Raw genomic sequence first — 119124 nt, 5'->3', positions numbered from 1 at the left:
TTTGCTGACAGACAAACAGATCTTAGGGCTCCGGGACTGCTGGTGTGGGGCTTGTGCCTGTCCCCATCACCCTCCACCGCAGCAGCCGAGCAGAGGGGCTCTGTGGGGGCAGCCTCTGCTCCTCTCTGCACAGCTTTGTGCAAGACAGCTGCTTTTCAGAAACTCTCAGGCTTGAAACTCCAGAGAAGTTACGGTTCAGCAGGCTTGACTGTGACTTTTTGTCACAGCTGTCAGGGTAGGTCAAGGAGAGATGAAAGAAACGGGGGCTGAATGGAAAGGAACTTGCTGGGCTTCAAGCCCCCACCCTTGCTGTGCTGCCTTGGGGGAGAAACGGCATTGCTGCTTTCTTTCATGGGCAACTCCCAAAATACTTCCAAATTCCACTTATTATACATCATTCTAGTAACTTCCAGCCAGTATTTCCCAAAATGTCTGCTTAGTCTGATTGCCTCAAATATTTTGGGTGCTCCAACTGAAGTGGATTTAGTTGTTGTGTTTTATTATTATTTTGTTTGATTTGGTTTTGGTGGGGCAGTTTTAGCTAATTGCTTTCAAGAATCCAGTGCATGATAATCCAGCACATTTCTAAAAGGGAAAGAAGAGAAAAGAACCAGTTCTCTAGGACACTAAAGACCAACACTGGTAGCTCAATAAGGCTGATTTTAAAGCCAGAGCTGATATGCTATCCCAGCATAGCCTTACTTCATTATGAATGAGGCAAGTTGCAGGTTTCTTAAAATAATGATAAAGGAGGAGGCAATTCTACATTAAATAAATAAATAAATATATATATATATATATACTGGGTCTTGTCTATAATTTTAAAAACTAAAGAAAGAGGGTTGAATTTCCTTATTGGTGCACACAGGACTTTTCACTACAGTGGACAAAGAGCTGGAAGTTGAAGCCAGTGGAACTGGAAAATGAGGCACTACTTGTTAGCAGCAGGTGATTAAAACAAGCTGTCATGGAGCAGACCATCTCTTTTTTTCTCAAAAGCATTCAGGCCTGACCTGAAGCCCTATTAGAAAATATGCTTAAAGCACCCAAGCAAACATGGCTCCAGCTAAAGCTGAGTGCTAAAATTCAATGCCCTGTAGCTGCCTTAAATTTAATAGCCTGCGATGTCCAGCAGGTCAAACTAGATAAACAACTGCTACTTCCTGGCCTGGAATCCTGGATGATTTGGAAGTAAATGGGTTGTAAGCATCTAAACCTAAGCTCAGGGCTTGTCATTCTTTCTGCCTAGTTTGCCTTCTCCTGGCTGGAGAACATTAGAAACACCACCAGTCCATCTTTGTTGGTTTATGAATTGTTTGGCTGCTCCAGCCCTGAAAATCTGGGCTAAGAGCTGTGCAGTAAGTGATGCCCAGGGCCAAATATTGAACAGCCAGCAAACAAAAATCGACCATCTGCATGTTAACTGAGCACCAGCAGCCTGAAAAGGTGCCTGGGGCTCGATGGCAGCTACTCAGCAATCATCCAGTGGCCAATGACTGCAAAAATAATAACCGGTGCAGAGCAACATGCTCTTGAGGGGACTGCTCATCCCAGAGGTCAGCACCATTGCAGGCAGCAGACAATACTGGAAACAGCAGAGCACACTGCCAAAATGGTGTTTACATTAATTAATTGGGACATCACCTGAATTACACTGATATCAGGAGAATTCATGTCACATATTCATCCACAGAATGAATTCCCTCCTGTCCACCAAAGAGTGTCCTCCTGTGCAAGTACACAGGAGGTGTGAGGGCTAATTGTGTAAACAACTTGAAAGTATGTGAAATTACTTGCATCTGGGGTATTTTTTGTTATTGGAGAAAAGTTGACTGGTGTTGAGGGAAGGAGATAGGTATGCTGAGTCTACCATAAATTAGGAGTAGTTTAGAAACGAATAGCTTGTGTAAATGTAATGGCTTGTGGGAGCTCTTGCTTCCAACAGATTGCAAGAAAAATGCAATTCTTTCAAAAATTTGTTTGCAATTCTTTCAAAAATTGGGCCACATTTGTTTTGGCACTTAGGGTTACAGAAAGGCTGGAAGATAGCTTGGAAGCATGCATCCCAGGACCCACTGAGCAGGGAAGAAAGTAAACAAACTACTTTTATTGTTATTTCAAAAGGCTTCTGTGATTTTGATGTCACTCTATTGATTAAATTAGAAGTTTCAACCCAAAGATTTTTTCTTGTTGGCACAGAGCAATGTTGTTGTAATGCTGTGTGGCAGTGATCACTTCTCTGCAGGGTTAGGAAGGGAGGCCTTGCCTTCCAGCAGTGGGTTTAGGTGCTGCTGATGATCTGCCTTTGCCTAATGCACAAGGCAAGGCTTCTTGTCTATAACATGAAGAGAATAGCTCTAAACTGTCCTGGGAAAGGATAAAGATGCTGACTTTTAGTGGCTCTGGGAAGGAGGGCTACTCATTTGGGAGATGAGGTGGGGAGAACTAGGTGCTGCTCTTCTTGCAGGTGCTTTGGTCTCAGTCAGCATTAGACACAGCTGGAGAGGAAGTTTCTTCATTTCACTTGTTCCAAGGGTTTCCCACATCTGTGCATGGCCAGAGCTGCTCAGTGCTCCCCGAGGTGGCTCCCTCCTGCCTGTGTCACCTTGCAGGGTGTTCCAGAGTTAGGTGGTGGCACACCCAAGGTGTCCCCTCCCATTCGCTGAGACACTGGGGTGAGGCTGGCCAGGAGCTCGTGTAAGCACCTGGTGTGAGCTGTGCTCTTCACAGAGCCCTCACCAGGTGTTTCACAGTCACTGATCCTCAGGACTGACACCAGCAGTGGGACATGTGTGGGATGTTGGCCAAGGGGAACGCAAGTCACCTCTTCCACATTTCAGGAGAGTGATGAAACCACTTGGCTACAGGTTGGGAGTGAGGTGGGAACATGACTGGATGTGACTGGACATGTGATTGGGACACATCTTCATAGCTCACTCTTTTTTGTCGACATGTATGAGAGGTAAGGGGAAGTAAAAGGAAGTTTTCTGTGACTAGAAGAGTAGTAGATAGTCACCCTTCCATGCAGGTGTTTGTGCAATTAGAAAAAAAAATTCCTCCTTGTATTAGAAGAGGTTGTTAAATTTTGCCATTAATCACTGCATGAAGAGCCCTGTGTTAAAACAGAGGCACTGGAGCTGGCATATACACATCCTCAAATATTTTAATAGAGAATGATGAGCTAATGCCATCCAAGTCACTAATAACACTTTATGTAATTTACAGAAGGAATTTCCAGGTAATGAAAAATGACAGCACTTTCCTTTCTAAAAAGAAACCCCTCTTCAATTCAGTTTAAATTACCATGAGATAGATATATACAAGCTTACAGATTATGGAAGTAGTAATAAAGATGGGATGAGGCTTAAATACCAAAAGCTTTTCAGGCAAGATAATAACCTAAATGTCTTATAGCCTTAATGTCCAGTGTATTCTCACAGAGAATAAGTACCAAAAGCTATAATGCTGCAGTTTGATTTCAATAGCTGAATAGGTTTTGGGGTACAATTTCTGCAGCACTGCAAGTATGATTCAGGTGTGAATTAATAATTTATTTCTCCCTCCCTCCCCCCAGCAATGACTTATATAACTCAAATTATTTTTTCTGAAGGTAATATCCCAAAACTAAGTGAGCATAGGTGCAAAAGAAAACAGTGTGTTTTTACTATGCAAATAAAGCAAATCTCAAAGGCTCACTGTAAATGCCAATGTTATATGTTTTATTTTTAATCAAGTAATTCTTTTCAACCTCGCAATATCCATGACTGACAGGAAAAAAAGACATTAGGCATGAAATGAGGATATAAAATACATGATATGTAGAAAGGCAATCAGTGCTTTAGTCCCTCAAGACAGTAAACAGGTGAAATGACTTTCAAAACTTCAACTCAAGGTTTTTTTCTTACAACATAAAATTCAAGTGATTTTTCTTTTATTTCACCTTGTAAACAACATACAAGTCAAAATGGACAATGAGGTAATCTATACTACAGAGATAATTTAAAAACACTAGATAAGACACAGTATTAAAGACATATAGAAATCAGTGTTCACTTTGGTCTCTAGTACGGTTATTGTTATTATTATCACAAGCAACACATACTAGTTAAAGCCAGTCTGGTGATGTTTATCAGACAGTTGTTGCTTAACTTAGTAATCCAAGAGGTAGTCAAAACCATTGTCCTTTGTAAAGATATTCATACATTTGGTTCAATGACAATGGTAGCTAATACCTTGCTACTTTTCAACATTCTCAGAAAAATACTGCCACAGCTGCTGATACACAGCCCTGGTTTATACAAAAAAAAGAAATGTGTCTTCATAGACCAACCTCTTGTTATCAGTCAACAGTTGTAACAGGGGTAACACAACCACTGGATCTTAAAGAGGCTGTTGATAAAACTAACCAAAATAAGATCGATGCATTTAACAAGGCTCTGCTTGTTTCTAAAACAATACTCAAATCTCATTAAGACTTCTAGGAAATTAAAATCAGTGCATCTGCACATGTACACATCTTCCCAATTACTTTTATATCTAGCACAGGGGAATACATATATATTTTTTATGATAAACATTTCTTACAGATAAATTAATTAAATTAAATTTAAGACTCCATGCGATTTCCCATGTTCTTTTATAATGCTTCTTACAAAGAATGGTACAAGATCTATAAGCACTTTTTTTTTTAATGGGGTTCTATTAACAAAACTAAGTTAGCAGGAACCAAGCAGGAACTCCAGGATAACACTGGTGCAGAATAAAATGGCTGAAAAAGGTGGCCTACAACGGGAAGAGGTAGGATCCAAATGTGGTGTTTGGCACTCCCTGAAAGCTGGCTAAAGGCAAAATATTGCAAATGGTATTACAATGCCAGATCTGCTATTAACTGCAGCAAAAAGTTATTTGGCTCTTCCTCCAAGAGTCTTCCTCATGGCCTATCTTTTGTAGCGTGTAATTAAATACTGTGACCTCTCCTTGGGGAAGAGTAAAAAATATCTCACAATGTCCCTTACAATTAAATCACATAGAGCATTTTGGGATGGGGGAAGGGGAGGGAGGGAGATTCTTGCTTCAGGTTTAACCTTATCTCCACTATTGTCAGGAGAAAAATACATCTGTCTGAGCAGATATTTGAACTATTTCTACTCAAATGAGTTTTATTGTGGAGCGCTCTGGCAAGGACAGGCTGGTGAATAGGGGGAGATCCAGCCTGAGCAAATGCTGCCGAATATTAATTTTGTCCTTAGGCATGAAGGAAGAATCCCAAACTCAGTCTGTGCCTCCTCCTTTAAAAGGTTCTTTGCTTATTTGGAGCAGCCAATTGAAGGGTGTAACTAGATTTTTTTTCCTACTGTAGCCCAGTGCTAAGTAGTTACCTGCTGCAGCTTATGCTGCTATATGTTTAACTTAGGCATGTACATTTTTGTCTCTTCTGGAGCTGTATTCATTCCCATGAACAGTGCCCATAATCCTTTGGACAGAAAAATAAAAACTTTCAAAGAAATGTTTGGAAAGGTCTCATAATTTCAAATGGACGCTTCATCTTAAACAAGTATTTATCATAACGTCTGCAGTGGTGAACTAACAGTCACATATTCAGTACAGATAAAAAGTATGTACCATAGATCAACAGCCACCTTTAAGGCCACAGCAGCACAAAGGTGTGTTCATGCAGTAGATATGAGGTAGCCTTTTGCTGTAAACAGAATAATAATTTTATTGTCACCTATGTAAACAAAGTGGGCTTGATGCTTTTGTGTTTTTGTTCTTCCCCCTCCACCCCAATCCCCCATCCCTCCCCTCCTAGAAAAGCCAAGCACCATAACCCCAACTGGAAGTCAGTGGGAGCTGTGGTTGCCCAGCATCTCTGAAAACTCAGACCCTGTGAATATAAAGACACAAATGCTCACATAAGCAACCAGTACATAATACCACTTCATCATTTCACAGGAACTTATAATACAAAACGCTGAGATCTGATTATCAGAAACTGACAGTCTACGTCAACTCAGAGGTAGTTACTAACATCAGTACATAATACTTATACAGAGATAAAAAGGTCTAAGACTATTTGGTTTGTTCTGAGTAAGCAGGTCTGTAGACTATTCTGTAAAGAAAAAACATTACATGGTATATTCCCTGAGCAAAGTTCTTTGTCCTGAGTATGTTATGTAACAGTGATAACATTCTAATATATAAAAATAAAACCTTAAGCTTTCAACAATAAGATAGGGTTTGGTATGTGCTCTTAGCAGTTCAGTCTGACTTTGGTGCGCACAGTGATTTCAAACAGCACCTACAAAAATCCACATGTTGAAAACATTTCCTTATCTCAGCTCTGAACTTCTTACATATAAACAGGGAATGACCAGTTTTCAAATCCACAGTTGCCTATTTCTATAAGGAACTTTGGTTTAAATTTTCAAAGTGACCTAAGTTTTGCATCTTTGCTGTTTAACCTGGTTTTTACACCGACTAGAAGGTTAAGCAATGCCACTTTGATTTGTCTACATAATTTAAATAAGTTTACTATCCTTACGTAAGGCAAGGACGTTCTCTATAGATATATCACATTCAATATCGTCAAAGGTAAGCTTTGCATTAGCATTACTGAGAACTTCAGTACAAACCTTGAGATTCTTGCAAACACTGGCAAGGAATTCACACAAAATAATTCTCTCTCGAAATTGTGCCCTTCACTGAGGAGTTTGATGACTACCTGTTCACTGAAGCAGCAGCAGCACCAGTAAAAGTCTCATGTGGCAGGACAAGTGGGAAGGGGAAAGGCCAGGCAGTGAGCCAGCTGCATACCTGGTGTAACCCTCAGCTGCAGAGGAGTCACCAGGGTAGGACTTTGGCTCGCTGTAGCCTTTCATGCAGGCTGTTTCTTTAGTTTGATTATCCGAGCTTAAACCTACCCGACACTTTCAAGCTTTAACAGCCTGTGTTTATTGCCAATGTTAAGGATTATACAGGTTTCTCTAATTAACTTACATCCACAATGGGATTTGTCAGAGTACGTTATCTTACGTATGACTTGGTAATTCAAAAGTTACAAATGGAAAGCGACTTGAAGTTTTGATAGGCTCCAACTCTATTAACCCCGGGCAAGGCCTGCAGCCCAGGGAGTCTCACTCTGAGGCCACCAATCTTCCTCCTCCTTCACACAGAAGTGTGTGGTCCTAGGGCACTCTGCACCAAGGCTGGTCAGCTGCAGCCCCCAGTTCACCAGAAGCAGGTGATGGTCAGGGCTTCTGGGAGATCTGCAGGTCTGCACCCATGCTGTATCACCATCTAGGGAGGCCAGCTGAGCAACCCCAAGTGCCCATCTACATTTAGTCTTAGGAAACTATTCAGCCCAGGATCTCGTTAGCTTTGCATTTTGTTTTCTTGAAAACCCAAACAGACAACAACAATAAAAATCCCTAGGGAGTTCTCTCCACGGTATTTCAGTAGGAAATAAGGGGGAAGACCCTTCAAATTGAGGGACACTACTTGGGACCAAGAGAAATTGCTGCTGCTGCGGCTACTACTGCCACCAAGGTACCCTAAATGTTCACAGTATACAAATGGCTAACCAGGATGGCATCCTGACACCACTCAAAAGGGTCTGTTCGGTAACAACTTACACATTCTCCCCTACACAACAGACATCTAAATTACAGTTACAATCATATTAATTTAACAAAACATTTTGAAAAACCATCACAGAAACTACACATTCATTGTCTTTTCTGGAGCTTTAAACTCCTCACCAACAAAGGGTGGTGGCAATGAGAGTTGTCTTGAGTCATGAAACTGCTCTGCACTGGCATGGGGAGGGGAGGGTTTTGATATTTTGTGGCGATGAAAAGGAACTAATTCAAATTGATGGGACGGGGGATGTCTTAGTATCTTTAGTACCATATGGCAGCTTTAAAATATGAAAGTATCCTTTGGTTCACAAGAAACGTAACAGTCTTGATCTCAGTTCTTTGTGTGGTTTATCAGTTCTTGTTTGGTTTGTTTCTGAGTGAAATTTCAGAGAATTAGGTTTTCTTGTTTGCTTTCTGAACACATTTAGAAACAGGTTCTAGGAATGAGTTCAGGAACATTGGGTGGGTACAGTGACTTTTGCTTCACAGTAATGTCTGGTGGGATCTGGAGAATGGTCTGATGGAAAAATATATATTTATAGATATGTACACATACACACACGCATGCACACTCACACATACACACAGAAAGTAAAACATAATGCACCCTGCTCAAATGTATTTTGTTTGGAGTGATTTGTCTATCAAAGAAAAAAAAAACCAACAAAAAACAACAAAACATTCACAGTTCCTCAACAGTAGTTAAAATTCCAGGTCAGCTACTGATAATGAATTATTTCCCCTGTACTTGCATGAGGTAGACATCCCAAGAGGGTAAAGAAAACGGAACATTATGAAAAATGCATTAAGTTTTTTTCCTTTTCTGAACAGAAGGCCCCTTTCTGTTTGGTTCTTCAGGCGACGCAGACAACTTACTCGACGACACTTCCTGCGGTGACCTGCCCGAGCGCTCCGACATCTCCGGCCTGCCTTCCTGAGAGTACGATGGAGACGAGAAGCCGTGCGATCCTCCCCCTTCTCTCAGCAAGGCAGAAGTGGAAGGCTGCGGTTCGGCTTCGTGTCTTCCCTGAGAACTAGCGGGCTGCTGCGAGACAGTTTTATGGGGGCAGTTAGCCACCATGTGCATGATGCTCTGACAGTAATGGCACTTCTTTGGCTGCGGAGGTAGACTACATTCTTTAGCGTGGTGGTCGAGGCCACCGCAGTTGTAGCATCTAAAACCAAACAGAGACAGAGATGGAGTTACGCGAGGCAGCGTCCAGCGGGAAGGTTCCTTGCGGGCCCGGGCGCGGCCCCACTAGAGGGCACCAGATCTCCAGCCGTGGCCGCCCCGCTGTCCCTGCGAGCCCCGGCACCCGCTCCCGCTGTCCCGCGTCGAGCGGGGAGGCTCCGGCTGGGCCGCTCCCGGAACCGGGGCCCGAGGGACGCGGGGCCGGCAGCCGGGGAAACGCGAGCCCGGGGAGGGGCGCGGTGCCCGCCCCGAGCCAGGACCGGAATTGCCCCAGGGCCCGGCATTGTCCCAGATCCCGGCACTGTTCGAGATCCCGGCTCTGCCCCAGGGCCCGGCATTGTCCCAGATCCCGGCTCTGTCCCAGACCCCGGCTCTGCCCCAGGACCCGGCATTGTCCCAGACCCCGGCTCTGCCCCAGGACCCGGCATTGTCCCAGACCCCGGCTCTGCCCCAGGACCCGGCATTGTCCCAGACCCCGGCTCTGCCCCAGGACCCGGCACTGTCCCAGATCCTGGCTCCTCGGCTCCTCTGGCTCAGCCCAGGCACGGCGGGCCAAGGCTCTGGGCCAGTGGGGACAGAGGGTCTGTGACGGCACTTAGGGGTTCGATTCAGAATAAACTCAGCATAGCCCATGCAATAGTCATGAATCTGTGTTTGTGTTTCCGCCCAGAACTCCCAGCCCACGTGGCTGTGGCCGCGGTGCCGCTTTCCTGGATGCGCTGCCCGGAGCCCAGGGGTGCAGAGAGGCCCCTCCAGCCACACGGACACGGCTTCTCCCACACTTCTCAGAAATGGCTGAAGCCCACAAAACCTCTTCTATTTAACCTTGTTAGCCAAGGGAGTCCTGAAGAACTCTCCAGCAATTCCTTACAGAATCCTTTGTAACACACATCGGGAACACCAGTTATTGGATTACATTATTCTAACATATGATACAAAGAAATAATTACACGCCTTTGGCATGGTGACCTTATGTGCACCACCGAGTTTTCAACTTTGGCTGCTTTTGTATGCTTTCTGTTTCTTTGTTTTATAAAACTTGCACTGAATGCATAGACATTTCATTTCCAATAATCAAACATTACTGGAAAGAACTAAACCTGTTTTTTTTTGGTGTGTTTTTTTTTTTTTTTACTTTCCCTTAACCACCAACAAATTAAAAACAATTATTTCACAAATACTTAGGTCTGTGGAGTCAAGGATTAAAAAAAAGACTGTAACTATAACTATGAACAAAATACTGCAATGTGCTCTGGATCAAGCCCACATAAAGATATGTTACACTTTCAGATTCCTGAGAAGTAACAAAGCACCATTTGACTATTTCACCTAGGATTTAGTAGTCCCTACTAGTTTATACAATATCAAGAAGTTTAATCCAAGCAAAGCTTATGTATAACTGAAGTCTCACCTATGGAATTTGCTTTACCTTGCAAAGAAATGCTATTGATAAAACCTGTGTAACTTTTAAAAAAAGACTGCAAATACCAACATTTGTAATTCCACTCCAAGAAACAATGCCTGGCACCTCCCACTTCACATCTCTTCATCACTAGCAGCAAGATACCAACCATATCTTCATTTCCACAGACAAACAAAAAAACAGCACAAGTTTCTCATGGCACGCTGCATGCCATCATGTCCTACAAGACTGACCAGTAATTTACAGAAGTTAAATAATGAACAGAACTTCATTGTCCTTTCAGAAATTATTGTGTTTTATTGTTGTATCTTCCCTAAAAATGAGTAAGAAGAAACCAAGCCCAGTACAATGAACTCTGCACTTCTACAACAACTGCAATAACATATTTTAGGTGAACTGGTTCCATTTTGATGTCACCACTGCCCTGAAGTTTGATGTGATTTTTCAGTGGAATTTGAAGACTGTGCTTACACTACTGTGTCTGCATATACTACAGACTAACCCATGAAGGCAAACACTGTCTAACAAAGCTTCCCCTGAATCACAAAGAAAATAACATGCACCAGCCCCATTATCACTTAGTATTGATTTCCCTAGCACAGGAAGGGAAATGACATACTAAGTACATTGCAAAATCCAAACATCCTGATCTAAGACCAAAACATAAAGGTTTTTTCTCCTATGGTTAAAAAAAATAATTTTCAAGTTATTAAACATTATCCCTACTTTTTGCCAAATCATTGCAGGTATTTTCAAATTAGTGACCCTCACTTGCCAGTATGTTCAGCATTCAGTCTTCCTAACTGGCATTCAGCTGCTTCCACCACAAGCTTTCTAAATACCTTCTGAAAAAAGTAGTAAGGAAATAAAGTCTTGCAATTAGAGAAATGAAACAATAGCAGCAAAAATCTTTAAAGTGTTTTACTTTCTCCCCTTTCAATAAATACATCTAAGGATACACAGATGTGGTACTGATTGTAATTTAGGTTATATTAGAGAATGATGTTTATTATTTGTCATTGGTTTCTAGCAGTGTACTTGTTCCCGGGATAAATGCATTCTAACAGTATAGCATAGGAGTGTGCAGACATTCTGGAAATTGTATTTTTTGTCTTAATTCAGGATATGGAATTTTATGGCTGTGAATGCATCAGCACATTTATTTTCTCCTTTAGTATCACATCTATTTAGAACAGTTAGAAAAAAGAAAAAAAGTTTGAAAATAGGGTAAAGGGCCTCAGTAGCAGGATAGGCAGTAGCCATGGACAAATCAATTTAATCAGTCACTATGGTATGCTGTGTTATCCAATTCAGTGGACCATTTCACCAATTGGCAAAGAACCTGCTGTCAGGGCCCCTGCTTCCACTCAAGCAGCCTCTGTCACCCTTTGCATAGCTACTCAATCAATACATCCTATTTGCAAAATATTGTAATTCCTTGCTTTTATTTAAATTTTCATTGAAATGTCACTGTAAAAGAAAAACTGTCACAAGCAGTTGTGATGAAACTCTGATTTGGTCTTTGGGGATGTTTTTTGTTACCAACCAATTCAAGCATCTGGGTAAAATGTCACATTAAAGTATATATGTGCCAGCCAGGGTGTTGCCTGGACTTACAGAGGAGGGTGATATTTATTCAGTTCTTTTAACTATTTATTCATTCCTCATCAATCACTCTTACCAGGAGAAGAGATCACACCTCGCTCTGAAACGCCTTCCCTTTCCAAGGGATTTATCCCAAAATGCAAGTGGTCAGCCACCTCAGAGCTCACAAATGACAGCATGGCGTCATCCCCAGGCATTAAGGTATGGCATTAACCCTTTCATTCTGAGCACTTCAGCCCTTTGCTCCTCTCTGCTGCGTGTTCTTATGTTACACCGTCACGAAAGCCGAGAGCACGATGTGCACATGGGAGCTCACACATTCACATCTCCACCTACATACACACACAGAACAATACACAAGCTGATCCTGCCATGAAAACTGGAAATTCTCATTCCACTCTGCTCACAGAAACTCCAGATTAGTGCAACCACAGCAAGTATCTCTTCTCTTCTGAAGCACCACGGAAAGAATGTATGTTAGCTTAAACATAAGTTTATATGTAAATTCTACCGTGAGATGAATAAAACACAAAAGGCCCTTAAATGTGCAATTATAATAGAATCAGCACTTACAAAGAACAAAAGTAAGAAGGATTTGTTAAAATAGGATTGTCTTTCTCACAGTAGGCTTCCATGATTTGCTAGCTAGCTTCAGGCTCAAAAATATAAAGAGATGGCAATTATCCTAACGGGAAATCCTTTCTTCTCTACAGCACTGACAGGAAGGTGAATCAGGGTGATTTTTTAATATAAAAAAGATGAACATCTTAATAGAGGAACACCTTGAGGAACTAGTCTACCATTATATTTCAATACTCTCAAAAAAACCATAACAATAATACCTACTAATGAAGAAAGAAGAGAGCATTTAGCAAGGTTAAGAAAGCCTCCTAAATTCTCCTTCGCTACGGATTTGTGATTGCACAAAACTATACATATTAAAGGAATCATGAAGAAGCAGAAGTGTACAGATTCCAACACAAAATATGCTGTATTAATTGCAAAAAGCTGATGACTGAAATTGATTAGAAATACTCAATTTCACAACCAAATAATACCATCTAGTCTTTAGCCTTTTTTCCTTCTTCCAGCAATCAGATACTCCTCCTCAGGAAGCACACCCCAGCCCTAAACTTTTTAAAACAACAATACCCTTGCCTTGCAAATACGTTTTCCACAGTAACAACTCAGATGGGTTAAGCAGCAGTAGTTAAACACAACTGCTTGCTTCTTTGAGCTGTTTTATATTACAATTTAGATGATAATCCAATACATATGACAAGTAGAGAAAAAATATGTGTAACCCCAGACTGTTATCTGTTGAGAGAAAAACTGTAAAATTACCCTAGTGACTGACTTGGGGGAGGGGAGGCAGGGAGTAAGGGGTTAACATCTTACAGGGATAGGAAAGGGAGGGAAGGGGGTACACTCAGAGGAAGACTAAAATAATTCACCAGGATATACCCCACACCAATTCCTCTTTTGTTATTCCTTTCTGAATGCTATCAGACCACAAAAAAATGATTCTTGGCTAACAATACTCCATCTTGCAACATTAATGCCTTGAAAACGGCATGGAATCCTAGCAGTGTGTGCACATGAGATGCTGTTACAATACACTGAACGCAACTGTGCAGTTAAAGCACAAAGGAAATGTTTAAAATCGTACCTAAATGTGCTGTCCTTTTCAGCCATTACTTTCACAACATACCTGAAGAAAGGCAGATGGAACAGGCAGCAGATCAATTATTCTATTTTGTAAATGGCTGTAAAGGGAAGTTAAACCACCCATGATTTAACAGAAAAATGGATCTTAGACATAAGATTTCTTTCCTCTGTTTAAGGCTTCAGTGACTTGTCTTGAAAATAAGGCCATGAAATACTGCAAAGGGATGCTTCTCACTACCTGGATGTGACATTTAAAAAAGCTCAGGGTGCTTGCTCAGGTACCACCTGGGACAAGTGACAAAGACCTCCCAAACCTCAGCAGGTGCTGGAGGATCCTCAGAAAGGATCTTCTGGACTATTGAGGATCTGCTAATTTCAAATTGTCTTTGCTGCAGCTTGAAAAGCCAGGTTGGACGGGACTCCAAACAACCCAGTCTAGTGGAAGATGTCCCTGCCCATGGCAGGGGAGGTTGGAACTAGATGGTCTTTAAGGCTCCCTTCAACCCAAAGCATTTTGGTGAGCTGACAAGACACACAGAAGATGAGTGGAATGTACACTCTGCTCGTGCCTGCTGACAGGGAAATGGATGGGATGTTCCTGCTCACAAGTGCATTGCTGGGGTGTACACCACTCTGGTTATCAACCTTTAATTCTTAAGCTGTAGCTGAATGCAGGAGAGAATACAGCCAACTTTGAAAACACACTAAACAGGTATTAGAATTAAAAGTAGTGAATACTGAAATACTACTGAAATAATAATTAAGGTCATGTGAAATTATCTTGTTAAATAAACTAGAGAAAGGAATATTTACAATCCTCATCAGAGCATTTATGGCTTGTCCATCAAGCAGGCTTACAATGAGGAAGAAAACCTCACTAGCACCTCATCTATCAATCCATGGGGGAAAAAATCAGTTTAATTTTAAAACTGTAAGTATTTTTAATCAAGAATGTTGTAAAACAGTGTATTATCAATGCATAAAATGGCACACTGGTGCCACATTTAGGTTTGTGTTGGTCCTGTGAGTATTTGCTACCCGAACTTCTCGTTCATGCAAAACACTGTGCAGAGGCAACATGCTGGGAAAGTTAATTGCAGGCTGGCATTCTTCAGTGAAATTCAGTTAGAAAATTTCCTCTGCTTTACTACCTTTTTGAGATATTTAACAGGAATATATAAAAAAAGATAACCTCTTAAAGAAAAAAAAAAAGATGAAATACAATAAAAATTCTCACCCATCTATTATTTTTCCTGTGAATCCTACAACTCATGATAATATACCAGAGATCCAAGACTTTCAATTTTGTGAGAAAAACAAGGTCCCTCCATTTTTTAAATCTTGCCTTCTTTCATTTTACAGATAGCCCCATCACACTGACACCAACCCGCACTGTCTGCGAGGCTTCCAATAACACAGGGTGGAATATTGATGGTGTTTACTCTTGTTACAAATAAATAAATAAAAATGCTCTGTTGTAAACTCATCGGATCGACTAGTTTTCTGTGGTTAGTTCTAAATCAATCTATTTTCCCCAGTGTATCACAGAACTAATATCAATAGGTTACGGTCTTTTGTTGCTCGGGTTTCCCCTCCCCCTTCCCCCCAACAAAGAGGCTGACAAACAACGTGGGGCATTGGACTGATAAATCAGGCCGGTCAGGATACAATTTAGCTTAAGTTCATGAGGAAATAAAATGGTTTAAAATTTCCTAATACAATTTCACTGGAAGGTGATGGGGTTTGTTTTGTTTTTTTTACAACCAAGAGCAACAATGAAACAGAAAGGTGGTTCAAAAAGCACAAAATGCAGCTTTTTCTCCACAAAAATGGAAAGGACTACAGAGACAGCAGATCTTAAAAAATGACCTCAACGATGTTGTTTCCATTCTTCTTTCCACTAAATCTTATCTCTGCTATCCACTCAGCTCCCTTTACAGGCATGGAGGAAAATTATTTTTCACACAATCACACAAAAATCCTTAAGAAATGCATCCTCATGGAGGAATGATTGGGATGCATTTTCATTTATTACAACCAAAGGGTTTTCTTTATATTAAGAGCTAAGAAGTCCTGAAATAACAATTTAAAAAGTGAAGTTTTGTTTCTAAATAACATGAAGGATGGTTTTGCTCATATAGTATCAATATAGCATAGAAAGAATGTGTATATTTTAATGGTTTCAACCCATCCAGATAAAGCAGATACAAAATCAGCAATGGTTTAAGGAAGTTATGTTTTAAACAGCCATATATCACACATTTGAAACATGAAATGATTTCAAGCAAGTCTACTACTGTTAATCTTTTTGCACTATGAAACCACACACACAAATACTCTCAACCACAAATTTCCCTTGTAAGCTTTAATTTCTGTGGGAGTAATAAAATAACCCAGTTTTTCAACAAGAACAGCTCTGCACACACAATAATTTTTTTAAAAGTACGTATTTTCCACAGTTCCTGCTGGTGGTGGCAAGGCTGCCTGGGCTCTGCCCTGGGCACTGCTGCTGTGTGCACCCAGGTCTGCAGTGCCCTGCCAGAGCCAGCTGGGCTACCAGGGCTGAGCAGACCTCGCTGCCCGTGCCTGGAAGCCCTGCTGAGTGCCCTGTTTACAGAAGCCTGCCTCGGTAACACTAGAAGCCTCTCACTGAGGTGGCTTGAGCCTCCTGGCCATGTGGATAAGGATGCACGCTGCATAAAACCGGCTCAGCTCTTTCTGGGTCAGTGAGGTGCTGGTCATGAGCTAAGAGGCATGCCTGACCTTATCTGCCTCTCAGCAGAGCTGGTTCCAGGGTTTCCACATCCACTGATCAGTTAATCCACAGATGAGATAAAAGGCAGTAGGTAACTGGGAATCAGTTGTTTAAAATTGCATTTTCAGTTTTGTTCCTTATTTCATCGCTAACATTAGCAGCAAATACAACAAATACAGCAAATGCAAGTGACGCCAACTCACAACAGCAGGAAACAGTAAATGGCATCCTGGCAGTAGGCTGGAGCACTGAGGCAGGCCACAGTAGAGAAAGAGAAGGAAAGGAGTTATTCTGGGAGTTCATAACCTATTCTTCCTCCCCAAATACCAGCTGTGAGTGGTGTGACTTTAGGTACCTCATATAAATCAGTTTCACACACAAAGTTTCAGAAATATCTGGTGACAGGAGCCTGGACTCAGATGCTGGCCTTGAAATGGATTCTCCCATTACATACACTGAGTTAGATGGCTTGCATGAATACAGGCTTCATGAGTGTTAAGGATTGCAGGATTTAACCAGCAGCTCACATTTTCATTTCATTATTCAGAAGCAAAGGGGTGGTTACTGTCTCTGTGACACACTCTCTACGAGGAGACCACGCCAGCTATCTCTGTAGGGGTTCTTTCCAGAGCTAATGGCACTGATAAAGTCATGTCACATGAATCACATGGAGGGCTTCCCATCCCAAATGTGGAACAAAAGGGCATCAAACATGGTGCTTGGTTTTGCTTGAAATAGCATCTGTAAGTTCATACATTCAATACCCACAAGAACAATTAAATAACTCAGATGCTCTATAGCCACACTTTAATGGTAAGGAAAATCTGCATCACTCTGATTGCACTGACTGAGAAAGGAAGCAGCCACCTTATTCACTTTTCTGAACTTGCACCTTAAGATGTCTAAAATGGACCAGCTTCATATATTTACATTATTATTAAATGGCTGGACTGAGCATTTTCTGTAACACATTTTTAAGAGGCTTTCAGTATCTTGAAGAGAAAAAAATTATTTTGCAACTTTCACATTAAAATGTGGAAGCAACAGTAGAGCGTGAAAAGAGGATTTCGCCTGCAACAGGATTAAGCCTTATATGTTAAAGCTTTTAATTCCCACCTGAGGCAGGTATTCTTGTTGTCCCACACTGCCTGATCCCTGAGCATTAAAAGAGAAATAATGCCATTTTCTACTATTCTGCCCTACATCACCACCGGATTTATCCTCATCATTAATTCTCACTATTAATTGTGTACATAAGATACATAGTATCTTAATATACATAAGATAAATACAATGGTGTACCTAAGAATAGAAAGCAATTTATGTATATAAAAATTATTGTTAATTCAGAATTTGGTGTTTCCTTTTTCCTTGTTTGGCCTCAGGATGGCAAATCTCATGCACATGTTTACTACTCATATCTCTGAATTTTGTTAATTCTGTATACACTTAAAAATAATGGAACATAATGATCTAGTTTACCACATATAGTTTCCCTATATGTGGTAAACTAGATCACTTTATCCTCTTCGTTGGATTATGTAGATTAAGTGGTATCACTGCAGTAAAATTATAACAATGAAGTTAATAAAAGTTTTCTTAAATATTGCTAGTTCCCAGAAACAGAGCATCTTAATGGTCTTAGTTCTGATGTCAGTCACAATGGCGTAGATCCAGAGCAATTTTGATGACTTCACTGAGCTTATTTTCTGCTCTCTTTAATAATGTAACACAGAAAATTCCCCACTGTACAAATTCTGAAAGGTCACACAGCAGCAGCCAAGGCTGGTTGCAGAGGTCAGGTTGGTACAAGCTGTGGGGCCACAGAGCAACGTAGGCTGAAGCTCCTTCATTCCACCTGTAAATTTGTGTTGCTGGTTGATGTAACATTTGAAAGCAGAACACAGCATACATCACAAAGAAAACCAAAGAACTGGAGCAAGAGTGGAGGAGTGATGTGTCTTCTGCCCATTTTTGCTCAGTCTTTCAGCCTAAGAAAGAATGAATTATCTCAAAATTAAGGAGGTTTATAGGCCAGGGATCAGCTTTTCTGGCAGGACTGATGAATTCTGAATTAGGAGATTTGATAAAATAGGAACCCCACACTTAAATAAAATGTTTGAAAGCAAAGAACAATTCAGACAAGAGCACCCCAGTTGTGATCATGGCAAGGGAAGAACAGATTACAAGCTGGACATTGAGTAAAGCTGCCACAGGAAAATACAGTGGATATGGTCACTGAACACAGCACAACCAACTTCCTGTAGCTTTGATCAGAAATTCACACACCAAAGCCCTGAATGTACAATTTTAAAAGCAGTCACAAACCAGAGGAATAATTAATGTCAGCATCATGTTTTAACAATTCATTAATACTCTGAAACAGCCCTCCAGTTATCCAGTAGCACTCACTGTGCAAGGCAGAAACACTCTACATTAAGAGTGGAAGTGCACAGAGGCAGAAAGGGCACCATATTTTAATGCAAGCCCAAAAGTTGTTAGCGATAAATCCAGACCACTGGTTGGGGTGGAAGAAGGCATGTGTGTCTCTGCAGTCACTGTGAAGTGTGCAAAGGCCACAGGAATGGTTACAAGGGGATTGGCTACAAGTTCTTCCAATTTGGCAGGAAAATCCTGACTTCCAGTAAAATAGAGGATTACTCAGTTACGCTGGTAGCCTGTCTGCTCTCCTCAGATTCCAGGCTCTGGGGCACATTAGAAGACACAGAGAGGTGACTGTGACATACTGCAGGAACTAGGAATGGAACATATAACATGTCAAATCCATAGGACTTCATTAGCCCTGACTGAAACTCAGCTTCTTCCTGCTTTAATGATTATTTACCACACTGCCACAAGGTTATGGAGACAATTCTTACCATTCATTGAGCTGTAATTATTCTAGTGACAGATCTACTGCAGGAAAGATTGAGAGTATCCTTCTGCCACAAGACCTTAAAGTATCACAGCTGGGGCAGGGGATTTGAACTCACAGCAAACTGAACTTATTCTTTTTTTCATTCTGGATAAACACTGAGTGCTTGAGGAAGGAGGGAGCGCACTGGCAGGCAGTGTGAGGGAGCACAGTTCTCAGCATCAGGCTGGAGCAGGGTCCCTCCCATCCACTCAGTGTCCTCCAGTGGCAGTGTCCTTTGTCACAGCTGCTCCTGAGGGGTGGCACATGGGTGCCACAATCCTTAGTGAGTGCAATAACAAATTGTACTGGCTGTGGGTGTTGGGTATCTGTATTACTGCACCACTGGAAAAACCAAACCACCAGCCTCAGGAGCTGCTCTGTAGCTGAATTCTTCACCCTCTGCACCTCATGGAATCCCAGAGCCTCCATCACTGCCTGTCCTTGTCAGGTACAGTCTCCCCCACATCTTGTGCTGCTTCCATCGCTGGGTGTAATGCTCTTTCAAGTGGTCACTGACCCTCCTTCCCCAGAGAGTGAAGATGAGAAACCTGGGTGTCCTCACCTACAACCTACTAATCCTCCTTGAAAAGGCTGAACAACCCTCTGAAAATTACAGCAATCTCCTGATGGAGGGAAGATTGGCATCCAAACTTGTCTTTCACAAGTTTCACAAGGGGGAGGTGTGTGGTGAACTGGGGGACCTTTTGAGTAGGTTAGAAGTGTGCTCACTGGCTTGGGCCATACAAGTGAAGAGGAGAACTCAGAAGTCAACCTGGTAATTCCTGAGGGGCTCAGCTGTAAAAGCTAGAGCACAGAGTTGCTGCTGTCCAGTAAAAAACTCAGCTGACGTAAGACAAAGACAGCAAGTTAAATTTGACATTTGAGTCTCTTGGCAGCACCTAAACAACAAATCTAGGAACCAGATGCCTTTTGTGAGGTTGGAAATAGTCACACCTGAACAGTGTTAGCCATAGAAGACAAGGACCTTTAGAAATCTGTCACTTCCTACAATATTCCTGGATACTTTCAGGAACAAATCAATTGTTTATTGAACCAACCTCTCTCTTGAAAACCTAAAAGGACTTTGCTGCTAATCAAGATCCCTTTGGCTCTCCTCCTTACAAACCTTCTATCCAAAATATCCAAATTTCCTGGAAATACACGATCCCATATAACCACAAAATGAAGGGAAACTGTGTCTGCCACTCTGGATTTCAAGCACAGCCCACAAACTTCCCTTATGAAAAGTCTCATCCTTCCCAGGCTCAGAAGCTGGTGATAGAAACTTATTTCTCTGTTATAGGCAGCTTGTGTGACACAGTTAGGTATAATCAAATGCTTACAGGAATTTAAATGCCTAAGTCCCACTGACTTCAGAGCTAAGCAAGGCCCTCATAGCTTAGAAAATCTGAGTCTGTGCCCCTCAGGATTATATCTGGTACACCAAGGAAAGTTATGGTACAACAAAGTACAACCATATGGTGATCAGGCCACAAATTGCCATTCACTAGTACAGGAATTAAGCACATGCTGAAAAATGCATAAAATACCTGATTTTGAAACTGTTCTCTTTGTTACAGCTATTTCACCACTGTCCAACTATTATCATGAGAAGTCATAGACAAGTTGTGAAAAGTAATTTCAATTACATCAGAAACATTACACAGAAAATGAGGGCTATCATGAGCTTAATTGGACTTCACATAAATGCTGAAATCCCCTCCACAAGTCTTTTACGTTCCCTCTTGGCAGGCAGCACAGATTTGAGAATTAGATGAAGAAAGCACACACTTTCTAAATGATGAAACAAATCTAAACTAGAATGTCCTCAATAAGCTACTGTGCTTGGATTTCATTCCAGTTTCCTGCAAAGCTTTGCACAATGAGTGCCACCACTGCTTGCTGTCTTGGCAGCATCAGGAGCAGTTCCCAGGGTGCCCTTCTGTTTTCATACTCTGCACTGCAAAACAAGCCAGCAGCAGTGTGCTGTGCCAGGCAGAATGCAGGGAGAGTCAGGGACCCTGTTCCAATGCTGCAAACCATCCAGAACCATCAGCAAGTGACCAGGACTCCAGCTCAAATATTTAGCATTGCATTCACAGCTTTTCCTTGGGTAATATAAAAATAAGTGGAAGATAATTACTGAGTAAACAGCCCCCTTTCCAAGAAGAATGCTTCCAAAGGCATATAAACTGCTTTCAAAAACTGCTAAGGATGATCCCTGTGATGATCCATGCAGTCACTAAAATGCTAGCCAATTCTCAAAGGAAAAAAATTCAGTTAATTCACTTTCTTTTTTTTTTTTTTCCTATTTGTAGCATTTATTTAGCTTGCTTCATATCACACCTCCAGTTTTGAGACAAAATCATAAATCATTGCACTGGCACAACTGTGGGTGTGATAAACACTGTCAGGAGGTGGGAGGGAGTAGATTTAGCAATGCAATTCCCATTGTCCTCAAACACTCTTGCAGAGGAACTACAATGTGGAACAGGCACACTGCCTGGGATTTACCCCTGGTTTCACACAAATCTATACCGGATTTCAATCTGGATTCATGAATTTGTCAATATCATAATATTCCATCTGATCCCCACCAGTAGGTGTGTGTAAGTGAAGAGTGGATGTAAGAATCACACACTCCAAGTCCAGGCAGAAGATGCAGATGTTCAGCTTAGTTTTGTGTGGCTGTGGCTGAATTTCCTTTCAGTTAGAGACAATGAGCTGGAAAAGAACTTAACTGACAAAAAGTAGCTGAGCTGTGTGCTTTGAGTTAAATACACTCTAAATATAGTGCACAGAGATGCTTAACATCCCTCCTCTAAGGAAATAGGTTTTTTCACCATTCTTTTACATATTCCCCATAAATCAACCAGCCCCATTTCAGGCTAACTAATGCTTTTTTTATGAACTGTCCCTCCACTTATGCAGAGCATGGCTGGGGCATTTCCCACTCATGCTCATGCAAGTTACAGCTGGACATATGCTTTTACTTGCAGCCTGACTATTTTCCTTCTACCCCTTCACACGTTCTGCCTTGCTGTGTTATTCTTTCTTCATTTTCCTACCATTGCAATGCTTCATGTGGAAGCACTGCACCTGTCAGGGCTAGCAAGAATAGTTCTCTATTTTCCTTTTGAGGCTATTGTTAAGGTAGGGCTTCAGAAAAAAGCTGCTGCTCATGGACAGACCAGCAGCTAAAAAGGGATAGGAGAAGGGAATGTCAATGGTTTGTCACCAATTACACGAGATGACTTCTCAGCTCAATTTATTTTGCCTGTAGTTACCTCAAATTCAGTGGGGAGGAAACCTTTGAGAGGAGCTTGGCAACTTTGACATGCCTCTCAAATTTACAGTATTGTAAATTTGTAAAACTACTGCATGTTTCAATAATCATGGCTGTGATTACAGAACTGATGCATATAGTCAGAAACTCAAGTGTCACATTCTGTGTTTCCTGTCTTTGCAAGAGAGATGAAAAGGCAGCATGGAGGGGCCATAAGGGTGGGTCAGAAAGCTGAACAACCGAGTAAGAAGAGGGATAAACAAGAAGAGGGTCACCCACACCAAGCCACTTAGTAAAGGTAAGGGAGGCCATCAGCAATGGCACTGTCCCACCTGCTGGCAAAGCCTGGAAGGCACAAAGCAACTGTTCAGCCCTGGGGAGGCTGATGCCAACCCCAGGATGCTCAGGAGGAAGTGTGTCCGTCACAGCAGCACTGCACAGCTCAGCAAGGAGGAAGCTCAGAATGGCAAGACCTGAAAACCTTCCCATGTCAGCCTGCTGACACTGCCAGGATAACTGTGAGTCAACCATGTCTGCTGCTCTTAGGGTATGCAAGTTTAATTGTTTAACTTCAGGAGCAGAATTAACTTCTGTTCCACCACTGAACTCACAATTCATGGTCAGAGGCAGCCAAGATGGCCAGGTCATCCAGAGCAACACTTGCTCCATTCTGAGGAATGCCTTGAACACCTCTGCAGCAACAGCAGTCTATCCTCACTCTGTAAATTACCATGGATTTAACTGCTCAAATGCCTGTCTTACAAACAAAACAGCTTTGAGATTCAATTATCAACTTTGATACTCATTCAATAACAATTCATTTTTATTCAAGAATGGGACACCATAGAGGACGCTTGGGTTCCTTTAAATATGTCAAAGCTGGGACAAAGAACCTGATTTCTGCAATATGCTGGGATAATTCTCATGCCTTATTATACTCAATGGCATAGAAGTTAACAGGCCAACATACCTGTTGACATACCACTGGCTCTCTAGAGCAAAAATTTTTTAGAGGTTGTTATCTGCCATGGTTAACTCTGCTACTAAGTGCTTTGGTGGCTCTGAAAGCAGAGTGCTTTACAACAGAATACACCTATATGTATCAGTATCCCTTTTAGCTTCAATGAATACTTTGAAGTTTTGAGGTTTTCATGCCAGAAATGCTGGTGTCAACATTTCTAGGGCCTCTAATGATTTCTGCTGTTACTTAATCCAGCCTCTAATATTACCGTGCCTGTAAATTACTTGGAGTAAACAATATTCGACTGCAATTCTAGTTTGTTGACAGGATTAAAAAAAATTATTTAGGAAGAAACATCTGCACTTGGAAATAGTACTTTAAAATGATCTAAATGCTACCACTCTGTATCTTTGAAAGAGCATCAATACCAAATGTGCTTACCACACATCTTAGGCGACTCTTGCCGCGTGCGTTTAGAGTGGTGCTCCCTTCGGTCTGGCTCCAAAGTTAAAGCATCTGAAGTGTAAATTGTGTGTGACACAGCCAAGGAAACCCACTTTACTTTAACCTTGTTAATGGCGAGCCAGATGGAACCGCTGAGGCCACCCATTGTTCGGGTTTGCATTTTTTTGTAATGCCATGGTGTAGGTCCATAGGGCCTCATGAATTCCCCTCCTCTGAATATATACTGTGCTGTTAAAGGCACTGAAAGGATCAAGCTCTGCTCTGAGAGCAGCTGGCTTTGTATTTTTTAATGGTTGTTAGCAGCAGCAGCAGGTCCATTCTACGCCCCTATTCTTCCTCTGCCCTTCTTAAAATCCTGATCTGTTGGTTCTTGAGGGAAACCAAACCCTAACTCTGACCTATATAGCACATCATACATTACCTCAGGGTCATTACCCCAAATATTCATCAAAAGCCTCAGATTCTCCCTCCCTTGCAGCCTCAGATCCTGCCCCAGCAGTTCTTAATCACACAAGTAATCATCACTGACTTCATCAACAGACAGGTTGTAATTTCTTTCCTACCAAACCCAGGTAACTTGTGAGTGCATCATTTTTGTTAATGACCACTGCCTTCTGAAAATTTGGTCAAATTTCCCTGTCTTGACCTCCTTTGTGCCTTTAAGATGAAAAAGGAAGTAAGAGGAGTTTGAGCAAAGCCAGCCCACAGCCAATGACCCTGCCTGAGAAATAAGGGGGTGCTTGCAAATTGTTACATGCCAAGACCCATTTGAACAGCATTTGTGATGTAGAGGATGATACCTCGCAGTGCCAGTGCAATGATGCAAAATTGTCAAACATTTGCTGATGAAAAGCTGCAACACATGACTTAACAGAGGTAATAGAAAACCCACGAGACTACAGCTGGCTGCCTAGCAGGTTTCCAGTTGCTGTGCAAGATAACATAATTTTGGGAGAAAGGAGTACTGTTCTCCCGGTCTACTCCAGCTGTGGTGCATGCTGCTCTGCACAGGATGAGGAAAGCACAAAGCCATCTCTCCAGCCCTTCCTACCCAATGGGCCTGCCATCAGGAAAGCAAACTGCATCTCAGGAAAAGGAGGCAGCAGCCAGGAATTACTGAATTGCATCACTGAGCACCAGACAATGTGCCTCCCTCTCTGCAGAGGACTTGACACTGCAGTTAGCACAACCTGTGAATGGCACTAGAGGGATGCTGCAAACAATTATCTGTTCCTACAGAAACTGCACAAAGGCTTTGGCAACACTGAGGCTGATCAGGCTATTAAAAGAGCTGAGAAACCATAATCAATACTTCAGAGCAAATTCTCTGATCTGTTCAAAGTGGTTTGCTTTTGCACTACACTGGCACAGTAAAGAAGGAAGGAAATCCTACTACCTGATTCCCAGGCTCATCTGGTATAGGAGACACACTACTCATTGAAATACATTATACCCCTGCCATTCCCAGCTAGTGTGTGTGCCTTTAGGAAGGAGAGTCAGGAGGCACCTGAAGCTCAGCAGAGCTTAGCCTGCTCTAGGCATGAACTCGAGTAAAGAATCAAGGACCTGATAATTTATCTTCTTTCCCCAAACTGCTCTAGATGCTGTCAAAAGAGCTGCTTCCACTGTTCTACAGACTCCCAAAACCCAGCAAAATTCCAGCCAGACTCTTTACTCTTTCCCAGAGTTCCTGTAACCTGACACAATAACTTTGGGGCAACCATGGCAGGCAGGAAAAGGGGAAGATCAATGTACCCCAATGTTCCCCAGTGACCAAGGGCAACCACAGGAGACACACCAGCAGAAAAGGCAGGATGTGATAACTTCTGCTTCCTCCTACAAATGTCAAGTTTAAATTCTGTCCCTTACCCCTTTATCTTTTACATAAATAGTAGGGTGCAACTTAGGAAAATTATTTTTACTTGAATATTTCTCTAATATTGTTGTTCTTAAAGGCTATCTGTGTGGTGGTGCTGGCAGAAGTGAGAGATGCTGCACAAGGCACAGAACTTTTATATTCACTGTGTTGTTAAAACCATTTCCATTTCTAAATAATAAATCACAGGGGAGGGTTCAAAACCAAGCAAAGCTCTTTTTCCTCCAAGTAAACTATTTTTCAACTATTTCATAGTTCCTGTATTGGACTTTCTTTTAACAAATAATTTTCCTTTGCACATTGTAACAGTTCATTTTTGAAGGCCAGACTACCTTTAGTATATTTCCATTGTCTAAGAAAATGATCCAGTTAACAGAATACAAATACTAGATAAAGTAAATAATAAAAAATAAGGCACAATTTGGAACTGATAAACTAACACTGCACTTCATTCACTTTTTATAATTTTCCTGTCTTCTCTATTTGCAGGATGCAAAGCTGTCATAAATATTTTGAAATTGGACAGGATTGATTGCCATTGCTTGCAGTTTTTATATCCCTTTTTCATGAACATTCTTTAGTCCTAAGTCCATATCTCAAAGCAAAAACTGTTAATAACCCTGGACTGATGTGACACTCAGTACTTTAGCACCCTAGGATGGAGATTATGTGCCCCCTTGATTTCAGCATGTTAAGCTTCCTTGAAGCTTTGTTTCTTTCAGAGGCAGCTGTCTGCATTTCCATACCTTACCCTGCCTCTTGCCTCCAGAGCTTAAATCACATGGGTATCAGTTAGAAAAAAATAGAAGCAAAAATTATTTTTTTCCTATGAAGTCTTGCAGAATTAATTAGTTCAGCTGGTAACTTTCCTCTGCTGATGATGATGACAAGAAGAAAACCACAAGCTGTCTTATAGAAAGGGAAGTCATCAATAAATCAGGACTTTAGTTGCCAGTACCACATTCTTTGTACAAAAGGAACTCTGAATAACATTAGTATCACTCTAGAGCTTTACCATAAATTAATTTTTATAAAATGAACTGGTTGTTTGTGTGAAGTTTTTTAAGACACCTGTTCAATTTTCTTAGTAACTGAGGGTGTTTGAAAGATTCAAAATAATGCTAGTTTACTATCTCAACACTGCAAAACAGCATTTTATAATTTACTTTTATATTTGAGCAGCACTTATAAATCCTTTGAAAACTCACTGATTCCTAGCAATGACTGGGAAAATACACATATCTGGAAACACCAGGGAATATATATTCCCTTTTTTGGAAGCCTGGAAAACACAATATTGTAGACTGAGTTTCACAAACTTACTGACACTTAGGTCTGCCTTCCAGCATTACAGTACTACTAACTTCAAGTGCTGATTCTATCTAATCCTTCCCATTTGGTGGGAAAAATTCCTTTGAAGATCTGTCATTAAGAAATCTGAAATATTAACTTCTTCTGTATGACACACAAACACACTGTAATTAGAGCATGTGGTAAAATCAGATGGAAAGAATATGGTTTTCTGTTACTGTATGTGAAATTTATGTTATTTTTTCCCTTGTCATGAAGAATGCAGGCTATAATTTTAGTACATTTATGCTCCCAATGAACCTCTGAAACTGTAACACCCTTCAGATAATATGATTGATGTGAAATAGCTGAGCACTACAATGGGAAATACTAATTTCTGTATGTATCTCCAATTGTCTTCACATTGTTCACAGCACTTCAAACTAATGCAACAGAAGCAGAAAAAAAAGAAAGAGATTGTTTGGCAGGAGCTGGCAGGGAAGGAAGAGCTGTGATGGCACCACAGCTGACTCCTCCAAGCCTACTGCTTGCATTTTGCAAATTTTGAGGAGCAACTGCTGAAAGGCAGGAAGGGAACTGAGAAATGACCACTGCATACATACTAAATGCCAGACTGGAAGCTGGCAGTGAGTTAAGCCTGAGCACTGCAGCTTTTAAAGGCTGCTCCTCGGTGCCACGGGGATGTCAGGCACAGAGCTGAGGAGCGCCGCTCACCTTCCCAGTCAGCTGCCAACTTCTGGTGCTGAACAGTTTCAGAGACAAGTTAATGGTGTGGGGGCACCAAAGCATCTAAAATAGGTAGGATTGCTTTTTGCATCCTATTTTCACTCCCTGGCCAGGGAAAGCACAGGCTGCAGCCCTGCTAAGAGGCAGGACCACGGCTCTTGTGTGCAGCGGGATCCGCTGGCAGTCTGACAGAGGGAGCTCAAATAGAAAAGACCTTGCCTGGGACACTCCCCAAACCCTCTGCGAGGTCTTGCTGATGCCTAATTATACCTCTGGCCTTTTGGAGGCCAAACCCAACTCCCTGCTGGGTTTTGTGTTCTTGACACTTTCCTCCCATGAACCCCGCTGGCTCTTAAATCAGCACCTGCCACCAGCGAGGGCAGACTTCCTCTGGCTCCTGCTGCAGAGGCCAAAAAGCTGCTGCCAGCAGGGAACGTCTGTGCCATGTCGAGCAGAGAGCACAACACGGCTCACGCCGAGCCGCCCGTGGGGTTCCTCGCTCCAGACAAACCCACTGAGCTGTCACCAGAGGCGTCCCCCACTCTGCCACCTCCCTGTCCGGCTGCTGCTCGGTGCCTTTCACTCCTGCAGGATTAGTTTGTGCTCAGTTACGCTCCCCAGAGTGGCTCTCTGAGGAATTAGATCAGCACCGGTGACCCTGCAGGCAGAGCACCACAAGGCTGGTGTGGGTGCAGGGGTCAGGAGTGCCCAGCCTCGGTAATCTGAAACTGCACCCTGGCACAGCCCTGGCTGGAGTCAGGGGCAGCATCCCTTTCTTTTAAAGCCACAGCTCCCCTTCAGGAATGTGAAAAACGCAATTTATGCATCATGTATGAGCTGTATGACTATGCAACAGGCTGTTGCTTTTAAGGGTTAATCCTTTGTTAACGGGGGTCCTTTTTTGGGCTTGTGCTGCACAGAAAAAGGTACCCGGACGTCCATAGCTCTTTGTATTTGTTGTCTCATACTGTCCTAATTCAAATTGTCCAAATTATTATTACTCTAATTGTATTACTATTTTTATAACCATTTTATTACTATTAAACTTTTAAAAATTTTGAAAACAAGTGATTGGGGTTTTTCACAAGGAAAAAATAATAAATAGTGATTCAATCTGTTAACGCAGTCCAGAACCTTGGAGACTCCCATTACTTCGGCTTGTACAGAGCAGTGCAGACAAAGCAACAACAGCTAAAAAATCTTGTATGTTTTATACTTGAAGAAGCATTGTTTTCTGAAATTTACATTACTTTCAACTTAATGGTGCCTCTCTAGCAGTTCTGGCTGAAGAATTCTGCTGCAATTGTTGGGGAGAGTTTTGGCAAACTTAGATCAGACATAATTAAACACCAGCTGTGTGTCCCCAGGGAATGTCAATATGGGATGACAAGAGTCCCCAAACCCAACTATGTATTAATGGATACAGGCATGAGATATAGAACCAGTGGGTGAAAGTTTACACTCTAGATATTCCATATATGATTTACAAGTATATATAAAGCAAAAAAAAAAATATCTCTGGACGTTCAATGCCTACACTGACAATAATCTAGACATACTCAATTTACTGCATATTTAAGAATACTTACTGATGCAAGAAATTTTAATTCCAAAATCTGAAGGAATTTGTCTTGAATACCTCTGAGAAAGGGTGTGGCCTAGGGTTGGGCTAGGCCCACCTGTGTACCTTCCCCATTTTTGTCTTTCTTTCAGAGTGGCTCTCTTCCCTTGTGGAAAGAGACTGTGACATGCAGAATTATCTTACTGGCACATTCTGCCAAACAGGTCTCCAGGGCTGTGTCTATTACAGCATCCTCAGGAGAACTCTCCTGGCCACATTGCTTGACCATCTCAGCAGTCTCAGCAGTGTCGTGAGTGCTGTCTGTCTGCAAACCAAGAGGGGAAATGTTACAAGTGCTTGTCTTGTCAGAGAGAGTCCAGTCCCGGGAGGGAGCACCCTGGGGCTCCAGTCACAGCACACCCACAGGGAGCCTGGCTCTCAGCACCAAACCATGGCCTCACCACACTTCAGTGCAGCCACAGCTGTGCCACACACTTTCATTTGTGCTGGCTTCCACAGACACTGCACATCCCCATGCACAGAGTGCCTGGGGCTCCTGGGTGGCTGCCAGGGTGTGAGCCCCAGCAAAGAGCTGTACCCCAGCCAAGCAGAGCTCTGGCCAGCCAAGCACCCTGGACCACTCAGCTACAGCCTCTGCTGTTTTCTCTCTCGGTCAGCTTGCAGCTCACCCATGTTTGATATAGCCTCTGCTGTTTTCTCTCTCGGTCAGCTTGCAGCTCACCCATGTTTGGTACTCCCCTTCCTCTGCATCCTGTGGAATATGCACGTTAAAGCAGCTTCTCTAGCTTTCTGCAGGGGAAATGGGGGTAAAAGCTTTGGTTTGGGGCAGCAGCATGCTGCAGACCTGCCTAAAAGCACTGAAGTTATCAGTGCACAGAAAGCATCAGGTCAGAAGCAGCCCTGCCTCCGTCACCAAAGGTGAACACTGCCCACCCAGCAATGCTCTTTATTCAGTCAGCCCCAGTCCCACAAACTACCCAGCTCACATCAGTATTACCTGTTACCATCTCCTTCCCATCTCCAGTTCTGCACACCCCCACCTTCACTTCCATGCTGATTCTGCTCCTAAAAGGCACATTTGGCTCTTATGTGATGATTTTGCCTTTAGACACTGACTGGAATGAACCATTTCAGGGGACACAGCTGGCTACTTCAAGGAAATAAGGATTTTTAAACTTGAACTATCATGTAACAAAGAAGTGGGGTTTTTTTCGAAACAGGTATAATAATAATAATAATAATAATAATAATAATAATAATAATAATAATAATAATAATAATAATAATAAACCTGTCTCTGTGGAATCTTTTTTTTTTTTTTTTACTAAATGAGAATCTGCTTGAAGAAAACATTTCCAAGCTAAATGAAAATGGATTTATATGCCACACACAAACTGTAGTACTCTACAATGTAACAAGATATGCAAGCTTAAGCAAATTCACCACCTGCTACCATAGCAAGGGAACATGGTGGAATCCTGCTCACAACACAGCATCTCATTATTGCAGCTGGATGTTCCACTACAGTGATTAGTGTGCACACAGTGGCACAATTAATTTCAGTACTAACACCACCTTCATATAGTTTTTCACTTACAGTCTCAATTCTTGAATCTGTCATTCAAGAATTTTTGCAGGTTTTTGGAAACTCTCAACTGGCCTTCCTACACAGATAAGACTGTAGATGATAAAAGGGCATGTGACATTTTTACTTCTGTTGTTACCTGGCCTAACAAGAGCAAGCTAACATAGCTACGTTATTATAGCTTCATTTTGGCTGATACCTTAAAACTTACTAAGTCATCTTTCTTCAGAGCAACTGAGGCAACCTTTCATAAATCTGTTGTATATACCATATATGTGTGTACAACACATGTATACAACAGATTTAATAATTTTTTTTCCTCTTGAAAAGGTCTATTTTCTATAAAATGCATCTTAACTTTACACTGGTGTAAACACTTATTCTGACAAATCCAGAAGCTTTCAGATTTGACTAATTTGTATTTTATCCAAGAATTAAGCAAGAAATGTGGGTCATGAAGAAAAATTATATATAACATCTTAGATTTATTACCATATACTTCCAAAGATTTTATGGACAGCTATCACCTGAAGTATCTCTTACATTCATGCTCTCTTGGCAGCTGGAAACAACTTCAACCACTACTTAAAACAAAACCAACATGACCAACATGCTCTTTTTGCTGGCTTCTCATTCAAATCAGCAGCTAGAAACAGATGAGGAACACAAACCTCAATAGTCCCTTAAAAAAAGGCCACCATTAATCCAGTTTTCTGAAATCCTCTGAACTCAACTTTTTGTAGAAAGGGTTTTCTGATGAGTTTTTATTTTGAAAAGGAGGAGGGCAGTGCAGGCTAAACCCTAGAAAGCAAAGCAGAAGCAATAATCTCTTTATGGCAGTTCATGGTAAGGAAGTGACTCAGCTGAGGAAAATTACAGAGTCCATTTGGAGACGCTGATTCCAACAGCACCAGGGTCTGCAGCCAGGACTCTGGCACAGCTGCACTGCCAGAGATTTCAACCTTCACAAACACATAAGCCTGAAAAATACTATTTGCAGGAATTCTAAACAATTTTGTCTATCTCTACAGCATTTTTGTTGTGAAAAGAAGATGTAAGAGAACTGAGGATATATCCTCAAGCTTTTTCTCAAAAGGCCAAGCAAAAACAAAGCAGGGTTTCATCATAAGGAAGTCAAATTAATTTCTAAATAATTCAAAAATTGCATTATAACTTTCTTGAGTTTTGAATTACCCTTCCACAAACTCAGCAAGCAGTCTATTCTGCCCTGTAAGCTATTGCACACAAAACTTGGAGGCAGCTCTTAGCACATTTAGAATTAATGCCACAATTACTAAGGGAGGAAAAACCTCCAACACCTTAAGAGTGTGCACTAGGGTAGTTTTCGATCTGCAGATCTCAGATATCTACAGATTACGTTTAAAGGGTAGGCAAAAGATATTAAAAAAAGCAGGCTTGTGGACAGGATGCTTTCATCATCAAACATCATGAAACAAGAGGCTACACACATACAGCAAAAATCCTGGGGAGCAGTACTTCCAGATCAAAAGATGTGTATCACTGCTCACTAATAATTCAAATAGCCAAGAATCACAATTTTTGTAATAAAAAACTACAGTGATTTTTAAGTGTTATATGGACTAAGAAGGATTGCATTGAAGAGTTTATTGGTAAATAAAGAGAACAGAAGGAAGGTATAGAAATGGCTCAGGCAAACAAGAAAGTTATCTTAAGTCATTTCAGGTACACTATCTTTGTAATTAATTTTTTCTTCACTAATTAAAATCTTCTGTCCCTTCACAAGGATTCACGAGTTCTCACCAGTGGGTAACCAAAACCATTCTGTGAAACAGAATTAGCCCTCCAACCATGGATTATTTAACCACAGAGAGTGCTGACAAGCAAGAAACCCAGAATGGCTGATCAGAAGCGGCCCCATTTTATCCCAAGAATTCAAACAGGGAACAGGTCTCCAAGATGCAATAACATCAGGGCTGGTTCTGCCCCTTCAAATGCTCTCTGATTCCCAGTGCCTGTGGGACAATGCAGGACACATCCAGGACCAGCAGTGCCTCCAGGATGGCAGAGCACAGCCCTGCAGCTGGCAGAGCCTCTCCAGCAACCCAGTGAAACGGCAGGACGGAAACAAAGCACTCCCTGCACCCCTGGGAGCAGCTCCTCCTGCTTTCCCTTCTTTTCCCTCCATGAAAGAACAAGAAATTGTGGTGATAATTTTGTTCTATTTCCCCTCAGGTGCAAATCAAGGCTAAAAGCTGAAAAAAGAAAGTTTTGACAGTTAGAGGAAGAGTTTGTAAAGTTATAAGCTTGCAAAGGGGTTTAAATCTCTTATCCTTCACTATCCAAAGAACAAGAAAACGTGGAGGTTACACTGAGGTTTACAGATGGCTGTCTTCTTGAGTTTAACTGTATTACAGTACTTCAATTTAATTAGCAGCCATACCTACAGAAGCAGTACCATAATCCATATGCCGTGAGTCAGAGCCTGAGCTGAGAGGGACATGGAACTTTTGTTTTCTTTCCTGCTAGATGGGTTTGCATGCTGAAACATTACTCTGGCTTTTGCCTATGATACTGAAACCACTTTCATTTGCACTTTAAACAACCAAGAAGAAAATGTGATTGCTTACACAAATCCTCAAACTTGCATAATTGTTCAGATGTGGGAAGGTGTCTTCTTCTAGATAATAACATTTTTGAAATCAATGCACAGATGAAAGATGAAGTTGTCACTCTTCTAAAAACACACACTAATGAATTTTGAACTATGTCAGACAAGAACAAAGAGACAATGGTGTCTTTTCTTGTAAGTCAATTTATAATCTATAAAAGAACATGTCTTGGTCACAAATTTGTATGGGAAAGGAATTCACACTTCAAAAACTGAAACAAGGAGAGATGCTTACAAATGAGTTTGAAAATTTTGGAGTTAAAATTTTAACTTGGGAATAATTTTTCCTTTGTACTGAGAGCACCTGCATTCTCCAACAACAGCAAGGGGTCTTCAGCAGACTACAAGCAAGTTTCAGGTTCTACAACACTTACTATTGCTGTTTGTAAGCAATACAGCTAATTAAATGCACAGACTGTATGAGCAGATCCTGAATTATTATCTCAAAATGTTTCACAAAAACATTTAGAATACAAAATACATAGTGCATTTATACTGAAGAGGCATTGTGTTTCTCCAATAAAAAAAAATTCTTCAGTGTTAATGTTCTCAAATAATATAAATTGCTTGCGTCAACAAACACAGTACAATTAGCTTGTTACCCTTAAACTGAGTTTAAAATAAGCAAATTGTTTGATGACTTTGATGTTTTCCACCCAAAATGTGCTGGCTAATTTTTCCATTCCAGTTCCCATTCCAGTCTTTTAACTGCCTTAATCTCCTGCCCTCAGATGTTGACCTCCTAAGAACAGAGGTCATAGGTTAGCACAGACAGACCTCAAAAGATCTGGACTATCAATTCATGCCTGAAAGATTTCTCTTCCACAAAAGAACTACTAAAAAAGCAAATTCCAAAACCCAACTCCACAGGCTGCATAAAATGTAAACTTGTTGATAAACTGCATTCATAAATATTCTAAAATGATTGGATCTAAACAGTGTGAATTAATTTCTGTAGGATACAAAAATAAACCAAAGGCACAGACATGGAATAATGACGGAACTTCAAAGATAAAAAAGGAAAGCTCTAGACAGGGCAGAATTAAGATTCGGCATCTTTAAGCACAGATACGTGTGTTTTAAATGTTTCTAATCTCTACATTTGAAAGTACCATTTTTCCACACCAGGCGTTTTTAAACACGATTTGTTTTCTTGTAAGGGTGAAAGTGTGAGATTAGCTGACTCAGTAAATGAAACAGCACCAGTTAATACAAATTTTAGTGATTATTAGTGAGACTACTGCCTCATTTTCTTGCAATAATCAACCACACAACAGATTCCTCGCTGCTTGTTTGGTCAATGAGCGAACAGCTCTCATTAAAAAAAAAAAAAAGCCAGATGTTTCTTTTCTATGTATAAGAGAAATGTATAAAATTGTAAAGGAGAAAGATAACTTCAGGACGCTCCAGGAAGGTAAAAATACAGAGATAATAAGAAAGAACCATTTGATAAAATTATTTCTGGGATCCAAGGAAAATTTGTTTGTTACACAATGAACATAAAGACAAAAATTCCAGAATTTCTCACTAGTGAAGTGAGTAATGATATTCCCACATTTAATAACATAAAATCACATTCAATTATTTACCGTGTAAATTAAATGAGGATTATTTTTTTACTTAGAAAACGAAACTGCTTACACATTTTAAATAATTATTAAAAGGAGGCGTAGGCACATATTTCTAACAATTATTATTTGACTGGCTAACCATTATTCTTCAAAAAACTATATCAAAACATAAGAACTTGAAAGAATTAGTCTGATAAACAGGAAAGAAGAGATTTTTCATTTACTTACTAGAAAGCAGTGATTTATAAAAACTGGGGAGAAAGAAGGTAAATACAATGAAACCTTTAAAAAGGTAAATTAATAGGCTTACATCTGAGCTACATACAACTTCTAATCCTATTGCAACCATTGATGGCTCCTTCTCATTGATGGAAGCAGTAACACTGCACAATTCTGTAGTACAGCTCATCTCAGGCAGACACACTGACACACACTCACTATCATTTTGTTTTACATTATTAGTTTAGCATAACAAAAAGGCAAAGATACTAATTTGAAACACTAGCAAATCAGAAATTGAATTTAAAACATGGAACTATTTCAGCTTTTTATACTGGTGAGAATATATTCATTTATCATTAAAAGAAATCAAAGCACTCTGGTTAAACTTTGATGCAAAGGCTGTTGCAACTTTAACTGAGCATTCTGTAGTTAGCTGTTGTTTGCAGAGCTGTCTAAAGTAAATTAAATGTTTTAGCATTTAAACTATCCAACAGCTAAAAGGGTAAAACTCCAAGTGACTTCTAGAATAGAGGCAGCCATTCAAAACAAGACCAGTACAATTTAAATAGATTTTTTTTACTTTCAGCTATTCGTTGTAAAAACTCTAGTGCCGGGAGAATCAACATCATAAGATTATAAATTAATGGAGATCAAAGAAAAGAAATTGTTTAGCTCACTCCCATATTTCATAGTGAACTTTCACAACTCTTTCCTCCTTAACCATTCCACTGTTACTGAGCAAAGCCAGCTCCCACTTCATCAATAATGCCATGCTTGGCTCGCTATTCCTCCAGCCTGGCCACAGCACCTCTGCTCTCCTGGGCAGTGTTCCACTTCCTCCCTGAAACTCTTCATCCTCATCCTACAGCAAACAAAAACTAGTCCAAATCCCCAAACTAGTGAGAGGAGTATGCAGGTTAATTTCTACAGATCCTATTATCTACCGAAAGATAGAAATAATTTACACTACAGTAACAGCTTGTGAACCCACATGTGAATTCTCCTATATTGCCTTTTCTCATTTGCTGCATGAAATACAAATTATTGCATCCTTCTTCCTTAGCCTACTGAATTCAATGCTTGAACTCACCACCAAATCCAGCTAAATCATGAACACAAAAAATACTGATTTTGGGGCTCTCACTATGATCTCTTCGTGCACTACAAACATCAACTACTTTGCAACGTCTCTACAAAATGTGTGGTTTATTTGGTATGAGAGAAATGCACAGGATTCTGGAGCACAAGGGAAAAAAAAAAGCCAAAATTATTTTCCAGAGGAGCATTATTCTAAGTGCTCCAGTGCCCTTGGAGCACTCACTGTTTTTTAGCACTTGATGCATTTAAGGCAAAGTTCAAACTGAGCAACTGTGAGGGCTGCATTTGGTGGTTCTGCAAGACAAACTACAGATTGTCAGATGTGTTTTGTTTGTCACCTGGTAAGCAAGGAACACACAATACGTAGAATATTCTAGAAAGTCCCATTTCAGGTCAACCCTCCCAGGTCCACTGGAATCACCACAGCTGCTGCAAGGCTGCAGAGCAGGAGCTCACATACCAACCTGTGCTCCAGCTCTTGATTTGCAGCAATTTTGCGAAATGCAGGAAAATTCAGTTGAATCCCTGACTGTGTGTGCAGGGAGATTCAGGTTTTCCTGTAGTCCCTGAAGAGCAGCAGAACCACCAGCATTGAGGCAACCATTTGGAGCCTGGAAAAGATCTGGGCTTCCCACACTGACACTCTTTTCAGTGGTCTCTTCTCTGTTTCCTAAGTCCTTTCTCATCCACCTCCTTCCTCATCTTCCCTGTGTTTGTTTTCCTATTCCTGCTTCTTCCTAATCTTCACCCTACCTTTTATCCTTGAAATACCTTCCTATTACCCTGCCTGAGGGATTGTGGATACCACAGGAGCGTTTCTATTCGAGCTCCACTGTGTTTTCACTGAGCAGCTTGTCATAACCAGGAGAAGAAACTGCAAAGTCCCACTCAGTGCTGCTACTTCTGCATGGAGGATGCAACATTGCTGTGCAGGGGTGGCTTCAACTGGTGTGTTTTCCCTGAAATAAGAGTCCCTTTCCTGGTGTAAATATGCCCTTACAGACTCATGACTTCTTTCAGGACACCGCCTGTGTGTCACTACCTGCCTGACAAATGCTCCAGCTCAGGTGCTTGAGGTTTTGGGGGATGCACAGTGGGAAGAGCAGCATCGTGCCTGCACCACCACTATGGAGATGACTACCTCTGTGACACATTCCTCTTATATAATGAGCTGCTGAGCTTCTTGGCAAAATAAGATATTGAAGTAAATTCACATTTTAAATTATTCATATTTAAGTAGGTTTGATCTTTAAGTGTCAAGGACAGAAACATGAAGCCACAGCTAATAAAAGAAACAGCTGTAGTGATTTGGAATTACATTACCACACAGTCTTCATTAATTTGAAGTTAAAGGGCTCCAGAACTTTTATTCCTTCTAAAGAGCATCAGATTCATCCACAGTGGTAAATCAGGGGCAATGTTTCAGGGATTTAGCAAATATGCTGTAATTCATTTTTCTCCAGCTTTCAAGTTTTTGGTATCTTTTTCAACAGGCCAAAATATATGACAATTATTTCCATCATCTGGAATCACCATTATAACTGGTCCTCAGTGTTGCGTATTTATTACATTTTATGTTTTATTATTGTGTTTTGAGTATGTTTGCTAGGTGATGCTTGAGTGCAACATATGTTAAAAAAAAAAAAGGCAAGAAATGCAATAGTTTTCCTAAAATAGGAGATTTGGGGTTTAGCTGTTTAATTACAGTGTGCTGTCATAAAATACAGCACAGGCAGTCTGCACCTTTAGAAAAGGCAGCTTATGCTGTGAGCAGGTCTGTTCCCAGTTCATTGACAGCTACAGCATCACACTTGAGTGTGATTCAATCAGTAGAGATGGAATTGATATAACATCAAGTCTGAAGTAACTTTGCTGTCCTAACCTAGCTCTGCTAGTCCATTTAACTTCAATTCAAATGTCCTCCATGGCAAGCCACCATGTGTCATTCAGCTCTTTCATTGAAAGCAGCACAGTCTGTAGTCAGGATCAGTATCAACTTAAAACAGAATTATCACAATCTGGACAATATCTTCAAATAATTCTCTGTTCTCTGCTATTTTCAAAGCATGAGAGTAAGTATTTCCTGATTTGACCCCTGAAAATGTATGCACTTTTTTGTTTATTTTTGTCTACTTGAAAATAGTATAGTAGTAAGAAATTAAACACTCAGAAACAAATTTGAATTAAAGAAGAATATGCCAGTTATGTCAGGAAGATTTTTTTAGAAACAGAATGATTTTTTGAAAGTTATTTACTGAGATACTTTTAACATATACTCTACTGGATTTATGTGTAATGTCTGTTAAATTGAGCAAAGCTCTCAATTCTTTTTGCTTCTGAACTCCTTCTGGTATGTGTAATCATTAGTACAGTAAGAATGCAGTGGGATCATTAGGTGTATCAGTGCAGGCAAAGGTCTGAATATACACTGAGAGTTTACTGTAAGGGAGAAAGAGCTCACCCTGTGATTAAAGAGAGTGGAATAATAGTCAAAAAACATGAAGCCCAGAGACGACACCCGATTAAAGAAAAATATTCTGCGTTCCAAAAACAGTGTATGTACTTAAGAAACCCATCTGCTGTGCAGGGACAGCTTTACTCTACATGAGGCTGCACAGAAATGACACCTTCCTACTCACTTCATCTGTTCCTGGTATGTTTTCAGAATTGAATCTACTTACTTTAGCATCAAATTTGGATTTCTTATTATAAACACTGTGAAAAATTTGGGGCCTCTCTCTTCTTAACTGTACATGCATATAAACACATACCAAAAAACTTTTTCCAGGCTCTACTCTGTTCTAAGCTTGTAGTGATGAAAATCACACTTGGATGTTGCTTAGCAGAATCATGGCTACCAGGTTCCAGGCTCTTCCCTTGGCACAGATATTTGCATCTACTTGAAGAACATGAAAAGCCCCACCAGAAGACACATGGTGGAGAGGCAGCACATATTTTTGCATCTTTTGATGATCTGTAGGCCTCAGTGCAAAGCCCAATTCCTGCTTGCACCCAAGTGTGCAGGCTGAAACACTGCATGGTCATGCAAGTTCACCAGCAATGGAGGATCTGAAAAGAGTTCTTACGTTAAATGGCCTTGTGATGGATTTAGTAGTTAAATTATCTGAAACCAGAAAATGGCCTTTTAAATGAATGGGGATTGCTTGTGTAAGCACCCAGCACATTACAGTGTGCCAGGGTACCCCCAAATATCTAAAACTGACCTTGGATCAAATTAAGCTTTATAGCCTGCATCTAACTGTGGGCACTTGGCTTTGCAAATCTAACCATGATTTAAAATTTTGAATGGGATTTCTTCCATGTCTTCTGAAAAACAAAACCTTATATTCAAATATTATACATGCTGTTATTCACAACTGTAATAATTTTCTACACTTTGCTCCAACATGCAAGCACTGATCTTTCAGCTCTGCATCCTGGCTCCTGACTGCTTGAGCTACAGAACTATGGAAGAGAAATCCAGTATCTTTTGAGAAAGGCAGCTCCCAGTGCTGTATGTTGGATCTGGGGGTAGAAGCTAGCCTGTCTTCCAAGAGGCGAGGTTCTCCTGCTTCTGCTCTCACTCTGGAATACTTTCCCATAGTTCTACACCAGCATTTCAGGAAGACTGGTTTAGTTACACCCTGTGCCAGAGAAGAGATCATGACACACAGTATGTGGCCCATGGTATTGGGAGCTATACACACCAGGCAGTGGCAGTTGTTTTATCTTTTCTCCCTTAAGCCACTTTCTTTCTTTTTATTTTTTTTTTCCATGCCAAAAATACTTGCTCCTGAAGATCTGATTCTGTTCTTAGACTGGACAGGCCAAGTCCTGGAAGCACACTGTGCGTTTGTTATGCAGGAGGGCTGTGACTGCCGAGCTCCCTTTAAACAGAGATGGATGATGTAGATTTTAACAAGGGCTGTCTAATGAATATATGCACTAACACTTTTCAGAGGCTTCTGACTTAAGACTTGGATGGGTCTGCACAAAGACAAGCAAAGATTGACCTCCTGCCCTAGAGATCCATCTCCAAGCCAGCTTTCAAGCCTCCAAGCCACAGCACCAACTGGTAGCTATTTTTAAAATTTACCTACTTTTTAACCCTACCAACAAGACCCTTTGGTGTTCTGGTTTTATCTCACACCTGGAATACTCAAAATGTTGCTAAAACTTCCAAAGTCTTGCCAACCTGAGGAAAAAAACCAAGGGTAAAAAACTTTGTCCCTAATGTTTGTAGCCCTGTTAAGGTGTTAAGGTAAAACCTTCATAAAGTACCTGGAGTATTGCAAAGCTCTCAAGGTAGTTTTTTGTTTTCTTTTATATATATATATATATTTTTTTTTAATTCAGCATTCTGAAGTTCCTGTTACAAACATTTCATGCCAGTTTAGTGGCTTATTATGGCACAGTCAACAAATATCAGTCCTAAAATTACGTAAGGAAGCATTACTCAGAGTGGTTTATCTCCATTCTAGCCCATTGTCTAGACATGCAAATTGTTAACTCTATAAAACTCTGCACAAATAATACCAAGCTTTGCTTGAGGATCCAAAAGGAACTTGCATCCAGCAAATTCAGGGACTTAACACTTCATCTAATTTGTCTTTTGCACATTAGTTGTTGATACTGAAGGAATGTTTAAACCACTATTGCCAGAGATAGAATGCAATACCTCCCTGCTTTTTACAGTCTCTCCTTAAATATGTGCCTGTGTTGGAAAGATGGTAGTAGGCCAGAGGGACCTCATTTCATAGGGCAATTTTCACATAAGAAAACAAAATTATGGCTGTCTTTCCATTCTAAGTTTAAAAGGTTGTCTCAGACAACACTGGAAAGAGCAACTAAACACCTAACAAAATAAATCATTATGATGCAGAGAAAGAGCAAGCAGTCAAAAAAATGCCCTATGCTTGAAAAATGGGAAAAGCAAGAATGAAAATTGGAATGAAGAGATTCTTGCCATCTAATACCAGGTGCAAGGCAATCATAGAGGAGGTGTTCATGTTCTAATTGCTGAAACACCACCCTTGAGTAATGTCCTTCTGCAAGGTTGTATTTCTAAGAAACTGGCGCAAACCATGCAATATTTGCATTACTTGTGTGTCAGTTTCCTCTTTAGAAAATGGCAGAACTGTGAATGCAATCTACATTGAAAAGGAGTAGGAAAAATTCACCATCTCACAGTAACATGTGACACCATTTTGTGCCAAAGGCAACAACTCCCTGAACTTGTTGTCCATTTCCCTGGCTGGATGACTCAGTTTGCCCATTCCCCACTTCACCTCAGTGCTGTTCAGGACCTGCTCAGAGCAGGTCCCTGGGGCTGGCCAAGTGATGTCTCCCTGTTGTCAGGGCTGTGTGCGGTGACAGCCAGCCTGGCCTTGCTCACTCTCAGCAGAAGGGACTGACAGGCTGTCCCCACCCATCTGCTGAGCAGGGGCTTTATGTGCTTCCCCCACGTCGGCACCAGCTCAGGGCTCTCCTGCCCAGCCCATACCACTCTCATTGTTCACATCTCCTTCACAAAAACCTGCTTGGTTCAAGCCAATGGAGGCTTTTCTGTGAAAGTTACATTATACACTTGTGTGTGATTCAATCAGTAGAGATGGAATTGATATAATATCAAGTTTGAAGTAACTTTGCTGTCCTAACCTAGCTCTCCTAGTCCATTTAACTTCAATTCAAATGTCCTCCATGGCATGCCACCATGTGTCATCCCCTCCTGCACCACACCAGCTTAGCGGCTGTTGGTGCAGATCACGAGCTTTTAAAGACCTTTAAGATTTTCTTAATATAGTCTGACTTCAGATCATCCACAAAATGTCTTCAGATATTAAAACCATTTTCTGTCTGACTCAGACACAAACTAGTTTTAAGTGACAGTTCACCCAGGGAGAATTATATTATTTAATTATAACCCCTCCTTCCCTAAGTGGCTCTATTTCCACCCTGTGGGTGGTTTAGAACTGTGTTCTTCTTTATTTGAAGATTATGGGTTTGGTCACATTCAAGAGTTACTGGTGAACACCATTTATAACATCTTAACGCAAAACCACTTCTTTTCTAATTGCTCCTCCTTCATATTTATCTATATTGGAATAGAAGTTTTCAAAGCGCTGTATCCATGCTGCAGCACTCATTACTGTTCAGCCAGCTGAGCTGCAAACACGTGGCTGTTTCACCAGTCATACCCCAGGGTGTATTCAGCATCACCATTTATCCAGTGGCAATGGTTCTTTGAGCTCCACCATTTGAAGCAGCTCCCAAATCCCTTCCTCACAGCTCACTTGCAGGGCTGCACTACAAACCAAGCCAGTGAAATATTTCATGTCAATGTCCAATCTCACAATGTAGTATTTACTTATTACATGTTTAAATCTAAACCACTTACTGACACAGGTCACCTGTACTAGGAAGTTTCCAGGCCACAAGTGTGATGTTAGCAGAAGGTATCAGAGGACTGAAATGACATAAATTAGAATTGGGAGATGGAGTTATACTCCTAATTATTTCTTCCTTGTTCCCTTCTTCTTGATTTATTTTATTGCTTCCATTTTGGTGTAAAGATTTCAAAACCAAAAAAATAAAGAAAAAAAAGAAAGCTGTCAACCTTCCCATCTCCCCCAGAACACTCCACATGAAGCAAGTGCCAAGCTAAGCAAATGCAGCATAACAGACACTCTGCTAAAAAAGTATCCAAGTCTGAGCTCCTAGCAGGAATATTTACAGATACTGGGTAATACCTCTAGGTCCCAAAGATAACTCTAGCTTCTAGTCCTGTGAGCACCATGCACCTTTATTAATATTGTCCCAAAGGACTGTGGGTCAAATTATTTACACGTACACTGCACTAAAGAATATTCTCCCATCTATATAAATAATTACAACTCATAAAAGAGTCCTTTACCTGGTTTATTTTAGGTGACATAGAAACACTGGGAGTGCTTGTTAAAAAAAAAAAAAAAAAAAGAAAATAAAAAAGAAAGTAGTGTAATTTTTTCCTTCTTCCCTTTTTCCTCTCAACTTTACTCTGCTGGGTTAGGTTCTCAATTCATTTGTTCTACTCTAAACCACAGATGTCTCAACAAATTACTAAGTACTTGATTAAGTGTGATTTCAGAGTGCTTCATCTTTTCTGCATCAGATCCCGGTGGTCATTCCTAGAGAGCAGCACAGCACACTTTAGTGCCAGCTCACTGCCAAAGCTGAGCAAAGCATACTGTGGATGGAATGTGTGAAGAGCTCCTACAAAGCGAGCTGCACCTGGTTACAGTGCAAATCCTCACAAATATCATCACAGCAAGATCCCCACAGCAACAATACTGCAAATTACAGGGACCCTGAGTCTACCATGGAAGCCTCACAAAATCCACCAACGTTGGTAACCTCACTGTCAGGACTTTTTTTCCTCCCTGTCTGTACATATTGCTGCTTTTCTGGTTTTTCTCCCTCCACCTTTGCTATCTCTAACTCCTCTCAGTAATTAGAGTAACAGAATCCATCAAATGGGATCCAGACAAAAAGATGCACTGAGGCTGGGCCCTCACACTCTTACACTGGTAACATAAAAAGAGATGAACACAAGAAGTTGGAATTAGCTTTCATAAATGGAGGCAGTTCTCAGTACAAGAGAACAATCTTGTAAAATCTTCAAGAAACTTTTCACTAGACATGTTGGAGGTGCACCTTTTTAATTGTCTAGGCATTCAAAACTAATTTTCCTTCAAGCAAAGACACTGCTTTTCACTGAGTGATAATGTCAATGCTACTTCAAACATTTCAAATTTCAGCCTTTTTGGGTGTCTTATGACTTAAGTGTAAGAATTCTGAGACAGAAGTGGGTAGATGTTTTTGCCCACATTTTCACATTCAAATTAATTCAAATTAATTTTAAATTCTCCCTTTTTTAAAAGGCAAGTGAACATTAGAGAGTACACTGTCTCATAGATCAGCCCCCCACACTGTTTTCCAGGGTATATCTGTTCAACTTTTTCTATGCTTCAGCTATGAAAAAACATGATTGAAAGCAGAATTCATCTAATTTTATTTTAGAGGTTTGTAAGGGAAGCATTTACAGGATTGGAGCTAGGATCCCTTTGTAATCCCTGAAGAGGAACAGCAGTAAGGTAAGATACAACCCCAACATTTTATGTGCTTGAGATGAATTCCATTTTCAAAGTTCTGCTTCCCCCTGCATCTACAACACTGTATACTACAGATTGTTCAAATCCCTGCCTCTTTCAATATGTATTCTTCTCTCACTGCCTACAACCAGCCCATTTCAAATTCAAGGTTTCTGAAGCAAGGATTGTCTTCCTTCATATACATGTGCAACAAATAGGTAAACAGGATCACACCAGCATGACTGTGGCCTTTATTTGCTGCCAAAGTATGAAACATCAAAAACAGTGGTAATGCTAATACCCTGAACAGATTAGCAATTAGAATTCATGGAAAAAACCAATTATTTAAATAAGAATAATACTGAAAGCCTATGGCAAAAAAACAAAAAAACCCAAAAAAAAAACTCCCCAAAAAACCCCCACCAAACGACAGAAAACCAGCCATTGCATGCAATATCACTCTATAAGGCCAGATATGGAGAGCAATCAAAAAGAAAGCTTTGTCCAGCTTATACAGTCCTTGTTGTGGTTATGGACTCTGATCTGTTCCAGCAGCAATAAATTTTCTTTATGGCTTTTAGCTTTTACAAAGGAGGTGAAAGAGGGACAAATATCATGTTGTATCATGTTGTCTCCACTCCTTAACTAAAAAAAAAATTAAAGTGGGGTGGGTGGGACAAAAAAAAAGGGCTTTTAACAGAAGTGAGGACAAGTGGAGTTCATCTGTAGCTAGTAAAGGTTCCTGATCCCAAATTTCTCAAACCTGGGCTACATTGCCTTTCAAGGTGACCCTATCTTTCCTAAGCTACGCTTTGCTTCAGAATGTGCAAAGGAAGAGAGCATCACCTCCCAGTCATGCCATACATTAAACATTGCAGGCAGAACCTGGCTGTTCTTACTAGGATCCTCACAAAGTATGTATTCCGCTTGGCTTCAGTCATTACAGGTCAGGGCTGGGGAACAGCATGAGGAAAAAGGGTGAATTCACCTAAACAAATAAATAAATACATAAGCTTTTGAGCAGGAAGGCTGTCCTTGGTGAACCAGGTACAGGTGGCTTTGAAGTGGACAGGATTCAGAATTTCTTGAAGCCATCAGAAGCAGAAAATAAAGGGTAACAGTGCAGTGCAAGTCAAACTGCTGCACATGTGTAGAGACAAGTTCAGCAATCAAAATTACCTGAAATTTGTAAAGCATTATTGCAACAGCCCCTCAGACCACCAGGAATTAAAACCTCTGAAACACCTTATTCTCTGTTCACTAAGTAAAAATGTAATTAACCAAATTATATACATCTCAACCCTTACTGCAGCACCCACATTTTTTCCATATGAAACTACTGATGCAGTTTAATGATAGTTTGATAGTCTCTTTAGCATGCACAATTCTCACCTAAACATGACATTATTTCACCTGTGTTCAGACTGACCTCTCTCCAGTCTAAGAGCAATATCTTCAAAATAATAATATATTCCTCTGCAGGCTCCCTCTAATTTAATAAAACCTTCTCAAGTAAAACTCTTCAGTGGGTGACTGATGTAGTTGTATGGATACAGCTTTAATAAAATTACTAAGCTACATGTAAAAGCCAAATGTACACAGAAGGCTTTCCTTTCACAAACAAATAAATGCTGAAAACACAATTTCAAGAAAAACTTGCAAAAGGAAAAAAGGGGGAATAACAAAATAAGGTAATTACCTATCTCCCTTTGGTTTTCTTTTTTGTACTGTCTTCCCTTTGGGTCGTCTTTCACTTCCTAAACAGGGGCTCCCACCAGGGCCTGTTACCCGTATTGATTCAAGGCCTTTGGAAGATTTCTTAAAAGTAAATTCCACAGGTTCTCCTTCTTTTAGGCTTCTAAATCCTTCCATGTAAAGCTTGCTCTGTAAATAGGAAAAAGACCATTGGTTACCATTGCCTTAAAAACAGTATTTACATTTATAATCAACAGGACAAATCACCCCGTGTACCATCCTACAACACACATAAGTTGAGTAACAGCTTCCTCTGCATGAGCTGTAGCAGATAGTACAAATTATAGTCCTGGATACACTGAAAACCCCATTCAACACTAAACAAGTAAAAATAACCTATTTTCAGTATCAGCAAAACTGAAATAACATTTTCCTTTTCTGTGATGAATGCTATAGATGAAGCAGAAAAGATGCTGTATTCATAAAACCCTTAAAAATTCTTAACTGGTCTCAGGAAGTGAAATGGTCTGGAAAGAGAGCAAGTGCTCACTTCAGAGCAAATTAATTTCTGATTAAAGTTTTAATAATTTGCATTCTTTATATCTGAGACATGGGTCTGCTGCTCTGAAAATGAATCAAAGACACAGCAAGCATGAGAGGCACAAGGAAGGCACTCTGAACAAAGTCTGCTGACATGGGCAATTCAAATATCCCTAGTGAGCTGCTGAATTTCTGTTGACTACACCAAAAAAATCCTATCTACCTAGCATGATTTATGTATGGGTTTATATCTTCATTCACAGAAAAGGAAATTTTTATCATCAGGGCAAGTGAAATAAATACTGATAAGTATTTTAATAATACACTGCAGTAGAAAACTCTTGGACAAGCTGAAGTCAACAGGAGCTTACCACTGATTCTGATACAATGAAAATTTTCATCATGATTCCGAACAATGAAAATTTTCATCATGATTCCAAACAAATTATGTACAATAGTAAGTAAGCATTCCAGGACAAATCTGATTAATCAAACTCTTAAATAAAATGATAATTGAGTTAAATGACAAGGAGGCTTTTAGGGGTGTGGAGATAAAGTGGTTGCAGTACACTTTTATTTTAGAAATTACACAGTACATGAATGAAAGCAGTTGGACTCACAAAATACCCCAATTTACACACATTTGGGGGCCTTTCAGGAGAGTTATAACACCTATTTTCTTCCTTTGCTCATGAATTCCTCAAAGGAAAGAGAAAAAAATGTATCCTGGCTGATTCTTAATCCATTCTCTAACATTCACTTGGCTGAACCATGGAGTCCAGAAGGAAATCTCCACTGCAGGTGCCACCCCAAGTCAGCCACGCCAAAAAAAGCCAAGTGACACAAAACCTGCATCTGTTACTTGCCAAGTGCAACTAGGAACATGTAGAAATCAGCTGGCAATCCCGACCTGGGCTCCCTGTGCCCCCTGATGGAGCTCTGCAGCACCTGACACTGTTCTAGCAGAGCACAGGAACTGGCACAGGTCAGAGTTTCCACACAGAGAGGGAGCTGGTTTCTCCACAAGGATGCACAGAGAACAGGACCAAGAGCAAGGGCAGTTCCCCCTGAGCTGCTACACAGCAAACTAGTTTCAGACATAAGGAGAAATTGCTCACTATAAAAAGAATTAAACAGAGAAGCCCAAAGTAATAGTTGCCTTTGCTGGAAATATTCAAGGCTTGTCTTACCAGGGCACTGAATAACCCAATCCAAGGCCCTGCTTTCAGCAAGATGCTCAACCAGATGTTCAAATCAAGAAGAGCCTTCCAACCCAGGCTTTCTTTTGGTTCTGATTTATTAACCCAGTGCTGGTGAGCCTGGAGAACAGGATTACAGTTCCTGGTTCTGCAGCAGAGCTACCTTGGGGCACCTGTGTCACTTAACTTCTCCCTGTTTTTCTGAAGAGGGTTGCCACTGAAAAGTCTATTTTTCACAGCATTAATAGATTAAATTATAAATTATAAAATAATTTGGAATATTTATTTTAATGAAATCACGTAAAAGCACATGTTCTCAGTGCATTAGCACAAGGCACTACTGCTGCTGGTCTGACTGAGTGGCTCAGGTGCTTATAATTTGTCCAGTAGCCAAAAGTAACCAAGAACACAGCTTCACTCATTAGGAAAAAAGATGGTTTTGTTTATCCAGTTGTACAGCTCTAGTAGGCTTGGCTCTCAAACACAAATGTAACGGTGTGAAATATGACACAAATCGCTGATTTTATAGGCTGGAGGTTGAACACTATTTAAATGTGGGGGAAATAACATGGAAAGGCTGTGGAACACATGAAAGAAGAAATATATAATATCTGTTCCCTGAATCATTACCTTGGTTTTTTTTAAATGTTAAAATTTAAGGCATGAAAAAATAAATAGGCAAATGTTCTTACTAATGCAACTGGAGGACAAAAATTGTACACAAACCAATGAAACAAACCACCCAGGAGGGCAGCATTATTTCAAGCAAGTCTCCACTTTGAAATGCCTGTGTAGCAATAAGGGGATGCTTGCCACAATGAAGAACATCCAAGTTCAGGACGTGCCAAAAGAAGACACCACCACTCCTCAACTGAAACAACAGACAACCCTGAACTGTCTGTGGTGTGAGTCCATCTCTAGGTCTGTCCACAACTCTTCAGCCTTCAGTGGCCACCAGGGACATCTTGGTGAAAGGAAAGAACTGAACAATGTGTATTCTGTCCTAAAATAAGCACACAGCTGAATGTTCCAAAACCAGACAATCAGTACAACACAGATGGGTGCTGATCACAAGGGAACCTCAGAGGCATAAGCCCTTATTTTCCTGCAATACTCAACACAGCATGGATGCTTCTCTACTTGCTTAATTACAACTTAATGAAGATACAGTTAAGTCTCAGTAAGAGTTATGCATTTTCTTCCTGAGTTCCACCATTATTAAAAAATGCAAAAAGGTTAACATCTGATACATGTAACATTGTCTTCTTTTTTACCTCAAAAAAAATACTTGCTTCAAATGCAACTTAAAGCAGGGCATTATTAGTATTCTAGAATGTTTTTATTTTTCTCATTTCACTGTTAACAACAGACCTCGATTTCTAAACAAAACAGTGTTTACAAGAGATTTTTAAACATTTAAAAGCTTAAGTAAAGCAACAATCATGCTTTCATGAATCACATTATGCAGGTGTACGTTTTTTGCATGTGTTTTTTTTGAGCACTTTTAACAAAAAAAATGTTGAAAAAGCCCCACTTCAAATGACTTGCACAGTTCTCTTCTTGAATAGATCTCAACAGCTTTTCAATGTCAGAGATGGATTTGGTGCTGTCTGACTTTCTGTGCAAATGTATAGCTCATGGTGAGATTCTCTGAGGGTGCAGTAACAAACAATTCAAAGCTATTGTGAAAAAATGGCATTTGGAAACCAGCAAAACCAATCTAAAACCTGAATCCCTCTTAACTTGTTTAAAGAGTTGGACAAAATTGTCTGTAAAGTTGATGATTTAATGTTGAGAGACCTAGCTCAGTATTTTCCTCACATTACTTAAACAAATAAAACTGACACAATTAAAAGCAGCCAGAGTTTCAAGTCAGTGAACCATTTCTAGAGCCCTGAATGGGATGTATGGGCACACTGCCAACAAACAAAGAGAAAAACTTAAAAGCAACATGCTTTTCCTCCTTTCTCTCTTTCAGCTGTTAGAGACTTCACTGTTATTTTTACCAGCAGTCAATACAGTGGTTTCAGACTGGAGCTTTTTTTTTTTTTTCTCTTTTTAAATTTGACAGGACCATTTATGGTGATTTGTTGTTTTTTTTGTTTTTTTTTGGGTTTTTTTTTTTTTTTGGTTTTTTTTTTTTTTTTTTTTTTTTGTTTTTAATAGATATCCTAATGTAAAATCTCACACCTCTCTGTTACAAGCAATGGCTTGGTCCAAAATGCTGGCAATCTTGTCGTAGTATTGGTAACAACAAATATAAATAGAAAACCCCATGATCACAAGTTCATGGAAGCATTTCCTACTACAAAACAAAAACTAAAACTTAACAAGTATAAACTGTATTAGTAAAATGGTCCCCAAAGAAATGCACCAATTCCTGGGCAGTGTCAGGGAGTGCTTACAGCTTTCAGCAGGCTCTACAAAAGAAAGGAAGTTTGGAATTAAGGATCATTACAGGGGCCCTGATTGCCTCAGATATGTGTGCATTACTTTTAATAAGTGTGGAGAGTAAGTGCCTCATCACAACTTTGCCATTTCTAGTCAGGGCTGTGAACAACTGCTTTTGCAGACATTAAATCCTTTAGAGGGACGAGGGAGAAAAGTTATTTGGTGGCATTCTGCTTACCTCGTTTATTTTCTGTATCTCTCATTTCTGACCCTTTTAATCTAGTGATTGATTGATTGCTTAGTACAATGACCAGACGCTACCAGTATGCTGAGTTTCCCAAAGTAAGAAAACTGTTTTTCCTCCAAAATTATCTACAATTAAATCCAGACATGAAGGAAAACATATTCTAAAGCCCAGTACAATAAAAAGTGTAAGAAAATCTCTCCAAAACAACCTTGTACAGTTCCATCAGGAGTCGTCAGCCTTTGAGTAAAGCAAGGGCACACAGTGAGAGGACCCAGAAATAAAACAATTTACACTGGATGCATACTACTGCCCTTCCTGCAAAACCCATGCAGAATAGTATCAGGTCCATGACACAACTCCTGCTATGAGGACTTTTGCTGTTGACCAAAAGTTCATTCTAGGAGGTTTGGGAAGACCGTTTTTGTATTTTGTATTTTTGCAGGCAGAATGCTAAAGCCAACAAAAAATTCACTACCCTGAATAACAGCCCCTCCAAGGGCAATGTGCAGCTCTGCTGCACTAACACAGGATTTGAAGACTGGGAACTTGCAAAACACCTCAACAGTGCTCCTGCTGACCCTCAAGGGCTTGTTCCTGCTCCTAGGGGCTTATCTTGCACCAAATCTGGCACTTCTTTTGGTCCTCCCCATAAGCCAATTTAACTCGCTAATCTGACAGGAAACAAACTCAGTTTAAAAAGAAGGGGGGAGGATAAGAGGAAGAGGAAACAGAGATAGATTTTTGTTTTTCCAGTGAGCTAAATCTATTCACAGAGAAGTTCAATGAGCTCTGGGGCACACACAGTGGAAACAGCAACTTTTTAAGATGAGAATGTACTCCTTAATATTTTATGTAAAAAAGCAAACTCTACAGCATCACACGGGGTTTTTTTAAAGCTTAACATAACACAAAGTAACTTTCAAAAAGCTACAAAACACTATTTCTCAAAGATTTGCACTTTGGCTCTAAGACAAGGAAGAGCCATGCACACTACATGTATAAAACATTTATGAGAAAGGGTGAGCTACTGCAAGTAACTTTACAGTAGGGAAAGAGCTGGTATGTAGGCAGTAACCACATGCAGCTGGTACACTGCAATTTCACACCTTTATTTACTTGGAATTTGTTTCTGTCTTGAATTTCCACCATGACCGTAGTCATGTTCATAACCTTGTTTCCATTCATCATCCTGTCGCTGTCCCCACACTGTTATTTTTCTTACTGAGAAGTGTGCAAAGTTATTTATTTAACTTTTGAACAAAAGGCTCTGTCTAATTCAAATCCACCCTCCCTATACAATAGAAGGATTTCTTCTTTCCCAATTTCTATATCTAAGAAACTTCTACTACTGCTTTAACTTTTAAGAAGAGTAAGTGAATTCTAACTCCACTCAATACTTACAGTTCTTGTTTCGTCACTTCCAATAAGTGATTTCTTTTGATAATCTGTTCCTTTTCTGCATTACCTTTTCTGAACCCAGTATCTCTCCCAAGAAAAGGGTCTGTGCTAGAATGATTAGGTAATTTGCCACAATTCTCCTTTTCCTTTACTTGTGATTCCAGTTGAACCTTTTCTTTATTTAAGCCTCCAGTACTTCAGCCCACCTATGTTTACTAAACTGTTCTCTTAAATTTAATGCATATATCTTCAAAAAATTACAACTTTCTGTCATCTCATTTATCTCATTTAATTTACACCAAGTAAACACAGTTAATATTGTACCTTCATTTTTAAAACAAGCATGTGTTCTGTAGGGTCAGCAATTCCTTTCAAGCCCAAAATAACACAACTTTTACTCTGAATTACTCTTTTGGTAAGAAAGCTATTGATGGTTGTGTACAGAAAAAAACATTATCACATCATAGTATTAGACATGTTGTCTGTATATACATCTAAGCTAGAGACCCACAACAAGTCTCTCATAATTCCTTCACAAAGTGATTTTGGCCAAATAGATTCTACTGTGTCCATGCTACTCTTTGTTTCCAAGGTGCCAACTTCACTGATGACACCATATCAATTTTCTGCATAATTTTAAGTATTTGTGTTCAGGCCATGAATTCAATTTGGCCTGTTCTCTCTGTCTCTGTATCTGGTTACTTATCCTGCAGTGTCTGCCCTGACTTTGTATACTAATAAAAAGAGCCTGGATATCAAACGTATTTTTGCTTTTCCTCCTCAACCTAACCCTCTTTTCCTGCTATAGTATCTTTTGTTAGTGTAGCACATACACAACTAGTGTTCTGCTAGTAATTGTCACCCCTTTCTCCTTTTCATGGACCATGTATGTTACTGCATATGCAATTCTCATTTACCCAATTTTCATTGTTCTGTGCTTTAATACCAGGCATGAAAATCAAACCAGTCTCTTCTCTCATTTATAGTCTAAGTAGTTTCCCATCAGTCACAGTAGGCACAAGAGAGAATTGACTCACTTCACTCAGTTTCAAAAGGGAAGTTCCTCTTTTCCCACCAAAGCCTCACGTTGGCTCAGGAAGAAAACCGTTTAGTTCTCCTTGGCAGTGCCAGGTTTCTGCTTTGTTTCTGCTCTCTGAATCAGTTCTATGCAGTCAAAAACCCACCAGCACCCCTCAAAAGAAGCCTTGTGACTGTGCAGCCATGGCAGGTAAGGCTGTCCTGTGCAGCACCTTGCCAACACGTGCATTGCTTCAGTGATCTCCTGAAACCACACTATTCATCTCAGATAGTTTAATCTCACACTGTTAATCCCAGACCCTCAGAAGCTCCCCCACTGAGAAGCATCTTCTCCTCTTGATGGTCTCCCAATGGTCAAACACCTCCAAGCTCCCTCCCCACAAGCGTTCCCTTGCTCCCAGCTGGCTGTGCTGCTTTTGGGAGCCCCACAGACACCCCAGGGTGGGGGCCCTTTCCTTCCTTCACTCACCACTGAGCCATTCCACCCTCAGGCAAGTGCAGCCACCCCATGCAACTGAAACCACCTTTTTTTCTGTCCCAAATACTCATCTGCTGTAATGCAGTTTTGCAGAAACCCAAAGGTTCTTTTCTACAAAGATTAGGAACAAACAAACATGACCTCTTATGCAATCAATAAACAGGGCAGATTATCCTCTTTCTATTTTCATTAGGATGAGGCTCTTTCTTCCCCACCCCCCAATTTTTATTCTTCCAGGATATGAGGCCCTGATGTCCAGCTGACCAGACTCTCCAAGGCATCCTGATATTCAATCCATTTTAGTGATGCTTCCAAGTGGAAAACTTCCCAAGAGGGAAGAACACCATCATCAGACTCTTTGGTGTACCTCTTCCCCTGACAATGTGCAATAAACTGAAAAATTAATGAGCTGCATAGTTTTGTAGTGTCCACCTAGGCACAGTATTTTTCAAACCTCCTCTCTGTTAAAAAACACAAACTTCCAAGGCAGAGGTCAAAACAAGCCACCCCTGCAGCTCATCTATTACATGAAGAAAGGAGTTATCATACAGAAACCTAGACCTTATCTCTTTCTCTTCTGGGAGAAAGAAAAAAAAAAAAGGAAAGATGAAAAAGCAGAGTGGGCCACCAGAAAATCCAAAAATACCACCAAGTCCACTCCTCTAATTTCTTCCAGAATGGATACAAATACAGCGAAACCTGCAAGATGGATTTGGACAAGATTTCTCCTGTCAGGTATCTCTCCTGTAAGTTTAATAGTGAGGACAGAACACAGCATGGCTATGCTTGACGCATTTTAAAAACCACACTGAATATACTGAAACACAGTTCTCTTCTAGCAGATCTAAAAGCTAGCATCATTCCACAGAGGTGGAAATCAAAGGCACAGGAAGGCGCAATGTACAAGTCACAGTCTGCTGCATTTTTCAAGTACTGAAAATGTACTCTGGTAGAAAGCAGAGAGTGAATGGTAGAGTTATGTCACTTAAACCACAGTTTCCTGCAGATGTACTACACCTTTCTGGTGTCATGAACCATGTTTCCAGAAACAGCTGCAGCACCTCTATTTTCCATGCCTGCCCTATGATGTCTGTGACCTTAATTTCTGTGCTCCTCATACACCCCCATGCACATGAATGACAACCCCTGTGTCAAGAGATGTTTAAGCTATATAAAGGTTTCTTATCCACCTCCCTCACCACCTCCCACCATCCCAAGACACTGCATATAATTAAAAATAAATTAGGCTCACATTGTGATCTGCTAATTCAGATGTAGCAGGATGTCTCTCTGCACATGCACCTTTCCCTTGCTCTGCATAAAAGTGGCCTGAGAGTGATGTTTTCTTACTATAGACCTTTTAACATCCATCTCTGAGGAAGCTGTTCTTAACTTTTAAATTGTATACCAGCTGCAGAATGGTACCAGGGAAATTCTGAGAAAGCAGTTCATCCACCTTTTTGTAACCCCTCACATGAGAAAATTAAGTGGTTCACACTTCACTAGTAAACAGAAGAATGGCTAACACTGTGGGCAGCTACAGAAGCCACGGGCTGGCACTAAAAACCTCTTGCATTTCAAACAAATGAATCAGCAAATCAGCATCCTTATGGAGTCCTGAACCTCCTGTTCTCATGGCAAAACCTCCATCTCCCCCTATTCTGCAGGCAAAACATATCCCAGTTATCCTGAACTGCCTCCTTCTTCCTGAAGCATTGTATAACAGGTAGTCACCAACAATTCTGCAGCCCAAAAGGGAAACAGAAGATTACGGTGAGTGTGGCAGGGTTATGTTTGTAGACATTGGCAAATAACCTGTAATAATAAGGACAAAAAAGAATCTTACTTGTGAGCAGTAAATTGAGGTAGGGCTCTGGGGTGCTAAGGAGGGAGGTAAGAGAGTGGATGGTTGTTGTATCCTGAAGGAATGCAGCAACTGGAGTTTCTCAACAGGCCAGGGACAGGGTGGTGGAAGGGCTGGGTAATGCCAGAAAAACAGGGCTGGTACCTTACAGGGAATGGGCTAGGGCAGGGGCCTGGCTGAGGCCTGAAGCCAAAACCAAGCTGTGAAAAAGAAGTGGTGGACAGCTACAGCATCTCCAGGTTCTCACAGCCACAGACAAGCCAACTGAGCCCTCTTCCCAATCAAGTACTGAGCAGAATGAAGGTTTACAGGCCAGTCCTGACTTGGGTCATGCTGGCACTCCACCCCTGCCCCTACCTCCTTCTTTCTCTTCCTCCCCAGCTACCTCTGGGCTGGAGTCTGGAAACTGTCCTCACATCGCTTCCACCCTCTCCAGGCGCTGAGAGCAGGAGCCCAGCACAGCATCCTGACTGCCACTTCACCTCAGAAACCCGAGATCATGCTGCAGAGAATGTTTTCTGGAAAATGCCATCAGCTGCTTTAGTGCAAAGCTCCTCCATGCCTCAATGACCTCTTCTAATTCTTCAGAGAAAAACGCTGTCTGCTTGAGAGCTCCTCTGAGCCAGGAGTGAGGGAGTAAAGGAACATGCTTGGTATTTCACCCAACTGAGAGCAACCATGCCCTAAGCAATTCCAAGATAAAAATCCATGTTCTTGTAAACAGACACCTCTCTTGAACTATTCACCAGCTTTTGGGCAAACACAGTTTTCCCTTTTATGGTACAGGTGTCCTTGCTTCCCACCAAGGACTCACATTGCACTATGCAAGGTCCTACACAAACGACAAAAGAAGCCATCCACAGGCAATGCATCAATGCTGCTAAACAATTTGGAGGTCAGAACCTGTATTTGCCATCTATTTTTTAATTCCATTTACTTAAAATGTCAATATACAAGCAAAACACAAAAATAAAATATTGATAGAATATTTGTTTACTAAAATCAAAGTCACCATGCACACAAGAATAAAACAAGATTATCTGACAAAATTGGTGGGGTTCAAATATTGCCTATAAAACAAGCAATAAATAGGCTGAAATTTTCATTGGGGATGATTACTTCTTTTCACAACATTATCTGTACTGTAAATGAAAGCCCTTTTCCCTTTACAATAAAAGAAAAATTAACAGCGACATTTATACTTTATTAACAACTCCTAGATTACAATTCAAGGTCCCTAGTACTCCTATGACCCTTTTATTATGGCTTCCTTAGCTATTCTTGTACAGCAGTTATACACATTTACTCAATTTTTAATTTTTTTTTTGTTTGAATGAGATAATCGAGCATGACATCAGTTCTACCAATTTATAGGCAGCTATATTTTACTTTGATACAATTTTATCAGAATTACAAGTATCTATTATGTATTCAGATATTTGAACAAAAGAACCCATTTGGTTTGGATGAAGAATGAGCACAAGGTTATTTTACACTTCAAACATTAATCACTTTTTCTTTTGGAGGGAAGGGAGTGGCAGATGATCTAAATACATGATAAACAAGGTACCAGATAGCAGTGAAACTAGTAATAAAAGCCTCATTGGATGTAACAGGAAATGAGTGGCTGACTTCAAATTAAACTATTGAGGAGATAGCATTGAGGATTCAAAAAGTAACTTGAACTTAGCAGTACTTTTAACTTAGTATTTGGGTGAATACCTAATTTCTAACTTTACTGTGAACCAGTTCCCTAAAAAGCTGCATTTTCAAAACTGACAGAAATTGTTGGTTTGGAGCCATTTCTGTTGTCAAATCTATATTCTGTTACAAAAGACACAACTTGTGTTTCAATTAAACACCTCTGAATATACAGTGATAAAAATGAGAAAACAGCATTTGAGGCAAAACCCTTCTCAAGTAAATGGAAGGCAGATTTAAGTGATTTTTATGGAAGACAGCTAAGGATTTTAACTATAAATTATAAACTGTTTGATGTTAGCATACGTATTGGACAGGTACTAAGAAACGCCTGAAAAACTCTACTTTTAAAATACTGTTTTATTACTATGGTTATGATTATGTTTATTTAGGCAGGAAGTAACTGTAAAAGTGCAATATCATGCATGCAACTGCATCAATCAAATGACAATAATGTTGGCTTCAGCTCAGATTGCAGAGAATACAACACTTAAATATTATTTGAGACTCCATTATTGAATCTGTCATTTTTATGTCCCAATTTTAGCATGCTCTGGCAAAGAATGTAAATGTTTTCTGAGGCCTCCTGAAAGAGGGTCAGACCAGCTGCAGCAGGAGGACACAAAGGGGTTCCTTAAGGACAAGTCCTTCCTCTGGCAGTGTGCTGACACAGCTCCCACCCACACTGGTGGAGGAGAGCAGAGCCAGGAGTGTCACCCTGCTGATTCTGAACGTGTTTGCCTTGTGGGCTGATTGCACCTCACACATGCCAGACACATCTCACATGAAACCCAGGCAATGGCGAGTTCTGGTGCAGCTGCAAGGGAAACAATCTAGAGGAGAAATCCTTCCAAACACACATTTGTGGTTTATGTGCCTCTCCTAGACACATCTTTCCAGTGTTTGCCCTTCTTTCAATCCTAGAGGCCTGATGTTTCACGGGGCACTGGTGGCGTGTGGGGCACACTCAGGTTTCCCTGCCTGTCAGGGGCACAGATCCTCCCTGACAAAGGCAGCACAAACAATGATTGAGTACATTCTCTTCCAGATACCCCTTCCAGCCCAAGGGATCACAAGACCAGGCTTTGCAGTATTTTCTTAATTTCCAAGAAATTTATTTCTATTGCACCCATCTGTAGTAAGATTCAATCAGTCATAATTAAACTCTTATACTCTTCCTCCCAGTTCTGGCTGAAGACTTTTCTTCCTCGTAACATTACACTTCATATTGGAGAAAAAACCCCATAACTATATAAAATTGCATTTTTTTTTCACTAACACATATTTATGTTTCCATTCAGTCTTTTTGCTGCATTGGTGTAATGGTCTGTTCTCACAGACAGCCATAACACCAGTGTGAAAGCTTCCACCCCTCCCCTTCCCTACCCACACCAACAGCTCAGGACCCCCAAAAACCTGAAATCCATAATAAACAAAATGCAGCCTGAAATCTCTACCATCTGTATTACTCCTTTACAGGTCCAATAAAAGTGGCCTGTTCCCCATGCTGTTTGCTTTTAATACCAGAAGTAAACAAATCCCAGGCTTCATTTTTATTGGACTGTTGGAAAGGAAAAGCTCCAAAGACTAAAATCAGAGCTATAATCATATAGTAACTATAATACAAGAAACCCAGCTGAGTTGTGGGAAACAAAAATTCTGAGCATTATTTTTTTTCTAGACTCCTTTCAGTGGCATACAAGATTTATTTTCTGGCTGCTATGATAGATGCAGCCATTTGTAGCTGAAAGCACAACACATTATGGAATGGAAGGGGGCAGGTAATAGGTGATCATAAAAATCAAGTGAGTACAAATTAAAGTGAGAGAAGTAAAAAAGGATAGACTTGTTAGGTGTGTGACTTCAGCTTCAGCATCATCTATGTGCTCCTCCTTGACTGCACAAACTCAGCACTCCCTTATCACATTCACATACATGTGTGTGAGCATGTGAAAACACACATGTCATTTAAAGGCAACACCATAACCTAGTTCATCAAATTGATCAATCAAGCAGCAGCCAAATTAAACACCAGGCCACACAAAGTATCCATTGCAAAGTATAATAAAGGCTAGCTAGGAAGTTCTTGCTGGCAGAAAACTTGTCAGTAACTTGAGCTCTGCAGATGTCTCTTGTCCACACTACACTATGGCAGAACAGCTATGTTGCAGTATTTCACTACAAAGGCTTTTTTAAATCCAGGCAGCTTAACTCCAGTCAGTACCTACACCAGATGCATGTGCCCAGCAGTTCTTGCAGAAATCCATTCCTCTCCATTGGGAGAGGAAGAGAGCAGGATCAGGAAGAAAGCCACAGGAGAAGAAGACTTCTGACCAAGTGCTCAAGCACTCATTAAATAAACTCTAATGATTATCAGTAGATTCACCTGAGCATGGGCCAACCCCCATTTGTGCAGTCTTTGACTCAGATACAGCTATAAACAGCTGTGAAGGTGCAGGGAAGTAAATCAGGAACAGCCATCTCTGTGTGGGGATGACTCAGGCTTTGGTAAAAGATGGGAGGTGAAACTGTAATGTGAAATAGCTGTGCTTTGTTTCCACCAGGTGCGGACAGCTGGTAGAACACAGTTTTTAATCCGTCAGATTTTGCACACTCAGCCAAAAGCCATCTCCACCTTCAGGTGGGGACTCAAAGCTGCTGCAGGTAAGAAGGAGATGATCAGGATCTAACAGGTGTGGGTTCATCCAGGCTCCATGCAGGCAACAGGAGGAGGAAATAAAGACCCTGACAGCAATTCCCCCTCCTGATGTGCAAGAGGAGGCCTGAGAGCCATGGGGAGAGCACAGGGATGAGTCAGTGAGCAGACCTGCCTGCCTTGGCCAGATGGGAACAGGAACAACAGAGGGTCTCATTTGCTCTCATAGAACACATAAAGGACAAAAGGCATAAACAGATGAGCAAATAAGAATTTTTCACTAACCAAAGCCAACAAAGGTGTCAATGTGATGCTACAATCTCCTCTGGAAAAATGTTTCAGCAATTTTGGATAACACAAGAAGTAGTTTTAATTAGGCACAGTCTAAGAAAATAATCTGTGGTAGAGCTCTTGCAAAAAATAATAATCGATTAGTAAATGCTAACATACTGCAATTCTGTTCACTGTGGTGACAAATTTAACCTGATAAATCTGCTTTTTAGGTGTTTTGAAGGCTAAAAAAATACATTACTAATGTCTGTATCCACAAAGAAGTAGTGCATTAATTCCCAAAGCTGACAACCACCTTACACACAGGAAGAAGATGACAAAGCTCTGTACCACATCTTCCATGTCAGAGAACAGAATGATTCTCCAGGAGTGGCCATGAAGAGCTGGCAGGCTGTGCAGCAATGCACCCACAGGCTCTGTGACACAGCACAGCTGCTCAGGAGACTGACACCATGGGCATGAAGCGCACTTGGAATTTGTTTCCACACCCTGGCAAAAAAGGAACCACAAACAAACCACCTCCTCCTCCAAGAACAGTAAATATCATGGGCTACAGGACTGTGTAGGCTTGGTAAACACTCCACTCATGAGCAAAATGGGCTCATGGACAGAGAGAGAGGAGGAAAAAAAACCAAAGCCAACCAAACAAAACAACACAAAACTTAGGATAGTGACTGATTTTGAGACCAATCTGACATAATTTATCTCACTTTCCTAAACATTTCAATTCCACAGATCTTAAGGACAAACTAGCAAACCAGCTTTTTTTCTCCATGGCACTTTTGCACATCCCAGACCACTTAGGTGTGACCACTATTTCACACAAATAGTTATTTTAAGAAAGCAAGGAAATCATAAGATTATAATTATGATTAATCACCTGCCAGGTTTCTGCAGTTCATATAGCACGTGGGATTTCTTATGGCTGGCTTTGTTCTGTAAACATGGGAATATTTTTCAGAATATCCAGGTGCATAAACGTCTGTTATATAGACAGGCAAGATATTTTTGAGATAAGAAATTGAAAAAAAAATGTTTACAAGAAAACAGAAAGTCAAGAGTACAAAAATTTAAAGCCTTGATTGTTGTGTTTTTTTACTGTTAACACATATTAACTTGTTAATCACACTCAAGTATTTCCAGAGAAATAAGCCCCTGAAGCTAACAACAAACATGGGAAACTTAAAAGTGAGAGAGGGGCAGCACTTGGCAGTTAGGACATTCAAATACATAGAGAAGAGACACCATAAAAATGGATGCAGAACTGGAAGATATATGATTTTCACAGACTCAAGACCTCAGGTTTTCCTCCTGTACTAAAATTAAGAATACCTGAAGATGCAAGAATTAGTCCCATATCAGTAAAATATTTATATTTTCAATTCAGCTGTTTAGAAGAGAGTTAAAGAAGTAAAAATCATCAGTGTGATATCAAAGCACAGCTTTAAGACCTGGTATTTTTTCTCAAATGACATAACCTAATGTGAATGAGAAACTTTCTTAGAGAGTAAAAATGGGGACTGACTGCTTTCCCATCAATGCAGCTTCTAAAAACTAGAAGTCTTGCTGTCCTGTCTTCCAAAGGGCACAGAAGAAAAAAGGGCGTCTAAAAACTTTTCCTGCTTGTCAAAGAAAACATACTATGAATGTACTCAAAAATAGTTAATTCACAGGTGTCTCTCCTGGGAAATAACACTCTAATCCAATCCATTTCTCATTTCCTGATATGACAGACAATGAAGGCTTATCACATATAAAATCAAAGCCAGTAGCAAAGCCATTTGTTGTCTGGTGAAAAGGACACAGAACTGGCTATGTATGATCAGGCAAATGAGAACATGGCCAGGACAGTGACAGAGAGCTCTCATAAGAACAGCCCAGCAAAGCCACATGCAACAACTGGGACAAACCCGATGATCCTGGATAAAAGTTGAACAAAATAAAAACTAACTGAAGAATGAGAAAGGTCATTCTCAAAGGAAAGGGCAGGGTCCCTGCTCAGAAACTAGAGAGATGGACCAGCCCAAAGAGATTGCATCACAGCCATCTGCAGAAAATGGGTGTTACTCAGCCCAGGAAATTACACAGCGCTGCTCTTCAGTCACATGCTCCATGGCTTGTGATTTTAAGATGCTTTTCCCTCTGTTGCTTTTAGTTCTATAAAAATTATACTTCTGTTTGAAGGTAATTTCTGGTCACTGATTAACACATCCCTGCTCTCAAGGGAAAGAATGGCAGTTATGAGCCCAGTTGCACTTGCTGAGCAGGAACACCACAGACCCTTTTACAAGAGAAGGATGACTCAGAGCCAGGGAGCAGCTGGGTCATGGATCCAGCCTGGGAGAGGCTGCACAGGTTACCAATGCAGCCTGCCCCAGTGCTTGCTAGCACATGATGCATCCCTGTTTAGGGAGCAAAAATTTTGCTGAAGGGACAAGCTTTAACGTGTTGTTAAAAGTTTCTGTAAATACAGAGCCCAGAGCCTGCCTGCTGAAGGTCTGGATTGCTTGCACTTCAAATGTCACTAGATTATTTCAATACACAGAGTCCCTTTCCTTGCACTGGTGCCTTTGGTTTTCTGTGCCCCAGTAGGACATAAAGGCAGAAACAGTGGTTTTGTTTATATAAAGACTCACACAGGGTTTGGTCTCAATTACAGTTAATAGTGTTTGAACAACTATCTGAGCCCTTAAATTCGTAGAAAAGGTATTGTCCTTGGCTGGTCAAAATGGCTCCATGCTTCAAAGCAGGATAAAACTCAGAGCGGCCAACAGGAGCTTCACTCACCAAATCTCATGGTGTAAACTATCACTGCTAGACAGATGGCCATCAGTGGTGTTGAAATCTGAAGAACTCTCACCCACCAGAATGTGTTATCAATGACCTGATATAGATAAAAACATTTGCTGCACCTCTTTTGTGTTTTTCTACATTAAATAGTTGCACTGCGTCATTTCTGATACAGCCCACTCCCAAGCCTTGAACATCTTCTGACTCAATCATCTAAACATCAAGACTATTTTTAGCTTCCTTAACATGTTTCAACTTCAGGGCTTAACTGGAATTCCTAATAAAGAAATGGTAATATGCTTGATAATGTGCTTAGATTTATAAGATATACTAACTGTATTTTATGCTGTAACAACCTGTAATCACAGCTGTACAGAATATTGTGGGCTTGTCCCTGATACATTTCTGTTCCATTACAGTTAATATAAGAAGCTATCCAGGCAAGGTTTTTGGCCAAATATGACATTTGGTTCTTAAAAACAAAGCAACCAACCCATTGCAAATGAACTGATCATAAAATAAAAGCAGTTGGCTATTTAAACAGCAGGCTGAATCCATAGTATCTAACAAAATTCTATCAGTAGTGCAGACAAAGAGAGGGATATGGACATCTGTGTGTAGATACATACAGAATATCCTATTTTCAGAATATCCTGTTTTCAGAAATTATTTCTGAAATGCCAACACAACTAAAATGATATAAACTCATTATTGTAATTTTTAATTTAAACAATTAGGAAAAAGGACAAGGCTTCTGCTCTTTCCTGCTGAAAATGCAGATTCTTTCCTTCACCCACTGTACCAGGTTTGGCAATCATCTGAATAATCACCAATTTAGGGATCAATGTTCACACAAATGTAATTTAAAAAAAAAAAGAAAAAGGTGGGGTTGTGTGTGTTTTGCTTTTAAAACAAGTTCAACTTGCTGAACTGCTTGATGCTGGAGCCTGGGCCAGCACAGAAAGAATAAAGAAAGTAAGACTGCTCCTCCTGATGCAGTGAATCTAAATGTGCTAAACTATTCAAATCAGACCCTAAGAGTATCAGTTAAATTTAACTTTAAAAGATAAATTAAGTTTAGTAATTAAAAGCAATTTAAAAATATTTTTCTTTGTGGGATGTTTCACTTAAATATTCACACACTGCGGTCAGAACTCAGAGGGACACAGATGAACTCCTCATGAAAAATTTTGAATATGTCACAAAGCCTTTCTATCAATAATGACAAAGACCAGTTCAGGAACTCTAAAAAAATATTCAAAGTTTACTTTGCACTTCACTGGGAAGTAAGTTTGGTTGTATTAACATAATATACTGAATCTATACAATTAAGATCTGGTAAGCTTAGTAACTGATGAGCCAATCAAGATGCTGATTTTTTTTCAACCCCTTTCATATCATCTTCACACTTCTACTGCCTCTAAAATCATGAATTAGTATGTGCCAACATACTGAACTAGAAATGGCAAGTACTGTTGGATTAAGTCTGAGTAAATAGTTGAGCTTCTTAGCAGCTAGGGAACTAATATAAAGCAGGAATGAGGAACATTTCTGAGAAAAGATTGAGTTTGTGGAGCAGTGGGCCACAGGGCTTTAAAAATTATTGCCATGAGATCCCCCAAAAAGCAATTAAGTGACAAGAAAAGACATTCTACTTCAGTATCAGAGGCCAGCCTACACAGCAGCTGACAAATAAAATGGTGCTGAGCACACTCTGCTGATTCCTCCTGCCCTACAAAAGGTGTATTATCAATAGCTCACACAGCATTTGCAAAATACATGCAAGGAAACACAAACTACCATCCTAAGTTCCACTCAGACTGTGGATGGGGCTAAAGTTAAGCACATTCTTCATTCACTGTCTTATGAAGAAAAATTTCAACCTCCAGCAAGAAATGGTAAACCTGACAATCAAATATGTACTCACATTTTAGACTGTAACTGTGGGCTCATCTTCACTACTGTTAAATCAATTGTACTTAACTCAATTACAGTGAGGTAATTACATTAACATGAGTCAGTGCATCCACACATGGCATTTGCACGTGTGCTGAGTGAATTGCTGTTACCTCCCACATGGCACAAGTCCTTTGCTCAATCACATTAAACAGGACACAGCTCAGGACACTTTCCCCTGCAGCTCAAGCCACCACACTGCTGTCAAATGCCTCTATCCCACCTGTGCAGGGGGAGACCCACTGCACAGCTTCTCTTAACCAGGTACAGAATAACCCTGGTGTGGATTTACCCACTGTAGCACCTTTCATCTTCTAAACCTTACTATGTCCTACTGCTTTTGGAAAGGGAAAAAAAACACCCATCTTTGCAACCTGTTATTATTAAACTTAAAGGAGATGAGAACATCAACAGTGATAAATAAATTTTTAACAATTCAACGAACCTGTGTGAGTTACAGAGGTGTTACCATTAATATAAACAGGGTGATTCACTGGCTCCTGCCAACATCTGCTGGCAGCCACATGTGCACCCATCTCTACAGTCTCAGGCTACATATGTGCCTCTAATTAACAGCTTGGGCACCTTTCCCTGGGTCTGAAGCAAGGTGGCACAACATAATTGAACATTCATCTGGCAACATTCTTTCCTTCTCCACTTCAGCCCCATTCCCAGCAGTCAGGGTGGCTATGCCCTGACAGCCCTTCCCGTGTGCCAAATGCAGTAAAAGCTGCTGTGGGGAGGACAAAAAACAGACACAGGGAATAATGTGCAGCCTCTCACATGATGGAGGATCACACTCCACTGCCTCAGCCTGCCCCTGACCCAGGGTTATTTATCACTCACCTCAGAGTGAGCAATACTGGTTTGTTAACTGGGAGAGTTTCTGTCACTGATCAGGGAGGTGCTTGCAGAAATTACATATAGCTCGCCCGTACTTTAATTTAAGCAAGAACCTGTACCCTGGTATCTGTGAGCACAGCTGAGCAGTGCTCCTTGCTCATCTCTGCATCCTGAGAGAAATCTCTGCATTACTTTTTAATATAAATGACAATCAGTTACCAAGAAACTGAATCCGTAGTCAGACATGTAAAAATCAGACCCACAGGTACAGCACAATAAAGTGGTGCAGCATGTCCTTTCTCTTAAAGGACTTGCCCAGAGCCACTGAGCACAGTATTAAGGAGGCTCTGTTATCAGATATTCACAAAACTTGTGAATGCTTCTCCTCACTGCACACAGAGAGCAATGACTGATAAACATGGAAATGAAAAACCAACTGCAGAACATGTCCCCTGGTGCCCAGGTGTATGACAAGGGTAACAAATGGTGGTGCTCAAATCCTATCAAGGGGAAGATGAAAATCAAACTCAAGGTTTGTATGACTTTGGAGACAGAAGGACAAGAGGAATGAAAGTTTCTTATGCTTGTCTCAAGAAGCACTTTCTAAAACACTTTTGAAGGGTTTAATCATGTACTCACTAGGCAGGAATATGCCCACTTTATCACAAAAGTACAAGTACTTTCTGCTTACATTCTGTATTTGGACACACTGTTTTACAAAACATGGAACCTGGAATACTAATGCCAAGAAATAGGTTAAATATATTAATACAGGGTTCTAAAATATCATTATTACAAAACACTAAGTTAAGGTCAACTTCTGAATAAAAAAGCATATTTATACACATCAGAGATGTCATCTCTTAGGAATAAATAGGCATTAATTTGCAAGGCCAAATTAATATTTAAATTGTGTCACATGGTTTTCAAAGGTTTATTTTGGGGAAACTTGTTTGCAATGAAAAAAAATACAAAGAAAATAATCCTTCTGTTTGGTGCTTGTTGGTCGTTTTAGACTCAGAGTGCTTATTCTTATTTCTCTGTTCTTATTTTTTCTGAATTGTAACAACAAATCACAAGAGAAAAAACAGATCTTAACAAAATCTATATAGGGATTTTTCACAAATAGCTGTGCTATTTGGCAAAATTACATGTCAAACAATCTGTACAAAACTCAAGCCCTGTTTCAAGACTATTGCATTATTTTATACAAAAAAAAATCTGCAGACCTCTGCTTTCCTTTTGCTGCCTTTGCAGACCCTTCCCGGTGCTTTCTGAGCCTGCCAGGGTCCTGTGTGGCTGCAGGCTCACACAGCGAGGTCAAGAGAGACCACAACCAGAAAACTTGGGAGAAAGGAAAACAAAATGGAGGAGGGGCAGGAGATGAAGGAGAGCCAGCAGAAATGCCTACAGGGTACAGCAGCATTTCTCTCAGCCCTCATGAAATAGCATGTCCTTAGCACTACCTGAGAATTTAAAAAAAACAAAAAAAAAAAAGATACTAAAGAAAAGCTCGTCCCTGGCCAACCTCCACAAATTTCCAGCAACAATCTGGAAATTACTTATTTATTGTGGGTTATATCCTATTTGTAAAGAAATCAAGAGTTCATTGTAAAATGCTGGCTCACAAATGCTAAGCTGATGGGACAGAAAATAAGTTTATACAGCTTCCTCTTGCAATTAGTGATTTATATATGTTTACTCAGAAAGGGTAAACATTGTTTCATTTTGTTAAATAAAAAACTCTGTGCTATGCAAATACCTTTGAATGGAAAATAAATTTACATTTCATAGTAGTTTTTCAAATATTACTTTCACAACCGATATAACTTTTAAAAATGTTTTCTCACACACAGCTTATTCTTTCTTACAATAAATTTTCCATTTGTTTGCAACCCTCCCCCAAGCCCTGGGGGAAAAAACTGCTTACTTTCATGTCAGTGTTGTAACTTATTATAACTATTTCAAATTTGAAAATCAATAATGATACGAAGAACAATTCACAAATAAAGATAAATGGTAGTTTGTTCACGTAACTCACTCTTTGCTAGAATAATTTGCCAAATTATTTAATTTGTTACAATATGCCTAATATTGATATTCTGCTGATTCTTATCTGTGTACCAGAAACATCCACACCTACTTTGGTCACCCTTAAATTAAGGCAACTTGTGATCAACCTAGACTGAGCATGTAATATCAGTGCAGAAGGCACACAGATAAGTGTCTGCAAAAGAAAATTACTTTAATCAACCATTAATCCACTCAATAAATCAAGGTTACTGAAAAGTCTAGTGATCTTCTCAGCTACATGTTACACTTGAGCAGAATTTTTTTAGTTTATCAATTTTTCTTTCTAAAATAAATACCTAGGTGCATTTATAAGAAAAGTAGCTACAAATTCAAACCATCTGAAATTTTACAGATGAAAGACAACCTCATTGTGAGGATCCTGATCAAATGCGATTACACAGAGATTTGCTACTGGACAGGCTCCATTCATCAGAGGCAATCTCTCTCTGTAGAAGAGAAATATTTCCTAAAATGTCAGGATATACATTTTGCTCAATTAAAAACAGCTCCTACACTGCCCATCCCAGCTGTCTGAGGATACTCACTTTGATAGAAATTACATATATATATATATATATACACACATATATATATGTAATTTCTATTATATAAAACACGCACATACAACAGAGAATATATGTATATAAATAAAGGCTCCCTCAATTTATTTACATCTGTTTTACCTCCTCACCAGTCTCCTTGGGGACAGGGTGAACACTAACATAAATTAAGTAGAACTGCTCTCTAGCCAGTCACAGCAGAGCCTGTGTCAATAAACAATTTCAAGACAACCATTCTTGCTTTTTATTAAATACAACATCCTTCTGACCTCATGTTAAATCAGCAAGAAGCAGGACTCAATGTTTTAATGTATCTACTAAGTTTGCCCACATTACATGCATGCAGCACCCAGCATAATTTCATTTTCCTGTACAGACAAAACTCAGTCCCACTTGCTCTCACACCAACTGAGGTCCCCTCCTGTCACTTGTCACACAAGGGAGTCCTGCACTGAGCTCACTTCCAGACTTCACTCATCAGCAGCCACATCCAATGAAATCCAAGGGACTCTGTAATTGTGGCACAGTGTTGTGCAGCACTGGACTTACACCATGAATGACAAAACATGTGTGTGAACATGACAAGTATTTCTTTAAGAACATCTTTTTGTCATTCATAGAGGGTTATTTCAGTGAAAATATTTTTCAAATGTCCTTAAAAGGAAATTTAAATTACTGCTACAGCTTGCTTTGAAACAGTTTGCACAACAGGAGAGAAACTGTTCATAGCTGAGCCTTTGTTGAAGCAGCCACTGAGATCATTTAATAAACATTACACTGAGTCTACTAAGAAAGTTCAAATCATGGAGATACTTCCAGGGAACTTAACATGATCCTCCTGTACTATTAAGGAAAAGCAGTGCCCAGTAAAGAAACAGCTCTGTTATACCTGCTAGCTACACACCAGAGGGGCAGTCACAAATTAAATGTTGCCAACAGGAAAGTCACTCTATTTTTTTTAAAGTTACAGAAACAAGACACACCCACTATTTGCAGGACTGGACTCTTAGCATCTCTTTCTGAGGAAATGAATGCCAGAAATGAAACCAAGGCTGGCACTGGTACAATGTGCAGTCACAGTGAGCACACACCAACAGAGGTGGCAGCTCTGTGAGATACAGCTGTGCAAAGTCTCACTCTGCCATTTCTCTCCTAGGTAGCATGTTGAATCAATGAGAGCAACAAGAAGTTCAGGGAACAAGACCTGCCATTTAATTTTGGCTCAGTTCCTCAAAAATTGCACTCCACCACTGTGCTGATACCAAATGGAATGGTGTATCCCAAATTTCCTCAGACTGCATGCCTCTACTGATTTCCTCAAGTTAGCTCAATTTTTCATGCAGCAAAGCCAAAGTCCTATGAGTTTCATGATACAAATGAAACCTAAACATGGAAAATAAATTACCAGTTTGCAGGTTAAGGAGAAAAGTATTGTAACTCCTGCAGCTACAGAGCAGTGGAGTTGACACAGGAGTCTGGGTGGGAACATGAGGCCAGGGTGAAAGAAGGAGCAAGAAGGATTGCCTCTTCTAGCAGAAGCCTACAGTCTTGTGGCTTAAGGCAGTAATGAAACTGCAGGGTCGTAACAAGCAAGGATTTCATCCAGGAGAAGAAAAAACAAAAAGCTAAAACCCAAATCAAACAAGTGAGCACAAAAACAACAAAAAAAGAAACTTAACCAAACCAAACAATCGCAAAAGCCTAGCATGGATCATATCTTCGGCAAACAGTTTTTTCTTCAAGATTAATAGAGATGCTTGCTTAATTTAAAAATAACCATGCAGAATAATTCAAGCGCTCACAGCAACAGCAATGAAAAGTTTAATGTCTACCAAGCAAATGTAATTATGCACTGGTGTATGGAATGACAATCACTGGGCTCTCCAAGATATGAGATTTGCGAAAAGCATTTCTCCCATTTGGCATTGTAAAAGCAATATGTAACATTAACATTAAAAACAGACGAAGAATTTTACACAGAAAGGTTAAAATAAGTAGCTAACTTCATACAAAACATCATTAAATATTCCCATTATCTAATGTGTCTATTTAAAAACAATTGTTGTACATTTTGTAAAACAACCCTATGTTTAGCTGAAAATATGTAACTATAAGGCACACATGGATTAATTAAAACTACAGAAAACCAACTTACTTTGTACTGGAAACATTAAATACTTCTGCTTGCAAAACACTTTCAAAAAGCACGTGCCACCTATTTGAAGGCAGCAATAAAAGTAAAGCAGCCTTTAATCCCTGCACTATTCTGAAACAACCAAAGTAACCTTAGGTTTGTCTGTAAAAACTCCTTTCATAACATATACTTCTAAAAAATGGTTTGCAAGTAAAAAACATTATCAGAAAAAACCATGAGATTCCAACAAGTGGGATTCTGATGGGAGGAAGGAACAATTGACACAAATGCATCACAGTCAATGGTGTTACACCAAACTCACCCCATAGGAGAGGCTGTCCCAGAGGGGTGAATCATTAAACACTGCTGACAGCCTGGAAGTACATTTTATATTTAGGAATGCAAAAAGTACTGCATTTAATGATGCTGTTATAAACTACAGTGAGAAAACTGGTAAAAGGTTTGCACAACTCAACCACAGACCAAAAAACCAGCATAATGTGACCTGCATTGGGAAAGATTGCTTGATGTTACTTCCATTAGAGCAAAACTGTTGGTGTGAAGAAAGATATGTATTTAATCTATAGTACATAAAGTACATATGCACTACTTGAGTTCTTTATAAAGAAAAATTTCTATAGACCATCAATTCTTTTTTCAAAAGAAGTCTTTTTAAGTAGTAAAGCTATAGTCATAACACAAGGTAAAAACATCCCATCAAGTCCATGTGGAACTTCACCCAAGGACAGACAAAAGCAGAAGACCATTTAGTTATAAAAGCTGCATATTTAAGGTCCTAATCTTGAAACCTTTATTTACATGAACAGGTCTTACTTTAAAGAACAAATGTTTGCAAGATTGGAATCCAGCAATCATTAATCTTGTTGAAAGACTTTTTAGCATGAAGGACTTTGCTGTCCTTCCAAATAAACAAAAGCAGATAATTCTGCTGAATATTTTTCAAAAGTTCTGTCTTGTCACATTACAGAACTCAGAAGTTCAAAAGAGATATAAGATACAAGGTAAAACATCACTGAAAAGTTCTAACAATTCAAGGAGAATAATTTGTTCTAAAATTTTCTTCCTATTCAAATATTTCTAAAAATATGACTGCTTCAAGGTGGTGTAGTATTCTGTAGTATGATTTGTTTGATCATTAGGAGGGCAAGCCTTAGAGGCCACAGAAAATTGTGATGTGCCCAATTTTTTATCATCTTTGCTGAGTTGGTCAGAGCAGGGTGATGATAAAACCAAAGACTGTGGGTTTGATCCCCATAGGGACCATTCACTGAAAGCTGGACACCTCTGGGTCCCTTCTGACTCAGAATAATCTGTGATTCTGTGACTTCCCAAGTTTAACTCTTCCTCCAAGCATCAACGAAGCAAACAAATGACTCCTGAAAGGGAGGCTGCATTTCTTTTCAAAGTTGTTCTTGATGTCACCCTGCTGCCATCTTGGTGTGTGGCAGCTCCTGAGGGCCAGGCAGAGAAGTGCAGGGCTCAGTGACCCCAGCTCGGCTTATTACACACCCTGGTATGGACAGTGCTGCCACAAACGGAGGCAAAGCTCCAGGGAAAAGTGTTTGCTGCACAGAGCTTTTACTGGCATTGTCTGTGTATCACTGTGCCCTGTGGCTGATGGAGGACTGGCCATGGCTGATGTAACACCCTTCCCTGATCAGAGATCAGGGGCACTGACCTCTTCTCTCTGGCAGTCAGGGACAGGACCTGATGGAATGGCCTGAAGTTGTGCCAGGGGAGGTTTAGGTTGGATATCAGGGAAAGTTTCTTCCCCAGAGTATGGTGGAGCACTGGAACAGGCTCCCCAGGGAAGTGGTCACGGCACCAAGCCTGACAGCGCTCAAGAAGTGTTTGAACAAGGCTCTAGGGCACATGGTGGGACTTTTGGAGATGTCCTGTGCAAGGCTAAAAGTTGACTCAATCCTTGTGGATCCCTTTCAGCTAAGACTATTTTGAACCTGTGATTCTAGTCTTTCAGCACAGGGAGCTGTGATTGTCCCTGCTTGCCCCATGCCAGCATCCCAGTGGAGGGCAGGCTGTGTGTCACTGCAGGGAGATGGGCACACACTGCACTGTGTGTCACTGCGGGGAGATGGGCACACACTGCACGTCACTGCAGGGAGATGGGCACACACTGCACTGTGTGTCACTGCGGGGAGATGGGCACACACTGCACGTCACTGCAGGGAGATGGGCACACACTGCACTGTGTGTCACTGCGGGGAGATGGGCACACACTGCACTGTGTGTGTGTCACTGCGGGGAGATGGGCACACACTGCACTGTGTGTGTGTCACTGTGGGGAGATGGGCACACACTCACACACTACACTGTGTGTGTGTCACTGCAGGGAGATGGGCACACACTGCACTGTGTGTGTGTCACTGTGGGGAGATGGGCACACACTGCACTGTGTGTGTGTCACTGTGGGGAGATGGGCACACACTGCACTGTGTGTGTGTCACTGCGGGGAGATGGGCACACACTGCACTGTGTGTGTGTCACTGCGGGGAGATGGGCACACACTGCACTGTGTGTGTGTCACTGTGGGGAGATGGGGAAACACTGCACTGTGTGTGTGTCACTGCGGGGAGATGGGCACACACTGCACTGTGTGTGTGTCACTGTGGGGAGATGGGCACACACTGCACTGTGTGTGTGTCACTGCAGGGAGATGAGGAAACACTGCACTGTGTGTGTGTCACTGTGGGGAGATGGGCACACACTGCACTGTGTGTCACTGCAGGGAGATGGGCACACACTGCACTGTGTGTGTGTCACTGCAGGGAGATGGACACACACTGCACTGTGTGTCACTGCAGGGAGATGGGCACACACTGCACTGTGTGTGTGTCACTGTGGGGAGATGGGCACACACTGCACTGTGTGTGTGTCACTGCGGGGAGATGGGCACACACTGCACTGTGTGTCACTGTGGGGAGATGGGCACACACTGCACTGTGTGTGTGTCACTGTGGGGAGATGGGCACACACTGCACTGTGTGTGTGTCACTGCAGGGAGATGGACACACACTGCACTAAACCCATGAGCTCCAGCAGTGCTGCCCTTTAGACAGTTTTGATCTATCATTATTTTGATCCCCAAGGATATTAATCAGCATTTCCAGTTCTGCACCGTGTGCCAAATCAGCTTTTTTTTTCCCCCTTTATTTTTTAAAATAAAACAAATAAACCGAACATTTAAACCGTATTTAGAGAGTAATAAAATCTTCGAATCTCTCATATCAATCACTTCCTTGGACCACAGTCAGCTGCCCGGGGAGGAGCGTGTTATAAATGGCCCGAGGAAGCGATAGGCAATGAATAGCCCTGACCCCCGCTTCCCCGCTTCGCTCGGGGCTTGCAACCTGAGCCGGGAGGGGGCAAATTCCTGCGGCTCCCGCTGCAGCCGGGCCGGCCCGGGGAGCCGAGGGCGCCGCAAGGGAGGCCCCGGCCCCTCCTCGGCGCCGCCGCGGCACCCGCGCCCCGCACACGCCCTGCCCGAACCGAGCTCCATCCTGCCCAGCCGAACCGAGCTCCATCCTGCCCACCGAACCGAGCTCCATCCTGCCTACCCGAACCCAGCACCCCCTGCCCGCCCAAACCCAGCTCCATCCTGCCTAACCAAACCCAGCTCCATCCTGCCTAACCAAACCCAGCTCCATCCTGCCCGCCCGAACCCAGCTCCATCCTGCCCGCCCGAACCCAGCTCCATCCTGCCCGCCCGAACCCAGCTCCATCCTGCCCGCCCGAACCGAGCTCCATCCTGCCCGCCCGAACCGAGCTCCATCCTGCCTACCCGAACCGAGCTCCATCCTGCCCGCCCGAACCGAGCTCCATCCTGCCCACCGAACCGAGCTCCATCCTGCCTACCCGAACCGAGCTCCATCCTGCCCGCCCGAACCGAGCTCCATCCTGCCCGCCCGAACCGAGCTCCATCCTGCCCGCCCGAACCCAGCACCCCCTGCCCGCCCGAACCGAGCTCCATCCTGCCCGCCCGAACCGAGCTCCATCCTGCCCACCGAACCGAGCTCCATCCTGCCTACCCGAACCGAGCTCCATCCTGCCCGCCCGAACCCAGCTCCATCCTGCCCGCCCGAACCGAGCTCCATCCTGCCTACCCGAACCGAGCTCCATCCTGCCTAACCAAACCCAGCTCCATCCTGCCTAACCAAACCCAGCTCCATCCTGCTCACCCAAACCCAGCACCCCCTGCCCGCCCAAACCCAGCTCCATCCTGCCTAACCAAACCCAGCTCCATCCTGCCCGCCCGAACCCAGCTCCATCCTGCCCACCCGAACCCAGCTCCATTCTGCCCAACCAAACCCAGCATCCTCTGCCCACCCGAGCCCAGCTCCATCCCGCGGTGCCTCCATCCATCCCCGGAGCACCGGAGCAGCTCCTGCAGCAGGAACAACCTGCCCTGCCCTGCCCTGCCCGCGGCATTCCCGGCTGGCCGCGCCATTAACGCGGCATCCTCGGCGCAGGAAAAGCCGAGCGGAGCCTTTCCGCCCCCCGCGCCCACCGCAGCGCAGCAAAGTCAGCAGCCGACAGGCAAACCTTGCCAGCGAGCAGAAAAATTAAGGCCCAGACTGTTTTCCTTTGGCGCCTTGCAGATCTGCAGCGATCCAGAGGGGAACTGGCAGCGTAAAACCCGCGGCAAAGTCTGCATCACCCTCTGCCATCCCTCCACCCGGCACAATCCAAACTGACCCACATTGTTAAACCTGCTTCCTGAAACACGCAGGAATGCTGTACAAGATAAAAACAACGCTTGTATCAGGGATCTTGTATTTCCTATATTAGCATCTATTCATAGTGAATATTTCATTGTGGGGTTTTTGCATAATTTCTAAATTAATTCTTCTGATTTGATTCCTTAATGCATGAATGTAGCATTTTAATACAAAATTTTAATAGCAACATTGCTACCAGAAAGCTTTTGATAAAATTTGTGAAATTAATGGAAACTTCATATTTCAAAATCTTTAACAGCTGCTTTTGACACAACAGTATTTTGTTTAGTAAATGTGTAAAAATTATGTTACAATAATATAATCAGTATTTTTCAACAAACCAATTATTAAAGGAAGAAAGGATTAATGTCTTTCTTCTGTATTTAGCATGTCCCTTATTGTTTGATGATTTACTTCCATGCAGATTTAATAAAAGGAAGCGATTTGCTCTTTTGTCCATCGTATTTAAAATTTTGGCAGTGAGTTGTTAGTGTGCCCAGAACAATGGGCTCATAAGACATACAAATTCAGATCAACTTAGTTAAATCACTGGAATTAAACAGTAACAAAAAACCCCTGTACTAAATTTTCTACATGTTCACTTAAGTGGAGAAAATTGTGGATGAGTACACATTTTTATCTCTTTCAGTCCTCTTTCCTCTTTCAGATCTGAAATGTCAGGAATTTCAAACTTGTCCACAAAGTGGCACAGCTACACTTAAAATAATGAAGATCCTGCTGAATGTGCTGCAAGAAACTCAGATGAACATTTGTGTATGATAAGTTCATACAAATAATACTGTTATAAAATTAGTTTTGAGGGCATTTTAAAGATTACAAAGCTGCCACAAAGATAGTAAAAAACAAGTCCACTGAATGATAGCTTATACACACAAACTCCCCTTTCATTTATTTAATCAACATTTTCTGGTTTAAGTATCTAAGCTCCCAAATGAAACTATCAGATAAAAAATCCTTGAGACAAACTCTGCATATGCACTGAAACTCCTTGACAACTATTTCACTGACTTCACATGGCTCAACATTTCATCTCTTAGTAACATTTGGTCCTTGAAATATAGATAAAACATACTGTACTTTCAAAATGCACATCAGATGGAGGGAGAAAACAGAAACTAAGATAAGGTTTACCAGTTTTTTTAAGAATTTAACAAATAGATTATATTTATAATCCTGAAACCAGAAATGCTGCAACAAAATCAACCATGTTATGCCATTAGCTCACCCAAGAGAATACAATACACTATAGGTGCATTTCATGACACCTACTGTGGTCAGTGCTGGCTTAGATCCCTTATCATGGACACTCAGATTAAAGGAAATCAAATTATAACTACAAAAACATTTTAGTGTTTTATGTATACTTTAAAAAAATATACTGATTTCCATTAAAAAGATATTAATATGTGGATCACAGAAAATCTTAAACATTGATTATACTATCTAATACTGGCCACTAAATATAATTCATCTTTTGCCGAATGCTCCAACTGTAGCTGCTTCGGCAGTCCAATCTTAGTCCATTTACAGCTGTCACCAGTAAAGAATGATCATCCAAAGAAGAAGAACTGTGTGAAGATTAACAATAAACCCACACAAGCATGGAACGGGCTATCATTTCTCAATAAACTACTTATCATTATTCTCAGTAAAAAAGAAACTATACTGCAAGAATAAATTAATCTGCCATTTGAAGAAAATATGTAATTGCTCAATTAAAATAAATTAATGAAAATTAACGTGAAAATTCTTCAGGGAATCTGGATCTACCAATTACGTTATCAAACATAAAAAGATGTTGCTCAAAGCAGACTGCAAATTAATTTAAAAAGCATCCACGTTCTTGAAAAATGTAGTTACTAAATGTAAATACATATAAAAGGGAATACCCATTTTTATTTTTTATAGAAGTCTTTAAGAATTTCTCCTGAAGACAATGTAGGCACAGATCAAATTTAAAGGGACTTTCCCAATCAGTGTCTTGAATCTATATAATTTTAAACATTTTCAAATAAAATTGAATGTATTTTGGAATATTGTAAACTTCTTTTTTTGATTCTTGAGGAAGAGAAGGCATTGCTAAGAGGAGAATCTGAAAACCTACTTTCTTAGTGTAGATAATAGACTATAGTCCAGGATAATTAAGCACTCCTTAGTGAAAGATGTGGTAATTACTGCTCCATTTAGTGTTTGCAAAAGCAGGAACTAACAAAATCCTATTCCTCCAAGTCTAAGCAAAAATTTTATCTTCAGATAAAATTATCTTGTCTTTTATCTACTATATTTCTGCCTAAAAATCTTGAATTTCGTTTTCATCTTAACAATGGACCTTTAAAATGTTTAGCTCTCTTATCCTCTACAGTTCAATCCCACAGTCCTCTCTTTGTGCCTAGTGCTGTAAAGTCAACGATGACATGTAAAGTTCTCTAAAGTATCAGAAATGAAGAGTTTATTGGTTTATTAATGCATCTACTTCACATCCAGAATAAATTATTTCAGTAGAAATTATCCAGTAGAAATTACTTCATCTTTTTTTTTCCCAAGTTGCAGTAGTTTCTAAACCAGAATCACACACAACAAACAGGATGCCCTTAGATCAGCCTGCATGCCAGACCCACCCAGACCCCTACACAAGAAACCACACATTCCTTACAGGGTTCACTTCCACCCCACATTTCCCACCCACTGAAAAAGTTTCTGCAAAACATGCTACATGAAAACATTGAACAAACGTGATTTTTACTCATGTAAAACAGCTATTTTTACAAATGCAACGTGCTTTCTTTAATTGACACACACACACAGGCACACAAACCTCCAAAACCAAACAGCAAAGCAGGCAAACAAAGCAGATTTGGCACAGCCAAAGGAGAATGTATTCACTGCAGTGGAGACCCGCTGACGACTGTGGTGAGATGGAAACTTTTTGACTAACTGCATTTACAAATATTTGAGGATTATACAATGCCTCCAAATCCATGAACTGTCCACCTGCTCCTGTCTGAGCAGAAGGTTCAGCTGCTTCCTCCTCCCCACAGGCCGTGCTCTCCCTGTCTCTGAGTAGTATCTCTGCTCTCCCTGTCTCTCAGTAGTATCTCTGCTCTCCCTGTCTCTCAGTAGTATCTCTGCTCTCCCTGTCTCTGAGCAGTATCTCTGCTCTCCCTGTCTCTCAGTACTATCTCTGCTCTCCCTGTCTCTCAGCAGTATCTCTGCTCTCCCTTGTCTCTCAGCAGTATCTCTGCTCTCCCTTGTCTCTCAGTAGTATCTCTGCTCTCCCTGTCTCTGAGTAGTATCTCTGCTCTCCTTGTCTCTCAGTAGTATCTCTGCTCTCCCTGTCTCTGAGTAGTATCTCTGCTCTCCTTTGTCTCTCAGTAGTATCTCTGCTCTCCCTGTCTCTGAGTAGTATCTCTGCTCTCCCTCTGAGTAGTATCTCTGCTCTCCCTGTCTCTGAGTAGTATCTCTGCTCTCCCTTGTCTCTCAGTAGTATCTCTGCTCTCCCCTGTCTCTCAGTAGTATCTCTGCTCTCCCTGTCTCTCAGCAGTATCTCTGCTCTCCCTTGTCTCTCGGTAGTATCTCTGCTCTCCTTTGTCTCTCAGTAGTATCTCTGCTCTCCCTTGTCTCTCAGTAGTATCTCTGCTCTCCCTTGTCTCTCAGTAGTATCTCTGCTCTCCCTGTCTCTCAGCAGTATCTCTGCTCTCCCTTGTCTCTCGGTAGTATCTCTGCTCTCCTTTGTCTCTCAGTAGTATCTCTGCTCTCCCTTGTCTCTCAGTAGTATCTCTGCTCTCCCTTGTCTCTCAGCAGTATCTCTGCTCTCCCCTGTCTCTCAGTAGCATCTCTGCTCTCCCTTGTCTCTCGGTAGTATCTCTGCTCTCCCTTGTCTCTCGGTAGTATCTCTGCTCTCCCTGTCTCTCAGTAGCATCTCTGCTCTCCCTTGTCTCTCAGTAGTATCTCTGCTCTCCCTTGTCTCTCAGTAGTATCTCTGCTCTCCCTGTCTCTGAGTAGTATCTCTGCTCTCCCTGTCTCTCAGCAGTATCTCTGCTCTCCCTTGTCTCTCAGTACTATCTCTGCTCTCCCCTGTCTCTCAGCAGTATCTCTGCTCTCCCTGTCTCTCAGTACTATCTCTGCTCTCCCTTGTCTCTCAGCAGTATCTCTGCTCTCCCTTGTCTCTCAGTAGTATCTCTGCTCTCCCCTGTCTCTGAGTAGTACCTCTGCTCTCCCTTGTCTCTCAGTAGCATCTCTGCTCTCCCTTGTCTCTCAGTAGTATCTCTGCTCTCCCTGTCTCTCAGCAGTATCTCTGCTCTCCCCTGTCTCTCAGCAGTATCTCTGCTCTCCCTTGTCTCTCGGTAGTATCTCTGCTCTCCCTTGTCTCTGAGTAGTATCTCTGCTCTCCCTTGTCTCTCGGTAGTATCTCTGCTCTCCCTTGTCTCTCAGTAGTATCTCTGCTCTCCTTTGTCTCTCAGCAGTATCTCTGCATCCCTAATACTAGGGCCTGGGAAGAAGACAGATCCTAAAGGATCCACCCAGCACGACTCCCATCCTCCCCCTCGCCAACACAGATATGCAATACTGCAAGTTACAAGGTTTTCAAAAAAATTTCCCAATACCTACTGCATCCCATCATCAGCCCTGCCAGAAATCAGAGGCCCTGCATGGGGCTCAGAAACTGTTCAACACCCCAAAGGCACTTTCACTGCAAGGATGAACTGCACTCACCTCCAACAGAACCTGCTGTGCCCACACTGTGGATCCCTTCCCACACTACGAATATTTCACATACTTCTCCCACTTTCTCCTACTGTGAGGAACTTATTTGGGACTGAGCAATTTTTCAACAGGAAGATGTAAAAAAAAACCACATTATCATATTATTATTATATTATACCTTAGCATCAGAGCAGACTGGTAGATGTGTGGCCAGGTGAATTTAGGTGAGACATTAAATATTACACGCTCACAGTAGGAAAGAAGGAGCATATTGTGAAAAGTATATACAAATTACATACATAACATAGTATGTGTGCATGAACTCAACAAGTTGTATCACTTTTAGTCAACTTTTAATTATGCAACAGTAACCCAAATCCTGTTTACAACCCTACATTTCAGGCGCTGTACAAGAACAGCTCACATCGTTTTTGAGCACAAAATGCACACTTACAGCCTTATGAAAACAAAAGCCTGTGAACCACAGAGTTTCAGTAAAAACATTCATGTAAGAGTCTTAACATCCACTTGTAACTTTTACAGGTCAGTAGGACCTGTATTCACGAGAGAATACTGAGCAGAATTGGGCCCACCAGGTCTGTAATCAACAAGAAGGGAAGGGATGTCATAATTTCATTGCATTAAGGAAGAGGTGCTTAATTGTGTTTAATATCTGGGGAAGAGGGCAGCAAACAAGTTTGTGAATAATTCTTGGATTTTATTCCACTTAATGTCAAAAATGACTGATTCTCAGGATGTACAATCTGCATGTCTTAGACCAGGTAGCTAAACTGGGTGAGATAATATATATTTTAAATACAGGATGCAGTTTGGGGTCTAACCCAACATCTAGAGAAGTCAGCTTGGGTCTATTAGGTATGTTTGATACTACTACTTTTATATATTTCTAACATTTCCAGCACAACGAGTCTAAGAATATTCATAAATTATTACACATGGTCAGCAGAGGCTTTTAAAACCCCCTTATTTCCCCTAAGATTGTATTATTATAAATGGCTCATAAAACTAACCAAGGTTTTGATTATCACCTTGCAAAACACAGTTGTAAAATGAAATAAACTATTTTTTAAATTATAGCCCATGTGCACAATTTAGGGATTTTAAAGACACCTGTACTTTGAAAAAAATATGAAATTATGCTTATTCTGGTCTTGTTAAGGAACACAATGGCTATCACTTTTACTCTCAGTCTCAGACCAGGGTTTATTTTGGGCCATGTATTTATATGACCATAAACAGAGAGTTGTAACACAAATGTTAAAGTAGCCTCATGTGGCACTGTAATAAAAACAATCAAGAAAAAGAAATTCTCTCAGCACTGCCTATAAATTAGCATGGCTAATTAAAAGAAGGCCTCTCTGGGAACAGATTATCTTTGATGGGAAAGCCACTATCAGCTAAATTGATGAGAATTACACATTTATGAATGTAATAATAACATTAGCATTTTCTGAGAGTGCACAAGATCTGTAATAGTCATGAAATACTACTTTGATTTTGTAGATAAATTCTTACACTTCAAATATTGATTACATATGCCTTTACTCAGATTTTATGCATTAAACAACTTTAACCTGTGAAAATACTAACTTATGATGCTAAAAAATGAATCCAAACTTTTCAGCCTTCTTCCTTCCAAAAAATGCAATTCTAGCACCAGATCAGAATTTTGGAATAGAAACTGTGTGATTTTCTTGGCTCCTGCTCTGATAATAGATAATAGAGTAAGAATATTCTAAAAACTCAGACAAATAATCTCAAATGCTTTGATGTACCTAATTTTCAAAGTTGAAATTCCATACATATGGAGTAATTAAGTAGCTGTACTTTTCAGATTATCAACTAATTTCACTAAGACCTCACCTATCTGCTAAAAAGTTCTATCCAAATTATTATGTATATGCCCTGTAAACATGCTTATTTCAGTTCTGTAGAAGAAAAAGCCCCCATATTATTTACATGTATCAAAGGTTCCCTGATTTTTATCTGCCTCATAAATAGTGCTTTTTAAAATCTGCAATCAATATATTTCAGTGCCACCACTGAACTGCAATCTCTAAACAAGAAAAAGAGAAACTGGAAAACTGAAGTGTGACAAAAAGATTGCTGAAATCAAGTGACTGATTTCACTTCCTAAGAGATCTCAGATGCTTGTACTCTCATGCCAATACCCTCAAATGCCCTTTTCCTTGAAAATTCATTATCACTTTCGTTGTGTCTCCATCCTCAGCTGAAGGTGGCAACACAAGAACTCGGCTATTTTGCACCAGGAGGCTGCAGCTCCATTCACCACATTCCTGTGAGAGCAGCTTCCAACTCTTTGCTCCAATTCCTCCACCTCACCCTGGCTGCTCCTTGCTTGCACCCTTGGCCACCCTCCCACGGTGCCAACACTGCCCACCCCTATTTGTGGGGATCATGGGGATTCTCTGCTATGAAAAATGATACAAAAATCAGATACAAACCTGAACACTTCCCCAGCTGAGTCTGCAATGCAGCCCCACAAGCATTTATCCTAGTCCAACATGAAGAGTGATGCAAAAGCTCTTGAATCTTCCTGAGGCAGCTGCACTGCTGCCAAATGGAAAAGTCATCCCTGTAGGATTCCCACTGAGAAGGGTGGCTGTAGGAGTTTAAACCTCCACCTATTCACCCACACTGCTACTGCAAAGCCTTGTTCAGCTGCTTGCAGAGCAGCTGCTGAACCTGCTGCATGATACAGCTTTGCATGGTCAGAAAAAATCAAATTCAGTGCCAGTTTTCCATAACACAGCAGGCTGTGAGGTCTGCAGCAAGGTCCACAGCTGCTCCACCAGCAGCCTAGCCATCTCTGGAGTGAGATGTGGAATTCCCTTTAGCTATTTCTCTAGTTAACCCCCTGCTCCATTTTAAGTCAGAACCAGCCAGACTAACCTGAGGAAAAGCATGGACACCAGTTTCTTCAGCTGAATAGGCTTAAGCAATTAGATGCACTTCCCCACCTTCCATGCAGAGGTGTTCAGTGATACTCTGCCGATGAAAAAGCAATTTAAGGATTCACTGCTTTTACCAGTGATATCCATCAGGCAAAAGCCAGTCCAAATCAGTCCTGAAGAACTGTCCTTTAAAAAGAGCCAAGCATCACACAATACCTCTCTAACATTCCTGGTTACTTTCAGCTGGTTTTTAAAAAGGCAAAAAAAAGCACTCCTACATACAGGGAATTAAAAATTTAAACAGTACATCCTTATTTATTTGTGTTGGTTTTAAAAAGCATCATAAATGGTCTTTAGTTTTTAGTTCCTATCATTCTTAAACAATACTTTCACAGTCACTTTTATACACCTTTGTAGAAACTGGTGGGCCTAATTTTGCTTCTGTTGATAATTAGTGAGGGAATATGGCAGGCCTTTACTGCAATGGGTTACTTAAGGAAGATGAATCAAACAATACAAACAATATTTACATGGGAGTATACTTTGTGAAACAAAGCTCTGGATGGTTCTAAATGTACTTACTACCTTGGTAATGTAGTTGCAAACCAGAACAAGCAACAATAACAACATTTTTCCCAATTTGACAATTCATTTCCTTTTAGCTTTGGTTCATACATCTGCTTTGATATCTTATGTTTGTGCCCCAGACAAAATATCCTCTTCCTTCCAGTATCCCAACCCCTGTGCACAACTTCCTCAGTCTTGGAGAAAAGGAGGATAGCCTGCTCTGGAAAGGGTGCATTCACTGCTCTGCCAAAGAGGGAAACATCTCTTAAAACAAAGTTGTCCCACTGAAACCCTCTGCCTTTGGGCCACTTGGGATTTCTACTTGTCAACATGCAAGGTTTAAAACTCTTCAGCCAAGTCTGATCTGATTGAACACCACTTGGGTTTAATGGTGCTGCCATTCACTTAAACACTATATAGGTTTACTAATAACAATTTACTACAGCATTGGGGATAGATGTAAATCGATGAAATGTGGAAGATTAAGAAGATGGCAGGTGCATAACTCAACCAAATTACAAGTTTCTTCAGACAACCATCTTAAACCATCAAGCTGTCAGTGAAGTATATGTGTCCATACACTATGCTAACTCATACAATAATTAGTAGCCAAAACAAATTTTTCAAAATTAAAAAAAAAAAAATCCCAAACTGCTGTAGCACTCCACAGCACAATCAGTGGTCCCCCTCATTTCTGTGCATGCTGCAGCCCAGCTGGTGAGTGCCAAAGCCTGGCTGGCTCTCCAGCAGCTCCATCCCATTTGGACGCTGCACTCAGCTGCTGAGCAGACTCTGACACCCGTGGCTGATCCCTGCTGGATCCTCCCCACACTGCAGACACACTTCCTTCCTCAGCCTCCCTCCCCAGATCCTGCTGGCCACTTTTGTTTTGATTAGGACTGGGCTGGCCTGGTCCCCAGCAGAAGTCAAAGACGACAATTCTGTAGCAGCACATTCTGCCTGGGGATTTCTATACCCCAAACAGGCACACCTATGTCATATTAGACATAGGAGCAATGAAATACTGATCCCACTTGCTTGCCCAGCACTTCCAGTTATCCTGAGCAATTAAGTAGTTTTTAAAAGCCCCCAATGAAACAAATGAGAAAGGTATGCTAGATGAAAGAATGAATGCATCCTTGAAAAAGCACAAGATCACAAGTGCTCACAATGTAAGAAAGTCAGCATTGAGTGTACAATGTCATGCCCTACTCTGTCATAGAAAAAGTAGTTCAGCTGCACCTAAAAACTAGGAATTCAAGGAACACGCATCTGATTCATCCTTGACAAGAACAGTTGGTCACATTAAGGGAAAAGACTGTTCAGATGCTGCTTATATGTCTCATTTTCCATTTATTCTTCTGTTTATAGTCAAAATAGTCACAATAATTTTTCCTCCTTCTTTAGTTATAGGTACTTGAAACAGTAAGAGCAACCTTTATAATACACAAATGATAGTACAGTATAAAAGGACTCAATGCAAGAAAAAGGTGTTTTCCATTTTAATCAAATTTTGCAGTAATAGTAAGAAAGTTCAGATGAAAGTGAAAATTTTCAAGCCAACTATGTTCCTTTTAATGAGAAGACAAAATACACCAGCTCCTACATGCTGCTCCTCCCTTCCTTCCTCTCCCCATCTCATAAAAAAGGATCCCAAAGAATGATTGTGTTTAAGGTCCCAGTTCAGAAATATTGTATCAATCCCTTAGTGTGGTAAGAATTTTGGACTACAGAGCCAGGTTCCAACAAACTCCATCTGAACTGAACAATCCATTCCATCCTGAAAAAACACATTATTGAGAAACAGACATAAATTCTTAACCCTCAATACTCACAACCATACATTTAATTGCATCTGTTTACATTCAGCACCCTACAGCTCATGATCATCTTTAACATCTGTGCTTCACACTAAGCAAAGGAATAAAAGATTTGTTTCGAACTTAGTCTGTACAAAGTGTGTGTGAAAAAGAATAAACAGCATTTTTGCCTTACTGCCAGCATCCAAAAGAACTAGTATATATTTAAGTCGTCTAATTTTGAATGTGCAAAAAAAAATGTAACAAACATCATCCTTTTCTGATTCTATGAGCTCTTCTGAGTTCCTTGCACTGAAGACCTTTATTCATGTGCTCCACAAAAGGTTTCCCTCGCTTCACCCTCTCCAGTCTGCTTTACCCTTTGACAAATAGATCTTCTTCTAAAATTTAGTAAGAGCCACTCACACATAACTAGGTCCAGAATTCACATCACAAAAGAGAAACAAGCTGTATTATTCATTCCAGTAAGGTGCACAGTCCTTGGATTTAAAAAGGTTACAAAGGACTATCATTGCTACTCTTCCATTTTTTTTTGAGAAGAAACAGAGTTGACTTGGCACATTGCTGCAGTGAACATGGCTTCTGTTCCAAAAAATAAAATTGTTTTTAGGGCTCATAATTTGTATATGACCCTGAATGACTCAAACACAAGACTTAAAGATTTAAGCTGCATCAGAATGGAGCTAAAAAGGAAAAGACTGGACGTGTGTAAGTGTACCAAATTACACTGTAGACACACAGATGCACATATATAATGGCTGACGTGTTTCTACCTTAAATAATGCATCCAGCTCGAGGTACTTCATTACCAGAAGGGTAACAACAGTCTGAAGGTAGTTCAGAGGAGATCAATCAAAATGATTAACACCAAAGGAAGGACTTAAAAGGCAGGGTTAAAAACTCAATACTGCAGCTGTTTTGTGAATAGGACTTTCGCTGGGTGAAGGGGAAGAGAAGTCCAAACAAAAGCATGGTCCTCTAAAAATATATCAATATATACAATTAGCAAAACACTGACTTTAGAAAAATGTGACTATAACCCACACATAGCTAAGGGGGAACTCCAAGAAGAAAGGAAAATTATTTATTGCAAGCTCAAAAGTCTAAGTATAATGAGCTTAAACTATTACAGGAATTTTGACTTGACATACTGTAAGTTTTTGCTCATAGCAAGATCTCAGAAACTGGGCATAACCTCACCAAAAAAGGGTAAGATAAGAAAGTAAAAACACTGTTGTTGGGTTCAAGCTAGCTTTGAGAGGACTTAGACTAAGTAAACTAGAAGCTTTTCTCCCTTGTTCACACTGCTTAATTCTATAAAATTATACTATTGGCTACAAACACTGCAGAAAGAGCGAATGAATGCATGCAACACTACCTGCACACACTTCAATGATGAAGTATCTTCAAAGCAGTTTTGAACAGTAGGGTTTTGTTTCAACAGATTAATAAACTAACATCTTTGCCTTGAAAAGGACCCTTCACGTGGCAAATTTTTTTCAAATTAAAGAAACTAATAGGAATAGGGTCCAACCACTGCTCAGGCAACAGACTGTTGTACAAGCAGGAGCATTAAATAACATTACAGAATTAAAGACATTTTTATGCTCTGGCTGCTACTGCTAGAACTGGTCAGCTAGTTAGCTAACAAAGCATTGTATATAACAATAACAATTATCTAAAATGTACTCTGAAATACAACAGGTAGTAGTTCTCCCTGTTACACTACACAGAAAACTGATGGAAAGAAGATTCATGTCACCATGAAGTTTATATATACACACCTTAGATTTCATCAGAATGAAAATGATGAGTAACATACTTTGCTGCAAGAGCAATTCATTGCAAAATACTAATAATAACTTCACTCAGTAAGACATATCTGTAAGTAAGCTCAAAATGACAGAGGCACACAGTTAACATGCAAGGAAACATGGTATTTTTCACTGCATTTTACACTGTGATTGTCTTAGAAACCCAAGGGTATGGATAAATTGTAGATTATTAAACTGTAATAAACAAACTTGTCTAACATTTCCTTCTCTTCCCTTCCTTTAGGGAACACAACTCAATAGAGACCTTCAAATTTACAACTACTTTATTATTTTCTATGACTACTTTCCATTATGAAACTGAAAACCTTGTCTAGTATTACTTAAATGTATCAGGTTATCATGCAGTTCAATACTTCTCTATTTCCATAGCTCTAAGAATATCTTTGTTTCCAAATGTGTTTTTTATTAACAGCACTGCTATGTTTTAAATATTTGTCTTCTACAATTCAAGAAGCAAAAAAATTACATACATTAACACAAAATTACATTAAGAAAGAGGGAGTTTTATCTTTAAAGTAAATTTATAGAACTGTAAAGAGCAACTTCGTGACTTAAGATACAAACAAGGGAAGAAAAGGGGAAAAGGAGGAAGACTGCTCCTTCTTTGATAAGTGTTTCATTCATTCAGTTCTAAAGAGAAAAAGCAGCAGCAAAGAGGGGGCAGTTTTTATGGCAGTACAAAGCAGGAAGTGTAGGAATTTAGTGAGTTCACTACTGGATTCTGTGCTTTGTACATAATTCCAAATGCAAGCAGCTGTATTGGAGGCGCAAGGGCACGTGTGTGTAAGGCACTAGGACAGAAATCCACCCCACCCTGCCACAGCAGCACATTCTGCAGAAGTTTCAGCCACCTTTTCACTAACCTAATCAAAGATGTATGATTTAAAAAAGCCTGATAAACTTACTGCAGAATAAAGCCGGGCCACCAAACGCACACTTAGAAGGGAGTCACTCTGTAACCACGGAACAGCCCCTTCACCGTCATTGCAGACGTCACAGCAAACGGACAGCCACGTAAAAAGTGGAAAAAGATGCCTTTTGCCTCCCTAACATGGCCCTAGCCAAGCCCAAAATGGTCTCTCTACCTGAGAGCTCTCCTCTTCCCTGATCACAGAGGAGATGGGTGAAATTCAAAATAGCACTGTTGCAACTGGAGACTTACAGAAGGACCAGGGAAGATCTTCTTTACAAACCACAGTACAGGTCTCAAAAAAAGTTCCCTTATTATTTCATACCGATTTTGCATCTGTAACTCGTTTATCATGAAGGCATTCATACCAGTTTCCACGTTCAAAACACAAAACCAACCATGCTCCTTAAAATTAAAACCATGGACCCTACACCCTTTGTCTCCCCAACAGCCTTACAGAGACACTGCTTTTGGTCTGAATATTTTATAATTACTCTTTTTTTTTATTCGCTAGAAAGGAATAATTAAAAGCCAACCAACCAAACCACGTACATGCTTTAGAGTATCACCACAGGGACACTCTCAGGTCTGAATTACTGCAAAATAACACCATAATTACGTCTTAATTTCACTAACTAATCTCAGATGAGCTTTTAAAAAGTAATTCGAGGTTTACAAGTAAACCGTTTAAAACTGTACTCAAATGTTATCTGAATGAAACCCGACATTTATTTATCCTTTTCCCAGCTTAATTTTAAACAGTTTCCAAGGAAAGGCATATCTGCTCCTGATCAGTCTGGTGACAAATGATAAACCTTGTTAAAAAGTGTGACATTTGAAAATAAATAAAAACCACAGGAGACTTTTTCCAGCCAAGGAGGAAGATACGAAGAAACATTATACCCTCGCACAAATCACCAGCCACAGAGACCAAGCACAATCTAACGACCTTATTTACTCAAATTGTACACTGCCAACAAAACCACTACCTAAGGCAACTCTTTAACTACAAATGTACCTAAACACCTAGAAAAAAATAGGTTACTTCTCTTCACATAAAACCGGAGCCCCACTGAGCTCAACCAAATGTGGCAGGCTGAGATGGAAGACAAAAACGGGTCTTACTTGGTGTACAAAGACATCAACTGGAGACTCCAAGGGGCTTCCCTCTCGGTTGCTCATGGAGATGAACCCGAATCCCATTCTCACATTGAACCATTTGCAATGGCCGGTCCCGTGCAAAACCTGGGATTCCTCTTCTTCCTCCTGCTCCGGCAACTTCCCGGGCTCGTCTCCACCTTTACTCGCCCCTGCTGAGGTAGAGGGAAAGGCGGGGGGTGTGGGGGGAAGGGGGGAGAAAAAGAGGGAAGAGAGGGACAAGATGCAAAGCAAAGAGTTAAATTCTGGTAACATCCTTTTGCCGCTGTAATAAGGGGTTACTACAAACGGAACGGGGTAAAAAAATAAAAATAAAAAAAAAAAGGGGGCGAACAAAACAAAATCAAAAAGCAAACGTTGAAACGTGCGTATTTTTCCTAAATCCTAAAATAAACAACCTTCTCCCCAAAATACGTAAAAAAATTAAATCACCGGAGGTTACAGAGAGGAAACACTGCGCACGGAGGCTCTCCCTCTCTCCGAGCCCAGGGCAGCCCACGTTTCTGTACATACGTGTATTTTTCCATTTAACTCCATCTTTCAGCCACATTACAGCACGGAACGCGATACTTTACTTGAATATTGCTGGTTTAAGACCGATCCCATTTCTCAACAGAAATTCTCAGCCCAATTAGTCTCTCCTCGCAAGGCGCAGGACCGGGAGGGCGAGGGGGGAGGCCGGCCGAGGAGGGGTGGAGGAGAGAGAATGAGCAAAATTGGGTAGATTGCACAACTGCTTATTGCACATGCAGCGCCGAAACCACTATTTTCCACCGTGTATCCATCCCTCCTTGGAATAAACTTTCGATTAAAGTTGGGACAGGTGTACGGCCGTTTTCTCATCCCACCACTGCAACTGTGCTTAATCAAACAGGAACAATTCAAACAATAGCCCCCTGAAAGCTTTTCAAGTTGTGAATCGGTGTGGGCGGTACGGAACAGTTTCTGAGCTGGGTAACAATGGGTTTGGAGAAAGCCCCCTTACGCGAGCTGCTAAAAAAGGGTAATGCATAGTTGGGTTAAAAAAGGGTGGGGGGAGGGGGGGAGGGGGGGAGAGAGCGAGCGAGCGAGCGAGCGAAAATCATAGTAAAACAATAGAAAAAGAAAATTAACCTTCGGCCATGTTGCCCCACGGGCCCTCTGCTCCAAACTCGTGAGATGAAAACTTTCCCTGTGGATCGAAGTGGTCTTCTGCATTAATCTAACATCCTGATTTTGAACGATCGCAAATTTAGCTCGCATGGTCTAATGTGCTTTCCCTCTTTTGATTTTTCCCCGTCTCTCTCGCTCCGTTTCTGGCCCCCTGCGCACACGTGACTCGGTCAATTACATGCTTTCTTGCTACTAATTTCGCATCGGATCCTTAAGGGGTTGGCAGCAGGCAGGAGCAGCCAATCGCCATTTCAAGTAGCCTGACACACCAAAATAATTTATGAATGAACAAGAAATTTCCAACGCGGCGCCTTTTTTTTTTTTTTTTCTCCCCTTCCTTTTCGGACAGCTAATCTGCACGCTTCTTTACGGGAAATCGAGATGACGTATTATTCTGGGGTTTCTGCCCTCCCGTGCGTGCAGAAATCCGTAGGAAGGTCCGTGTGTTTCTAGGTACGGCCCAGTGAACAACAGCTGCACGCAGGGGCGGCCGTGCGGGGGAGATGTGGGGCGTCCGTGCCCACCGCAGGCGGGATCCGCGCACGGAGGCGGGATGCTCCCGCACGGGGACACGCGTGTGTGCGGACATGGAACGGGGTCACGCGTGTGTGCAGACATGGAACGGGGACACGCGTGTGTGCGGACAGGGATCGGGGTCACACGTGTGCGCGGACATAGAGCGGGGTCACACGCGTGTGCAGACACAGACAGGGCACACACGCGTGTGCAGACACGGACCGGGGACACACGGAACAGGGACAAACGTGTGCGCGGACATAGAGCGGGGTCACACGCGTGTGCAGACACGGACCGGGGACACACGGAACAGGGACAAACGTCTGTGCTGACATAGAGCGGGGTCACATGTGTGTGCAGACACGGACGGGGGACACACGTGTGTGCTGACATAGAACGGAGTCACACGTGTGTGCAGACAGGGACCGGGATCACACGTGTGTGCACACAGATGGGGAACACACGTGTGTGCACACACGGAACAGGGACACACGTGTGTGCACACACGGACCGGGGACACACGCGTGTGCAGATATGGAACGGGCACACGTGTGTGTGCAGACATGGACCGGCGACACACGTGTGTGCAGACATAGAGCGGGGACACACGTGTGCACACATACAGAACAGGGTCACACGCGTGTGCAGACACGGACCGGGGACACACGTGTGTGCACACACAGAACAGGGTCACACGCGTGTGCACACACGCACGGCGAGCGCCCGCAGGCATCTGTGGCACCCCGTGCGCACAGCGCGGGCAGATGCGCAGCTGAATCGTGACTAATTTCGCATTCAAATGAGAAGCGCGCCGGAAACGCGGTATCACCTTAATATGCCCCAGAATGTGCGGAGATCTAGCGTTTCACAACATTTCTGGAGGGGGGATGGGGCGAGGAATTGTACTTCACAGGTTTCTCCGCCATCTCTTTCCGGGGGAGGGGATGTGATTAATGACTTCCTAAATAAGAGCCCAGTTTTCAAGCCGAGAATTGGAGTGAACCTCAATCAGCAGTTGGGAGAGGACTGACAGAGAGAGGGATTTACTGGAGAAGAGGGCGGAAAAAAAAAAAAAAAAAAAAGCCTCGGGGGAAGAGACAAAGAGGGGAGAAATAGCGGTGACCGGGCACTGCTGGTTTAAGTCTTCACTGCCAGCGGGAGGGGGGATCCGATTCGGAGAAGAAACGTGTGATGTGTAACGGGCTTGGTAACAGCCCCTTTGCCAGGGAACTCCCCTTCCGCGCTCACAGGTACACGGCTATGGCCCTGCCCTTCCTGCTGCTCTACGCACGGCCAAACGCTTGTAAAATAATACTTTAGAAACGTGAAAAACAAACAGGGGAGAATTAGTTTTATTTTTCCACCTGCCCATCTCATTTAAAGTTACAGATTAAAGTATTCTGTCCTCATCACCACCTACTCGCATTAACCTGTCTTTCCATGAGGTGTTTATACATATAGATACATGCATATATACGTATATATAGATATGTGCTTTAAACGTTGCCCATACCTTGTAAAAACCAGGACTCCGACTTTCTTTTTAACCTCCCCCCTCCTCCCCCAGCATCCTCTCTTATCCCAAGGACACACAAACAAAAGCCAAGGCAACAAACCGATCCGTGCAGAACCTCAATGCAAGGGGCTTATGCATTTGCAAAGCACTTGCTGTTGTTTGGGAAGTGGCGTCGATCAGTCTGCCCAATTAAGGGGAACGCCTTTGCCCCCATGGGCCTGTTTACTCCTTTTGTTGCCTTTCAGGAAAGCGTCAATTCCCCTGCCAGCGCCTCATTCCTGTGTGAAACACCAAGGTGGAGGCTCCGTGTGATCGTCGGCAAGAAAGAGGCGAGGGTGGGCAAGAGTGTACAAATACAAGCACCCTGACAAGTGGAGCAGAAGCTTTAAATCCTGAAATTCCTTTGCAGTCTTCAACCGTAAATTTCCTATAGGTTATTTCAACAGTCAGGTCGACTTCCTACACTGACCTGCCTTACGCATTCGTGCTACATACCACTGCTTTTGGCTCATAACCTCCCTTTCCCCCTTACAACAGCGATTATTTTGCAAAATAAATCGCCAGTAATTTTATATGTTTGGTTCTTATGACCCGGACGATATGTAATATATAATGCTTGTACACGATTTTAATAAACGCGAAACCTCAGTTATGAACAAGAAATTAGGGTTACCGGAAGAAAACAATCCTTACACCTCTTACTTGAACTGCCCAAGACTACATATCTACTATGTAGGAGAATGGCACATTAATAAAATACAAGATCCCCCTGCCCCTCGAAAAGAAAGAAAATACCGGTTTAATAAAGTTTTTTAAGTCTTTATTTTAAAAGATCGATTTAATTTACCGGCATTCGGAATTTAAAAAAAAAATCCTTAGAGGCTAGGATATTGGTTAAAAAGACACAAACGAGTTGATTGAGTTCATTAAATGGACAAAATGTCTTGTTAGCAAATTTCAGTGAAAAGAAAATTCACTACATGTTCTTCGATGAATAAATGAACGACTACTAAACCACGTAAATAAATGAATGTAAATATATTGGTTGCAAAGTTTTTCTTAGGTTGCAAAATAAGTGCAGATTTTGTAAAATGGAGGGGGGGTGGGATTTGCAATGTGTCTTTACGGAGATTTTCAGGCCTCCAGTATTAGTGGAATTAAGGTTGGGGTCACTGGACTGGTCACTGGTGTCAGATGTTATCGACTCATTCATTTCCTGCAAGGGACATCAGCCTTTCAAGTTTTGTGGAAGGTAGAGAGCTGTTGCCAGCTGGGAACTCTCCGGGTAAAAGAAAAAAAAATTAAAAAGAAATAAAAGGAACCCCAACCAACACCCTTCCAAAATTCATTCTGAAAGGAGGAGGGAAGAGGTAAGAAAACCCTACAGAACAAGCCAGTTCGTGGAAAAAATTAGTTTCATAGTAATAGTTTACTTTTTCTTTTTTTAATCAACTTCTATCCTTACATTTCGCTAAACAGATGCTAATTTTGGAAAAAAAACAATTATAGGAAGCTGGAATCATTGTCTTCCCACATGCACAGCAAGAGCTCGCCTGAAACTATGTAACCAAAACCAGTGGTGTTGGATTTCCTATTTGTCACCTTCCTAAAGCTTTTAAAATCCTAACTTTGCTTTCTTCTAGTCTCCTAAACAAAACCAAAACAAGGCAAAAACCGCACAACTCCCCTTCCCGAAAATACTACAATACTACTCGCCTTCTCAAAAAAGACCCCATCTCAAAAAAAAAAAAAAAAAAAAAAAAAAAAAAGGAAAAAGAACACAGGGGGAAAAAACAAACCACAAAAATCCAAAACAAACGGCGGAGCCGCGCGCATTTGTGCGTTTGAAACAAAACGCGTGTTTTACACTTGAAAGCAGAGCTCGGGGTGCTGCCCATTTCAAAGCACGGGCAGCGCCGCTCGCCGACGGGCGGGCAGGAGGGGCAGGAGGGACAGGAGGGGCAGGAGGGGCAGGAGGGGCAGGAGGGGCGGGCGGGAGGGGCAGGAGGGGCGGGCAGGAGGGACAGGAGAGGCGGGCAGAAGGGGCAGAAGGGGCAGGAGGGACAGGAGGGGCGGGCAGAAGGGGCAGAAGGGACAGGAGGGGCAGGAGGGGCGGGCAGAAGGGGCAGGAGGGTCGGGCGCGGCGCCTTTGCCCCCTCTCTCTGCTCGGCGCCGCCCCGCCGATGCTGCACCGAATGAGATGCCCGTCGCGTTTTTTCTGCACGGTCTCCACCGACAGCGGCTCTTCCTACATGTGTGGTCAGAAGGGGGCCTTTCCCGCCGCTCCTGCGGCCGGGAGGCTGTGCCGGTGCGGAGCTGTTCCCGCCAAAACCCTCTCACCTACATTTTGGGCGCCAAAGCCGCCTTCCCTTTCCGCCGCCGGGCCCCGCTCCCGGTTTGGCCGTGCCGCTCCCGGGGAGCCGAGGCCGCTTCCACCGCTGCGCCTCCGCCGGGCCGGGCGGGAGTCGGGAGCCCGCCGTCAGGGCCCGGGAGGCGGCGGATCTGTCCTCCCAACCCTGCCCAAAGCCGGGCTTTGCCCCCGGGCTTTTGTTTAACACTGCCCCAAAAATGCGGCTCCTTCCCGGCGGGGACGTGGCGGCGTGCCTTCCCCCGCCTTTGCGAGAGCAGGGTCGGACGCGCTCGGGACACCGCCAGTTCCCCTGGTCGGGCTGATTCCCTCTCTTTAAAACGCCAGCATTAAGAGTGGAAAATATGCAATTTGTAATTATTTTTATTAAAAAACCGAAACGGCGCCGGCCCAACTGCGCGGTGCCACGGCTCGGATCGAGCAGGGACGGGATTTGCCCGACGTGCGGCTGCGGGTATGAAGTTAGAGGCTTTATGGAGGCGCCTTCGCACCGCGCCCGTCCCGAACCGCGGCTCTTTTCGGGAAATGCAGTTTCCAAACTGCATTTCAGGGCTCAGAAAGCGCCTCTCCCCCCTCACTCCCGGCCGCCGCAGCAGCTCGGGTTTTTAGCTTCCCCGACGCTCCTCAGCAGTCACACCCACGTATGCCCGGAGCCCGCCCTGCTCCCTCACGGGGACGGGGCAGCCCCCGCCGGGGTTCGCAAGCGCCGCTGCTCGAGGTGGGGTCGGAGCGCGGTTTCAAGCACGGGCTTTGCGAGCACGGTCTGTCGGAACGAGAAGCGGCGCCGTGGGTGCGGCGCTGCCCGCCCTGCCGTCCGTGCACCTCTGCCGGGCGTGCCGGCGCTTTGCGGGGAACTCCTGAAAGTGCTGTCAATTACTGTGATGCCGCTGTCAATTACTGCGATCCCGCGCGGGAGGACGCGGGAGGCGCTCCCTCGGGTGCAGGATGTGGTCTCGTACATTAACCGTCTCCCAGCTGCGGATTTGCGACTGATAGCGGCCGCTTCCCCGGGGGATTTAAGGAGGCTCTGGAAGTCGTCGCGGGAGACCGTCTTACAGGGCTAACGCCCCGCAGGGAGCACCGGCCACCGCGGAGGGACCGGCCACACGGCCCGGTGTCACCGCTTCGCCGCCCGTTCGGCAGCCTCTGGACGATGAGCGGACGGGTCCGCGCCTCGGGCGCTTTCGCTGCAGCCCGTCCCCTCAGGCGGGACAGCGCGGCTTGAGCGCGCCTCATCCTCCCCGACGGGCAAGTGCCCCGCGCTGACACGGACAGCTCCTCCCGCCCCAGCACACAGCCAAGCCCCGGCGCCCGCCATCGCCCCCCCAGGCCGCCCACCGCTGCAGGGATCGCGGTGTCCCCGGGACGCGCGTCCTTCCCTCGGGGGCGCAGCGCCGCTCCGCGGGGAGCTCCGCGCCCGGCCCGCGCATGCGCCGCCCCTGAGGGCACGGAGGGCGCCCGGGCAGGGGGACGGACGGACGGGCAGGAGGATGGACGGGCAGGGGGATGGACGGACGGGCAGGGGGATGGACGGGCAGGGGGATGGACGGACGGGCAGGAGGATGGACGGGCAAAGGGATGGACGGACGGGCAGGAGGATGGACGGGCAAAGGGATGGACGGACGGACGGACAGGCAGGGGGCGGACGGACGGGCGGGCAGAGGGACGGACGGGCGGGCAGGAGGATGGACGGGCAGGGGGACGGACAGGCGGGCAAGGGGATGGACGGACGAACAGGGGGATGGACAGACGAACAGGGGGATGGACGGACGGGCGGGCAGGAGGCGGACAGACGGCACTGCTGAGGCGCCGCAGTCGCAGGAGGTGCGTGACGCCAGTGTGGCAGCGGCGCGGCAATAACGGGTTTGAATTTGAGCCCGTGACTGAGGTGTGTGCGCCCAGCGGCGCGCCTGCCGCGGGGATGGTCCCGGAGCGCTCACACGAACCCGTGGGCTCCCACCATTTGCGACAGGTATGCGACATGCGGTTATTATAAATAAACTTTCCTTATGTAATTGTTTATTTTTCTTACAGAAGCCGAGCACTCAAGACTGCATCCAACAAGAACTCTGAAGCTGTGGACAAAATCAGCGGTTTTCCCCATCCCACCAGTGATTAGTTCATGAGGGTCAGCGGGACAGAAGTGCTGAAGCACCTCAGTTTTACAGATACACAGTCAGCCACGTAAGACGCTGGAGAGAAGACTGACCTGAGCCTGAGGAGACCTTCTTGAATGACCTCATCGTCTTCTGAGGAACCTAAAATCAGAGAGCCGGAGTCAGTACCGCGTTCACTGTCCCAGAGTACCGTATTTAATTACCTCAGCTCCCGTTCAACGGCTCATTAGGAGGCCATAAAATGCCAGGGCACTGACTCTATGAAGTGACCTGTAAACCTACTGTGTGAGACTTACCTAGCTCATCAGAACCACAGGGAGATAACCGAGAGAAAAAATTTAAGTGCTGCTTCCCCCCTGTCCCCCAGTACCAGTAAAAGCATTGCCCCTTTCATTAGTCTCTTATGAAAGCTACACAATTGATGACAAGAGGGGAAAGACACAGATTTGCAGAATATTGGAAGGTGTTATTTTCCTTTATCAATATTTAATTGCAGTAGGTAACCTAAGAACTAGTGAGCTGTCTTTACTATGCTTAAACTGGACATAATAAACAATTAAGTCACTCCTTGTATATGATTTAAGAAAAGCCAATAAAAACAATTCTCCAGGGTTCTTTCATGGTCAAAATAGTAACTCAATGCCAACTTATGAGTATCAACATAAAAATGCTTTTAGTTATGACTTATAAAACTGTAGAGCACAGTATGTAATATTAAATTCTAGGTCTCAATCTAAACAAAATCAAGCAGTCATACAAATACAGATGTGTAACTTGACTGAAACTTCATAAAAGGTGTATTTTTGCTCTAGTTAAAAAAGGCCTGGCTTATTTTGTATAGTGTCAACGAAAATATCACACAGAAGAAACCCACTGCAGATGGCACAAAGCATTAAGGAAAGCACCTTGGTTTTGGAGTATTCTTCTTACTTAGGTTGTCCAGTTTGCTTAACAAATGAAGGATGAATAGACAGGAGCATGCACAAACTCACCTGCCACAAGCCTGTCTTCCTGTCACCCTACTATCTTTCTGAATAATCCATGTTAACCAAAACCCATGCAAAAAGAAACACGGAATTGCAGTATCAACCTGTTTAGATATAAGCCCAGTTCTCTTCTGTTTTAGAGAAATCTGAGTGCTGTCTTTTTTCCAATTTAAGAGAACATCTGTACAGCTATCCTGCTCTCTTACTAAAAAACAAAAAAATGGAGTTGGATATCCTACTAGGAGTGAGAAAAGTCACAAGAATGAACAAAGACAAATTAGAACCAATTTTCTCTAACTTCTTTTCCCTTACAGTTAAATATCCTGAATACTTTCATACACCAGAAATGGGAAAAGGGGGTGGTACAATTTTTATTTTCAGTGCAACAACACCGGCAAGTTGATTCTGTTCCTTTTCTTTTGTAGTAACTAAGTTTTCCAATGGAATTGTGTGGACTTTTGTCTAGTACTAAACCTAACTCTGCTTTTACACCTTCAAGCACTGAAGCCCAATCTCTTTTATCTGCTTCTTTGTTCTGCCAACCTGTGGCCATGTGGCTTTTGTGTCTTTCAGATTTACCTGCATTATTTATGCAACATAATGAAATATGCAAGCATAGAGTAAAGGATCCGTTCTTGGCTTTGGAACATAGCCTGCTTCAGTTTATGAAGGCATTAAAAATAAGTATTTGGGGGAGTGGTGTTGGGATTCAAAGGAGGAAAGTGCAGTTCTTAAAAACTGTAGCAGAAAACAGGACAAGTTCAAGCTATTCTTGTTTCCAGTATTGTCATTTTGTGACACATTTTTAAGCATCACATATTATAGAGAGTCACAGATTATTAAGCAGAAACATGGATATCTAATTTTTTTATAATTATTACAAAAAGCTTCCTGATACAAATCTTAAAGCTTGGCATATAGATGTGTTAGTGTAGAAGAGCGTGGGCATTTCAATTCTATGAACTCATTTAAATAGATAGTTTAAATGAGAAATTATTCTGGCATGTATTTTACTGTGTCCTACTGAAAGACATACAAAATCAGTTTCTGATTTAAATGGAAGCAGGTTTGGGCTCTGAAATGGCTCATGGTGAACTCTCCTGTGCCTGCTTATGCTGTACAAACCAAATAATTATTTTGGCATTTTACTTCTGAAACTATCTTGGCATTTAGGTGAACTTTGTAACTGCAAGTAAGTAAATAAGCTGCTGAGGAATTGTGTACTAGACAGCAAGATGTTTTCAGGGAAAAAGTCACTAGCTTTGAAAGCAATCCTCATTTTTACCAGGCATTCACAGCATGTGGAAGGATACTGTAACAGTAAGCATGAAAATTAATGTGAGAGAACACCATATGGAATTATTGCTGGATAGAAAATACAATGAAAAGTGTAAAGGCACACTGACAGACACTCAACAAAGGTAATCCACTTTCCCTTACAAGTAGCACATTCTGTAATTGAACTAACTTTACAGCTTATGTAATCTATTTTTGAAAACTTATCCATCAGTAAAAAAATAATAAGTTTGTATCTATTTAAAATGAATTCTCTGAGATATGGATTGTTTTGAATTCATTACCTTAAGCAGGTTTGCTGCCAAAGAATTTAGAAATATTGTTTGTTTGGGAGAAAGCAAAGCAGAAATAAATAGTTACTCCATTTAAGATATACACTTTCCTCCAAAAGTAAGTTGAAAAGAAAAATTAATATGTTAAACTCATTTCTTTCACCGAGGTAGCCAGAGGACTGTTTTCTTCCAGAGTAAAGCCAGCAGTATTTTTTAAAAGAATGCTGGGTACTGTAAGTATGATTAGAGAGTAAAAGAACTAGAAAACAAAACCCACCAATCCTTTATTTTATAACAAACAAGGAAAATAGAGATGCAAAGGAATAGGAGAAAACATTCCAGTGTTGAAAGGATCTTCCTTCAGTTAACCCACCAGGAGTGAAGACTTAAATGATGAATGCTGCAAAGCATATACAAAATTTTAAAACTCTGTGGACAGAACCTAAGCATAGTAAGAGCATAAAACATGAGCTTTTAAAATGTATCTATATACACATACACACCAGTCAGATATATTAACAAACTTTACTGTCATTTGAACCAGTCAGTAAAAATTAATCTTATTTACTGTTCCTGACTGCTGATAGAAGCATTATGCACACAGTATTTTGATTTCAAATCTCACAAATGAGTGTTGTCTGGCACTCTGAATTTACATGTTTTACACAGATTCCTCAATGTGCAATTCTAAATATTGGATTTCCTCCTGAGATGTTTTTATTGTTTAAACTCTTTTCCCCCCCTTTTCATTTTGTTCAGTTCAATATAGTTACTTTGAAATGCATATATAAGGAAAATTAAAGTTTCCAGAAAAGGTACACTCAAGTGTTAATGTCCTTATGTAATGAGAGGGTGGATAAAGTTGAAAGCTCTCACAATTTTATTATTTGTTTAGCCATAATTTTCTTTGCTTTTCTTCCATATTTCTGTTTATACACCATTACAGTACTTTTCTAGCATGTGAAGGTGAAAGCTAGCATGCATGAGATATTTAAAAATATTTTCACAATGCTAATTTAAGGAAATTAATTGAACAACTAACAAATGAAAACTTTGCCTTCTTTGCTAATTTCACTCACTTTTGTCACTGATCTGAAGCAGGGTAACTACAGCTTCAGGTAAATAACACAGCTAGGCAATAGCCCAGAAATGGTTTTTTTTCTGATATGAAAGAGGCTAAGCATATCTTAGTTTTTAGGAAATGAACAAACAAACATCTAGTTATACACCTTTTAATTATGTGTAAGAATGTCATTTGACTACAGTGAGAACTGGAACAAAGAAAGGCAGAATGTGCTTCCACCATTGTTAGGAATCTGATTCTTTTGGGCAATAAAAAGGGTAAAGAACTCGACACAATATCAGAACAGGAGCCAATGAAAGCCTGACAACTCTAGGATCAGAGTTTCTCCTCAAAATTAAATGCTACTACTATACTGACAATTGTTTAAGCAATAAAAACTATTAACCATTTATTTAGTTTAAAATGCTAATAATACATAACAAAGGAATATGCTGAACAAGGTTATTTTTGTTTAAAGGATTGAAATTAATTAGATACAATTTTCATATTTAGTGTATTTGATTTAGTAAAATCTGTAATTTCTTATGGTCTGCATTTGAATATTCATATCTTAAACAATGATCATAATTCTATAATTAAATAGCAATGTAAACCAGATATGTTTCAAACAATATTCTGTGATTCAAAGATGAAATTTTTAAACACACAATGTAAAAATGGATCACTACTGTTCTACTTCCTACATATTTAAAGTATTTTGTTCCCAGTTTACTGTTAGTAAGGGCATTTGAAATTGCTGCACATTGATTTGCTATACAGCAAATGAAACAATGAGAAAACTACCTTGTGATCTTATTATATGTTTTCAGATGGATTTTTTCTTTGTACTTCTTAAATTACTTCATATCAGTACCTTGTAAGGAAAAGAACTTTAAAAGCACTAATTCTCAAATCATAAGTAGGTAACATTTTTCAGAGCTTGATCACTGGTTTATTTTGTTATTTATTTCTGTGAGAAACTACATATAAAGAGTGAGATTCTATTTCCCCACTTGATACCTATTTGCAAACAAAACAATGCCAAATGAAGTACTGAAAAAGAACCCTGCTAAAGGTCAAATTAAGAACGAATCTTATGATAAGCTGAATTCAGTATTTGTGTAACTTACAACTTTCACCTAGGTTATAAAAATACTGCAGTCAAGTAGGATTTTAATATCATCTTGTCAAAAGTGATGGCACTACAATTTTTATTTTTAAAATAAAATAATTTTCATTTACTTTTATAACAATTTTATTATGGTTTGTTCAGATCTCTTTTCTGAAATGTTTTCCATTAACACTTGTTTTGATGGAATTTACACACCTTCACATATCTCTTCCTTTGCACAGAACTTTTGTCTTATTTGCATGTGCTATTTATCTACAAACCACAGAATCTTATTTCTTAATTTTTGTTGGGTTTTTAAATCACTGAATTATTACTTGAGAGCACTACTAATGATGGATTTTATAATAATTTGTACTTTGCAATATGCTTATCAAGTATTGTCCATTAAAATAATAAAATCAAACATTGTAGAAGGTAAAGAGCAGATGAGTGTCTGTATTTCAAACATCAATATTCACTTTACTAGAAGAGTGGATAGTTCAGGGCACATCTTTCCCATTTCAGCTGGAGTGGACATCAGTCCTGTATGTCAATGGCTTCTAACTGAGTCATGGTTTAAAACAACCAAACAAATAATGCAATAGTCACTTTTTATAAACTTTCATGGAGATAGGTTATTAATTCAAATAGGGGAAAAAAAGTAAACAAGAACATCAGTGATACATAACTAAAATTCACAATATCTAAGAGAAAAGATGAAAACTTTAAAAACAATGTACACATCAGTAGCTGAAGTAGGTACAGGATATAAAGTATCTGAAAAAAAACCCAAAAAACCTAATATGTGATACAAAATTATTAGTGAGTGAGTGTACACATTTTAACAGTTGAATTTCTAGTAGTTATCCTTAGGTGTTTCATTACTGCATATGGTCACCCTATAGAATATTTGTTAAATACCTTCAGAATATTTATGAAAGCTTGGTTTAATTTAAATGTGATATTACTGATATAAACACTGAACCAATACCTTCAAATTGTTAGAACACTGAATCTTAGTGCATATAATAAAATAGTAATCACATACACATACTTGTTAAACAGTCAGGTATTAGGTCTCTCTAATTACTGCATTTGGACATACAGCATGCTGCAGACTGAAAGTAGGATTATGGGGAAGTGGTTTGCTAGAAATTATAAGTATGTGCATGAATGCAGAATGGACCTGCAATCTAACTTTACTGAAACAATAGCATAAGCAGGACTTTTTTTTTTTTTTTTTTTTGCTAAAATAACTGAAAAATCAGAAAATGGTTACACAACGCTCTCATCTCTGATGCAGTAATATTAAGTAAAGATGGTGGATTATTACATGTTAACTTAAGAAATGTATTTAAATATTTTAAGACAAACACATTTTGCACCAGTGACAGCACAAATATTTCCCTAACAGAACTACATTCAATAAAATAGGGAATTGTGTAAAACTACTTCTATTTCTCTGTTAGAACTGACTAGTTAGGTATTACAGTCCTTACCCTTCTGTATAATTAAGCTTTTGTTCAACTATGAAAAAACTAGAAACTGATTGCTTGAAAATGAGCTGCATGACCTTTGTCCTGGTTTGTCACCTCTGACCTTTAATTTGAAGGTCAATTCATTCTGCATATCAATTAATTCTATTTTTAGAAGCAGAATGTATATTTTTAAAAGTGTTATCCTCCCATATGAAACACACCATGTTGGCTTTGTATTTTTGTCAGCCTCTACACATCACACCAGAGGAGCATATTTGCCTTTTATTGTGCAACTGTATTTGAAACATCCAGTGAGCAATTACAGAAAATGAATGCTTGTCTCTGAGATGAAAAAAAGTCTTTTCTTTTTCATGTGGTAGAGATGTTACAGCACATTAAAGTGAATTTGGTAAAAAAGATCTGCTAGACAGCACACCTTTCTAAATTTGTCTTTTTTAAATAGAGGAAAAAAGGAGAAAATCCTATGCCTGTGTTTGCACTGCTGCTAATAGATAGCAGGTTTTTCCTGAACCTTCCCTGTGCCACGAGTGGTTATTTCGTGTCCACTGATGATATCCTGTTTCAGAACATCCTTTCATAAACTGAGCCTGTGATTAAAAACAGCGAATACCAAATTCTTGTCTAGTTGCTGGTTTCATCCGCACACTTCCATTTCACATAGATAACGTTAAGTTACAAGTTGGCTACAAAAAAATCTGCGTTGCTGAGAGCGCTCGCGTTCCGAAGGAGAAAGCGCTGTGGCATTTGCCATTGATTTTGCTGTCAGCATCCGACACCGGCGCGATGCGGTGTCTGACACACAGGCCGTGGGTGAGCGCTGCCGTGACCCGAGCGCTGCAGCGCCCGAGAGCGGCGGGGGCAGCCGGGGCCGGCACACGGCAGGAACATGGCCGCGGCCGGCTTCAGCACCGCGGACAGCGCCGAGACACCGGGGAGGGAGGGAGGGGCCGCGCCCGGCACCGCGCTGCCAACCCCGGCCGCTCCTGGCCGCTCCCTGAGGGGCACCGCGCTGCCAACCCCGGCCGCTCCCTGAGGGGCACCGCGCTGCCAACCCCGGCCGCTCCCGGCCGCTCCCTGAGGGGCACCGCGCTGCAAACCCTGGCCGCTCCCTGAGGGGCACCGCGCTGCCAACCCCGGCCCCCGGCCGCTCCGGGCCGCTCCCCGCGGGCACCGCCGGGCACCGCGCTGCCAACCCCGATCCCCGGCCCTCCTCCGAGGGGCACCGCGCTGCCAACCCCGGCCTTTCCCCGCCGGGCACCGCGCTGCCAACCCGGCCGCTCCCCGCGGGGCACCGCGCTGCCAACCCTGGCGCTCCCGCCCTCGGGGGATGCGCTCCCGCCCGCCCAGCCAAGGCAAAAGGCTCCTCTGGAAGCTGCTCCCGGCCCAGCGCCCCGCTCGCAGTGCCGCCTCTCCGGCCCAGGATCGCGCTGGGCGCCGCGGGCTTCAGCTGCCGCCCAAACAAAACGCTGCCACGGGGTTGCAAAGCGCAAAAAAGAGGAGGAACAAATGGCTTAACAGCTTGGGGTTTAAAATTCACTTCTGTGCTCGGCGATGCAATGTGAAACACTGCGTGTGACCTACCACTGCATCCTGCAAATGGCCTAGACTGCAGCTGCTCAGGCCTAGGAGGGAGAGCATGTGGAGTTTCCTTCTTCCTTCCGTCTTCCCTCTCATGAAATTCTCAGTACATGCCAGCTAATACATTTTCAGATTAATTAAAATTTTTTCAATAAAGTTTTGATAAAAATGAGACAACAGCACATGTCCTTTACAGAATGTATTTTAAAATGATCAGAGTAGAAGGCAGTTACTTTTGTGATACACACAGAAGCAGAGTTTTTAGTACAGCTGCATTTTTGTAACTACTGCAAGGGACAAACATCAGATATAATCACTATCTTTGCCATTACATACATGATTCATTTGACTACAGCAAAGGAAACTTGACTTCCTGGTGTATTAATAATTTAGGTCATAATTTAATTCAACATTGATTCTTACTACTCTTGTACCAAAGGGGAAAAGAAATCATCATCCTTTGAAGAATTACAGCTTAGCTGCATATATTACAAATATTTTTTCAAACAAGTTTGTCAGTATTACCTCCTCTGAAGCTTTAAGGGTTTGTTTGGGTTTTTTTTCAGCAGTATGTTTTAAAAAATAAATGTGAAGCATACAGATATCAATCGAAGAGTAAACACGCACTATTGCACTTCAGTACAATGTTATATCCAGATATCACTGAAAGTACACACAACTACATTTAAATTAACTATGACCAAATTTAGCTGTAACTATTTTCTTACTGTCTGATGACTTGTCTATCACAAGTCACTTCTCCATACTTGCAATTTCTATGCAAGATGGGAAATTCCAAAACAGGTGGGGAAAAACCCACAGCCCTGTGAATGGCCTATTTAAAAAGAACGGCAAGACCAGTTACATAAGGAAAAGGAGTCAAGCCTGTAAACAAATCAGTGTAGCATGCACTATGGTTTTGTCCCATCACTGTAAGATAATCTTATATCATTTACTCACCATCACTAATAAGCTAACCAGCTGGTAAGAGAGAAACAAGTAAATTAATCAAATCTCTTTAGGTAATATGTTTATCAGATTTAAATGCGTAATTCTCTCATGTTAAAGCTAAAAAGATACTTAAAATTAATTAGACTTTAAAAATGTATTTAGATACGCCAATTGCATATTTTATTATAGCTTGGACAAAATGCGTGCATTGCTGCTGTTTCCTTATTTTCAGATTACCGTTCCCATTCGATAGCTGGTTATCTGACCCGCTGCAGGGCGTACTACAAAGACACAACAGCCGAGCGGAGCTGCCGGCGCTCAGACACGCTCGCTGCCCGCGGAGATGCCGCGGCCGTACCCTCCCCGCGGAACCGCGGCCGCGCAACCGGACCGGGAGGAGCAAAGCGTGAGGGAGGCATTTCGGCTCTTTATTTGTTCTGCCCCGCACCGCGTCCCGCACCGTGCCCGGCCGGCACCTCAGAGCCAGCCGCGGGGCTCCGTGTCACGGCGCCCCGGAGATCCCGCCCGCCCCTCGCCGGCGGGGACGCGGCCCCGGCCCCGGCGCTGTCCCCTCAGCCCGGCCGGGGGCGGGCAGCGCCCGGCCGCGACCCCGCGCTCCCCGCGCCGCGGCGGGAGCTATCCAAGATGGCGGCCCGGCCGCCACTCGCGTTAAACCCCCCGCACCGCGCACACGGCGCCGCGCGTGACTCCGGCCCCCGCCGCCCCGCCGGTGGTTACCGCAGGGCGGTCGAGCCCCGCACCCTTCGGGGCGCGCCGCCTCCGCCCCATCTTCCGCTCCCCAGCCGCCTCGGAGCGGACGCGTCGCCCGGTGGGTGCCGTCCCGCCGCCAGTGCGCTCTCCTCCCCCGGCCTTCCCTTCCGCCGGGCCGCGGGCGCCCCACGCCGGTCCCTGCCCGCCCCTCCCGGCCGCGGCGGCTCGCCGGGCGGTCACCGCCATCCGGCGGCGGCTGTCGGCGGGGCGCGGGCCGCCCCCTGGCGTCGGGCTGCCGCACCGTCCCCGCGGCCGCTCCCCCGGCCCCGGCCGCCACCGGCTCTCGGCGGGGCGCTGCGACCCGCTCGGCGCGGGGGGCGGCTTCGTCCCTTCACCCTTTCCTCTACCGCGGCTGCCGTCGTCGTTGGCGTTTGACGGGCGGCGCGGCCCGGCGCCGCCTTTCCGCGTGCCGGCGGCTCGGGCGCGGGCAGCCGGGGCCGGAGCGGGCGGGCTCGGGGGCAGCGGCGGCCGGCGGAGGAGGGGGCGCGGCGGCGGCGGCGGCGAAGGGAGAAAGGTGCGAACCCGGAAGTACACCCGCCCCGCCGCCGCCCGCAGGGAGCACCCGCGCCCGCACACACAACAATGCGGCGCCGCTCCGCCTCCGCCCAGCGCAACTTTTCCGCCGGCACTGGAGAAACCCGCCGGCCGTCCCCTCCCCGCGGCCGCCCACCAGCGCCCCGGCAGGTGCGGCTCCGGCGGGAGGGCGAGACCCGCGAAGGGAGAGAGGTGAAGGGAGCTCGCTTACCTCCCGCACGCCATGGTGGCCGGGCTGAGCGGGGCTGTGCCGGCGGCTGCCGCGGTGGCGAGGCGAGCGCGGGGGCTGGGGGACACGCACCCACCGACGGGCGCCCCCGGCGGGGGGCTTTGCCTTCCCGAGCCACTGGGAGGACGGAGCGGAGGAGGAGGAGGAGAAAGCGAGCTGCGGCGGCAGAGGGAAGCGGCGCTCCCGGCGGGAAGGCGGCGGCAGCGGCAGCCAGCGAGGAGGGGCGGCGGCGGCGGGCGGACACGGCCCCGGCGCTGGCTCACGCCGCCGCAGCCGCCGCGCACCTGCCCCGCCGCCCTCCCCGCGGGCGGGCGGGCGGCACCGGCGGCTGCGCGCGGGGGCGCTCCAGGGCAGCGGGAGCCGGCGGGCGGGGCGGGGCGGCCGCGCCCCCGGGAGCCGCCCGACGGCCCCGCCGGAGCCCGCGCTCGCCCAGGGCCCGGGCCCCGGTCCCGCATGCAGCCGGCAGCCTCCTCCCCTGGCGCCTCCTTGGCCGCGCATCACGGAGGCCGCTTGGCAGCTGTGGTGGCGTCCGGCTCCGCCGCCCCGAGGACTGGACCCTCCAGTGTCCTCTTGCGCTGCTGCTCGCCCCCAAATCTGCCGCTAGCAGGTGGGAGGGCATCGCTCCTGTGTGGATCTTGTGCGTCTTAACAGCACTTTAACCAACTGCAGCCACGACCTGCTGATGTGCAGTCCACAGCCGCAAAGCAGGCAGGATTCCCGCTGTACAGCTGGTTTGTCCAGGACTTGTCCCTTCCCAGTAGCCTTGCAGCATGATTGGTTTCCTTTAGTGGCATATGAGACTTTAAAAATGCCAACGTTTTCTTTTTCTAGCTTGTCCTGACTTAACTGTAGAATACCGTAGTATACATACTGTCATAAGCCAGCATCAACTTCACCCAAAGGTATATGGTCTTTGTTCTAAAAATAGAAGGGTTAACAAAGTTTGGCTAGCTATGGACCCATGTTCCACATCCTTTTGCTACCAATCCACTCTATACAGGCTCCAGTAGTCACCACTTTGCACATGCACTGGCAAAATGGGTATGGTTCTCAGCAGTGTGGTTCCTTTCATGTGCTGAGGATTAGCCAGCTGGTGAGTCAAACAGTAGGCAACTGCTGAAGTCACACCGTCTTCCGTCTGGAGAGGACACCGATTAGCAGTCTCATTTTCCTGACTGCTGGTTTTCGTCATGACTCATAGTATTTCTGGGTCCTTTATGTTGATTTGGGCTGAAATGTGAAAAGGGTTCAAAATTAGCCTGAGAGCAAAGAGATGGACAGCAAATGCAATTCCATTTCCTTAAGAGAACAAGATAAAAACTAGTGAGCCCAGTTCACATGTATTTTCTATCATTAGGCATTAGTATGCTTGCCTTGAAGTTCCCACTCTTGGGCTTTCCTTTGTAGATTTAAATGTTGAGGGTACAGTAAGGCTTTCAATAATTTATTAGCATTTTTTTGGTGTAAGTAAGCACAAAGTCAGCACTAAAATTCTTATCATACATAGCTTTATAACTTCCTTTCAACAGAAAAAGCTTTACACAGAATTTTGCTCTGTGATCTTAGCCTGTGATTAAAGCAGCTGTGAAATGTCTCTAGCCTTCAAATACTGTGCCTTGCTTAGCTCAGAAAGGTTTTGTGTGGAACAGAGATGCTTCCAAGGCTCAGGAGGGAGTCTCCCAGAGACCAAATGACCAAACTGTTTCACTTCAACTTATCTAAGCACAGCCATAGAATGCTGCTTCATGTTTCACCGATGAGATTTTAAGTGCCTGCATTTCTCTAGAATCCTAATATTTGGCTCTATTACCTAGAATTTGGTGCATACTCTGTGGGAATATATATAAATCTAGCCTAGCACAGAGCTTTATTACCTTAACACAACTTTAGGTGTATTTGGCTAATAGTTTGAGACTACACAATCTTTTCTGAAAAACAAACAAGCAAAACCTAATCATGATCAGAAGTTGGTTTTTCACTTAATTTTTATTTATTTCTTATAGATGGGGAAGAGTTCCTTCCTGGTACCCACTATTTCTGCTGAGGTATTTATTTTTGCAGAAAAAGAAACTTCCCCACATGCTTTGTTTTGCTGTGCCCTAATTTTATAGCAAGTTTGTATAAAACAAATTATATATGGAACATAAGCAGAATTGAACTTCTTCAATAAATCACAGCAAACAGACTGTGAAAACTCTGCACATTTTTTTCCTATTGCTTTCTCTTCTTTTTCAGCTTTTTTCCACTGACTTTGTTCATAGGGTTTCCCCCTGAGAACTTGCTGAAAAATTTGTTTCTTCCTATGCAGATTAAACAGTACTTGGCATTTTCATGAGCCATGGCATTTCTTCCTAACGTGACCTGTTAAAGTGGCCTGCCATCCCAACCCACATTTTGCAGATGTGCTTATAAAATTTTTTTCCTCCTCCACTGCATTCCCAGACCCTTTTCCTTATTTTAGCCTATCCTATTTGCCCACTAACTTCCCATACTTTCCTCATGGTTTTCTAATCAGCCTCCCCTATCCTTGCCTCTCACAATTAATAGGAGAGATGCTGCTGCTTCCTGAAGAAATTTATGACAGCTCTTCCAGCCAACAGTAATGCTGATCTTCATAAACTCATTTTCACATATTGCAGACTAAGCTATGCTGGCCAATGGACACTGATATGGCTGAGATGCTTTTGGCAGTGAGTCTCTGCCCCTGCTCCCCAGTTTCCAGACTTAGCTTTTTGCCCCTTGGAACTTCCTCTTAATCCATGTTTTTTCCTCATTCTGGTCTTGCATTTGTCTTTTTTTCATTTAACTAAGAGATTTATTTTTTTAGACCACATCAAGTCTACTATAAAACTCAACCAAAAGAAATTACTGCAGTTTCAAAGCAGAATGTTCCCTGCATGCTGGCAGCAAAAGTGATGTGAAATGTGCTATAGAAGGACACTGGTGAGGGTCTTGTTTTCTTTCCCCCAGAAATGCTCATGGTCCAAACTGTTTCTTAGCTGTGAATGGCTGTGTGCAGTTATATAACCATCTCTGTCCTCTTTTTAGCCATTACTCTCCTTCTTTGCCTTTGGGTTTCTTTTCTTTTTTTAATGATCCCATGAAAATGTTAGTAATAGAGGAGTTTCCTATTTTCCATGTGTCTTCCTCCTATTTTATTTGCATTTGCCAGTGGGGCCAAAGAAATGAAGTGATTTCTTTAGAAGTTTGTTTGAAAAAGCTGTGCCAAAATATGCTGTTCTGCTTTATTTTGTGGCCTTATGAAAATTATGCTGCATTTTATGAAGCTTTAAATTTTAATGTGAGATTCTCAAGAATGTTCCGTTTGCAGACCTAGGCAGATATCTAAGCACATGAACATTCAATATGGTAATCAGAGAAAATTATTTTATCAAAAATGACTTTTTAGGCATTTATTTAGTGCTGCAAAGTCAATTTATTACACAGGCACACCCAGAGTGCTCTGCCAAGCCAAGCCTTAACTGTTACTTCTCCACACCTTTTCTAAGCCCTTTTTTACCAACCTTTACCAAACTAAAAAGAAAGATGTGAACCCCCACAGTGAAAGCAGATTCAGCTTTCTTCTTTTTAAGCCAAGGCCACACATGTACCTCCAAAAAGTGTTAGCTTGAGCTTTCCTATTAATGAGAATGAGTGTGTCAGTATGTGTCACATAGATATTGGTTTTATACCCGGGAAGAAGACAAACATTTTGCCCCTGCCAAACCAAGTATAAGGGACTGTTCTCAGTTTATCTGTTCCCCCTACCAGGTTTTGTTTCATGGATGGAAAATCCTGTGCCCAGGTCCTCAGTGCTGGCTTGCTTGCGCAGGGATATGGAAACTCTCTGGCCACATCTGAATTATCAAAACGAACAGGACCAAAATGAAGTGCCGGAGTGCTGGTTGTGCATAGTCCATGAAGAGGTTTAGTGCCAGCCAGGCTTCACCAAAACAATAAGTGCCAGGCTGTGGCTGAGGAGCTAGCATAGGAGAAAGCCCTAAAGGGCAGAGTCCTATTGATCTGGTTTTAGGAACAACTGGCTAAAACTCCTGCATGGTTGTGAGATGTGACAGGCTAGTCAGCCACAGCGTAGCAGAAAATGAGCCCTGGAATTTTTTATTCACTGGTAGGACATGGCCTTGACCCCACAATGACTTTGGTGAGGGGAGGGGAAGGAGAGAAGGAGGGGAGCAGGGGAGTGTCCACTATGAGGGCTCTGTTTTTAAGAGCCAGCTTTAAAAATGAGACTCATAATTGATTGGTTTCTGCTCTCAATACAGATTTCTTCTGTATTTTACATTTTACCACCATTAAAAAAAAGGTTAGTAGGGAGGAAATAAAGACACAGGTCTCCTTGTGTCTAGCTGATTACCCAAAGTGGTAGTTTTGACCAAGATTTTAAATGTTTGTTCTATTTCTGATTTCAGGATTCAGGATCAGTTCAAACATAAAGGTTTCAGAATGCTCCTCTTCAGAATGATTAGAGAGTGAAGGTTGTGGCATTTTGTAAAAAGGAAAAGTAATATGGAGCTTTTCATATAATGCTCATCACCAGTAACAGCAAAGAGTCTGAGGCAGGATGAGGGATTTATGGTGAAGCTGAATTAGTGCACAAGATCTTCACACATAAACAATTACTTTAAAATGACGACAGTCATGTTCAAATACTGTTTTAGGAATTCAGGGACATGGACTTGGTTAACCATTTCTATTTAATGCTTTTTAAATCAATATGTGTAGCCTGTAAGAGTAATGGCAATAAGAAAATGTTAACATTAGGAATAAATTTTATGTTATGGCTGAGACTGGTCTGTGGGCTTTATTGCATTACACTGGATGTGGTTTTCATCAGCTGAAACTGTCTGGCTCCTTAGAGCAGCTTGATTTAAGGAGTTTGAACTAGTTTCCTTTGGGAACTGCAGGCTCAAAAATTGAATTGTTAGCTGGTAGAAAAAAATTATAGAACATTTTTGAAAGTGTACAGTGGTGAAGAAAGGAAATGATTACTTGGAGTTGGGGGCGTAGAGTGAGAAAGTGCCTGCCTCATGCATCTGTGGGTGGAAAGGCACAGTTGGCTTATACGTTTATTTTGTTTCTTCATCTACCATTGCTCCAATCACAAGAACTAATTACAGTCAGTTAGGTCAGCATTTCGCTATTCTATTGAATATTGAAAAACCAAGCAGAGAAGTTAACATGATTTAGAAAGAGCTTCTCTGCATTTCCACTGGACTAGAATAATATGCAACTAGAATAATAATGTCCAAGCCTTCATTTGCAGCATCACTCTTATTGTTACTTTTGAATTTTAAGAATGAAACATTAATTGATAAGCAAGGCTTAAACTACTCAAAAATATTGTCTCAAAAGATTTTGTTTCACTCCTGGCTTACCTCTGCCACTTCAGTTTCAGTCAATCAGAATTCACCCATAGGTTAATTGCAGAAATAAACCACATTGATAAAGGGTGAACTGATTGAAAGTGACACTGATTCAAATGGAGACTGCTTTGATACAGGAGAGTCTTTCTTCATATTTCCCATACCCTTTAAAATAAATAAATAAGACAATGGAAATAAAAGCATGGCTTTTTAATAAATTTTGAAGTTTTTTCTGACTAAAAGTCAGTATAGTTTAAGTCCCATTGTACTTGCTATCAGAAGAAATTTGGGAAATTTCAATTAGGCAGAGTCCAAGTTAAAATCTGAGTGGGGAAGGAATCATTGAAGGCAGATCCTCACAAATCCTACTTATTTATTCTTGCAAAAAAGCAAGAAATGAAAAAAAGCGTGGCAGATAACAGACAGAAATAAAAATTGCAGAGAAAAAGAAGGGCTCCTTGGCCAAAGTAAAAGTTGAGATAGGAAGTGGAGAATCAGCTTTCTGTGGAAACAGGAAGATCTCACAACTTTTTGCAACAGATTCTGCAGTATAAATAACAAAGGCATGTCTGAGGCTGAAAATGAAGGGAACAAATTGGTTAGCTACAGAATGGTGGCAGAGGCAAAGATTCTCCAAGCAATCAAGGAAGAAATAGTGATGATGAAAAGGAGGGCAGAGAAACTGGAGCGTCAAAAATTTGACAGTCACTGCAGGACCAGCTATGTGAGTAGCAGTGATATTTGGCTGGTTAATGAAGCCACAAAAGAGGAGACTCCATGCCAGAGCTAGGTGGACATGGAGGAAGAGGGAAGGCAGGAGTGACACTCAGCAGCTGAAAAGTTGAGTGATGAACTGTGAATATATTAAAAACACCTAGGTGTCTGACATTTTTCTCTCTCAGGAACAGAGCTGACTGAGACTCTGAAGCTCTCAGGCTTAGTGATTTTGGCTAAATTCCTTGGTAGAAAAACTCTGCTGCAGGCACTGGAGGTATCAAAGAAATTATTCTGGACCTCCAGTGCTACAATTTATAAAGACCAATATGTAATTAAGTAGCCAAGAATGTACCTTCTAATTTTAAATACTGTCCTTTTCCCAAGCAGTTTATTTATACTTCGGCAACATATCCTTAATGTAGGGAGCTGAAAGTTGCCATTTTTGTGTTTCTTTAAGTACCATGCTTCAGTTTTCATGTGATAAAGTATCCCTTTCCTAATCCTAGCTTGTTATTTTTTCAAAACACATGGACCCGTGTCCTTTTCCTCTCTTATTACCAAGAGATGAAAGTTGTCATTTTTGTGTGTTTCTCTAAGTACCATGCTTCAGTTTTCATCTGACAAAGTATCCCTTTCCTAATCCTAGCTTGTTATTTTTTCAAAACACATAGACCCAAGTGTCTTATTACCAAGAGATGAAAATGGAAGTGACACAAATCAGTGGAGAGAATTTTCCACCCTTATATATAAGATTGATTTTTCATACTGGGAAATTTTACCCAATGAGTAAATGTGGAAGATCAAAATGTGAGTCATTTTGATGACAGCACACTCATACATAATTTTCAGGTTATTTGTTAGCAGTGTCTTCTTGTGACCCTAATTAAATTAAAAGTTACAGGTGACCCAACAGCAACAGAAGAATGATCATTTCCTGTGGCCCAGTTTAATGAATGCATTATCTTTAAACCTAGATTTCTGCATTGGGAACAATAACATACCAATGCTGTCTAATGAAATCAGCCTCAATTGTCATGACCTTTCGTTTACTTAACCTTTTGCTTCCATCGTTAATTATATGTGTTTTATAGTTAGTGTAGAGGGCATGATCATTAGCAAAACCTATCAAGCTTGCTTTCTTCAGAAGAAAGGAAAAGCTAACAAACAAGCCTGGAAAGAAGTAAAGGGATAAAGCATTCATGAGAGAGGTGAGGACAGGACTGATAAACTCTCCAGTGGCAACATACAAAGCAAGTAGTGGGTAAGACATTCTTGGAAAAAGGAGAAGATATTTGCCGCCATACACATGGTTTGTACTTGTTTTGGTTTTTGCCTTATTATTCCTGTAATAAGGAATTACACTAATAAAAGATTATAAACTGGCAATTCTCTGAAATTAAGTGACACTCATCTGGACTAACTGTATATTTTAAATATATTACTTGGTTTAGAGCTTACAGTACCCTTCTTACCCTTTCAAACATACCTTCATTGTTTCAGAACCTGCCATATATAGAAATCAAGGATTTTGCCTTTTCCAGCTTCTCTTCAAACATTGATTGTTTCTAGAAAAAAATTAAAAACCACTGCAAATACCTCTTCCTAAGTCTTGGTTTCTACCAATTTCCTTTGTACCTGCAGGACTCTATTTAAAGATTCAGTTTTACTTTTGAAAGGGGATTTACTAAGACAAAGATTTTATTTCCTTGCATTAGTTTGCTTTCCTGGGCAATGGAAGACTCTTGAAGGCATTTTATTTCTTGTAGCAATCTTGTTTGAAGAACAGTCCTTTTTAGGAGCATATCCCAGGATTGACAAGAGTTGTAAACTTGAGATGAATTCTACAAAAAGGGACAGACATGAAGAAAAGACCCAACAAAAAAAATCCCTTTTCTCTTTAAAAGTCATGGTAGCTTTGATGTAGATTTTTGCAGGGAGAGAGTTGAGTTGCTTTACTCTTTCTATTTGACAAAACCCAGAAAGAACCTGCACAAAGACTAACAAGTGTCTTAGAGAAATGAGAGGCTTTTTAAAAGATGAATTTCATAAAATTAGTTATAAAAGCATTTTCCCTGCTCAAGTGCACAGCTGCAAGGATTGATTGATAGGTCAGACAGTCACAGTGTCATTCTGTGGGACCTGGATGGGCTGGAGCAATGGGTTCAGAGGCATCCCCTAAGTTCAGCCAGGAGAAGACACAAGTTTTGCACCCAGAAAAGAACAATTCCATGCACCAGTAAATGTTTGAGGCTGCCTAGCTGGAAAGCATCGTGGCAGTAAATGAGATGGGGGTTCTGGTTGATGTCGAACTGAACAGGAAAGATAAGCTGGAGTGACTCCTGCAATGGGCCACATAGATGATTCAGGGATTAAAGCATCTGCCATGTGAGAAGAGGCTGAGAGAGCTGGAACTGTTTAGTCTGAAGAACAGAAGGCTCAGGGGGAACCTGAGCAATGAATATAGCAAATATGTAATAGGAGAAGGAGAAAAGACAGAGCCAAGTTCTTCTTGGTGATGCTCAGTGAAAACACAAGAGGCAATGGACACAAGCAGAAGTATTGGAAATTCCATTTAAACACACTGTGAAGGTGATCAAATGCTGACATAGGTTGTCCAGAGAGGTTGTGAAATCTCTGTCCTTAAAGATAATTAAATTTTGACTGGACCCAGCCCTGAACACCCTGCTGTAGGCAACATTATTTTGAGCAGAGGAGGATTGGATGATCTCAAGAGGTTTCTTTCTCAGTGACTCTTTGATTCTGTGATGTGTGAAATAAGGCAAGCCATGTAAAAGATGGCTTTAGTTATGGTAAAAAATGCTAACCTAGGTGAAACCTACATCTGCAATTCAGCTGGAGCTGTACAGAGCTGCATGGGCTCACTTGGGTGGAACAGCTTGCAAGATCAGTGCTCATGTAAAGCTGTGTCAAAATTAAGGACATTGAAAAAACTGTGGCTTTTAACTTAGGACATGAACTCACCTGGTCAAATACTTGGGTAATTCCAAGTAGAATTTGTTACAGTTGAATATGATATGATAAATGCATTGGGCAAATTGGAGATGGTCAACTAAGAAATAAATTGTCTGCTGAACCCACACAATGGCATTAGACAGGTCTCTTAAATGTAGTTTGGGAGCAGAGGTAACCAGTGTGGCATCTTGTTCTTTGCCTCTCAGTTAAAAAATAAAGGAAAATTGGAAAATCCTTTGTTTTCTGAACATCTGCAATGTGCAGACCAGAGAGTTTTCCAAAAAGTGATTGTTGTGGAATGGGAAATGTTTCCTTCCTCACATCTGCTCACCTAAAACAGTAATGCACTGTATATTGTGGCATGCAGATCTGATTTTATCACCAGGAAATGCAGTCATCATCTATGGGCACAGAGAAAGTGCATCTAAGGACTAATTGGCTCCATGTCTTTCTCTGCCCCTTGGGGTAGCCAAGGTCTGTATTATTAAACTCTCTAAATTTCAAATAGTGGCCAGGTACAACCCCATCGTTGTAAATGGTGCCTCCTCCTTCTAACTTGTGAGTTGTGCCCTTCATTGCTGAGAAAAAACCCTAATTGGTTCAGTGTTTATGCAGATGAGTAAGTTCCTGTGTTCAGACCCATCTTCTGTCACTGTTCAGGTTACTACTGTATGTGCATCTGTATGTTTTTCATCCCAGTATCTGAAAGCCTCATAGCCATTAATGAATTTTATTTCTTTTGACAACCATGAAAGAAATAGAAGTGTTCTCCTAATTTTACAGATAGGAAACATAGACTAAAATAATTTATTTTCTTGTTATTGCTGATGGCTATATGATTGAATTGAAAAGTGAGCTGCTATAACTTCAATTTCAGCTTACTAGCCTATTCATTAGACTATTGTTCTTTATAAAGTAAAACCTTAAAAATTTAAGCAAATTGAATTTGATTATACAAACATAGAGGTTAATTAGGCCATTAGCAAAGCTGAAACAACTGAACTTTTAATGATTTACCATAGACCACAGAGATCTGAGTAAATAAAACATCAGCTTTGAAAGCTTCTCTGAGAAAACCTCTGAGAATGTCATGTGTAGAATTTTATATTTAAGGAAGTGTTCAGCTTTGCATTAAGTCAAAGGAAATCACAGATCTGATAAAATAAGCACAAGTTTCCTCAGCTTTCATCACCTTTCAGTTTAAAAAAGTGTGTGTACCTATATTTATATATTTTGTTGTAACTTCTACACCACTGATTTACATACAGTAGCTATTTGAGATACTCTCAGATTATGATCTGATTTGAGGTAAATCCCTCTAACCATACAATATGAATTGAAAAGAATCGTAAAATTTACAATGCACTAAACACAAACATATCAAATACAAGATGTCTTACTAGAACAGAAATGAACACCACTGTAATTACGTGAAATAAATATTCTGCATCAAGGAAATTGGGGCAAATATTCAACCAGTTTTGAAGTAAAAAGTAATTTTGCAAAAAGGAAGGTATTCCAAAGTTATAGGTTAGGTGTAATATAATAGATACATATACATTCACTTACTAAAAGTAAGTAAATTCATTACTCAAAGTTCATCTCAAATAAGTGTTCATTTGAGTGTTTCATGATGGTAATTCAAGAATCTTTGAACGACTGAAGAATTTTTTGATGACTTAAGAAATTCTTTTCTATTTATTTGTTACTGGTTGAAGATTATTATCAGGTAAGGTCAGCGCTCTCCTAATTGTTTGTGTTATGCAGTGTATCAGTGCTACTTGTCACTTAGCATACTTCCAGTGAGTTATTTTTGGTACTTACAAAAATATTAACCTCACTCTAAGGATATAGAAATTAAGGCTAATTTGTACAATGGAATTTGGGAAATCTAATCTGCCTGCTAAAAATTCTTTCTCTGATGGGAATAAGATTCTCTCATTTTCTGTTTTTACTGCACAAGAATGAAAACATCTCTTAACAAAAGACTTTAGAGAAAAGAATTTTCCACAAAATTTGTTAACCACAACTCTCACTGCCTTTCTGAAAAAAATAACTATCAATCTGAGGAAGAGTCAGAAAGCCTAGACAACTGTCTCCCTCAGCATGCCCTTTCCTTAACATAGATGACAAATGGGATTCATGCACTTCAGCTTGGTGACATGCTCCATATGTTACTTTAAAGTTAATATTGGAACACTTAGAGGAAAATTAAATGGAAACCAAACCACAACAAGGAATTTTCTGTAACTCCTTATTATAGATAGATGATATAGGTATATAAACAGATGTAGATATAGTTACAGAACACTTCCTTATAGCCTTCATTTGGCCTTGTCTGGGTTTGGATCACTAATTCTCCTTAAAAATCCCTGTGCCACTCAACTATAAACTGACACTTAATAAGGGGAGACAAGCCTCATTCAGCTCTGTAGAACCATCCTATTGTGCTTAGCCAGACCTGGGAACATGTAAATAAACAGATACGCTAACACAGCTGGAAGTCTGAAGTAAAAAAGAATTACTTTTTCTTTTTTTTTTTTAATTTGAATAATCGGTCAGGAACTTTGAGGGGGTAAATAGCAAGAATGAGGAAAGGAGGGAGGTAAGGCATTTACCCCTTCATTATCTCTATGGTCAAAAAAAAAAAAAAGACTTAAAAGCAGAGGGAATTTCAACTGAACCTCCATCACCCTGCCCTGAGTCACCCTCCAGGCTCTGTCTGTGAAAGCTGAACTGGAGCCATGTACAACTCTAGTTTACTGAAATGCACCTAGAGTTTAAAAAGTGAGTAAAGCAGAGAATAGGTGAATTAGATTATGTGGGATGAATTCTTCTTCTTGCTTGCTTTTTTCTTACCTGTTTTTTTT

General features: G+C 41.7%; 1 protein-coding gene across 1 annotated transcript; it reads right to left on the bottom strand.

The window, feature by feature from the left end:
* Positions 1-5865: 5865 nt before the first annotated feature.
* Positions 5866-100908, bottom strand: LIN28B (lin-28 homolog B). Its single transcript, XM_063153084.1, has 4 exons — positions 96983-100908; positions 89189-89373; positions 46359-46543; positions 5866-8812 (listed from the first exon to the last, which is right to left on the bottom strand). Exons 1-4 carry the CDS (start codon positions 97014-97016, stop codon positions 8443-8445), a joined length of 774 nt encoding a protein of 257 aa, XP_063009154.1. The 5' UTR covers positions 97017-100908; the 3' UTR covers positions 5866-8442.
* Between the last annotated feature and the right edge of the window lie 18216 nt (positions 100909-119124).

The sequence above is a fragment of the Melospiza melodia genome, chromosome 3, assembly GCF_035770615.1.
Source record: "Melospiza melodia melodia isolate bMelMel2 chromosome 3, bMelMel2.pri, whole genome shotgun sequence".
Classification (NCBI taxonomy): Eukaryota; Metazoa; Chordata; class Aves; order Passeriformes; family Passerellidae; genus Melospiza; species Melospiza melodia.
The sequence above is the reverse complement of the archived record's forward strand: the minus strand, read 5'-3'. Positions and strand labels throughout refer to the sequence as shown.

What these genes read in the sequence shown, in the direction of transcription:
- LIN28B (XM_063153084.1), bottom strand. Translation starts at nt 97,016, where the DNA reads ATGAGGTCATTCAAGAAGGTCTCCTCAGGCTCAG. An exon ending in GAAGGTCTCCTCAGGCTCAG is followed by an intron (nt 89,374 to 96,982) that starts GTCAGTCTTCTC and finishes CTACCTCAGCAG; the next exon opens with GGGCGAGTAAAGGTGGAGAC. An exon ending in AGAAAACCAAAGGGAGATAG is followed by an intron (nt 8,813 to 46,358) that starts GTAATTACCTTA and finishes GTTTGGTTTTAG; the next exon opens with ATGCTACAACTGCGGTGGCC.